The following is a 132,717-nucleotide window of genomic DNA, read 5'->3' as shown; positions in this document are numbered from 1 at the left end:
GGGGGGGGGGACACGGCTCTTCCCGCCTTCCGGCAGCGATGATTGGTTGTTTACGTTCTCAACTCTGATTGGCCATCCGGAAAAACGTTTTCACTCATTGGCTGAGAGGTGGACTCGAGCGAGCCGTGTGCAGAGTTGTAGGGACGGGCGGGGCCATCTAGGGGAGAGCGCGTTGGGCCGTGTGCAAGCCGCGTGTGGCGCAGCCAGAAGGGATCCGGGAGCGGCGGGTACGGCCGGCAGCCAGCGGGGCCTAGCGACGTGCGGGCGCGCTTCTGCCGCAGCGGGGTTCGGAGTCTGCAGGTAACGGCCATGCAGGGCGGGAGGGCCGGGTGACGGGCCGGGAGCGGGAGATGGCGGCGGGATGATGGCGCTGGCGCACTCCGGCCTAGCGCGCGGGAAAGCGGAGCCGGCCGGGTTCGGGGCGGGGAGTGGGGCCGGAGGGCGCCGGGAGGGCGCAGGATGCAGCGGGACGGCCGAGAGGTGGTGGTGAGTCGGGCGCAGGCGGGCTGCGGGGGGCGCCGGGGAGCCCGCACCGCTCTGGGGGATGGGAGGCCCGGCCGGGCGGGGGCTGTCCCGTGTCGCTCTCCGCGCGGTGGCGGCCTCCTTCGGGGCGCGGTTCGGCGGTTCCGCGCTGCTCTGGGGCGGGCGGCGGCGCGGGCACCGCGTGGCGGGGGCAGGGCGGGCGGTGTGGGCCGGGAACGGCGCCGCGCGGCGGGGAAGCGCGGGTAAGGCGAGCCCCGGGGCCGGCGGGACGTGGGTGGAATAAAAGCGTTCTGGTTTTTCTTTCTTTTTTTTAACGATTTCTGTCTTTTTAAATCTCTCCCGAAGCCCGCTCCGCCGGGACGGACGGGGCACGCTGGCGGAGGTAGTGCGGCCTCGGCCCGACGCACCACGTGGCTCCCCACGTGCTGGGCCTCCGCGGGCTGAGGGTCGAGGTGTTGCAACTATGGGTCTCCGACCACGGGCGCGGACGGTGGCCTGCTGCACATCCAAGTGCGACCTATAAATGGATAGGAAAAACAGTCTGACATCTGCAGAGCACCAACCAGAGGAGCTGCTTTTTTTTTTTTTCTTTTTTAAGTTCCTGTCAGACTTAGTTTTCAAGTAACCGCTGTTACTCATTTAGTATCCAGAACGGTCATAAGGCGTTATTAAATGTAATAGTATGTTCTGCTTTAATTTCAGCACTTAATTAGATCCCTTCACTGCACAGCATTAGAGTTGCCTGCTCCGTGATTTCTTCCTCAGTGCAGAATGGTGTAGAGAGCCATCCTGTGCCCGTCCTCCAGTGGTTCCATGAGTTTGCCAGGGCTGCATAACAGCTGTGTTAGTGCCATGCCTCACCTCACTTGGGTTTTTTCCCATTAACTCGTTTCACTAATATGATATTTGCACATTACTGACATCACTCACTTTTCCTAAGTTTGAAAATTGGTCCAAATAGCAATAACAATTAAAAGGGAAAGAAGAGAGATACGTATTTGGCAAATTGCGTGTCATAGCCATACAACTGGCTAGTAGAGATAGGAAGAGCTCCGCTTTCAGCTTCTGCAGGTTTGCTTGAACTTTCAAGCTGCTTCCTTTGGAAATGAGATATTGTTATTTGGTGCCCAGAATACTTAGTTTCGTGTCTTTCCTAGTAACAGTAAAACCTGGAGGCTGAGGCACTGCTAAATGCTCTATCATGTTTTCGGGTTACAGGTGGGGAAGTTCAACTAAACATACACTGAGGAGTTTCCATGGCAGTACTGTCTCTTGAGTTCTGGAATTCCCAAACATTTTTCTTAAGGAAATAAAACTGTCCGTGGGTAGTTATTGTTTTAAATGAGTAATATTTTAACTACTCCACTGGAACTGAATGCTAGTACTTTGTTAGTATTGCTTTATATTTATTGATCTTCTGAAAAAGCAGAGGTCTGCTGCTGTTGCACAGGGTTTTTAACGTTTCAAGTGGGCTCTGGCTGACCTATCCCATTTGAGTATGGCATGGTGCACGGGTCACCAGCAGCCTGCATGGAAATGGGTGGTTTCTAACAGTGTTTGCCAAAAAGGTTTCAAGTATATGGGGGTTAGTGCTTTCTCTCTAGTCTGTCCGTTGAAGGAGTGCAGTCCTATTAATATCAGATGTGATGCTTGTAGATCAGAGGGAGCATTCGGTAAGTATAATGGCTATAATTGCCTCTGGTACATTCAGCTTGAACTGTTAGCAAGCTGTTGAATTCTGAGGAACTGCTAGCATTTGGAGGAATCTTGAGTAATACATGTCACCTGTAATTGCAACAGTTGTCTGCTGCTCCAAAGCAGTTATGTTGCTCTCTGTATGTTCCTTCCTGTTTTAGTCCATCCCTTCTGTAAACCAGTGCTTGTACAGAAAGGACTGCTCATTCATTTCTAAGGGACATTACAGTACTGGACAGGAGTTGCTGTTCAGTGTTCATGGCTTTTCATATTATGAAATGTGATGTGAAGTGCATGTAAAGTACAGAGGAGGTATTAACAGGCAATGCTTAAATAAGTACATGTTCAATTGTTTTCATGAAGGCTCCCTAAAGTAGGCAAAGGGGAACATGTGTTTAGAGTGGGAGACTATAGGTCTGTGGGCCTGATCTTTACTCCTTAGTATTTTCACACATTACAGCTCTCTTGCCATTATGTGGAACAGAGCAGGGTTTGACAAAGAAAAATACATTATTGCTGCCTCTCTTAAACAAAACCTGCACTGTTTTTTTCTGTGTGGCAAAAGGTAGTATCAAAAGGTGGAACTTCTGCTACTTGTTGCGTTGCTCGGGGTTGTTCTGAACAAATTCTAGCTTCAGCTTGTCAACTGATTTTGGAGGTTGCAGTCAAATGTCTTTCAGATAACTGGAATAAGTGTTCAGTACTGGAGTATTGCCAGAAATGCTTTGCTTCCCTAATTGGAACAGGGTTAGGTTAGTGGGAAATTTAGCTTCCTCATTACCAGAGGAGCTCAAGTTAGTTTTACTTTGATCTGTTACAGCAGACTCTAGGTGCTGCCTGAGAAAGTAGAAGCCATAGAATAAGGAACATCACAGAGGAGCTCAGTGGTAGTTCTTTCCATTTTCTGGTGTAGTTGGGCTATTGACTCAAACTGGGAAATTTGAGTATGTGTGTGAAGACTGGATAGTAAGTGTTCTAACTGAAAAACCACAGAAGAATGTCCATACTGCATTTCAGCAGAAGCGTCTTGAGTTCATCGTGTCAAAGTTTGGTGCTGAGGCTGCAGTCAGAAGAGTCAAATCTGACATAGGAAACCATTGTGATAATGCAGCTTTAAATCTGTGAGCTGCTCAGCTCTTTAACTTCAGTAGTAGGGTGGTCATCCAGAACCAAGTCTAATGTAAATGGGATTCACTGAATAGTGAACAAGGTGATAACTTCAGTTTCAGACTACAGCTGAGGGTGTCTGTACAGTGAGCTCTGGTAAACGTCTGCCTTCTCTCCTTTGTAGGGAGATGTTATTTGAGGCGACTTCATTTGCTGCCTTTGAAGTTCTGGAATTTTAACTGAGCCACTGTCTCATCAGATTTGTCTTGCAGAATTTGACCAGGTTTGGATAAGCAAGATGAGCCTGTAGTTCTTCACTTCATTTTTCCCGTGTTGTCACGGAGTTGACTAGATCAATCTATGTCCGTGACAGGGGCGACAGGCCTCTGCCCTCCCACCCCAGTCCCACAAAAATGGGAAGGAAGGAAGGGAGGAAAAGAGCAGCGGCAACAATCTATGGAGGAAAACTTATTTTACTATAATATCGGAATACAAAATAATATATACAATTTAATTGAAATTGAGATTAATAAATCAGACAAGATGAGAGAGAGAGAGAGTTCCCGGGACCGATTCAAACCTGAAAAGCTTGGAACAGCTAGGAAAGCACCTCCAGCACCCACTGCCAGGCAGCAAGAGAGCGCCCCCCCACCCGGAAGGGCCAGATCCCGTGACTGCTGTAATGTACAGGGATAGGTAGCTGGGATTGGGCAGTGACACTTTAATGCCCCGTACACTACATGATGTTTTGATGTGGAATACTGAAACCATAAAAACATAGAACCATGACACGTGTAGACTCTGGTGAGGTGAAAGGGGGGTAAAATTGTTCTGGAATGTAAGCAAATGGGGGAGAGTTGACTTGTGTAACAAGAGTTAAAGAAATAATTGGTAGATGAGACTGAGTGAAAACAACATGAGCTAACTGCCTTGGTGCAGAAGGCTCATGGAAAATGGCCTTGGTAGATAGAAGGAACTGCTGAGAAGTAATCTGTGATGACTCCATGAAGAAGTAGTGACTAATAGAGGAGCACTTGTGTGGTTTTCTAACTTTACTTTTTGTCTTGTAAGTAACTGAATCATGAAGCTGTGTCCAAACTGCTTGGAGGGTATCCATTTAAGGACTTGTCTTCTGAACTGGCCTTTTCTGGATACTGTTCATAAAAAGTGTCTGGCTTAATTGGAAAGCTAAATTCTTAACTCTTTTTAAAATGTTTATGTAGTTGATGAACTTTGCCCTGTTTCTTAGAACATGGGGTGAATTAAAACTAGTATCAGTTAAATCCACCTCTAGTAGATGAACTTGCATTCAGTTTCAGGTCTTCAAGAACAGCACAAACATTGAGCATTAAATACTGGTGAGGAGAGGAAGTCCAGGCAAACTGCTTGGTGCTTTCATGTGTTCAAAGTATCCAAGGATGCAGTAGTACGCTTCATAATTGTGTTGATTGCAGCTGTGACCTTCAGAGATGTCAGAGTTCAGGGAAAAAAGCAGGCCTTTGAAGAGTAAGGTTGCGAGGTGAATCTGTCTTGTTCAAGCTGTGCAAACACTGTTGTTTGTCTTTCTCTGGATTTCTCACCCAGTTTGCCTTATCTTATTTGGCCTTTTTGATAAATAGCGGAAGAGAAGAGTTTTTCTCTTGGAGTCTTTAAAAAGTTAGGTTCAGATGTAAAAGTACATCTCAAATTGCTCTGGAGCAGTGAGTACTGTGCTGTTTTGCACCTTGTGCTTACAGTTGCTGGTAAAGGAGATGCGGCTGACAGCATATCCTATTTGAGAAACTTCCACTGTGTTTCTGAAGGAGATCTAGTTCACTTACAGAACATTTCTCTTACTGCACATCAGCTTGACTGGTTTGATATGCAGGTGACTGTTGGGGATACTTCCTCACTGCTTCATGTTGAAGTGTCAGATGTATGGTTTGAATGAGACCCTGGGAGTTACTGCTTCAGTCAATAGACATGTATTCCTGTTCAGTTCAAACCGTTGCAAACTGAGCCAGGAGTTTGTCTTGATACACAAATTGGAGGCTCCATCTTGTGCCTCTTGAAATGAAAAACAGCATCAAGTATTGAGGGGCCTGAGATCAGCTCCTGCAGCTGGCTTTGCCTGTGTTTTCTGCTGTGTCAACATGGTTGCTATGAAAGCAAGCATAAACAGTGGCACAGAGTACCAGCTGCTGCCACCATTACAGAGAGCTCTTCACCTTTGGGTGTCCTAATAAGTTTGAAACTTTGAACAGTGCGATGGACCGGTGAATACCTGCTAGCATGTGAAATGACTTAGTTTGTTGTATCTTAGGCACTCATACAGCCAGCTTTATTCTTAACATTTGTGTCCTGCAGAATTTCATTTTTGAACAGCAGCTGGAAGATAGATGTGGGATTACAGAAGTAGCATATGAAACTTCTCCCATATTTTAAATTCTCCTGCTTTTACTGTGGTGGGAGAGACAGATGGTCACTGGTAGAAGGTGATTGAAGAGGAAGGAAGTGTTCTGAGAAAGGAGTGGCTAAGCCACTGTAATCCATTCTACATTCAAGTACCTTAAAAATAACTGAATAAAAATTGATGTTCATATCTTAAATCATAGAATCACTAAGGTTGGAAAAGACCCACAGGATCACCCAGTCCAACCATAAATGGATATGGTATATCTCCATGCTGGAGTGCTAGTTCTGGTTCCTACTTGAGATCATGTGTTCTTGCTGCTTCTATAAGGACTTCTTCAGGATGCTGTGTATTCATGTTCCTGGTGATTTGGGACCTTGAACAGTTGTTTTTTAAGTACTGGTGCTTCTGGTCATAATACTAAGATGTCACTTCTTTCTTAAAAGTGTCCCTGTGGGAACATACAGATAATATTCCTGTTGTTCTGGTATTAAACTTGACTTAAAAATAGTTTCCGTAACATGGATAAACTAGGAAAATCAGTCTGGAGATGAGATAGCCTAATGGAAGTAGAATTATTAGTGGTAAGAGTAAGGAATTGGGTGAGGCCTAAGGAGCATTCAGGCAGTTTGAGACTTCATGAAAGCAAAGCTTAATACGCAAATTTCTAAATCAGTGTACTTCAAACTTAATATTTAACTGAAGCCTAATCTAACTTGTTCTTTTGCATCTAGTTCTAGTAGTGTTGCTTTGTGTTACACCTTGGGGGGGAGGTAAAAGTACAGTGATTGCAATCTGTTTAACCTGCCCCATCCTGACTGTGTTCTGTGGTCTGTAGCAGACTGACTTTCCTGCTCAATGAACCACCTTCCTCCATTCCCCAATATGGGCAAAAGTGCTTTGTACTGTCATGGACAGGCATGCCTATCTGATGTTTCCCTAGCATTCTAAGGATGTTTTCCAAGTTAGCCTTGTAGATATCTGGCCAGTGTCTGATGTCTCTTAAGGAGCCAGATTTCTTAAACATTTTCTTTTGTGTAAACTAGGGAGTGAAGAGTGAAGTGTGAACCCTGAACTGTGAGATACTGTATTGAAATACATTGAGAAATGGTGGTTCTTCGGGTCAGGTGTAACTGCTCTTTCAGTAGTGGAAGCACTGCAGTCTTTCATACAGCTGCATTGTGGCTTGTTCTTACAGGGTGTGTCTAGTATGTATTATATAGAATATATGTATATCTATGTAGAATTGATTAGTGAATAAACTCTAAGTAGCTGCCATCCACCCATTCCCATGAGAAATGTAACGACTACCAGGAAGAAATAATTCATAGATAGAAGTATCTGGCTTTTGAGCTTACCTGAGTGATAAGGAAGAGGTGGTTGCTTAAAAGAGAGAGCAAAGACAGTGCTGTTAAAGCAGTAGTGAAGAAATGCACTTTTACCCATTTTTAAGCATTTTGTAAACATTCAGAGTGAAGACTGGCTACAAAAACTGATGAAAGGAAAGGCTGTCTAGTTCACTGTGGTTTGAGCTGTTAGCAACTCCAAGCCGAAATGAGATACGGTCTATTATCATGGCTTTAATACTGTTGCATGGATATTGTACAAGAAAATTCAAGTCATAAGTTATGCTTTGTTTCCAATTCCTATGCTAGAAGGACATGAAACCTCTAAGTTTCTTACTTTAATGTTTGGTTGGGGGAAGATGTTCTAAAAATGTGATTTGTTCTTGTTCTTTTTCCTCCTCAGGCAGCTGATCTGCAACCATGAGCAGCAACGAATGCTTCAAGTGCGGACGCACTGGCCATTGGGCCCGGGAGTGCCCAACTGGGATTGGCCGTGGTCGTGGGATGAGAAGCCGCGGCAGAGGTAACTTGGCTGGGTTTTCTGTTCATTGTACAGTGAGATCTCTAGCTGGCTGCTTTGAGTAGTGCATAAAATAGCCTCTGGTCTGTCAAGAAGTAATACCAAATTTGTTAATGAAGTTACCTGGTTCTTAACCCTGTAATTTTTTTTCACTGTTTCTGAGACTAGACCTAATTTGTCGGTAGTTCAGGTGGCAGAATCCTTGATTAACTTTTAGAGATGAAGTTAAGAACATTCTTAAGCATTTTTTTCTCTTGTTACTCATCAAGCAGGCTTCCAGTTCATGTCTTCATCTCTCCCGGACATCTGTTACCGCTGTGGTGAGTCTGGCCATCTTGCCAAGGACTGTGATCTTCAGGAGGATGGTAAGTATCAATAAATATTCTTTCTCTTCAGTTACGTGGAGAGAGGCCTGTGGTTGAAGAGAAGGATGTTGTATGCTCATCATAACTAGTTGGAACAGACAAAAGTCCTTCATTTAGAGCATGCTACCCTTCACTTAACCAAGGTTTTATAGTCTTGTTTGGTATGTTTTTCTTATTGTGGAAGCCTGCTATAACTGCGGTAGAGGTGGCCATATTGCGAAGGACTGCAAGGAGCCGAAGAGGGAGAGAGAGCAGTGCTGCTACAACTGTGGTAAACCTGGCCACCTGGCTCGTGACTGTGACCATGCAGACGAGCAGAAATGCTACTCTTGTGGAGAATTTGGACACATTCAAAAAGACTGCACCAAAGTGAAATGCTATAGGTAAGAGCTGAGAGAACAGGTAAAAGCATGAACTGTACCCAAAGTGATAGATGCATTCTTTGTCTTACTTTGATGGGGAAGTTAAGCTTCAAACCTTGAGCGTAGCTTACTTTCAAAAATGGCTATCTACTGATACTCAAAACTGAGAGCTGTTAAATCAGTTTGAAAAGCTGGCTTCAAAATCCTGTTTGTTCTGTGAGCACGGAACACAGCTGCAGGTCTTCTAGTGTGCAGCGATGACTGAGTTGATCAGTTGAGGAATGATTCTTTGCTATTGTTAAAGACAGTAATAGTCCTCATATCTAAGAATGTCTAAGAAGCAGAAGTCTTGAGTGCAGGTCTGGCATCGCATGCATCTTCAGTAGATAATGCACTTGACAGAGTGGGTTTGCTTTTCTGTGCAACTGACGAATGGTTTCATTAAAAGTGTTCTTTGTTTCTGTTTTGTTTGCCCCCTCCCCAGGTGTGGTGAAACTGGCCATGTAGCCATCAACTGCAGCAAGACCAGTGAAGTCAACTGCTATCGCTGCGGCGAGTCAGGGCACCTTGCACGGGAATGCACAATTGAAGCTACAGCCTAATTATTTTCCTTTGTCGCCCCTCCTTTTTCTGATTGATGGTTGTATTATTTTTCTCTGAATCCTCTTCACTGGCCAAAGGTTGGCAGATAGAGGCTACTCCCAGGCCAGTGAGCTTTACTTGCCGTGTAAAAGGAGGAAAGGGGTGGAAAAATCAACTTTCTGCATTTAACTACAAAAATGTTTATGTTTAGTTTGGTAGAGGTGTTATGTATAATGCTTTGTTAAAGAACCCCCTTTCCGTGCCACTGGTGAATAGGGATTGATGAGTGGGAAGAGTTGAGTCAGACCAGCAAACCCTCTCTGGGTTACATGGAAGTGATCCTATGCAGGAGAAAAGAAATTCTGGAAGTGTCTGAACTTCCTCATAACTTTAATTTTATTACAATGGCCTTGGATTGTCTGACCTCAGTAGCTGTTAACACCAAGTAATATCTGTATCAGGCCCTACATAGAGCATATAGCTGAGTGGGAGTAAATAAACAAGATGCACATGCCTGTTGATGGCCACGAGAGAGAGAGAAATCAGGAATAAACTTTAAAATACCAGTAATTCAGTCAGTGAATGTCCACGTTGGAGAAACAGAACGCAATGGGAAGCTTTTGAATAAATACTTCAAAGTAAATCTGAAACCCAGACATCAGTGCTCATAGCATATACAATTTGGAGCTATTCAGGAGTTGCAAATAAATGCATTTTCACAGAAATCAAGATGTTATTTTTGTATACTATATCACTTAGACAACTGAGTTTCATTTGCTTGTAATCAGTTTTTAAAGTAAGATGGTAAAAGCAATTGAAGTCCTAGAACATAGAAAATGTAATTTTAAACTATCAATAAAGCTGGAGGAGGAAGGGGAGTTTGGCTAAAATTCTTTGTTTATTTTTGGTTTTCATGTACACAGTGCAAAATAACATATTAAAAAGGGGTATGTGGAGGTGTAAAAAGTTTAGTTTGGACTTCTCTTTTGTTCTGCCTTACATCGAGTTTCTGTCCTGTACCATCAGACTGTAAATACGCGGTCCTTGTTCCAGGCTGCTGAGCTGCCTGAGGATTACCTGCTCTGTGGGGGCTCGGGCTTCTTGCTTTGCTGGTGTGGATAAAGCATTTCTTTCATTATGACTTTGTTGAAGACACATCATGTTCTAGATGTGATCTGGAGTAGTTCCATGGTGTGCTGTGATACTTTGGCCTTCAGCTATCAGCACACAAACTAGTTAAAAGGCCAAGAAGTGCAAATACGTGCTGTTTTCACACTTTGTTCTATAACATAACTCGTTTCTGAAGCTACACGTGAAGAGCTGGCAGTAAGCACACGAAGGGTTTTCCACGTGATGTGAATGCAGGCAGTTGTTGACTGCTCAGTGGCTGACTAAGGGGGCGCTGGGGTCGTGCTGCTGTCTTAAGCTCAGGAACGCGAAAGAAAACCAGCTTCCAGGTGCCTGGGCGCTGCCCTGACGGCGAGTGGCAGCCTGTAGCGTAAGGAGGCAGCTAGCAGTGGGAGTGCTGGTGTTTGGAGCTGGTACAGCGGGCTGTGGGTGCTTTTGTGTGGGCGCTCCCGTTTGAAGTTGTGGGTCGTGTTGGGTGAACGGAGACGTCCTCAATCCGTGGCAAATGGCGCGCAGCCCTGGGCGCGGCGGCTGGCGCGGCCCGCTTCTCTTCTCCGGGCCGCGCATGCGCAGTTAGGCGGTGCGGCGCTGACGGAGCGGGCCGCCGAGCGGGGTGCGCACGCGCACGAGAGCGAGGCGCCGAGCAGAGGCCTTTGCCGCCGTGCAACGCGCTGAGGCGAAGTTCCGCTTCCGGGGTTACGGTGCGGCGCTTCCGGGTCCCGCCTGAGGGGTTGGCGAGAGATCGGCTGCAGCCATGGTGAGTGCGGGGCCTCGGCGCCGTTGTTGTCCTTTGCGTGGCGCTCGGGGCTGCTCCGGGAGGATGGGAAGTGAGGAGCGGCCAGGCGCCGTCCGAAATAACGCGTTTGTTTTCCATTACAGGCTCGGAACGCGGAGAAAGCCATGTGAGTACGGCTGGGGATGGGGCCGGCAGGCCGTGTGCTCGCTGCTCCGCGGCGGTGTCCTGTCGCCGTGTGCTGCCCGCATCCAGACACCCGCTGTGAGGCACTGCCGCTCCGACAGCGTTTGTCAGCGCCTTGCTGCGCGTGTCGCGCGGTTTGACGGCGCCGAACCGAACGGCGCGGTACCGCGTGCTGCCAGCAGCTCTGTTCCTTGACGGCTCCTTGATGGAACGCGTGGAACCGGTCAGATGCCGAGTCCTGTTATGTATTTAAAGGAAGGGTGTAAATTGCTCTCGGTTGTTTTGTGCTCGTTCACGTAACGACTGAATACCTTATAAACGAATGTAACTGCGTATTAAAAAGGTGGGGCCTATGTAATCTGCTCCGGTGTGCGAGACTCAAAGTAGTCGTGCCAATAAACTCGGCTACAAACTGCTGCATTCCTCACTGAAGCTTTTCTCGTCTTGATTTTTGTGTTTTGTTTACCCTTGATGCTTATAACTTATTGACACCCTTTGGTATTAAAAATTTAACATGCTGAAATATGCTAAATAGAAAAATCAGTTCATTTCTTGCTAGAGTTTGTGTTTACCAAATAAGTTAATGCCTGAGGTTTTCTAGAGTTGAAACAGTTGCTGCTGAGAAGAGTTAGTAAATGGATGTGTAAGCCTTGCTTTTCTACGAACTGTATTGAGTCCATAACAAAAAGCCACAGCAGAGCTTGCTACTGTTGGAGTTTAGTCGTGTAGAAATAAATTTTGCTTCCTTTGTTGTTTTTTTTAATTTATTTTTAGGACAGCCTTGGCAAGGTTTCGTCAAGCTCAGCTTGAAGAAGGAAAAGTTAAGGTATGATGTGAAACAGTCAAAAAGCCTTATGGCTTTGTTAGCTGTGAGTGGCATGCAAGCTGTGTACATAACTGTGGGACAGCTTCAGAACATCCATATGCTGGATGAAGGCATCATATAGGAGTTAGATGTTCGTATATGGGAAGGGTTCAAGTAGAAACTGTGTTTCACTGTGTGACCAGAGAAAAAAGGTGAATAGAATTTTCTTAAACAACCTGGTTTGAAGGTTGTGTGTATGTATGTTTGAGAGGTAAGTTGGCTGGGCTGATAACGGCAGGGAAAGATTGGGCATCGTTTATGTAATATTTTAGGAAGAAGGATATCGAGTCGTTTAAAAAGCTGTAGTGGCATTTAGCTGCAGGCCGTGTGCTGGGCAGAAAATGATCTTTTGAGATTTATCTTCTGCAACTGCTTACAGAGGTTGATGTGCATACACTTATTTTTACTGATTGTAATCATAGGGTTTGCTTGGATATTTTCCCAGAAAAGGTTGAAAAGTCCTTGTGATCTTCCTGTTTGTTGGTATAACAATAATCTTGAAACAGGACCTTCAGAATCATTCTGAACTCGAGGCTTGCATATGACCCAACATCGGCATGTTACTAAACCAACACGTGATGTCTGCAGCTGACATAACTGCCTGATGTTTAAGGGTAAACTTGTGGAAGCACTGTAGGGAAAGGGTCAAAATACTTGCATGCAGTATTCTGCAAATAGGATGAAATATTACCTTGTGCATGCAAGTCAGTGGACTGTGATGATTAGGAAAATCATTATTTTGGATGAAGAATAGTGGGGAGAAGGTAAAATGAAGTTATGCTGGAGAAAAGTTACAGCATTTAGATCATAGCAGTTAAGAAAGAAAGGCCTGAAATTAATTGCTGCTTGGAAACCAGTGTTTTTTGTTTAGATGGCAGTATGCTAAAAATGATGTGGATTGCAGCTGTGTTAAATGAAGCACTGTTTTTGTAGAATGATATTGTGGGGTGATACAAAGAAACAAGTGACAGGTTTTGCTTTGAATAACATTAAATTAAGTATATTGTAATGTTCTTGATGGTTTGTTTTGGTAGGTTTGTAAATAGTCATTTTTTCTACTTATAAAAAGTTGGTGGGAGCAGAAGTTACCAGCAGGAGGCTGGTAGCATAGTTTGGGACTAATTGAGAGGTAATGTTTGTATGGAATGCTGTAAGTGTATTGCTAGATTAAAGCTTTGCTGAGTGTGGCTTTTTATCAAATAGGAGCGAAGACCTTTCCTTGCATCAGAGTGTAATGAATTGCCAAAAGCTGAGAAGTGGAGACGGCAGGTAATGAGAAACCATAGATTTTTTTATTTCTGTAACAGGTTGAACTTCTGTAAGCAGGCTGTCTGAAACTGAAGTGCCAAGTGTTCCAGACTTCTTGAGTGTACAGGCAGTTAAATCACAGAATGTTTTACCCTGGAATATGGTATCATTCACCACACTTGTCCAGAGCTGGTTCAGCCACGTTTAACTACCTAGGACCATATCCAATGCAGTTTTTAATATCTTATGGGATTGGGATTTCACAGCTTGTTCTGGGCCCCCGTGCAAGTGATTGAATACCTTCTTAATGAAGGTTGGATGGACATTCTTACCCACTGGCAAATCCAATATTGGCTGCTCCTTGTCACCACCTGGGTCTTTCACTTCCTTGGGAGCCTCTTTTTGGAGGATTTGCTCCATAACCCTTTGGTCAGGCTGACCAGCCTGTCAGACAGTCCTTCAGTCCTTTCTGCCCTTCTTTGCCTGGAAAGTCAAAGGTGAAGTTGCTGGAAATATTTATTAGGAATTTGGTTATGATTGCTGCTGTAAAATAGTTCCATGTTCCATTAAGCCTCTGAGGTACTACATTTGTCTGAATAAAATGTTGATATTTGAAATTGTTAAGCTCAGATCTACTTTCTGGATCAAAACAACTTCTAGAAGGATCTCACCACGTTTTCTAGTTGGTTGGGGGTGGATTTTTTTTTTTCCTTTATGGAGAAATTCACTTCTGTGTTCTTGTTTAACTAGATCATTGGGGAAATTTCCAAGAAAGTGGCACAGATTCAAAATGGTAAGTTTTTTCTAATAAAATTTTGTTTGAACTTGTAGTCCTAACCTGTTAAGTAATGGTATTCCATGTGAGCTATGTGCTTAGAGTTGGATTAATTCTGGTATTCTGGAGCTTCTTGTAAACTGCTTAATTTATTGTCTCTTTTCCCTCTGGTAGCTGGATTAGGTGAATTCAGAATTCGGGACCTGAACGATGAAATAAACAAACTTCTGAGGGAAAAGGGGCACTGGGAAGTCCGAATAAGGGAGCTGGGAGGTCCTGATTATGCTGTAAGTGTAGACTATTTTGTACTGTGTGGTTCTTCCAAGTGACTAATAAAAAAAAATCTTATGTTCAGTGTTTATTATTTGTCCAGTGCTTACTAGAGAGGAATTTAATTCAGTCCCTAAATACTCTTTCTAGCACGATCTGACATACTTGTTTCCATGATGAGCAAGTTTGACTTTGCTTTTGAAACACTACTTTAAGCAGTGTTACCCTTCTGTTAAAAGTTCACAGCAATGTTCTGATTTGACCCAGCAGTAGGCATTGTTTTTTCTGCTTTATACCTCATTAGTGTGTAGAAAGATTTTAACTTGGGTCACCTCATTGCTGCTAAAAATGAAATAATGAGACTCTTACTTTCCAGAGCACTGAAGGTGTGTTTATTGTCAGACACACTGGTGCTTATTTGTGGGATAGCAAAATACACTGGCACAGAGAATAAAAGAGCTTTACGTGTTTTGTCAAGGTGAATCAGGTATGGGCCCTTCGTGGTTTACAGTGTTGTTTTAACTGTGTGATGTCTGGTAAAAGTAGATGGTATATAAAAATGAGCTATGAGGGTGCTGTACTTGTTCTCTATCAGTTCAAACCACCCTACGTCTGTTTTCTCAATCCTTTATCTCAGTAAGATGCCCAGGAAGAAGCAGGAAATACAAATAGAAGAGGAATAAAACAAAGCAACTAATTGGTTATTTTTCAGAGAATCGGACCAAGGATGTTAGATCATGAGGGGAAAGAAGTTCCAGGAAACAGAGGTTACAAATACTTTGGAGCTGCAAAGGATTTACCAGGAGTTAGAGAGCTGTTTGAGAAGGAGCGTAAGTAAATATCAGTTCTTTCTGAGTACGAATCTACGTAGCAGTAGCTGCTGATGACAGTGTCTACTAGAAAATGCTAGTAACTGTATCTTGTTAGAAACGAGTGAGAATTGCTTGGCAGGCCTGTTGAATCACATCTTTCTTATTTGCCATCTGAAAAAATAAAATAAAATAAAATAATGGGGGGTGCGAAATTTTCTGCAGGAATTTACGACAGTTTTCTGGTTCATTTTGTATGCTAATACTGGTCACTGTGGGGACTTGAGGATAGGGAAGGAAAAAAATAATAATAGAAAGAAGAGAGGGTTGCCAGAGACTGGAAAGTATGTGATAAGAAGTATCAATCTTTGTTCAGACAGGTTTTTTTGCAGGATGGAATAAAATACCAGTGCTTCTGATACTGTCACTAGTTCAAGTGATCCACTGGTTGATGGCTTAATGAGGTAGCTGTAATGGCTGTAGGGTTGGTAAGATCCAGAAATGTATTGCAAACTATCAAGACTGACTTATTAGAAGGATGGTCATGTTCTTCCAGCCCTCCCACCACCCCGGAAAACTCGAGCAGAACTGATGAAGTCCATTGATGCAGAATACTACGGCTACAGGGATGAAGATGATGGTATCCTGGAGCCCCTGGAACAAGAACACGAGAAGAAAGGTGTGTGAGATTCAAAATCCAACGTGAATAGTCATTGAGTTTTACTTGAAATAAGATGTGTAGACACTCGAGTATCCTTGCCCCTCTAGTGTAGGCAGAAGTCACTCTTACCTCTTCTTGAAGTGACAGCATTTTTTACTTGTCCTGTATGTTACTTCATGGTGACATTCTCTGGTAGTTCTGATTGTGGATCTGGCACCCTCTTTCCTGGGGAAACCTAATTCCAAACAGAGGTGCGCAGTTCTGAAACAGTTAACTTTTTTTCCTATCTTGTTAAATAACAAGATTTGACATTTCATGCCCCATGCTATCAGTCCCAACCAAATACATCTGGCTGAGATGTACATTTTTTTTCCTACTGACTGTAGTGTTTTGTAACTAAGCAATGGTCTTGTCAAGTAACTTCTTTGATCCTTCTGCCTCCTCTAGTTCTCCCACTTGCAGCTGGCACAGTGATTCCAATCTTAGCAATACTCTGCTTTGCCCAAATCCAGCACATCTGTTAGTATCCATAAGTAATAGAGGGTGGGCTTCTCACCAGAAGAGGGAAATTTTTGCAGGTATAAAAGGAGTCGAATACAGCAGAAATAAGCTTTGGACTACCAGAAATACTTGCAGGCAATACTGGACTAGATAAACCTGATTTTAACCCAGCATATCAGTTCCTATGAAAAGCAATGAAGGAATTGGGCCTGAAATTTGCAGGAGATTTCTTGTATACATTTTAATTCTGTTCAGGTTTGGCTGATATGGCTTTGGGGAAATAAGTAGGTATGAAAGTAAACACTGGTCTGGATACTGAGGGGAGATGGGGGACTGTATGCAGTAGTATTTGAGTTCATTCTTAGCCTCCTGTTGTGGCTAATGCTATTCTTAAACCAGAGTTGTTGTTTTTTTATGTAATTGCTGATAGAATCTTTTTTATATAATTGCTGATAGTGGTGATATTGGTTCGTTGATTTTCTTGTTTTTGTTTTTTTTCCTCTTGTGGAATCTGTATATAGTTATTTCTCAAAGATGTAATGGCTGCTAGGAGCTTGTTAGGTAAGTGGTTTCTGAAGACCAGAAGCAGCTGCCTTTGCTTTAGATCTGCAGCTAAGATAGCTGATGCTCTCTTGATCTTCTGCTAAAAAGAGAGAAAAGATTTCTTCTCCAGGCTGCTAAAATTTTTTTCACACCTCCTCCCTCGTTTCCCTGTGCAGGCTTAAGAGGTATATTCTTATGTACACATTCTTTTCTCTGTACCAAAACAGTTTCATATATTCTGATCATCTTTGTTCAGTGACGTTTAGTCAGGTTTTGACTGATACTGAGTGTTATGTTTTGTGTGATTCAAAGTCTTTTTGAACATTAAATCAGACCAAGAAGGAAAGTTGGGGAATTCTGAAGTTCAGATTTCTTTTCTCCCTGTGGGTAGTTGTGCTTGGCTGTCTGATCTCATCTGTCACGAAGGTATCAGTGACTGTTGCATAAGGCATTTCTGGGCCTTTCATCTTTATATCTGTTAGTGGGTTTTTAATTATTTTTTTTAACAATTCAATATTTAAGCTAAATCTCTGCCTTTTCATGCTTATGTGTGTAAAAGAGTAGATTGCAGGAGAGACATCTATGAAGTTGAGAGTTTACCTCCCTGTCTCCTGAAAATTGACTGTACAGTGTTTTACATTTCAGCTAGTTACTTATCTGTATTGTGTTCTTCCTCCTTTAGCTGTTAGGCTTTCTTAAAGTCCTCTGGAAACCCTGAAATCTAGATGGCCCATGTTATTTCTTCACAGAGCTGTCAGCTCTTGGAATTTCAACATGCTTGTGGTGTTTTCTTTTTCCTTTGAAACACAAACTTACTCAGTAGATGACATTTATTCATATGCCTGCCAACATACTGTCCAGTTTTGTTCTACTGACTTGCCCAGTAAAGACAGGATTAGGAGTTGAGTTTTTGGAACCCTCTTTAAAATCTTGCTCTGTTTGCCATCTTCTGGTATTTGTGTGGCTTTAAGGAAGACAGTGCAGCTCTATGAAGAGCTTAGCTGTTTTGTAAATAGTTCTTCTAGTGAACTTCTAGTTCTTCTGGTGAACGGTCAGCCATCCTGGCAATTTGTTACTACTTCCTTCCTGTTTGTTTTATAATTGTTTTATAAAGTGTTGAAAAAGCTTTAGAAATAGGAGACAAGTCAAAGGAGCTCTAGCTGCAGTTGTTGGAGGGCTGCTGCGCTGCTGTGGAGAAAACTGAGGTTAAAGCTGGACTATGCTGTTTTAAGTTACTCTCAAATACACTTGATACACATTTTCCTTTGCTAAACAGTTATAGCAGAAGCAGTGGAAAAATGGAAGATGGAGAGAGAGGCAAGACTTGCGAGAGGTGATGAGGAGGAGGAGGAGGATGAGGAGGAAGCAAATATCTACGCTGTCGATGATGAGGTATGTGATGGCTAAGGGGATGTTACTTTTTTCTGTCTTCTGTGCTGCCTCCTTCAAAGAAGAGTTATTTCACTGAAAACCTTTCTGCTGTGCTGAGTTCTGCCTAACTTCCTGTTCAGTTGTCCTGTTTAGTAATAGATGAGTATGTTTGGTTTAAGTTTAGAGAGTGATGAAAGCTGGTGGCTAAGAAAGGTGTTTTGCTCGAATGAAAAATAGCAAACAGCTTAGACCTTGTTATGACTACCTGTCATTGCCTGGACTGCTGGTATTTGTAACATTAACAGTGCAATGTTGAGTCATGCTTCTAAGTACGATCTACACAGGGTTTTTTCATACTTGAATTCTAATACAAGGTTTTGCTGATGGTGCAGTCATTGCTGTGACATGGTTTTGGTTCTTTATTTCCCCTGCACCCAAAGGTAGTAAAGAGCATTCCTAATGCTCTCTGAGTTTTGTGAAAGGGATATGGAGCCAGTTCCTGCATCTCAGTTCCTACCTAAGTGGGTTTGTTGCTAGAATAACAAAGGTAGCCCGTAAGTTAAACCCGGTCATTCCTTCGATGTCTTGTGTTGTTTCTATTGTCTCATGGTTCATAAGCCCAGCTCTCAGGTGTAAGAATGAAACAGTGCAGTCACACAGAAATGGAAAATGATATGTTATTTTTGAGACGTGAACTTTCTTCTTGATAGCTTAGCTCTTCTTTTGTTTATAGATGTGCTATGGCAGCCAGAGACATATGGAAAAGGGGGGGATGGTGGCTTTATGTTCGTGTTACTTCCACAGAAGAGAAAAAACTGTATGAAGAACAAAAGCAGCAGTCCTGAAAACGTAAAACAGCATGAGATCCGAATGTGATGCTTGATATGTTCTGTTGTTGTTTGGTCCTATACACCTCCATCCTGCATTTGTGTATCCGCATCCATTTTCTGTCTGGCTCCTTCTTGCAGAACTGTTTGACTTCTTCAGAAAGCAAACCTGATGTGGCTTCTTTTTTATTTATTTATTTTTTTTTTTTCAGTCTGATGAGGAAGGTGGCAAAGAAAAAGAAGGTGAAGAAGGCCAACAGAAATTTATTGCACATGTTCCAGTGCCGTCTCAACAGGAGGTAAGACATTAGAAAACTGAACTGCAGGGACATGCTCCTGTAATTTTATTCTGTATCTGTTTAGTGCTCTTGCAAATGCTATGAAATTGACCAGAAATAAGGTACCACTGCTATATCCATCTTCATCAGAGAGTTGCCAAAAGTGTCGTAAGTGTTGCATAACACTACAACACATTCACACTTATCATAGAATCGTAAAATTCTGGGAGAACTAGACCTGGATGTAGTACTCCAGGTCGGGTCTCATAAGAGCAGCATAGAGGGGGAGAATGACTTCCCTTCTAACCACATTTCTATGAATGCAACCCATGATATGATTGCTTTTCTGGGCTGCAAGAATATGTTGCCAGCTGCTGTTCAGTTTTCTGTTCACCAGTACTTAATGTCCTCCACAGGACTACTCTTGCTCCCTTCATTGTCCAGCTTGTGTCATGCAGCCAATATTTGTGTTGGAGATTGCCCTAACCCATGTGCAGGACCTTGCATTTAGCCTTATGAATTTCACAAGGTTTGCACAGGCCTACCTCTCAGTCCTGACAGACCTGGATGGCATCTCATCCAGCACCACTCCACTTGGTGTTGATAGCAAACTTGCTGAGGTGCACTCAGTCATGGTTGCTTATGATCAGTTATTTATCAGTTATGATCAGGATAACCCTGGTTTCCCACTAAATCTTTACCGTGCTTTTCTACTACTGGTCTAACTATTTTTTTCAATTTAGCAATTAGTTCTAAATTGCAGTTTGCTCTCACTTACCAAAAATGATTTGGGTGGCTTGACTTTGAGTGACAGTTATGGACTGAAATAGCTCTAGGATATATATTGCATTAACCATGACAGGTAGCTTGATATGTAACACAGTCAGGAACATTATGGAGTTAGAAATGTGTAGGTATGTGTAGGTATGCCTTGATGTCACTCAGATGGGCTTGTGGTGTTTTACCACCTACTGTCATCTTGTTAGATTACAATGCTGTATTCTGCTGTGAAGTCATGATTCTGTACCTTCAGCAAAATATTTTTAATGGGTTGTCAAAACTGTGAAGAGAGAAATGCTGATTGAAAACATTGCTTTCTGACTGATGGTCTTCTCTAAATGAAGAGAGCGTAACAGACTGAAGACTGGTTTTGACTTAACCATTGATTTACACAGCAGTCTCTCCTAGTTAGGCAGTAGTTAATTCAATCTTTTTTTGAAGTGTCAAATCATTCCATGCCTTACGCCTGTGGGATTTTGCATTCTGGATTCTGAACTACAATTGCAGCTAACTTCCTCATAGAAAAGGGGAGGGGCAGAGATTTGACATAAAGACATCCATTGTGTTGCTTGTTTTGACTGCCATGAGCATTTGAATATTAAAGATGAAATTGCTGATTCATCTCTGTTCCACTAATTTGTAGTAGCACAGGCCTCTGTCACTGCTTCTTTTGCATTTCTCTCTTAATAGCTGGGCATTCTTGGTTTCAGCATCTGAGTTAAGCTGAATGTTTTCATGTTTTTATATTTGCAGATTGAGGAAGCTCTTGTACGGAGAAAGAAGATGGAGCTTCTTCAGAAGTATGCTAGTGAAACTCTGATGGCACAGAGTGAAGAAGCAAAAAGACTTCTAGGATTGTAACATTGCACGAGTATGTCCTGTAGTTCTATAATCTGTCCTAAAGCAACAGTTTCTTCTATTCCAGCAGCAACAAGTTTAAGCTCTGAAAGTCCTGTGAGTAGAAAGAGTAAGCTGTGATTAAGTTAGTGTTTTCTACAAAAGGGAAAACACCCTTTTTGTTTTATCTGCTAGGATGGCTTGATTTTGGTGCTGAGAAAGATCAAGCCTAGTTTAACTTGATCTCTGCATCTTCAGTAAGCAGTCTTCAGTCCTTTCACTTTGTGTGTCTATGCAGTGGTGCCTCTTACAGGTAGAGCAGCAAGCCAAGTCACTAATAAGCAGTGAGAGAAATCTGACTGATGGTTCTGCCATTCTGTATCCTAACTGTAAGTGTACACGTTTTTCTCGTGTTGGATTTAGCTGACCTGAGTCCAGAAGTAACTTCCTCTTTGATGCCTGGTTAGTTTACCAGAATAGCCTAGGACCTGTTTCAAAATGACTCGATGGGCAGATCTTACGATTGGCTTTGAAGGTGATTTGCTTCTTTATGTAAACATGTCTAAATTTGTTGCCATTTTTATGGTTTATAGCCATGTTTGTGTGAATTGCCTGAGTGCTGGATATTTCAGCAGCCATTGTAAATACTTGCATCTTTACAATACCTTGTTCAAATATTTTTAGTAAAATTTTTGTACAGACTGATGTCTTGCTTCATTCTGGCTTAAGGATCATTTTCTCCTTAATCACCATGAAAGAATGGGATCATGAAGTCAGACATGCAGTGATTTGCAGTTGTGCACCCCTGCTGCTCACAGCCTATGTGTAGTGGTAAGAGACAGCACAGTAGAGGACCTGCTTAGGGTCTTACAGTGACCCACGCTGTTGTATGGGTCTGAATGAAGGGAACTTCAAACTGTACAGCCAAGGAGCAGAAGTGCTATCTATGGAATATAGTGTTTAACAGCTAACCGTGCCAGGGAGCTACAGAGTTACTAATTGCTTTTAATTTTGATTTCTGTTTTATTTCTATTTCTAATTTAGCTCTGTTGCTACAAAGCAGCAAGCTAGTAAGTTTCTGACTGATTTGGTGTGCTTTGAGTTGCACTGTGCATCTTTCTGACGCTGTTCTTTGGTTTTTGCTGCCCCTTGAGTAATGGTTTCTGGTCTCGTTTTTATAAAGTCAGTGCACTTGATCTGCAGGCTGTTTGTACTGCTGTGGAAGACAACATTTTTTCCCAGAGTTTCTTCCCTGAAATGTCTGGCCACCAAAGATGAAACAACAGGCTCCTCCCATGTTGGCTCAGGCCCATGGACTGGCAGTACTGGATCACAGCAGTGTACTTCACCTATGGGATTGTTCAGTGTGTGCAAGCTGCCCAGCACTAAGCCACTGAGTTCCTGGAGCTTACTATGTTGGCAGGCAGCCTTTAAGTCCTTATCATTGGTCAACAAACCACAGTATGACAAAAAGGGGAACCTTTGTAGGTTCCCTACCTGGTGTACAGAACCTGCTTTGGCAGGGGGGTTGGACTCAATGATCTCTGGAGGTCCCTTCCAACCCCTACAGTTCTGTGATTCTCTGAAATATAAAATAAAAAGCAAACTGGAACTGCCTAATGGGCTTGCCAAAAAGGCAGTTAGAGTTAAAGCTCACTTGTAACCTTTGCAACCATGCTTCTAGTAGGCTGTATTTTTTTGTTGTTCAGTACAATGACTTCTGGTGAAATGTAAGAAAAATGCAAAACTTGTTATGCTCTGCAGATAACCAAGCTAGACTTAGCGGGGAATAAACCCACTAGATTTTATGGCCTGCTGTGGTTTGGGAGTTTATGCACACCTGTGGTTGATTCTTCTGTCACCATAAGCATGAAAGAAAAGGGACAGACAGAGATTTGGGACAAAGTAATGAGAAGTGGCATAAAAATGAATATTCAGGAAGAATGAGGAAAAGTTTAAAACAAGATAGTAATTGTATTCATGTTCGAAAGAGTAGCTGACAGCTCTGAGCAGGACCAATGTAATGGGACAGAAGTTGTTGAAGCAAATGCTTATTTCCATTGACCAACACAGAAATGGAATATATATATAAAAACGCAGTGTGGAGCTGTGCAGTGCAGGCTGCGAAACACTGCAGCACTGCATGAGGAATGTTCTTCAGCATGTCTGAGCCAACAAATTGTGCCGTAGTCATTTCTCAGCAGTGACCTCTAGCAATACCTGCATAGTGCTGGCTTTGCAGGCTGTTAGGCTGCTGGCAAGTTGCTGTAGCCATGAACCTGAACTAGCAGTTTGGCTTGGCAAACAGAATGGTGCACAGGCTCTGCGCTAATTGCTGCTTTGGGTGTGCAGCTGGACTTAGAGATGTGGATGTAGTGGGCTTCTAACTACCACTGGTGCAGCAGCTCAGCTTTGACTGTGCCTGGGTGATGATGATCGCTGTGTGTGTGTGAGCATGTGCTTTTGTGTTGTGGAGTTCTGCGTTGTGCAGGATCCACAACAAGCCCAGACCGTGAAGGAATGATCTCTGTAGTGCTTGAGTTGCTCTGTTCACCACAGCGCTCTGCTCATGCTGTTGTGTTTCAGAAACGCACTGGCTTTGTTTCATTCCTGCCACCTGCTGCATCAGAGCCGTGTGGGCCCCGGAGCTCCGTTTGTCCCTTCAATCTGAGGGGTTGGTGGGAAGAACGGCTCAGGGTGCGGTGCCGGGACTGAGCGGATCTGCTTGACGCGCGTTAGCCGACAGCACTGCGGGGTACCCAGCCCCTGGTAGCGCTGTTTGGCTCCTCGCGTTTCAGTCCTGTCGCCGGGAAGTGCCGCGATGCCGGTCCTGCATCCGAGGTACCGCAGTGCCCCGTACAGATGCGATGTGCTTCTTTTTCGAAGGGCGGTGACCCCGAAGCGCCGGGACGCGTGCCGCTGTTGTTACAGAAGAGACGCGCCGTTCCCGGTGGAGTTGCCGCGCCGTGCCGCTGTTTCCCGTGGCGGTGGCCGCGGTTCTGCCGGCGCCGTGCGGGCGGTGTCCCCGCGGCTCGGGGCTGGGCGGGGCCTTCCGCGGGGCGGGGCCGGGCTTTGAAGCCGGGGCGGCGGCGGCGCGGCCGCTCGTGCAGCTCCGCCATGCGCTGGGCGCTGCCGCTCCGCGGGCTGCCGGGGCCGCTCGGGGGCGGCGCGGTGGGGCGGCCTCCCTGGCTGTCGGCGTTCGGAGGGCGGCGCGGCGGCACGGCGACGGCTGCGGGGAACGGCGGGAAGGTAGGAGAGGAGAGGGCAGGGCAGGGCTCGGCCGGGCGCTGCGCGGGGCGGGGCGCGCCGGAACGAAACCGAAACGGCGCCGGGCGGAAGTGCGGAACGTGGGGAACGGCGGCCGCGGGGCGGGTTCTGCGTTCTGCCGGGCGCCGTTCGCTGTGCGGCACGTGGGACGGGTGTTTGCTGTGCCCTAAAGCGAAGGGCTGCGGTTACGGAAGGGAGAAAACAGGGCTGTCCGCGGGAGCTCGTGTGCGGAACTCCAAGCGGCAAGCGGCGCGGATATGTCAGTGATACCGCGGTGCTTTTAAGGCACTGACTTCGTTAGGTTGGGCTCTATAGGGGAACTCGTGGGTAGGCAGACGTGCTCTGAGTCGCGGTTTTAGGGAAGCGCTCGTCGAGGCTCGGCCGGCAGCCACGGACGGCGGTGTCCATGTTGTCCGTGTCAGCGCTGTGCCCGGCTGTGGGAAATGCGTCAGATGAATAATCGATGGGGAGTGAAGCGCTGCTTCGGAAGGCAAGGTGCCTTTGGGCTGGGTTCTGTCAGTCTGTCCTTTCAGAGAGCTTCAGCAGCAAATGCTGTTCCGGCTCCATTGCCTGCAGTCATTCCCCCCCGGTTCTCGCTGTCACGCTTAGCACTGGCCCTTATTCTCTCAGTCCGTGTTAATCCTGAAGCCCTGGACTCTGTTTCAGGGCTGGCAGAGGAGTGAAGCTTGGTTCCTTCTGTTGTGTCCCTTCTAACCTGGTGTGGTAAAAGTACTGTCCATGGGCAGCCCTGCCTCACCCAGCTGGTTATGATCCTTGTGGGCCGATGAACCCAGTTTTTCACTTATTTAAAGACAGAGAGTTAAAATTCTCAGTAACAGCTTTAATGAAGTGCCAGCTTTAACAGCAGGCATTAGTGTGCTACGTACAGAACTAGGAATTGCTGAAGTACTGTATGAGGGCCAGGAACAGATAGCTGTAGCAGGGCTAGGGAACGCAAAGAGGACGAGTGGCAGCAGGAACAGTTCCAGCACCTGGTTGTCTTGTAAGGGAGGAGTCTGTGCAGTGTGTGCAATAAACCCCTGCCTGCTCCTGAAACGTTTCCATTTCTTGTTGCTTTTAGTGGTTTCTGTCAGTATTCTCTGCATTAAAATTGCCTTTTGGCTCCCAGGTCAAGTGAAATCAGAAACGGGCTCACTGGCATCTTGCCCCTCATTTTACCACCTTACCTCAGTTTGTTCTGGTCTCTGAAACCACACAGACTGGGCAGAACTCATGGGTCTGTGGATAAGGAGAAGCAAGCTGTAGTGTTGCAGCACGTGCCTGTAAGACACATTAAGAAGTGCACAATAAAAGATCCATTCCTTCCCTGTGGAAGTGTGTGTTTTAACTGAGCTTCAGGTACTGTACTTTTTATCAAATGTGTGTGTATGGACAATTAATGCACTCCTGCTTTTCTCTTCCTTCTCACAGCTGAATGTGCTGCCATCCTTTGGGTTTCTTTTTGACATTGACGGTGTGCTGGTACGAGGAAAGACTCCAATACCTGCTGCAAAAACAGCCTTTCAGAAGCTGGTTAACTCTCAGGGCCAGTTCTTGGTGCCTGTAGTATTTGTCACCAATGCAGGGGATTGCCTTCGCCAGAAGAAAGCAGATCAGCTGTCCCATGTACTGGGAGTTCCAGTGAGTAGCCTAAATCCTACGTATTTTCTTACTTTTGGTGAATGCATCTAACGCACGATTTTCCATTACGTGCTGCTCAATGAGTTTTTGTTTTAGCACCATAATTAAAACCAGAGCATTTCTGAGTTTTCTGTCCCCATCTGTTTACTAAATGAATTTAGAGAACCTTGTGTTTGTGCTGAATAGAGGAACTGTGGAAGCTGGAAGGGTTGTGAATTAGTGGTGTAGTTATGTCTTTTTTTCTGGAACTATCAGTACTTTAGCTGTGAATATTAGGAAGAAATGATACGACAGGGTTTTATGTTGACATGTATGATTGGTTTGTAATTTGTAGAATATGCATATCTGTTAATTAAATCTATGTATAAATAACTTCTCTGAAAAGCAATATGCTTCTCTTTGTTTTTAAATTCCAAACAGATTTCACAAGACCAAGTGATGATGTCTCACAGCCCGCTGCGGATGTTCAAACGTTATCATCCAAAATGTGTTCTTGTATCTGGACAAGGACCACTGCTTGATATTGCTCAGGAGTATCTTTAAAAGGACAAAATAAACTTTCCGTTGGAGTATTTTCCTTAATCAAGTTCAGACCAAATATTTTAGCACTACAAATTTAGTATTGAGAGTTCACTAATTAGCTACTTTAGTTCATAATGTCAAATTTAAGTTTTGAAAATGGTTGGTGGTTGATTTTTGCTTCAATTTCTTCTACGCTTTTTCATATTGCTATTACATGTCTTTAATTAGGAAGGAAAAATGACCATTATTTCTTTGTCTTATGTACATGTAGTGAGCCTTTGGCATAAGGGTTTGTGTTCTCTTGAGGATGAGAACATGGCATCCTTCAGTACTCTGCAGTAAATCATATAGTTAGCCTTATCTTAGAAATGGTATTTCAGAGCCTGAATTTATTCTTTCTGTTCTTTCGTTTCCTGTTATCATTCTTCAGGTCAGCCTGCTCAGGTTTGTTAGGGATGTTAAGAGAGAAGAGTGTGATAAGATTGAATGCAGCAAATAAGCAGCCAATTTGTTAGATAGCATTTTTACAGGGGATAATCTTATTTTCAAACAAAACCCGTAGTGTTAATTCTAAAAGAAAATCCAGTGGCTCTGCTTGTATAATCAATATATTTAAATGCCTGTTGTTTCCATACTCATTGAGGAAGTCTTATTGGTAGTAGCATCCCTGCTGCTTTTACAAAATGAGCAGATTTAGTTTGGTTATGTCTTAAGTGAGTTGAAATTAATGGGATATATCTGTATTTAAGAGTACCACTATGCAGATCTGGGAATTTTCTCACTTTTTGCTCCTTTCTTTTTTTTTTAAACATGTTTCTAAATTTGCCTTATCCACCTGCAAGGCATAGTTAAACCTTATTGGTCAGTCCACTGTTTTGCAACAGACTGAGCTTTCCTTCCTATAATAATTACTTGAGTTGTTGACTTTTTATGTTTATGTAAAGATAATCTTGGGGGAGTACTGCAGGTGTTGAGTGCCTTCTTCCTTTTCATCTTGTATTTTGAGCCAGCTCTCTACTCCATTTCTGTCAAGACTTCAAACTTCATATAGGACTTTGTAAATGAAGCAATGATCATTTATCTCATGCAAGAAAAAGTCTTTGGTAAAATGCTTACAATCCCAAATAGTTTGTTTTACCAGATGATAAGCAGCGCGTGTGAACATTAATTGTCAAAATTGAATTACAGATTTTTAAAAAAATATTTTGATATAAGCAGTTCTGCATCCTTAACTGGTGTTCTCCCAGCCTTGGGTTCAGCCAGCCTGTCACCATTGAGATGTTGAGGGCGAAGCACCCTCTGCTGGATGTGGTTGACCACGACAGAGCACCGGGTGTTTTGGTGAGTCTGTGTTTAAATATTTTTATTTGGTCATTAGATGACATTCAACTGTGGAGGTCAATATTTGAACTGTAGAGCTGTGATGTTGTCTTATGTTGCATCGTGACTTTACTTTTATTTCCTGCTTCTCTATTTGTTTCATGGCAACATTTTTCAAGAGCCGTGCAGAGTTTTCCTTCTGTTAGTGGTAATTCCTTCACAAGTATTTGCACTTTGTAACTCACTGTTGTGTGATTATTACAGATATCTAATTCAAAATTTCAAAAGGCTTATTGGCTTCCTTAGATGCATGGAAGATGAAGTAAGCTTTTTCTTCCGGTAGAGGAATGTTGTGGAACTGATTCTGTAGGCCATGAAGTTGCTTTGGTTGCAATGATTTACAGCTAATGAACTTTTCTCCAAAAGGCTGCTTTTATTGTTTGTATGGTTATTTAATTATATCTAAATATTAACAGTACCTACTGCTAGTTTACATAAGCAGCATGTTTTAAACTGAGTCTTGCAGAATTTCAGAAAGAAGTGAATGCATATGCCACAAATACATGCATGTATATTGTGCATATACAGGGTCAGTAAATAAGGGGGTTCTTCCCTTGTGTGTAGTCAGAAAGGTCTTTGTTATGGTTCGTACAGTTCATTACTTAATTATATTATCTCTTTCCTTGCTCCTCAACCAGGCACATTCAGAAATTCAAGAGACTATTCATGTTTTTGTCACCATGGGCTGTAGATCACGAAGTAAAAACTGTTTCTTTAGCAAATATATTATGAATTAACAATATATTTCTTCTTAGCACTGTTAAAGGCACGTACTTCAAAACAGGTATTTCAAATCGTTTGTTAATGCTGGAGGACTGTGTTACTGCTATAGAAAAATAAACATCCATGCTTCTGTGCAGAAGTGAACCATCAGCTGAGGCTCTGAGCCTTGCCAGAGGTAGTTGAATAAATTGTCTGAAGCTTCTGAATGTGGAATGCAATAACTTGCCTGGTATCCATTTGCTGCTGGATTTCGGTTTAGAACTTGAAATGCAGGTTTCATAGTAAACTGGCCTTGGTTGCTGGAGTAGTAGCTGCACCAAAATAGTGCATTTCCTTTCAGTGTTGTGGAAGGCAGCTGTGGGAACTGTACTTGAATTTTATTCTCTTGAAATAGTAGCAGATGTTTAATCTTGCAGAAAACTTTCACTTTTTTTCTTATTTCAGTACCCCTCTGCTGTGGAGCTTCCCAAGATTGAAGGTCAGTTATGTTTACTTAATTTGTAACTATCCCTTAATAGAGGGATATATTATACTTTTCATTATCGTTAGAATTTATTTTCATACTGGTCATATTGGGAAGTTGGCTGAGACATTTCTAAAGCTTCCTCATTGGTGACATCTGTTATTGATACAGAATGTATAAGGTGTGAAAAAACTGTTTTATGTGTACAGTTTTCAGTCATGTGTTTTTAAAGTTTCCAAAGGAAGGAGAGGTCTGTTTTCCTCTTCTATCTTACTTTAGCAGGCTGTTACTGAATTCCTTTTAAATATTAAGAATGAGTTGACATGTTCAGAAATAACTGGTCTTGATTTCAGGAGGGTGACCTGAGAGCTGTAGAGTGAGAAGTATCTTGTTTCAGCATATCATATCTTGGCTGAATCTTGTCTGAAGAAAACATTAAAATAGAAACTAGCCAAGGATTAAAATAAAAGTGCCTTGATTTTTGGAGACTAGAAAATTGTGTAGAAACAGCATCCAAATCCTGTTTTAACATGAACAAAGTAACATTACTGATGGATTATTTCAATACTGTACATGAACTTAGAGAGTTCACAGAGGTACAGAGGACTTAGAAGTATAATTTATAAGTTAACATTTTGTGCTGTGGAACAATCTGGCCATTGCAAAGAATCAATGAATTTCTTAAACTTCTAGATTTTGCATTGGGAGCTTTGTTACTTCTGATATTCTTTTGTGAAAGAGCAGGAAACATTAAAACATTATGCAGGTATTTCATTTTGTCACCTTTAAATCAAATTAATGTTCAGCCTTGTTAAACCAAGCTTGTATCAGAGGTATGGTGCCCTGCTAACTCTGTTATGTATTTCTTGGTTTTATAGCTGTCATTTTGTTTGGGGAGCCTGTCAGATGGGAAACCAACCTTCAGCTTATAATAGATGTTTTGCTGACCAGTGGCTACCCAGGAAATCCATATCACCATGAAAATTACCCTCAGATACCTGTACTTGCTTGTAATATGGATCTAATGTGGGTAGCTGAAGCACAGTCTCCAAGGTAAGTGCAGCTATAACACCGTACAGGTATGCCATGTGACATCTTAGGTTTTTCCTCACTTCTTTAGTACAATTAATAGTCAGTATTTCCATACAGCATTTTTATATGGCTTTATGGTAGATCTCAGATTCAAATACAACATTTCAAAAGCAGTGTGCTGTCAGCAAATACTGCCTTATTACTACATGTGTCATTGTATCCAGGAAATCAGTTGCTGGAGATAAGACTGCTTTTATGACGTCAACTTTTTTGTTTCCCCACTCACAAAAGAGAGCTTGAAGGCTTAGAGTTTGTCCAAAGGGAAGAAAAATTCAAATCTAAAGTTTCATTTAATTAGGTACTTTTTTTTTTGGTTTGTTTTTGTATTTTCCAACTTACAGTTTCTGGCAGGGTGAAGAATTGTCACGCTAGCTAAAAGCAATGAGTTCTGGAGCTGAAGACAATATAGTGTAAAGGAACATAGGAAAAAATGAATAGAACACATAGGACAGGATGGCATGATCTCTGAGAGTGTTTTATTTTGACTTTAACAGAAGGCAGTTCTTTAACGTGTTTATTTCCCCTACCTTCCCCCTCAGTGTAAAATGTGAACATACACTGAAATAGAAATTGTTATTATTGTGACCTGATAACGGGTTTGATCTCAGGTAGGTGATCTTGTCAGATATTCCTAGTTGGTTATGAAGACCACATCTAACATTAGCAAACTATGTGTGTATGCTAGTTCAGCTAGAGTAAGGTGATGAGAGTGTGTGTGTATAATGTGTAAAAGAATTAAGAGGCATATTTCCAGTAGTGTTCCTCAGGTAAGATCCAGTATTAAAACTGAAATAAAGTTTGCTTTTTCCTTCGAGTTTGTTGCTTTGTCTGTTGGAAAGTGACTCCCTGAGCATGTGGTTTTAAACTGCTGTTAGTGTTTACTGGAAATAACTTTATGCTGATTTATTCAGATTTCTTGAAACAATGAACAGGGTGGAGAGGGTGAATGAAGTGATATGTATTAGTTCATGCCTAATTCCACATGCTGATTTCACTAATGATGTAAAGCTGCTTTTTTGGTTATGAAATTATGTCTTTTACTATTTTACTGCCTTGGTTGATGAGCTGCATCACTTGCTGCTCGCACCTTGCTTGAGCAAATAAATTGAGTTATCAGCAGCTTGGTGCAGTGTTAATTTGTTCCATGATTTTTTGCATCTCTTCTTGAGAGAAACCAACGAAGTTTTTGTTTTCACATTATAGACTGCATTTTGGTATACTCTTGTTTTTAAAAACAGAATAACTTTCCTCCTGTTGGTTTCTGACTTTCCTTTTCCGTTTCTCCTCTTTGTTATTTCAGCTGCTTCTGTTCAGTCACTGCAAAGAGCAGATCACAGCCTAGGCATTTTTTCTAAGCGTGTCCCTTCTATAAATGATCAGATCTGTGTAAATGCATGCAACACCATTACAAATATGTTTTTGAAACCAATAAGAACATAAAACATAATTGGAACAATTATGTTTTCTTCATTATTATCTTTATGGGTTAGCTAATCAGCACTTAATTATTATTGAAAAAGCTGTGGGTATGCTGCATGCAAATGGAGAGAAATCTCATAGTAACAGGAATTGACTCGCAACAGATAATGAAATAAAAAAGGTCTTGTTTTTTTTCTGTGTGCTTGATGTAATTTGGTTTGTCACATATCTTTCCATCTTCTTAGGTTTGGGCATGGGACATTCATGGTTTGTTTGGAAAACATCTACAAGAAGATTACTGGCAAAGATCTGAAATATGAGGCCTTAATGGGCAAGCCTAGTGAATTGACCTATCAGTATGCAGATTACCTTATCAGAGCTCAAGCAGCAGAAAGACAGTGGAAGCAACCCATTCTAACTCTTTATGCAGTTGGGTAAGAAATTATAAGTCTAATGAATACATCAAGAAATTACTTTCAAGATAAATACTGAAAAATAAAAACACACAACTCTTTGTATGGTTAGGCCCATTATGTCACTGCTGGGGCAACTGAAAATGGTTAGCACTGTGTTGTACCTAGGTGTTTTCATGCCTCGCTGTTTCTAGCCTTCCACTTGATTCTTAGATGTATGTACCATTTCTGTGCAAGTATGAAAGGGAGGATTTATGTTTCTTATTAATTTATTTAAAATGCTCTTTGAGCCTTTAACAAAAAGTTTGTGAGGGGTTGTTTTGTTTTCTTTAACTTAGTGGTATAATAACCACAAGCTTTGAGTATGACATTTTAAATATTTAAGTATTATAAGTATGACATGACATTTTAAGGAATGTTGGAGCTAGAGTTGATTTGAGGTGTAATTGAACTTGGTCATATACAACTATGTGTGCAGTGAGTGACATTGTAGAATCATTTTAATAGAATGAGATAAAGCTGTGTTTTATCAAGGATTGTTCCAGAATCTCCAAGATGCTTGGAAATATAACCTTATTAATGGACTGCTAATAGCTGTCCTTGCTTTCCCTTCACCCTATCCCAGGTCTGGAAGTCTCAGTGCGGAGAATTTTCACTCCTATTAAATGTCACGGTTAATGAAACTGCATAATAAAATTGCTATATGACTGGATTTTCTCCTGTGTAAATAATTCCACACTAAGTTATGGAAAATGCAGAATACATAGTTAAAACCTTGATGTCCTTTCATACACTTGGAGAACTAAAATTGTGCTGCTGACTGAAGTACTATTTGTATTTCCAGAGATAATCTCATGACTGATGTCTATGGTGCTAACCTTTACAATCGCTATCTCGAAGAGAAGAATTCCAGAAAAGGCTCAAAAACATGGATTCAGGCCAAAGTTGCTGGTGGCAAAGGGTCTGCTGCTCTCTCTCAGGATGATGAAATAGCCAACAGCTGGGAGAATGAACTGGCATCCTCTGCTGCTACGCACTGCAGGTCTGTTCTGGTTTGTACTGGGGTTTACAACCCTCACACAGAGGTACCCTTGGATACCAAGGAGAGCAGAACTGAAACGATATTCCATGGCCACAGAGATTTTAGGTTTGATCCTGGTTTAGTAGAACCAGATCATGTGGTACCAGATGTTAATGCTGCTGTAGACCTGATCTTCCAGTTGGAGAACTTTGCTCCTAATTGACGTGACATGATTTCTTCAGGACTCCTCAATGTTACACTTGTCTTCCCCAAAACTGTGCTTTAAAATCATGCCACAAACTGCTTTTTTTTTTTTTTTTTTTTTTTTTTACTTTTTAACATATAGTACTATAAAGTATGAAAGTAGATTAATGTGCTTAATATACTTAGTATAAGACTATATAAATTAAAAAAAATCTTTAAAATTCTTTAAGATTATATAAGTATAAATAATACTTTAAAAGTATTTCAAACTAATTTATTGCTTTAGCTGTTCTTTATTTGGATGTTATTCATTATTTTAGGTATTCCAATAGTTATTTTTCATAATTGCTTATGTTTTATCAGTCCTTGAATTCCTGTGTGACCATTCATTCTTTTCTTTCTTGAAAGATTTACCTTCTAGTTATTGGAGGTTTTTGATAGTGAGACTGGGTCAATCACATAATTACAAATTGTTTGATATAGAGCACAGTAAGTATTCTGCAAAAGATGAGCATTCTTTCAAATATGTTGCTTCACATAAAAGTTGAATTCGAGAATATTCTGTGTCTGTACTCACTCAGATGTAACCATGCAGCCTTTCTTTTTATCTGTTTTCCAATGTATCTGGACCTGCATTGCTGCTATGCTCTGACACGTAAACCCTTAAAAGAAACGCCAGTATAAGCTGATGAAGGCTGAGTTGTTAACAGAAATTTTGGAACTCCTGCTAACTGAACAGTCATACAGGGAAAGCAGCAAATAGTGAGTGTCCTGTGTGGTGTAACACCTGGCTTTTTCGTTGTTGCCTTTTTATTTGCACTTCTGTGGGTAATTTTGGAAATTGTTTTGGGCATTTCACCTGGGCTTCTCCACTGAATGAGTGACTGCTGTTTGGGCAAAAAGTGCCTACTAGTTTACTTGAAGCTTTGTACCACTGTGGTAGCTGACTGCCCTCGAGTGTAATATGCTTTGTCTTGTGTCAATGTTATGTGTTTGGTTCATGGATTTTTATAATTGTTCATTTTTTAAAAAACTTATTTTTATAAAATACTTCTAACCATTTTAATCCAAAAGATGTATTTGAAAATGTCTTCTGTGTTGGTTATAACACACTGAGATAACACTTGAGATAAGCTGTGTGTCTGTCCCATATTGCTTGGAAAACATAAGTCAATTAAATGCTTAAAAATGAAGTCAACTTACATGGAAGTATCATGTAAAATCACCTTAGGACTAGTGAGGTGTGGGATCTGTTTTGTTTCAGAAATAAGAAATGGTACAACAAATCTGAGAGTCTTCCAGAGTTCTTGCAGAAGCAGAATGCTGCCTTACAAACATTCTCAGCTGGTGGGGTAAGGAGAAATGATGTCCTGGCCAACTTCTATGCTGCTTATTATCCTGAAATCAAAATCTGAGTACTCTTCATGTCATGAAGAGAGCAACAGTGCTGCCATTAAGTCAGGCTTTTGTTGTGTTTTTTGTTTGCATGCCACTCCAGTCACTTCCACTACTGTCAGGATTGTTGATTAATTCACTCATGTTTCATAAGTAGCTTTCAACATACCTTGCTGGATGCAGGGTTTTAAGTTTAAGGACACTGTTCCAAATATTGTATTTTGTTTTTATTCACTGGAAAACTATTACAGCAGTCCATTCTTACCTTTCTTACTGTTGCAGCAAGTGAATGTGTCAATTTCTTTCTCTCTTTTCTGTAATATGCCAACTACTTACGAAGCATGCCAAATGTTTTTAAGTAAAGAATGTTGTTAAGGTTTTGTAAGACATCAGGATAACCAGAGTTGTGTTGTTTCAGTATTGAAGCACATTGCTGAATTCTTTCTTACTGGAACCCGTTTCAGACTTTCAGTGAAGCAGGGAATAAAAATGTGGAAGTTGATGAAGAAGGCACTGTTTTTCTCCTTTTATTTTTCTCCTTTTATTCCCCCCCAGATAAGCATGAACATTTCAGCATCAGTTGTCATTTATCTGTCAGCACAAAACAAAATATAGGCAGTTGGTGCCACGGATGATGAACAAGGATGACCTATATATTGGAATTACTGTAAAACTTGAAAGAACTGTTGGCATACTAAAGCACTGGCCACAGTGTGCTAGCTAGCTAGGCTTGTTCCATGTTGTACAAGTGAAGATGCTACACTGGCAGACTTCTCCTTTGAATGTTGTATCTTGTTAACTCAAGAAGTGGTGCAGGTGAGACTTTCCTTCAGCGTGTCATAGAACATTGCATCAGAGTCAATAATGCAATGGGTAACACTGTCTGTTAGAAGTGATGCTTTAACGTGGTAAATTGGTACATTGGTAAATGAGTTAAATGTGGAACTCTGTAGAAGAAATGTTTCCATTACTTGAAAGGTAATGCGTAAAGTGAAAACCAGCATGGTAAAATGTTCTGTCTAACCAGTGAAGTGCGAGATGAATGAATATCAGGTTTGTTGAGAGAAGTCTCAAACTGTGTTAACTTTTTCTCTCTTTGTCCTCCTACGTGGATTTTCACTTGTATTCTTTTGATGTGTTTTGAGCTTCAGTGCTTACCTCACTGAAATTGGCAGCACGTCCCACGTGTTGTGTTTGGTGTGTTTGGCCGCACTGCTGGGTGTGACAGCACTTCTTTCAAGGCTAAAATGTCCTGTTGGAAATGCAGGTGGCCCGAGATGCTCTGGAGTAACACAGCAAAGTCACTGTTAGCAAATGCTGGGGGTTGTGGTGAAGTTTCCGTCGTTAGAACTTGTCCTTCATTTCTGCACTGGTGGAATTTTCTATATTTGAGCATTTTCTGTAAAAAAAAGAACCCTCCAAAGCAACCTCTGAAGAATAAGTCCTGTGCTTTTTACTAATGTGAATTTGCAGTATTTTAAACTCCTGTCATGTATGCTCTTCAGTTTCGTATCTTTTTCTTTGGGAGTATTTTTGAGGAATTTAAGGAGTTAAAGTTTGAGGAGTGTGATGCTTAAAACACATTTTAAGATATTTCTCCATCCATATATTTAAAAAAACAAAAAAAACAAAACCTTGATTTAAAATAAAACATATGTCACATCTTGGAACTCTTAAATGTGAAGAAAGGAACCATCGGCTTTGCAGCACGCCTGCACTTTTGAGCTGGGTGCCGTGCGCCTGTCGGTACCGCTGGCTGTGGGTTAATCGCGCTTCCCGGTGCAGCTGTGAGAGCCGCCTCAGCAGACGGGCTGCGCTGCCCTCGCGCGCCATGCCCTGACCAGCCATGCTGGCGCTGCAGGCGGGCCGCGGGGGGGCGCTGTCCGCCATGTTGGCTGCCCGCCATGTTGGGTTGCCTCAGAGGGGCGGTGGGGCCGGGTGTGGGGAGGCGGTGCGGTGGAGGACTGACAGTCTCTTCTCCATGCTTTTATTCGTTCAAGTAGTAGCTACCGCCCTCACACGTTCTCCGAGGTTCAGGGTATTTCAAGTTCATCCTCGTGGACCAAACTCCATGTTGTTAAGTGGTAAGTTGGTAAAATGCTGCAAAAATGGCGGGTGCCAGGATACTGTCATCCTCTCATCCACTCTTGGTTTCAAACAAATGCTAAGCACTTGGTCCCTCCTCAGTCAGTGTGTCGGACGCATTCTGCCCTAGCAGTCTGAGAGACGAGCTCAGCATGGTGCGCCTGAAAGCAGCAGCCAGACGTTGCTCCCCAGTTTGGCTGTAGGTGACTTCAAATATATCAGTCATGTTAGATTTGGGAAAACATCTGAATCCTAAACAACTGGTTGGGCTTTCTTCAACGAGAGATAGGGGAAAGAAGTGACACTAATTTATTTGTTTTTCCTGTGAAATGTGAAAAGGCTATAGGAGCTGAAAGGCCCTGGAGCATCTGGGTTTTGTTTTGTGGGTGGATTTGCAGAGACCAGCATACAACCATTATGTTTTCCTTGCACTGGATTTTCAGAACTTCAGTTTGCCAGCTCTGTGTCAGCTATTTCTTGTTCAGAACGTGTTTCAGAGTGATGCATAGAAAGGAAAACTAACAAATGATTCACAGAAACATTTTTCTAAGCTTTGATTTTGCCACTGTGATTTTTTTGTTCCCACCACCTACCTTTGAATCTCAATAGGGTAAATTACTTGTTAGATGCAATTATTTTCAGTGCAGTTTACCAAGCTCATAGTGTTAGCACATGGTGACACTGAGGTATCATTCTGCCTTTGTAATGACTGAATATAGTGTTGTAAACTGATGTGCAAATACATCTGAAACTAATGCAGCTACATGTTGTTTTCAGTTATGCTGATTGCACAGACAGCTGAAGGTGTGTGAACTTGCTCAGGCCAATGGCTCTGATCACTGACTAACACAGACTGTATTCAAGTATTTTGTATACAACTATGGATTTTGGGGTGATGAGATATATCCTGCTTTCAACATTCAAACAGCCTGCACATCAGAAGTTTCTGAAAAGAGTGTATGGTCAGTTCTATGAATAACAGATCAATATGTATTCAAAATAGCAAACACAAAGTAAACCCACCTGAAAATCAGCTGAGCCTGAATCTCTTGCTTAATTAATCTTAAAAGATATTCTTCTTTGCTTTTGTTGATCTTGTATGCCAGGCTAAGAATCCACGATCATGCTAAACATGTGCAGTTAACACCCAGCTAGGCTTCTGGCAGGTTTATCTATTACCTTCTGTAGCAGAAGCAGTGCTTGTAATGTAGCTAAGAGTTTTTCTCAAAATTAGAAGTGCATTTTCAATGGGACTCAAGTCTCACCTCTTGCTTTATGACAGTGTATCTGTGTTTACGCTTTCCACTAGCTTAATAGTTAAGTTCCTGGCCATAGATGAGGGTGCTTTAATTTACAATAACTAAATAAAATCAATGTTTACATTTAATTGTAAACATTGAGGAAAAGTTATCTGCACCTCCAACATGGAAGACTTTGAATCCTTTTTATGTGCATGCATTTATGTAGGTGATGGACAATTGTAAGTATGTGTAAGAGTCAAGTACTGCTTGTTTAACAGAATACACTGAGCTATCTCGTCTAAAATTAAAAGAACAAACAGCACTGTATAAAGGATACAGAATTTCTTAAAATTTTCATTTTTTTTGTTTTTGATAAACAGCCACAGCAAATTACATGCATAAAATAACCACAAAAGATATTAATTGCCAAATGTTTAATTAAATTTTTAATGATACACAGTACAATGTATCTACTAGACTACAATTCACAACATAAAGCAGGTTTTGTATCTGCTTAGAAATATTCTTCATAATAAATTTATAAATAGATGAAGGTAAAGTATAAAAAGTTACTGTAGTATGCAAGCTTGCTCCCTTGTCTCCTCATATTCCAAATGACCCAGTCAATATTGTAATAAGAGAAGTAGTTAGTGATGATTAGAAATGTACAGCCTGCATCTCTCAAAGAAACCTTGGAAAAAACAGCAACAGATTTGTCCTAGAAAATGCAGAATACTTTTAACACTGTTATCCTCTAAACCCTTCACATCATTTCGGAATGCAGTGAATGAATTCAATATGAATCAGAGATTTGTATTTTCTCCCCAGCAGGTGCATGCGCCAGACTCACTTGAATGCTATTGACTCTCTGGAGTTGTGCATCTCAGGAGACTGGGTGTTCCAGCCATCAGGTATCAGTGAGCGAGGCACAAAAGAGGGAAAAGTTGATTGAGAGCACTGAGCACATCTGACTATTGAAACTCTTAGCGTTTCTCCACAAAGGCAACATGAAATCTTAACACCGTTACAAGTAACTAAATTCACCTTCTGCTCAGTAAGCCTGTATCTATGCTGTACCTGGGAGGTGGAGCAGTGTCTGGTCTCGTGCATTGGGTCCCAGGTTTTGAAATGGTATGTTCACATAGCACCATTTCAACACTCAACTCTACCGACTGAATCCCTCATATTACGCCACCGAGTTTTAGCAGTTACTCATCAGTACGTCGCTCTCTTAAGAAAACATACATAGAGTTTTCTTTTGTCAAGTATCAAAACGCTTTTCATACCTAGAATGATCTATTTTTGTACCACTTACAAAGGGGAAAATCCTTATCTATGCACAGCATTGAAATAGGGAATTAACATGAAAAATAAAGAATGAGTATGCTTTGCTTTCTGCATGAATGTATTTTTATCTGATAACCATTTCCTTTTTCTGAGAATCTAGTTCCACACAAGTCTTGTGCTTTTTTTTTTGCAGCGGTAATTGCTGAAATTCAGCTCTTAACTCTTATGAGTAGCTTCCAATTGTCAAGGCAAGTTGGCATGCCATGTTCAAAAGACAGTCTTTCATACCTTTGTTTTCATATGGAATAGTTTAGATAGTCAAAATGGTCAGATGTTCTAAAAAGGCAGTTTCTAAGGAAATAGTCTTTCATTTAATGTTTTCCTGTTTCTGTTTGCAGAAAGATGTTATGCGTATATTTTGGTTGATTGAATGATTAGAAATCACAACTGCTAGCTTGCCCCAGTGTTGGTCATGTGTAAGGTACTTAGAAACTTGGATCCCCCAGCTAGCTACCACATTTGAATAATGTGTCCTTTAAGATGTCTTGGTTAGTGTGGGGGGCTTAAGACTGAAACTCCTATGGTATAGCCAACTATTAGTTTGAGTAAGAATAAACTTAATAGGGGAACTGTTGTTCCTAGTATCTTAATCCAGAATGTAAACATCAAAAATATAAATGTAGAGTGATATTTTGGTTTATGAGTAATTTTAAAAGGACATTTCACTTGTAGTAATTCAGCTGGAATACCCAAGTTTGCATGGTTAAGCAAGCTTTAGATGGAAGTGGCTTAGATAGAAGCAGCCTTGGGAAACTGCTGTACCTACCAGATGCCTTACCCTGCTTACAGCACCTCATCAGCTGAATGAGTGCAATGCATGTTAAGATCTTGTCACTGTCACAGAGGTGGGAGAACTGTAATTCCATGTGCAGAAAACCTCTGGGTTACAGTCCCACTGTGCCCCTTTAGAGATTTGTGAGGAAATTCTTCTTTTTTTTTTTTTTTTTTTTTTTTTTTTGTATATTTGCGGTTGAGAGAATAGAAATCAGTATCAGCAGTTCAGTTCAATAATCAATTTGGAAGTAACTCAAGTGAAATCTAAAAACGTCTTGCAAAAGAAAAATACAAAGTAACTTTTTAATGATAAAAGAGTCTCAATTTTTTCTTTTATTGATTGCAATGAGGTTGTATCTGATCCCCCACTATTCTCAGAGCATGTCCCTGGAGAAAGGTGATGTACTTTTACATTAAGCTACTCTGTTATGTCAGCTATAGTTCAGCATTCCACTTTTGTTGGAGGTAGACAGCCATCAAAAGTCAAGCAGGAAAACCTGTAACTACTAGTGCAGAATATTACTTTGAGAAGAAAATTACCTGCTTTAAACTGAGCAATCATTGACTAAACTGCCCAGATTTAATGAGATAAAATAGAAAATTCTTCTTGGCTAACTCAAGCATAGGCTTTACTTTTCTCATTCTCGGGAACTTACTGTTAATTTGTTTTCCAGTGGCCTCATACAAATCAGTATGTCAGAACAAGGTAACTGTTGATACAGTCTGCCTTCAGTCACACCTAAAGGTATAGAGGTAACTGGGGTACCTGCTGTTATCAGTATTAGCGTGACAGAAACCCTTGTTGAAAAAAGACAGTAAAAACAAAGGAAATAAAAATTAAAAAAAAGAAAAAAAAAGCTCTTTTGTTCTTCAGACTAAAATGAAATGATAAAAAGGGGTACAGAGGGCTAAACATGCCAGGAATCAGAATGTCTTGTTGTAGAATAGCTTTTTTTCCTAAAGTATGTGGTGGGGACTGCATGGAAGTGCTTGCATCTGAGATTTTTGCTTTGTTAGCAAAATAGTTCTATGACTATGTTCAGTAGAGAACTAGCATGACCTGCCCAGAAAAACTAACGTGTGCAGGAGGCTTGTTTTCAGACCAAGATCTCAGTGGGATGGTCAGCACTAAAAATACTACAACATTAGAACTGAGATCATATTTCCCAGATCTTTAAGTCTCTTCCTGTAGGGAGAAAAAGAACTATCAAATCTGGGAAGAGCTCCCAGGACTGACCTGAGATGGCAAAAGGCATTCAAAGGGTAAACTGGATGCTGACTGGCTGTGAGATTAAATGATGGAGGTGTAAGTCTCAGTGGAATAATATACACCAGGGAAGCACTAGGGAAAGGCTTTGGTGTTATCTGAGTGTACCACTGCTCAGATGTACGCAGAATGTTCAGGTTTACTGCAGTAATGCATTTAAACTACATGTGACAATCTGTTCTTCATATAAATCTGGTTTCCTCTGAAGTCAAAGAAACAGCAGTAAGAGCCCTGGTTTTCAGGAAGCCCTAAGAAATCTACGCTGTGTACAGAGAGCTTCATTTGGTTTTGTTACTCCCTCATAAAGTCTCCTCCACTACACTGACAGCAGTAAAATCATTAGGACTTTTCTTCTGTTCTCATGTTTTAAATTATGTATATATATATAATTTGTTTTGCAAAACGAATATTAGCATGTTTCTAGGTTTACATCTATTTGATACAATGGTTACGTAATTATAAAATCCCATCCATTATGATGGACTGGATGGCTAACCAGAGGTAAAATTAGCTTAAATCAAAAATCAGTACAGAGAATAACACTGCCCACGCTCCTGGGAACCACGTTCTGCTGATGATTTCAGTTCAGTATTTGCCTCTGCATTCCATTCTTAATTGTTATAGGGCAGGGATCAATGTTCCCTTCTGTGTTTATGTAATATTTTGCACACTTTGGGCACTGCCAAAACCAAATGATAAATACCTGGTCAGCCAAGGAGATCTGCTTAAAGGCAGTTAGCGCACCATAGTCTTGTTAATGATCAGCTGCCAGTAAACAGGTCTCTTGGCAAAAGTTTACGCTGTGAACTGTAATCATGTGCTGCTGAATTATTCACTTGATGTACATCAGCACATTTGTAACCTGAGAGCTGAAACCATTTTTTTTACCTGTAAATCTCAGATTTATTGCTACTCGCTCTCTTCATCCAGGTAGCTTTTAGAGTTAGAGGACAAAGCTTACCTGAAGCCACAGTCCCTGTCTTTTTACAAAAAACAAACCACTGAACCAGTGAGGGTCATCACTGGAAAATGCAGTGAACAAACCACTGACAAATCTCCTGTTTTCTGACTGAGACAAACCCAGCCTGCAGGCAGAGTCACAACCTTCAACTGTAGAGTAAGAGAGAAATGGGAGCTAATACTAAGGAAAGGTCAGCTCCTTGGTCTGTGGCTACTCATTAATAGACGGGACTTGAAACTAAGGAAATGGATTTCTCCATTTACTGTAAAATAATAATAATAATAATAATAATTAAAAAAACCTCACTGACTGCACTGGAAGATCAATGTTACTTTTGTGTCTTGATGCAGTTTTAAGTTGATTTGCTGTATAAACTACTGATTTTGAGTAGTAGCAATACTGTCCTTAAATGCACATGAAATTTTATCTGCATGGATTAAATAATTTGGCACTAATCCTGCAGATACTGGAGGCTGAGCTTATCTGAGTGTCCATGTGCATGCATGCAGACCTGCAGGACTGTAACCTACAGATGTAAACTATGAGAAGTCATGACAAGTCCAATGCTTGCTTTCTGTAGCTTAAGGACCATCTAACTAGGAGGAAAAACAGCAATCAGGACTGAATTTTAGCTTGGACTGTCTTCATAGATTTTCCTGGGAGCGGAATGCATGATTTCCAGGCAAAGTTTGGACGATTCTAATTTTTGGTTTTTAGCTACCACTGGGAATTCACTGCCTGCTATCTTTGGATGTAGGAGAGCTGAATATGTCCTGCAGTGCTACTGGGTATGTCCTCTAAATGCTACTGAATACTGTGGCTTAATCTGCCCTTCCATATAAAACAGTTGTGAAAACAATGCTAATTGAAAAAGGTAAAGCCCTTTCAGTCTTACAACTGTAAAATTTGAAATCTAGGCCCTTAGGTTAGAAGCAAACAGGATACAAAGCCAAGCAATTCTTCAATAATCCTACCTCATACTTCAACAAACAAACAACAACAACAACAAAAAAACGCAACAAAAACCCACAAACAGAAAGACCAAGGAATGATTTAATATTTTCTGTATGAAAATGAATAGCACTGAAATTAGGATCTAATAGCCCTTTCTTCAGTCTTCCAGACTTTCATGATACCTGATATGCTGAATGGCTGAAAACAGGTGTAGCCTTGGTAGCAAACCAATCCACCTGGTCAAGATCCAAGATTTTCAAAAGGAACAAAGTGACTTCACTTCATGTGGGTGCTTTCTGTAAATGAGCTACTTTAAATTATCTAGATTGGAAAAATCATTTGTCACTTCTGAACACCTTTGCTTTAAGTGCAGATCTGAAGATAAGCCTGCTTCTGCTCCTTTTTCTAATCTGAGTTTGTGAGGTGCTTCACATGTAAATCCAGGGAGGACTGCTGCCATCAGCATTTCAACTGTATCTACAACGTGCAGTACAGAGCTGAATCTGAAAGACAACTATGTGATTATGAAATCTATTTTACTTCATAATGTGAGTTTTGAGCAACAGTAAAAGATTTTCCCTGCTAATTGTTTTTAAGAAATAAACAGCAATTAGTGACAGGGAGAGAGAAGCAGAGGAATACAAAGGGGGGAGGCAATCCCTCATGAAGATGCCAGACTCTTAAAACCAAAAAGCTGCAATGCATGCAGTTCTCAGCTGATGTGGAAGTCTTCTTTCTAATTACATGCCCAGATTAGATTTAAAAAAGATGGTTAAAAATCAACCGAATCCTACTTACACCACTTAAACAACAAACACTCTGGTAACATTATATCAAATGTATGACCAGAATTAACCCTGTATATGACCGTGAGGCACGTGGCAAGGGATGGCTACCACTCAGTTCAAGGTTTCTCCAGTTCCTGTTTCCAGTGGTGCAGGTCTTGAGTTTCAAATGAAATTAATAGACCTGAGGGCAAAAAATCCATAACACTCACTAGTAGAAGGGTGTTATCACTGCAAACAGTAACAAATGCAATACGTTTTCCCTCTTCTCAAGACCATATTTAAAATGACTGAACTGGTCCAACCCTGCCTGACAGCAAGTCAGATATCAGCGTGATATCGCTCAGGGTGATTTTGCTATCTGTTAAAATGATAACTTAAGAAAATGAAAAAAAAAACCAACCTGAGAGAAGGCTGCCCTTCCTGGGCCTGTTCCATTACTAGCTAGCAATCCACATGCCCTTGGACAGATGACTGCTATTTGGTCCTGTATCATGGGTATTTTGGAAATTGAAATACCTTTATCAAAGACATTCCTTGTCACTTCTAGGCTTTCTGGTCACTGGTGGAGCACTGAGGATTTGAAGAGACGCTGTCAAGCGTGCCTATTCTAGAAGTAACCTTTGCCAACAATTCCATGCTAAGTGCTTCAGTACTTTGGATGTGAGGCAGTCTTTTCCAGCCATCTGCCTCCTACCCTGCATCACCAGTTCAAAGTTTCTTTTCCCATGTCGTTCCTGGCATGATGGTTACAGAAAAGGAAATGGCAGGGAAAAATGCTGATTATGTTTTCACAAAGGGCCTAACTTTCAGGACTACCTCTCAGAAGTCCCCTTATTAAAAAAAGAAAAAAAAAAGACACCAAAGCAACCAGGATTGTGTCTAACTAACTTCTACAAAATGGCTGGTTTCACAGGAGGAGGAGAATATGGCTACTGTGCTACTCAGCATTAGGGTAAAGCACCATCTAAATTCCAGTAAAGTCAGGGATTTCACCTAGCTCATATCAGCAACCACACCCCCAGCCTTCTACAACGTCTTTGCTGTCAAGCTTGATGCTGTCAGTATTCTTCTCACTGAACATAGGGCCTCCATGCCTCATCATGAGCTCTGTAGCCATCTTCACAAAAGCCTCCTCCACGTTGCTGGAGTCTTTTGCAGAGGTCTCTATGGCACAGATGATATTATCATAGTGTTCAGCCAGACTCTGAGCTTCTTCCAGCTGAACCTCTCGAAGGTCACTTAGGTCAGACTTGTTTCCTGGAAATAAGAAAGAGAAATTTATGATGACTGTTTATGCCAGAGCTAGAGTTTGGTAGAAGGTTGTCATGTCACCAAGGGCAGCTGTAGAATTTCCATTCTTGGAGATTTTCAAAATTTAACTGAAAAGGCCCTGACCAACCTGACATCAACCTTGCTTTCAGCAAAAGGTTGGACTAGGTCATCTCCATAAGACCCTTCCAACTTGTATTTCGGTGTGACTCATATATAGAACAGAAAAAGTCAACAACCAAAGTGACAGGATTGAAGAGCAATGGCTGGAGAAAGAAAAGTGGGTTAGAAATCAGAGCTAAAATCATTTTGTGAGAAAAAAAAGAAAAGAAAGACCCAGTGAAAACAACAGCAGTCTTCTGGTTCCTAAGGACATCTGGGATACTGAAGTACTAACAGATTCACAAGCCTCAAAAATGGTGTCTGAGTCAGAAACACTGGAGCTGGGAGGCAGCATTTCAAATAGGGAACTGATGGATTCTAATTGCACTGAAGTTCTTCCAAAATCCTCGGTCTGCTGAAGGATGTGGGCACACTGGTCCATCAAAACACGACTGCTTGATATGATGGAACTTCTTGCCCTAGAAACTTTACAGTTGTACTCATCAGAATAGCTATATAGCAGCTCTTCTTCAGAACCTGGGTATTTGGGTACTTACTTCACCACTAAGTGAGACACAAGGGTTTAAAAGCTGGCTTCTGATACAAAGCTGCCTAATGCTTAAAAGAACTCAATCAAAGCAGACAGGCTTCTTAAGCATATTTGCCTGATGAATCAGCACTTTCTGATTAAAAAAAAAAAAAAAAGAAAAAAAAGAAAATTTCCAATCAGCTCTATTATGTACATTTTGATTTCAAGCAAAACCAAAACTTTCAACCATCAACAGGTACTGTCACATTGCCCAGCATCTTGTAGTACTGAGTATTAATATTTTCAGTCTGATTTTGACTCACCAATCAGTAACTGCACAATGTTGGAACCAGCATACTTTCTCACATCCTCGATCCAGCGAGGAATGGACAGGAAGGAGCCTCTCTTGCTGATATCATAGGCTAGGATTGCTCCGTTGGCGCTGCGGTAATAACTCTGTGTGATCGTTCGGAATCTCTCCTGGCCAGCTGTGTCCCAGATCTGCAACTAAATAAAACAAAGCATGCAATGACACACTGGCTAGTAAAGGTCTTAAAATACATTAAGTTTTCCTGAGTCAAAAGATAGGACTTGATTCAATCGCCTTGTCATAAATCTCCCTTATGTGTAACACACTGTTGCATTATACTTTTCATGTCCTTTCATCATGATTTAAGGATAACAGTGTATACTGGAGAACTTTTCCATACTTGGCTGCCTGAACTTGTTATCTGCACTGAGATGCTTTGGGTTCCAGCCAGTGAGCTCTGATGCAGCCTGCTGCAGCAGACTATGAAATTATCACTTTGGAGTGTTTAGACCTATGCCTCTGTCACTTTCAGATACAAAGAGCTTCCAGACACTTTGCTTTTAGGTGGTAGAACAGACTTCATATGGGAAGGAAGAAGAAACGCTCAGCTGATGTACTTTTGCCTAAACCCAGTAGTGTAAAAACTATAGATTTAGTGTCAAGTTTTGAGTTCCCAGTACTAGATGTTCCAGAGGAAGAAGCCAAATAAAGAGAGAGTGCACAAATATAATATCCTGCTCATAGGGAAAGTTTATTTTTAAATCCTCTTGTTTTGCAGGTTGTCTAATGCCCTGGAACATGACAGCTTATATCATAGGAGCTTTTAATCTAAAGTAACTGTGGATTCTCATTCTCCATATAAATCTCTAATTCTTTCTGAATCCTTCACAACTCTTGGGTGCAAGCAATAGTAATAATGGAAGCAAAGATTTGTTTTTTGCTAATTTTAAATTTCACTTCCTCTCCTCCTCATTCCCAAACGATGATAAATGAGACACCATTGCTTTTTTGTGTGCATGTGTGTGTTTGTACAATTCATTACATTCTGTATCTCCTCTTAATTGGATCGGACATAAGTAAATACTCTTGAGTCTTATTCCTCATTGTGGACCTTTTGTTAATTTGTTCCCCGCTCTGAACCTCCTTCTTTTAAAAAGCTGGTAGTAACTTCAGTGATGTTTTACACCAAGCAGTACAGAACCGTGTTCAATGTATTATTTTACAAATCAGTATTTTGTTTCTATCATCTGACTCTGCTGCATGAAAGGATAAGACTTACTTCAAGAGGCGCCTGGGTGAGGAGCTACAGGATAGGGTTTAGTAGCTTGTGCTAGCAATGGTAATGGGAGGACAGTTGGACCAGATGATCTTGTAGGTCCTTTCCAACCTTGTGATTCTATGATTCTATGCTCAAGCAGAAATTTTCATTTTGAAAAAGGCTGTATTGACCAGATAACGTTCCTACGCTAAGTAAGCATTTAGATCTCAAACAATGTGTGTACAGCTTAAAAGGAATCGATTCAGTGAAGAAGTACTTCTCAGTTTTGGTAAGTTTTCTCAGAGAAGGGAAAGGGACTGTAATGGACTCAAGAAACCACAAAACCACACTTATTATTGGAACTGTTAATGATCTAGAGAAGTAAGCAGACAATTACTTGATAAGGAAGTTAATGGCAGGCTTTTTATGTTCTCTGTACTCAAGTCTCCCACTAGACCTTTTTGTTCTTTATGTAGTTTAAGTTTCAGCTCTTAAGGTCATGTGCAAAATAAGGCTAATGATGATTACCCAACTCCTGGGAGGAACTGAGAGATATTACACATATAGAAGACTTAAAATATTTTTTTAAATAAAAACTTTTCATGTGGTATAAAATGATTTACCTGAAGAAAGACTAAGCAAGCTGTTCTTGGGCCTTATGCCATATACTGAATTTCGAAACCATCTCTACATGTACCTTCCATAGAATCACAGAATCGTGGAAGTTGGGACAGATTTGAAGAGCTGACAGAGACAACCACCTGCTCAAAGTGAGATCAAAACTTAATTCTCTGAGGAGGATTTGCTCCATCATTTTCTCAGTGCCCAAAATGAATCTGATCAGTCTGTAGTTGTCAGCATTTCTTGCTCTTTCTGAACTCGAGTATGACCTGGTGTCTCTCATCCTCACAGATTTCCACAGTTGTTCCACAGCAGTACAGCAACATCACAGTGACATCAGGAAGCTCTTACAGCACTCCCAGACATTTTTTACTCAAGTGTTTATGTCTGTGTCTTCACAGGACTAAATGTACAAAGTTGCTGAAGCTCCGAATCTCTGCTGGGAACAGCACAGACCACAGGCTTGATCTTCTGAGGAGCTCAAACAGCAATCTTCCTCCCAGCCCATGTGCTCCAGGTAGGTTCTCATAGAATTTTGATGCTTGTGCTTCTCTAATTGTCATTTCTCTTTTATGTAAAGACAAAATCGTTCAGCTTTTTGTGAGATCTCATTTATTGTGGGTTTTTTTTCCAACGCTGAAACTACAGTACGTGTTAGCTCTATCTCTGTGACATAACCCATAAGCATACATACCACCTGACAGACTTTTCTGTCGCTGCTCCCGTCGCTTCTTGCAGAAGGAGCTAGGTGAGTGATCACTCTATTTCAAACAAAGTCAGGCAAATAAGGACATGATTTGCTTAAGCTAAACTAAGGCTACACCATCATCAAAGACTTGCCCTACCAGCTGCATAACCTTGCCCTCTTTGTGCTAGCAGCTGTTAATCTGACTCACTATATGGCTTCACTCACAAATGTACCTAAAAAATAAGGATTTTTCTTTTGTTTGAAGAGTTAACACTTTGTAGTCAAAATCCCTGGAGATTTTCAAGACCAGACCAGTTTAGACCCTGAACAACCTGCTATGTTCTCAAAGCTGGCTAGTTTGATCAGGAGGCTGGATGAAAGACATGAAGTTCTTTCAACCTGCAATACTCTTGATTCTATGCTTTTAGATTTAAAAATGCATATATATCTGCCTGAAAATAAATGATGGCAGGCAATCATGTTTAACAAAGCCAATTCAAAGAGACCTGCTTTGCACTTAGAAGAGTAGATCAACCCTAATACACAGGTTGCACAGTCAACTCTTGTTATCTGAGAGCATGTGCACAGGACTCTTATGGTTCTGCTGAGAAAACATTAGGCAAAATATAGGAAAACATTCCATGTATTTATATGCACTCATGCTCCTTGGATGGTAAGATAAGCCAAATGCTTTGTAGGCACTTCAGATTTTCTGCAGATGTTTCAGATTTATAGTGTTTGTACTGTTTATTTGATTTATCAATGTGCACAAGTCTGATATATCTAAACCAAACCTGCACTGTGTTATGGAACTGTAAATACACAGCCATTTTTATGGGACTCGTGGAGTTACTTTACCAACCTGGTTATCTGAGGTGTGCTGCTTTAACTAAGATGCACACGCATTCAGAGTATGTGAGGAAGATGGAGAAGCCATATGGAGTTACGAACTCCAGCAAATCACACATGCCTTTAAGTCAGAAGGTAGTAAAATACATGATGGCTTTCTGGAAAATCATTCTTGATTGTCTGATTGGGCTCAAAGAAATCAGAGTTTCAACAACAGAAACTGACCACGTTGAAAATGGTGAGTGATAGACTGACCAAAGAGCACAGTAAATTAGTGTTATCAAATGATTTAATTTGGACTTGTCTTGCATTGATAAACATACTGTTTATCAAAGGTTAATGCTTAACAACTGGCCTCAGGACTATTTAAATAAATTCCCCTTCCCTTATTTCCTACATAATTTATTAAGTACTTTTCCAATTCTTCTAAAATACTGCAGGAGTCCAGGTTTACCTTTGTGAAGCAGCATTAATAATAACTAGGAGTCCTGCAGTCAATAACTTCTATTACAAAGACAGAAATGTCATTTTATGTTATGAATTCTTCAAAATATAGCAACTTCCTTAAATTTTCCCAGCACTAAATGGTGGATGCAAAACCTCTGCTAAATGATTCTAAACCAATAGGCTGTGTCTAACAAATCACAACACTACTCCTAACAAGTCTTACTGAAACAATCTTGCAACTTTGACAGAAGCACAAAAAACAAGCTCTGTATAGCAATATATTTAAAGTAACATTCACACATGCAACAGGTACGATAAACTGATCCTCTTGATTATTTTCACTACAGAATTTTCAGAGAATGAAGAATGACTGTTTGCAAAGCATTCTGCATTCCTGTTTGCTCTCGTGTTAGGAGTGTCAAAGTAGTTGAGAAGAGAGCTATACTTTCCTTTGAATATCAGATTACTGCTTCCAATTATAATTGGTAATAACCAATTGATTTGGTGTTTTTAGCAATGTTAGTAAATACAACTCTTTCTTCCATCTTCCTTTCATTCCTATCTATTATTTTTGTCTTCTTCCTCAAATATTATGCATTTCCCATTTTATTCTTTCTACTGTATATGATCCATTGCACAATAAATTTGGGATTTATTTGGAGTCAACTCTCCCATCAGTCAGGAGGCAAGACAGCTAACAAGCTGTAATTTTATATTACTTGCAATTTGGCCAGATAATAACACATTACATTATGAACAGAATATACATATGTTGCTCTGAAAGCAGTGCTTCCTATTTATTTCCACAGAAATGACAACACATACAAGGAGCACAATACCACCATTTGATAGTGTCAATTCTCAGCTACAAAATGCTCTTTCTCAACACAGGCACCACTATTAGCTGTGCATTTTCATTAGTGATGAACAAGAGCCTGCATGCCACGCTCATAAAAATAATGCACAAGTGGAGGTGACCCACAGTCACAGTGGCCACTGCTAAAAATGTATCACCCACCTCACCACTGTGCTCACACCCACTGTTTGTATCCATAAGTGTTCAGCAAATGTTGATGAATGTCAATTTGTACAATTTTTTCTGCATGGAGGAATTCAGATCCACTCCCTTGCTTCATACATGCTTCCATGTCAGACACCATTCTGTCAGGCTGCCCCTCTGCTGCCATGTGTCACGTGGCGACAAAAGGTAATGGAGTACTGGTGGGGAAGGTTCAGCCTCCACTTCCATACCACCAACATCTGCCTCTGACATTGTGGGCCAACATAATAAAACAGGAGGCATTAATTTCAGAGCAGCCCTTCTATTTACAGCCATAAAGTCTGAATAAAAGGCCAGAACCTTCATAACATATGGACTGAAAAAGCCTGTAAGTTAAAAAGTGCAGTGGTACATAAAGAAGTATTTGTTTTAAAATGAATGTTTGTTTTCAACAATTCTCTTCTGCTGCTTTTCTGAAGACACAGTAAGAGAAAAAAATATCATAATGGAAAAAAATATTTGCTGTATGTAAAATACTTTAAAATGGCAGCATGAAATAGACTTTAAAGATACTCCATTAATTCATCAGTCCACAAGGAGGTTCATGAAAAGAAATGGAATTTTGTTATTTCTAACCACGAGCCACAAACTTGGACTTAGGAATATCCTTGATTTTCATTGTGCAAAATCTCAGTACCAGTTTTATATTTTCTTACAGTGACATAACTGTTAAAAATTTTTGTTCTGTTTGCCACATTCTTTCTATCAGTCAAAGAACAAAGAATTATTTTATCAATAGGATTTTAATTACTATGCATTACACCAACAACCATGACTTTTGGGAACTATGGTCTCTGTTATCTAGGGTTTAGTTTGCTAAGGAGAGAGCATGTAATAAACCACAACTGCAGCTTATAAGACAGCACGCAATAAAGCATTTTTGTTCATGAAGATAGCTTTACGAAATCAACAGTAGAATGGCTTAAGTTGGAGGGGACCTTAAAGATGATGTATTCCAAGCCCCCTGCTATGGGTAGGACTGCCAGCCACTAGATGAGGCTGCCCAGGATCCCACCCAACCTGGCCTTGAATGCCTCCAGCAGTAGGGCATCTCTGAGCAAAAAATGTCTTCTCAACGTCTAACGTCTAAATCTCCCCTTCTAGTTTGAAGCCATTCCCCCTTGTCCTGTAAGAAGTTGGTCCCACTCCTGATTGTAAGCTCCCCTCTAGAAGGCCACAGTGAGGTCTCCCCAGAATCTTCTCCAATCTAAACAAGCCCAGCTCCATCAACCTTTCATCTCAGGAGATAGAGGTGCTCCAGCCCATTGATCATCTTCAGTGCTCTCCTCCAGACACACCTCCAGCAGTTCCACATCCCTTCTGTACAGGGAGTCCCAGGCTTGGACACAGCATGGAGCCTCACGAGGGCAGAGTAGAGGGGGATGACCCTCTCCCTGTTGACACCCCTCTGTGGTTACCCCTCTGTGGATACTGCTGGCCTCTGAACAGTGAGAGCACACAGCTGGCTCACATCCAGCTTTTTGTCCATCAGGACCCCCCCCAAGTCTTCTTTGTAGGGCTCTTCTCAAGGAGTTCTTTTCCCATTCTGTATACATATTTGGGATTGCCTCAACCCAAGTGCAACTTGGAAATCAAGATGGTAATCACATGCAGTTTGGGTTTTGACATTCCATTAGAACCCAACCTGCCACATCCCCACGTGGCTCTGTGTGACATGGTCTGCTTTTTAGCCCATGGCTCACAGAAGCCTGTCCCAAGATAGCTGGCTCATTTAATCCACTGGACAGTATCTCAAACTGCAAACAGAAATCTTAAAGAAAGTATAAGAAAAGAAACAGACTCGTTGGCACAGAGAGTGTACTTGTTCTTCCTCTCTGGAAGTGGTAAATCTCTGCAAATCTGTGATACCACATACTGGGGATTCTTACACTACCAGTTCTTTATGTTTTGTTACTACAGAGAAAGTTTCAGTTACCAGGACCATCTGTGAATAGCTTCTTTCTCAGGCACTAGCCTCTCTTTATGTATGATGCTTAGTCAGCTTCAGTAGCTGCTGAAGCACTGGTGTACGAGATGTCATTTGAGACATTTGAAAGAATACAGCTTTAAGATGAAAGTCTTGTTTGAGTTAGGAAAAAAAAAAACATTATCTGCAGATCCTTCAACTTTACTCCCCCAACACATTTCTTTTCCCCTATTCAACAAAAAAGCATCTAAAGGAAATCAGACTTAAAATCCTTGGGCTCCAGCTATTTCAGGCACATGTAACGGTAGTGAAAACATTCAAGGTTTGACACAGAAAGGAACACTAACACAATTAACTTGAAAATGTTTGAATCTCAAAATAAGTGTCTGATTCATACTCACTCAGCTGTGTTGAAATACTATCCTTAGCCCAACTGAAAATGAAGCACAGGCTACTGGGGATGTGGAGGAGGTAGTGTCCAAATGCTCCTTGGGACTTTTTTGGACACGCTGTTGCTCTGAAAGAACTTCTAAAGATGATCCAGTTAAAAAAATGGATTTTTCTCATTTGTGCACCGTTTGCTAAACACAAAACAAGCCTTCTCATTCCTTAGGAAGATTCTGCCTTGAGTAGCATAAATCCACAATGAAGTTGGAGCTGCACAGGGACATCGCCTGGCATGCACTGTAAGGGTCTGAACAATCAAACTTTATTTTAAACACATCTTGGATGCTTCTTAATTTGAGGAACCTCAATTAACAACATATGTGAAACACTTTTAAGCAAGTGTGTCTCACACGACTGGCACAATGAGAAGTTGCTCTTGCGGAGAACATGCGCAGGCTTGTTTGCCAACACCTTAGGATGTGACCTGTTTGGACAGCTGAAGAACTCTTCCTAGAATCAGTAAAACCTCCAGCACAACCACACCTGTACAACGGGTCAGACACACACACCTGACACTGAATTTAACTACTAGAGAAGGGAGCTCACAACAGTGTAAAATAATGCCTCCTTATTTTCTTTTTCCTATGAAACGCAGAGCAAACCTTTCTACATTAGATGGTCTGCTCTGAAATCTCAATCCAACTGGAAAAGCCTGACTGAAATTTAACCTTTGCATATAATTCACACCTTAACAGAGCAAACAAAAAAAAAAAACAGAACTCCAAGCAATGTTTTCATATTCTAGCTGCGGCCCTGGCTTGGCAGCTAACAAAAACACAAGGTAAATCAGCAGCAATATTGGATCAATTTGCCTAAATTTGTGCTTAGAATAACATTCTTCAGCCTGTGCACCCCTGAATTTTTCTAAGCAGAAGTACAGGACAATCTTAAGCAAAAGGAAGCCTCAAGAGGCCTACATTTTCTTGTCTTCTGTGAAGTACCGAGAAATAATCCACAGGTTTTGCTACAGACTGGCAACTAACGCAGGGATACTCAAGCCTAAGTACTGCCAACATGGAAGAGCACACCTAGGGAGTTAGCTTTATTTCCAGGGCTAGTCGTCTCCTAGTCCTGAAGTCCCTAGCTGAGACCCCTGGCACCAGTAACAGATACATATGTCGATCTGTGTGGCATCTAAAGTCAGCCTAGTTTCAGTGTGAGAGGAGAAACCTCTCTACTAGCTGCTCACTTCCTGGAAAGTGCAGAAGAGCACAAGCTGAGCATCTGTGTTTCCTGTTCAGCAGCTAACCTCATATGTCATAGGAAAAGGTGGAACACCACAAAGAAGAGATATCTTTGCTAGGTCTTGGACTTCTCATCTTTTTGTAAAAGGTGAGCCTTCATTTCTTCCATTTTCTAGAACTTTATCTGCTTAATATTCTGCTCACCACAATTAATTTGTAAGAAAAAAACAACAGAGAACTTTCACCCCTACTTTGTTAAACACAGAGCAAAATTCAGCTGCAATCATCATATTTCTTTCCATGTTTCATTTCAAAAGCTTTACAGTTTTACGGTCATTTTCTGGGCAATGACTGAATTTGTTCTTTTTAGTCCCATTGGGAATAAGCAGAGATAGCTGTATGTCCTCATTCCAGAGGGGAACAGCACAGGTTTTTGTACCACAGCCCCCCACAAGTTGCGGTGTGCTTCAGCCTCTCTTTCCTACTGCCTGACAGGCACTCCTGCACCCAGAGGTCACGTCTGTTGTACGGAGTTTGTGCCACGGAATAAGGATAACTTCACTGGGTAAAAATCGGGTCCACCCAAACAATTAGCTAATTTTCTATAGCACGAGAGGAGCAGAAGTCAAATTTAGGGTTGGGTTTTTTTTGTTTGGATTTGAGAACTATAGAAGCTGCACTTTCTAGCACACTCCATTAACAGTGCCTTAAGACAACTTTTAAATATATCTAATTTAAAAAGTGTTGCCCGCCTCCTCGGAGGCTGCCAGCTCCAAATCCCGTTCTGCAAATAGAACACCGCAGCCGAGGTTCGTTCTGGTTTGTAAACAAACCACCGCCGGCCGCCCGGCTGGAAAGGGCGGCACCGCTGTTAAAGTACAACCCAGCAGAGCGTCCCGGGGCGCGGGTTTGCAGCTGGGCTTCTCCCAGCCGGGAGCCGAGTGGTTACACAGCTGGTCCCACGGCAGTTAAAGTTAATATATAGGCTCGGTTCAGCCTAGTGCCCGAGGCCGTTTGGGAAGGAGGCACCGGAGCTGCGCAGCCCTTTCTCCAAGCACGGCAGCACCGCAGGGATGGATAAGTACGCAGAGGGCTGGGGAAGCCGGCAGCGGGCCGGGCAGCCCTTCGGCAGCCGAGGGCTGTGCCGAGCCGAACCGAGCCGGCCGCAGTTCCCCCCGCAGTTCCCCCCGCAGTTCTTCCCGCCGGGCCGGCACCGCAGCACGGGGTAGCGGCCGTCCCTCGGCCTCGCCGCTCACCTTCACCCGCTTGCCCTGGATCTCCAGGCTCTTCATGGTGAAGTCCACGCCGATGGTGCTGCCCTGGCGCTCCGCGAAGGCCCCTGTTTTGAAGCGCTGTACGAGGCAGGTCTTGCCCACGCTGGCGTCCCCGATGAGCACCAGCTTGAAGAGGAAGTCGTAGCTCTCCTCGGGGTCGGGGCCGGACCCCGGCGCCGCCGGGCCGGGCATGGCGCCGCCGCCCTCGGCCTTCCGCCCGCCGCCGCCGAGGGGAGCCGGGCTCTGCGCAGCGCCCGCCGCCCCCCGCCGCGCCGCCCGGCCCCGGCCTCAGCCTGGTCCCGCCCCACGCCCGCCTCCCTCCGCTCACCGCCTCCGGCCACGTCCGGCCGGGCCGCCGGCGGGGCGGCGTCGCTCCCGGCTCCGCCGCAGCCTCGTTTCGCTCGACGGCCTGTGGCCGCCCCCGAGCCGCTGCTAGGGCCTCGGTGGGACTTGGGTCGCGGTCCCACTGACGAGTGGCACGAAAACGTCAGCTGTCACGGGTAGCCGTGGGCTGCCGGCCGCTGCCGCTGGGGAAGCTACGCGTGCAAGTGTCCCCATTTGTTTGGAGTGACGTTTTCCCGATACGTTATTTCTGGTCCGTTTTACAGTTACATATACGCTGAAATAAGCAGGTGCAGTTGCACCATTAAGTCATCCGGGAAGTGCAGCCGATTTACTTCATCTTGCTTTTCATTTTTCGGCCTGAGCTGGGGTGTGGTTTGTTTCCAGAGTTCCAGCCCAAGGCTCGGGGCGATGGTTTCTTCCTGCACGGTGCTGTGCCACTCATCTTTCAGTCTGTTAACATCATGCTAAGCGTCTGACGTGACAGTGTCTGTGCGGTTGTGTATCACCTTATAAATTGGCTGTGCACTAAGAGAAATTGTCTCAGCAATCTGGTGTTGTATTTTAACTGCTACCTAGCTTATCTGCAAAACAAGCTGCTGTTTAATAGATACTCCCTTTTAGATTATGTAATGAGTCAAGATGCTAATAAAAATCAGTTTTGCTAATACTTTGATACAGCGCTTCTTGACACTCTGTTCTTTGTTTAAAAAAAAAAAAAAGCCAAATATATATTAATAGTATTATAGTAAGAGTATATTAATGGTAGCATTGCTGAATGAGAGGTGAATTTTTCTTAGATAGCTCTGCAGGACAGCTGGCCACAGCTAGCTCAGTCACAAAGCTAACATAGGCTAGCTTGGATTACTCTGAGTCAGTGGATTTTTGGGTAGTTTGGTGGTTATTCCTTTTCAAGTTCCCGTTTGGCAATCCATAGTAACCTTCTAGTGTGAGCAGACATATGAGTACTTGGTTGGGCTTTGTTTCAGGTAGTCTGCAGGTGTGAATTCAACAGGCCACTGACTTCTAGTCTGTTGATCAGCCAGGACAAAGTGTTAGAAGAAGGAAGACATCACTCTCACATTAATTAGCACTTCTTATGTTTTCAGTGTCTAAGCAAGGCACTTCAAAGTGTTTTGATTTAGGAAGATATATTCATAGAGATTTAATTCTTAATATTTAGAATTAATTGTACAATCTCATTTTAGTGCAAACAATTATACTACCTCCACTGAGATAATTACATGACCAAGTATTCCTCAGTCTTTGCTATAGATCATACATATTTACATTGGCAGTCACTGTTGCTTGTCTTAGTTAGCTTTTAGAATCAGTTAAAACAAAGAATTGCCCCACAGTCGTCTGACTTAATGTTTTCTGTTGCCATGTGTGTGTAGAAGATTTTTTGTTACTTCTCAAATTGTGAAAACTGCAAATAGTGGTTTGAATGTTGAAACACTTGTCTTTGATCCCCAGGTTCTACTGAGGGTTAGCACCTATTGCATGGAAAGCTTAGGAGAAGCAAGGGTTTAAGTCAATTTCAATTTGTATCTGCCTGTGTACTTGAGAGTCATTCATCAGACAAGAGCAGAATGATAGAAAAAAAGCACCAGAACATGGTGGGAGGATCCCCTAGGCTGGCCTTCCTCACAATCCTTTTCTCTCAGCTAACTCAATTTAAGAAGTAGTCCAATTTCTCGTGTCTAATAAAGAGGTTGAGTTGCAAAGCCTTTGTTACAGGTGCAAGATTGCTTGCACATTTCCACATTTGATAATGGAATTTGGTTGGTGGTTATATTTCAGAGCAACTGCTTGAGATTTGAAGTTACAAAGCAAATTAATTAAGTTCTGACCCTTCTAATAAATGTATACAGTGACTTTATATGAAATGCTGTGGAAGAGAACCCACAGAGGAATCCTAAAATATACTACACAGTCTTCTGAGGCACTGCTGCTGGTATTACAGACTATGCTCTATTAGAGAAATGAATTGTTCTGAGTTTTAGCTAGAATAATTTTGTAGTATTATATTATTTAGTAATTCATCCTAAACTGAAGGATATGCTGATGTAAGTAAATTGGTATCCAGTTTAGCAGCTCCTGATGTTTGCTAGTTTAAAATACTATTAGATTTAATTTGTTAATGTTTGACAGCCTTTTTGAGAAGAAAAAAAGCAATTATGAAATTTTTTTGAGTGTTTGATATTTACAGAAGAGAGGAGATTTTGTACGTAGATAGGATGGAGACCTTTTAATTCATTTGCAGAGGGCCAAGACAAATATTAATAAAGTTACCTTGAGATCTCTCACCAGTATAGCAGGAGAATCAGTTGACAACACAGCCTCTGTTTTTCCAAATCTGTATGTTTGCACTGCATGAGAAATAATGAGGGAACTGCATGTAGGTGGAGATGTTCTTTAATGTAGTTGTAATAATCACAATTAATTGGGAAGCCCCAAAGTTTTAGAATGGTTTTGTCCTGGAGAGTCTTAAGCTTTGTTCCTCAAAACCACCGTGGTTCCTGCATTAGGAGGCACTAGGAAGACTCCTGGAGTCCTGAAGAGTGATGGACCATGTAGTGCTTGTGGCCTATTCTAAAGAATTGTTGTTTTTGCTTGGCATTCTCTTATTACTGTGGCAGTGAAGCTGTCAAGTGGTAAGGAAGTTGCTGACTTAGTAAACAGGGAAGAATTTGGTGGCTGAAACTCCTCCAATGAAGAATTTTTGCATTCTTCTTGTACGTTTGCAGAGCCTTATCTTGCTCTGAGAAAATGTTCAGAATGTTCAGTGTCTCCTTCATCATCATCATATGCGATGTAACTTCTGTTATACAGCTGCTAGGCAGAGTGTACCTCTTCGTCTTATGTGACGTGTTTGTTACCCAAGGCAAGTGCTGAGTTTATCAGCCAAGCTTCAGAGCAAGCTGGTAAAAAATAAAAAAAGACTTCATGTGGTTTTTGAACTTACTGTTTTGAGTATTAGAAGCCATAAACTTTCACATGACTGTGTGATACTGGATCCGCATGATTGTGGATACTGGGTTAATTGCCATTTAAAATTCCAAATTCGTGTACATAGCTTAATCATCTGTATGAATGCAGTGCAGATTCTCCTCTGTTAAGTTTCCAAAGGCTTTCATCTGTCTTAGTCACCCATCCATTTTCCTTGTCTGTTTTCAGGAGTGTAAGAGAGGACATTCTGCTTCAGAAACTTTTCCTGTTATCAGAATAGATTTCTTAAAACACAGCTGTTAATCACAGTTTCATACACCAAAGGGTTGCTGATGAAACTGAAAACCTTGGTACCTCTCAGTCAGACTCGGCAAGTCACCACAGACCAGAGCCTAATTCCTGGCATCTGTGTGTGGTTCCTTGAGTTGACTGTTGACCTCTACCATCATCACTGCAGACTGGAGGTGCCACTTCAGGACTGTAGGGCAAGGGGAATACTGAAATCCCTTTGAACAGTGTGTGTTCCCATTAGTGTTCCCCCTTTTTTTTTTTCCAACTTCAAGCCAAATCCCCTGGAACAGCAGTGTGTACATGTATAGACACTACCAGTTGGTCCACGTGTGCACATTCCCAAAATGTTGCTTGATGTGCTCAGTAAAGAAACAGCTGGAAATCTGCATGGTTCATTGACTTTGATTCTTCTAGGCGAGATTAATGTGGTGCATGTAAATTCACCAGACATCCTAACAGCAGTGTTCTTGCAGTATCTGTATGTCTGTCTGTGACGTGTCAGAAGAGTTGGAGTTCTTGATGATAACTTTTGTCTTCCCTGGTACAGATTGCTGGGCAAGCTGAGGCTGTCCTGAGCAAATCCAACATGCTTCTGGCTCACAGCTGCAGCCCCAGGCTGACAGCTTGTCTTGTGTCTCTGTTTTAGCAGCTGTGCTGTCAGTATTTTTCCACCAATCACCACATGCTGTTTTCTTCAATTTCTTTGCTTCATTTACTTAATCTACATTTATTCCCTCTTTATTTTATTGTACTTTGATAGCATGATATTACAATGGTAAAGCGGTTATTCAAATTATGATTTGCATTTAAGCTCTTCAAGACTTTGGAGGATGGAAGAAAGAAAACATGGGAAGCTTTAACGTAAAGATGGAGCTGTGACTTTGGGTTGTAGTAGCAGAAAACCTGAAGTGGGCCTAAAAGTTATTAACCAAAGTGTGTAAAATAAATCTTTATGTGTATTGCCCAACATCCAAAAGTATACAAACTTTAGGTTTCTGTCAAGAAAAGGCATTTTTTTTCTGTAACATCTGAAATTTCATTGCAGAAATTATATTAACGCTTTAGAAAGAGCAAACAGCAGCTTGTGGCTTGTTTGGAAAATCACTCTATATCAACCCGCTACTGAGATGCTGATAGGAAAGGGCGGGGAGCTCCAGGGAGCCATTGGGTGGCGATGTTGATCCAGTTTCAGAGCCGTGTGAGTCTGAGCATGCTGTTAGGGAGTTAAAAGAACCACTTCAGGACTTCGGTTTGTGATTCATAAACAGCAATTGCTCTTTTTGTTCGGGCTCCAATAGAATAGAAATAGAATAGAACGAACGCTTGCTTCTAAGTGAGCTGACGGCAGCCTGTGGGGAGTAATTGCTGACATCTTCTGCTGCTTTGTACTGCTGCTGGCCTGAGTGGGTGGCGAGAGGCATTTTGTGCAGACCTGTGAGCAGGAGATTCCATGCTCCTGCTCTGTGGTCAGCAGACACAAAATAGGAATCCTAGATGACTTCTTAGTATCAGAGGCAAAAACAGACAAACAAAAACTTTTGACTCCAAAGGACTTCTTTCATACCAAGGCCATTAAAGGATGGACTTGTGATTTTTTAATTTTTATTATTTGTTTGTTTGTTTGTTTATTTCTGATCTAAGATAAGCTCTGAATGAGCCCTGAATTTCCTTAGCATTAGATATTCTTGAGAGGAAAGAGGTGTCCATCCACTTTTCCTACAGATTGTACCTGTACAGAACAGTGCAAGCGACCTTTAACAGCTATGGATACTTGATGGCCAAACAGGAAACTCACACCTAAAGCTAAATTAAATCTGAATGAACTTCTGTCAGGTAGCTCAGATTTGTTGCCTCAAAGGAGCTTGCTGTGTCAGTGAGCAGCCACGTACCTGCTGAAGTGACATCAGTGCTGCTGCCCATGGGCATTGTTTGGATGCACCCAGAACCAGGGGAAGGCATGCTGAGAGGTCTGCCATGGAGCAGATTGCCCCAGGAAAGGAGTTTGGCACAAAAAGCAGCCACATGGCTGTTATGCAACTAAAGCAATTTGTTGTCATGCTCTTGTTACTGAGTGTAATCTAAATGCAATTGGTATTGATGGAATAGCAAAATATTTACATGGATTTTAGCAACAGACTAAGGGCTTTTGAAACTGTTTTGTGTAGTGCTCTGAAGAAAGCAATACAATAAGCTTAAAGCAATAATTAGACAGGCATTGTTAATTTTTTCAGTGTAGTCAGTTTTTCCTGTTGATGTAAAAAAAGGAAGTTGAGTTCTGCATAAGGGTAGTTGCAGACTCAGTTGTAGCATCAGTATTTGACAAATGAAATCAGACTTTCACTTGCAGAAGGCGGTATTTGAAACAATAAATTTATATTCTCAAAATACTGGCATCCTTAGAAAACAAGGGTAAAAAGATCAAATACACTGAATCCACAGCAAGTGGAATGATTTTTTAAAAGCAGACACTTGTGCCAAGGCAGAGAGAAATGAGCTTGCTCTGTTGTAAAGCCACGTAGTTACATACAGAGCCCAGAAATGCTCAGCCCTTCCTGACACTGCAGCTGGTAGCTGTGGTGCTGCAGTTATCTGTTTGCCACCCCCACTCATTTTCCTTTTTAGTTCCTCCCTTCATGTACAGGGCACGCTGTGCTTTTACTCCCCTGGTTTCTCTGCACTTCCTGCGGTTTATCCTGAGGAGCTGAGGACCTGGCCAGGCTACTGCTGCCCAACTGGAAATGGCACTTCTGTTGTTGGTTTTTGGGTTTTTTTGGTCACATTCTGTCAAAATTTTGTTTTGCTTTCCTTGTTGCTTGCAATCTTGTAAATTAGCACAAATGCTTTAATTCTTAAGTGCCAGGCTACCTCTGGTGAAGAAAACAGCATTTGTAGCTAACTTCAGAATACACTGTCCAGGGTGGCTGCATTCAGAAGAAGGCGTTAGTGACACTAAGCAAAGCTGCCAAATCTAAAGAGCTGTGTAATGATATTACAATTTGACTCCATTAATGCACAGAGGCAGCTGTAATTGACACAGTGCATGTGTCTTTCAGCATACCCTGAGCTGAGATGTCATTTGTAGAGAGTGAGCTTTTTTGTTTTACATTACAGAGCTCCAATGCTGGCTGTTAGCATATTTGTTGAAATAAATGCCTTCCATTAATAAGACTGAGGCCTTAAGTGCAATATTGAATAACACTGTGTGTTGCATGTGTAACTCTAACATGAAAGTAGGGCACATCTGAGTTACTGAATTTATGGAAAAGAAAAATAAGAACAAAAATCCAACCAAAATAAGTGCATCAGAAACCAACCCAAGACAATGTGTGGGATGAGCTGTTGAAAAAAGTAAATAAAATAGGAAGTCTGCCATTCTCTTCAATAACATTTGCAGTAATTTGGGTGCAGGATGCAATTGTAAGGACAGAACAAAGGGATCTAGTTTGTAAGCCTCCCTTTATTTACTTAAAAATAAGCAGCTATTTTGCAAAATATGCTGAACATTTATTACTGTTGAACAAAATCCAAACAGCAGCAAAATTTCCTGATCATGAACTCCAGCAATTCATCTGTAACAAACCTAAGGGTAGACAGAAATAATGCATTGAACTAAACAGAAGTTGTTCAGGTTGAACAGCAACGTTCTTCAATGTTAAGAAAATATTAAGCATTTCAAGAAAAATTATGACCAATTGGCCATTCTTTTTAATAAATGAAGCCCACATATATGTGCCCTGTTAATTGAATTGCAGTGTGCACAAATCTACTCTGCATGTTACAGTGAACTGTGTAAAAATATTTGTTATTCATGCTCCATAATTCTGCACATGACCACTTGTCTTGCTAAACATCAAAAAACCCAAAACCTTTCAAGTGCAATTAATCCCCACAGTCACGTCTGTGCCACCAAAGATTGCATCCACCTTTTTGAAGCACTGCACTTGCTGTAAGTTCTAGGAGAATGTGCAACATTTATTACTGGTTTGCATTTTCGCAGGCATAATATACTAATGCTTTCACAGTGGATTCTGTGATCCTTACAAACTCCTTTGGGAATACTTCCTGCTTTTTTTTTTTTTTTTTAGGTAGCTGACATTGTATTCTCTTGTCTTTTTTTATATTGTTAGCATCTGAAGTATTATTTATAGCCATTTTGTGGAGTACATGGCTTAAGCAGGATACCGTGGCCTTGCTGATAAACACATGAATGTTGCTTGTGAGCCTTTACTTAGTGGTTCCAGCTTTCCTCTATTCAGACTTTTTTCAGATAAAAGCCAAGTGGTTCACAGGTGATAAACACAATTCTGTTATAGTGGAAAGTGAAATCGTCAAAGAGGAATTTCCCCCTTCTTTCAACTTATGAGGCCTGAAAAACATTTCCTCAAACTGCCATTTTTTTCTGTATCCTGTGTGTTGACACAAGCAAAGAAGTTGTGCTTATTCGTGTTATTCGCTTATTCGTTGTGCTTATTCGATATGTTTATACAAGTAAAGCTCTACAGTAGGGCATGTTACTCTTTTATCTATAGTAGCAAACTTTCAAGTTGACTGGATTCCAGTGCTTTATGACTTCATCCATTCACCTGCATTGATTGTTGTTTTGGTGTAGGTCCAGGGCTATATTCATTCAAATTCATTTAGTTTCATTGCTTGTTTTTATGACAAAAAATGCTTATCTAGCTTTGTAGGCACAAAGGAGCTTTTAGTATTAATAAGTTATTTCAGAGAAACAAGAAATATCATTTAGGAAACTCTCATTTGTAGAGTGCATTTCTTGTGTACCGTTCTGCATGATCACAAACTGGTGGTTGCCTTTTGAAGACTTGAAAAGTTCACTGCAGAGAAAATACCCTAAAACGGCAAGTGCAAACGTCATTAGTACCACATTATTTGACTTCTCCGAACTGTCCTCAACCCCTTTTTTATTTCTAGATGCATGACCTTGCTTTGGGTCAGCACTCCATGTAACCCACTGTTCTTTGCATTTATCTGTTCCTCCTCGTTCCCCACTGTGTGTCACTGCAGACTAACATTCCACAGTGCATGTTGTCTCCCGGCTATGTAATGATTTTACAAAGGAAACATCAGACTCTTCCTTTCCTTGTCTCAGCCTGAAGCCCCATCCTACGCTTTGTTACTGAGCTGTGGAACCCTCTGCCTGCAGTGCATGCTTTTTCCCTTTAACTATTCGTCCCTCATGAAAGTGTCTCTCAGCAGTTCATCTGTACTTGGCCTTCCCTTGTATGCCAGGCAGGGACAGGTGTCAGTTTAGGTTAGCAGGTGGTGATGTCTTTGTTGGCCTGTCTGTGCTAGGAGGAAGAGAGGACCAGCAGGGAAGGTAAGTTGGGGCAGGGTGTGTCTCAGTTTGAACTGCCAACAGCTGTGTGAATGTAGGAGGCCTTTGGAGACCTCCCACCTGATCAGCATAGCTTCAACTGACTGGATGGGATCACAGCATGACATGGTGTTCGTGGAGTCTTATGAATAATCACAGCAAAGAAAAAATGATATGCCCATGAGGAGCACAAGAATTGAGAAGAGGAACATGCATAAAATCCTGTGTATCAAATGTCAGTAGTAAAACTGGAAGAAAATCTCTGGAAATTTCTTGGCAGTTTAGTCAGAAATCTGTAGAACTGTGAGAGATCAGACTGAAGTGAGTATGAATGTTCAATAAGCATCCTTTATTTTAATTTCACATACAGTTTTATTTTTATTTTTTTAATCTGGGAAATTCAATGATATTTAAAATAATTTTTACTGATTATTTTCTCATTATCTGTCTTAGACATATTATGGAATACATTCAGTGGCTGATCTATAATATGTTAGTGGTTCTACTGATAGGAAACTTCCGAACCTGAGGAAGAGAACTGAATTTGTCTGCACACATGTATGATCCTACAGGCCACTGGGACTCTGAAGGGGAAGCAGAAACTCACACAAAATAAGAAAAGAATTGCTAAAATACCATGATCAGTGCTCATATCCACATATTAAAAAGTATAGGTTTTGGTAGGGCAGAGAATTCACTGGAAAAATGCAAAATTAAAGGATTTTTTAGAAAACATAGAAACTACTTTCTGTATGAGTAGGTAGTGGCAGATTGAAATTTGTCATTCAATGTATCACCAATCTTGTTTTTGAAAGGAAATTAAACTTGCTTATCTGAGGACCCAGACTTTGTGTCCTGGGATCCCTCAGTAGCGTCTTACTGTTGCAGCTAGCGTTGCCTGTGCATGCATGTTTTCTGTGGTCGAATGGTTTGATGGTTCTGCTCAAGCTAGTGAAGAGCTCATTGCAGCTTGTAGCTTTTGGAGATATGTCTCCGCAAATGCGAACGCCTAGAAGCATATTGACTTAGTTCTATTTGGCACACCAGCTTTTTTGAGGATCTCAGAGCCCATCCTAGTAAAATAAGGGTAAAGATTGCTGCGGCAATTAAAATGAGGTCTCTCCAAAAGAACTCGAGGCTTTTTATTGGGAGAAGCCTTTTGCAGGCCCCCAGCTCATTCCCAGTCAGCTGATTCAAGGGCTTCATCCTCACAGAGGCAGGCGTTGCACATCTGATGTTTGCAAGAGAGGATTCAGAGATATCTTCCAGCCAGAGTTTTAAATACAGAATATGACAGTCACAGTTCCATGGATTGTCAAATATTTTTATTTCCTCCAGGCTGAGCAAGCTGTCAAAGGCACCAGGAGAAACCGTGGTCAGGCTGTTATTCTGCAGATAAAGCCTCTTGGTGTTAATGGGTAAGGAGGGCACTTCCTTCAGCTTCCTTGAACTGCAGTCTATCTGCAAGCCCTTCATTTCCTCCAGGGGCTTACAATTGCAGGAAGGAGGACAGACTTCAGTTTGGATCACGTGCAGCAGCAATGATATGGCAAATCCTGCAGCAGTGATGAATTCTGCCTTGTTCATGCTTTAGCTACCCAGAGAACAATAACAATAGTAGCAATTAGTATGATTAATTAATTAGCTACGTCTAATTGCAGAACTAGAACACAATTGTTTCTTTCTCAGGATGGCTCATGAGGCTTCGGTTTTTGGAGGACAGTCTTTACCTTTCTTTATTTCCTATGAGCCATTCTTTCTCACACTAAGTATTTCAGAATGGTAGAATAACCAGAGTTGGAAAGGACCTACAAGGACTATCGAGTCCAACTCCTAAGCACAGTAAATACAACTGAGAGACAGCACAGAGGTTCCATTTTTTGCCTCTAATTTACTGTTTTTCCTTTATAAGTGTGCAAAATTTGTCATTGTTTAAAGTTCTGGAACAGAATGCCAGCTGATGATGGTAAAAACTAGATTAGTTTTAAGCAAAGATTTTGATTCAGTTTCTGTACTTATATAGTGTTAAAGTTATGTGTTAAAGTCAGATTTCAAAATTAAGTTTAAAAGATTGAATAACTGTAAACTAAATAATGTTCTTTCTGGGACTTATAACCAGAAGAGAGGATTTTGTGGTAAAAAGTTTGTTTTTTTCCCCTGTCCTGTAGCTTCATTTCATCATGTCTGACAAGAGACAGTAAGATCTGGATAAATGGAAATTTTGCCTATTTATTACTGCTTATCTTTTAGGGATTGAGTTATACAGAGGGGCTCCCAAGAGATGTCCACCGTAGTGCTTTTTTTTTTTTTCCCAATTTAAAGCCTCCTAACATGTTTGCTGTTCTGCCTTTGTTACTATTATTATTATTTTGATGTAAATACAAACCCCCTTACTTGGATAAGTTTTGATCTTGGAACCACATTTCCTTGAATTTAATACCTGATCTAGTGAATACACTTTTTTTTCCTTTCCAATTTGCTTGGAATAAGTAAGTATTGAGATAAAAATATCTGACTGTGCATTGCCTTGGTTGCTACTTGGAGAGTAACAGGTGATGTAAAAATGATGTTTTTCATATCACTACACACTTAGAAAACCTCCTTCTTCAATGAAGATGGTGAAAACAGGCGAATCATTTTGTTTGCAGGCACACCTTAGAAGAACTCTGGATGTGATTTACAGTTAGGCTGATCAAGCCTTAAAAATATCAGGCAGATATGACTGTCCTATAAACAGCAACAAACACAGAGTGAAAGAGTTTTTTACTTACCTAAGGTGATACAGAGCTTACATTTTACTTATGCAGAATGGGATTTAATAAAAAAAAGTTTTCAATTCAGTGTTTTAAAGTGGGGAAAATTTTAGAACTAAAAATGAATTTTTTTTCCCTCAGATTTACAATAGCTTGTCACTGATTGTTTGTTTGTCAAGGAAGTTTCATTTAATAAAGGCTAAAATTGTATGTGGGGGAAAAGGATTGATTTTGTTTTAAATTAATTTTGTTTATGTAGTTAGCTTCTCAAAGTTAGACAACTTTAGATTCCTGTTCTAAATGCTACATTTCTATATTTTAAGTGGAATTAATGCTACATGAAAGTACAAACTTCAATAACAGAGTAGCTGAAATATTAATCTTGACCTTGTGTGCTCTGTTAGCATGTAGTTGGCCTGGATATTTTTGGTCTGAACCTACATCCTTATCCAGTATTTTTTGAAATTCTATTAGACTTTTTTTTTTTTTTGAAGTAGTCATTTTAAAAGGACAGATCAATGTCCTCAGATATAACTGAAAAGTAGTATCTTATAAGAATCTCTTCAGGTTTAGTATTTAAGCATGAGATACTTCACATCAGGTAAAATTAAGAACTGGCAAAAATGCAGAAAGGAAGAGCTGATGAGAAGGCAGACGCTGACACTTACCTTTATTTTTCACCTCTTGCTTCCTTTCCTCTGCTTGGCTAAGAGCTGGAGTGCATATAGCAACCAGAACTGGCTTTTTAAAGAGTCAGTAAGGAAACAGGATAAAGTTGATGAGCTTTTTTCTGTGCACAAATAGGAAACCACTCTCAGTGGAAATTGTCTTGTCAAACGGTTGACATCTGTCATGGCATATAGTGCTTGAGACATGTTTTGTCTGTTACAGACAAGAGGAAATACTTCTCAGTTACTTTTATTGCCAATATATATCTATTTTTTACTGTAAACCTGAACATTTTAATTTCATAGAAATTTAAAATAACTCATCTGATAAATTTCTGCCTTGCTGTAGTAATCTGTATGCAAGTGTATAAGTTAGCTTCAGCTTCACCTTGGTACATGCAAGCATTTCAGTGAAAAGCAAAATTTGTAGGATTAAACAAACACCATAACACCAAGATAACGTGTTTTAGTCAGATGAGATCGTTAGGGGATAGGGAAGCATTAATGGCATTATGTTGACATAGGGGTGAAAAAGTTGCCCAGTCCTTGGATAGTGTGTTGTTTTGGAGAAAGGCTTTGAGCTTGTTCTGTGTCTTGGAATGAAACTCAGGTGAGTTTCCTGTCTTGCAGATGTGCTGCACAGACCTGCTTCTAAACTCTCGTTTCTTTGTAACATGCTGTTCTTGCAGGTAGGAAAATGTCTTACATGTAAGATTATTTGGATAGTGATTACTATTGTTTAATTCTTGTTTATTTTTAAATACTTGTCTTCTTTGAGTCCAAATCAGTTACCATAGCCTGAAGTTTGTTACGAGCTTCCATAAGAAAATGTATTTCTGTGTATTTCTGCTCTTCTTTAAATGATACTGTAAAGGTACTTTAAAAGGTACTTTTAAAAAGTACTTTAAAAGGTATTTTAATACAGCTGTGAAGAGAGGAGGCAAAACTACTTTAAACCTGTTTTGAATTTTATTTTTCTATAAGATGGGGGAAGTAATTCCTCCACTGAGAAATGAATAGTCCTCCTGCCTCTCAGATGTCCAGCAGTTGGACCCATGAGTGAACTGCTGATAATGGGAAAATCCTTCTGTCTTAGGGGTCGTTTCATAAAAGGATGGATATATGTGGGATAACCAGTTTCTGATTTGTCAGTCTTTATGAAGTTGAAGCACCTTCAGCAGAGATTAGAATTTTCAGATGACAGGTGTCAGTTGTGGTGGCAATGCATTCAGATAGCAAGAGACCAGCTTAGTGATTTTTTTTTTTTTTATTTTAAAAAAGGGGAAATAGGAGTTTCCTTATATTTTTGCTCTAAATTTCATCCAGTACATATTCTACTTATTGTGTTTTTTTGAAACTGCAGTTAGCTTAATTTAATTTTGCCAGTGTCAAACTAAATACCCAATTTACTACAGGCAGGTAAGCTCTGATTACTTAGGAAATTCTTCTCCTAAATTATACTCCACCAATTTTATCAAATAATTCTTTCCTTTCTCTGCCCATTCTCATAAAAAAAATCTCGCCTTGTTTTCACTGAGCAAAACTGCACGCTTACTGTGTAACTCTCAGCTATTGCTCGTCTTTCCACTAGGTGTCATTCATGTTATTCTTTTGTTAAACGTTGCACCTACATCGAATCAGCCTTTTAGTGGAGTTTATCAATTCATAATGATTGTCAGAAAGACTGAAATACTCATTTGAAATTCTGACTTCTCCATCACATCCAACACAAAAGTTTTAGGCTTTGAGACTGTTAATGAAAGAAAATACTAGTAGATGGTTTGAATTCAAAATGTCCTTAGGAATATACTGCTATCATGTATGCTAAGTTGTAGCAATGTTGGAGTGCATGTAGGGAATTTCTAGAGAGAGGATCTCTAAGAGCCTCATCTTTAAAAAGCGCCATCAAGACAGTACTCCCCACAACAGGATCATCATGCCTTGGCAGTTCCCTGCACACAGTTCAATTAATCAGCTCTGAACAAGCACCAGGGAGCCCGGTAATCCTCACTGCAGTCAGTGCTGTCAGTGTTTCTTTCATGCATCTCATTAGCTGAAGGTTGCTGCCTCGATGGGAAGCGCTGGGCTTGGTAAAACAGTCAGCTGCACCCCTCTCTGCCTTGCTGCTTTGTTTAATTTAGTATTTTGCTCTAATTTAAAGTAATGAGATTTCCAGCTCTTTAGCCGCAGTCACCATTTTCAAAAGGCAACCCTGAGTTCCACTTGGAGTGTTACAACACAAAGCACCATTTATTTTAATATTTTTCTGGGGATCAGGATTGAGCTTTCAGAACGAATCTCACAATCTTCTGCATTTTCTGTGTGTGCCTAAATTGTGATAGACACTCTGGAAATGCATCTGGCCTGCTCCAGGTGCTAATAGATGTTCAGTAGTAGGGGCCAGACCAAAGATAGTCCAAAATAACATCTTCCCTCCAGGTTGGATGAGATATCTTCAGTTCCAGATCGTTTCACTGCCCAGATCCAGTTTGAGTATATGGATGTAGCCAGAGTGACAGCCGAAGAACTCTCCGCAATCGAACCATGTCAGAATGCCAGTCAATTCCCTGGTAACAACGTAGTCAAGCCTGCCAAAGATACCCGAGTATTCTTCCCAAGTTACAGAGTAGTAAATGTGATGAGCTTATTCATGAGAGTGAGCATTGCTGAGTGTTGTGATGAGTTCCTTGTTTAAGAAGTTTGATAATAAACAAAATCAGTCTTCAGTGCCATTAGCTAAGGTCCTGCTGTTTTCTGCTTGAAGAGTTAGAAATGTTGAAGGCAGGACATTGAACTTCATGGTCACGCTGAACAGTTAGATCTTGGAAAGGTCAATTAGAAATTAATTAGTATCTGATTTAAAAGACTGTATTGGAAAAGCCTAAACAATGAGTTTCCTGTGGTAATTAATTATAGAATTTAAGTCACTGTTCATAATTAATTAGAACTGAGTTTTTACATTACCCTTTATAAAGCTGTGACTACATATATATATATATATATTAAATAAAGCATTTGATTTTGGATATGTTTTCAATGATGAGATATTTTCTCCTGGTGTGACCAGCTGCAGTCACATCATTTTTTTCCGTACTAGTGTTGTATTTATGTACTGTTTGTATTCATAGAATCAGAGAATGGCTTGGGTTGGAAGGCACCTTAAGGATCATCAATTACCAACCCCCCTGCAGCAGGCAGTGTTGCCAACCACTAGATCAAGTACTAGATCAGCATTGCTCAATCTTGCAAATTTGCAGACTTATCTGCAGTTCTCTGTGCCACAAGGACCTGCAGAAAATTCTGCCTGGACTTCTGATCATGGACAGAAAGTCACTGAACAGATTGGGCTCTGCTGCCTTTGAACTCTGCTGCAAAGCAGATGGATTGCTAAGAATGCACTCTCTAGCTAACACACTTAGCCTATTTAGAAGGTGCTGACAAAACTGCAGTTTTCATGTGGCTGGGAAGATAGTCATGAACAGTGCTCCCAAAAATGTATTACCGTACAGTATTTGCTTTAGTATGGGAGTTAACTTTACTGTCAATCCCAGTTTTCCAATTCTTGCACTGCATCCCTAATAGTGTAAATATATTGATTTATTTATTTATTTTAAAATTAAGATTGTGGTCATTAAAGTTTACATTTTTTTCAAGTTCTGCTCACAGTCATTAGTATTATTAGTAAAACCAGAGCTTCATCTATCATAACCTGACTTCAAGTGTTAGGTTCCGAAGGAAATCTTCATATAATGCGATCCATGATAAAATCGTAAGAGCAGAAATGCTGCTATGCTAATCCTGTTTTTTTCTATTACTGAATCCTAATATACTTAGCAGCTTGGAGAGTCAGTTTTATCAAGCTGACAGATGAATTAATGATGTGACCACATATAGTGGGGAACAAATAAGCAATGTTCCTCTGAGGAGGTTTGGAAATTCATTTAAAGATGCTGTAAGTCTCTTCCCACATAATCTAATTCTTTCTTTGCCCTCATTTGCTCCTTCTAGCTCAAACACAGTGTTGATGGCTGTACTGCAGTGAAATTTCCTAATGGAGCTAGTTGGAGGTTATTTATAATTCATTTCCACATCAATTTTGATGAATGTTGGTGGTATGATGTTGTCCTGCAGTGACACAGCGTAGTTCTCTCTGTGCTGGCAGGCAGAGAAGGACCCGTGGTATCGCAGTGTCTAACAGGGAAAAACAGAACTCTGAGAGAGAAAAGTTTTCTATCTACTTTAGTCAACAGCTTGTGCTGATTATACACGTGAAATCAACTGGTATTTATCTCATACCTTGCTGGCTTCTTTCTGAAGGCCTAGCTTAGTTTACAGAAGCTAAAGAACATTGTTCAGGTTTTGTGAATGCAAAAATGATTATTTTCTCTTTCATTTTTTTTAATGCCAACAACTTCTGTGAATTATTCTGAAATCCTAGGGCTCTTTTTTTTTTTCAGATAAAAGGATGAAAAAATGAAATCCATGAGATTCTGCTTCCCTCCCTTTACCATTGAATCCCTGTGATCAGCTTCCTTCAGAAATACATGATAGTTTTCTCTCTTTTAAAGGGGGGGCCTTTCATTATGATCCTAGAGCGTGTTGGTGAGATCGGAGTACTTTGTCTGATGTTTTACTTCCATGTTTTGCTTTTTGCTATTACTTATCTTCTGCACTATTTGGGATGTTTTAATACTTCCCTACTGACCCCTGTTATTTTCCCTTTTCTTCCTCTCTTTACACAGGGGCATTTCTGATAAATCTAAATCAATAAGGTGGGAGACAACTATTTCACCACTCCACAGCCAGGTGTTATGATAAGGAAGCGATGGTAGATGTATACATGGAAATGGAAATGATGAAATTGCTACTCAAGGTAGTGAATTAAGAGCCTATAATTTCATTGTAGAAAACAGTGCCTACACATAAGCATTTTTTTTTTTAATCTTAATGTGTGTCAGCACCTGGCTGAAAGAGGCATTTTTGGAAGAGAAAAAAACTAACTTCTAGGGCTAGGACCTAGGGCTTGAGGCCAGGACTTTCATTTATATGATCAGTAAATAGGTGTATGTTGTGGGTGAAAAAAATCTGTTTCATGTGGGAAGAGAAAAATGTGAATCTCTTAATTTCCAGAGTTCTAAAATTACTTTTTTTTTCTTTTTCTTTTTCCGGACTTGTCAAGCATCACCATCAAAACCCTGAGCTTGAAAATGCTTGTTCAAGAAGCATCTTGTTTTGGCTGTGATTAATGGTGGAAATAAAAGAACATACAGAGCAGTCAGCAATTTTACTTGGGGCAAAGTTCTTAGTGGATGTAAATTGAACATCTGAGAAAAGAAACAGAGGAACTAATTCTCAATTCAGTGAAGACTGAGATTTTCTCGGCCTGCAGGATACTGGATACAACCAATACACAGTGCAGATGCCACCTTATTTTTAGGCTTCTATTATTTCCAGGGAAGTCTGTAAACTGATATTCAATACCTGTCTTTTTTCCTCAGAGTCAGCATGTAAACCAATGTCTTGAAGAGGGTGAAAATACTTCTGACTCTGAACAAACGCTCCTGATATTCATCTCTGAGAGGTTTTAAAGTTGCTGGCGTGATGGGAATTTTCATGAGTCCAGAGTTGCTAACGGCATTTTTCATTTATGTGTGGAAAAGCCCCAAGGGCAGAATGCTTAAAATACAATGAACAGCCTGGGTGCTACCTGATACAGTACAAAAATAACAGCAATATCATTGCACAGCCGCTGCGGAAAAGCAGACAAGTGTATAAATCTGCTTGTGCAATCTGACCATGACAAAGGCTTTTGTGGTCATCCTTGGCAGTGTGAAAAAGAGGACCTGCAAACGAACAGCTGTCACTACATTCTTTACAAGACAGCCTTGGCGATGCATCATGGTGTTCATCACATGCAGAAAGCCAAGGAATCACTCAAACTCCATGTAAAGCCTTAAGCGAATTAAGAATTATAGTGATAGTAGGGATATATATTTCCTCTTTAGAGAACCAGAGTAGACATGGATCGTGGAGGTCTCATTTGCTCAGCAGCCTCTTCAAAAACAGCTACTCTTGATGAATTCTTTGTGGACACATGCTGCAGAAACTGTTTCCTTTTCTTTAATCCAAAAACATTTGTCAAAACTGAAGAAGAGAAGGGCATATTATTCCAAAATAATATCCAAACACAGTAATAGTTACAATTTACAAATCAGCACAACTTATCTTTAATTAATAGGGAAGAAAAAGAAATTGAATAGCTAATATATCTTTTTCAATTTCTCTCTCTAAAAGCACTTCTTTCTGTCTACTCCAGATTCTTATTTCAGCACTATGATGCTACAGATGTATATTCTTCACCACTTAGTTTTTCTCTTTCATCCTTCCATCTGTTCCAGCTATTACAACTCCATTATTTTCAACAGAGATGTATGCAATATGCAGATTTATCCTGCAGCTGTTGTCCTGAGGAGAAGAGGCATAGTTTGTAGTAATTCATAACCTGGTTCAGGCCTACTTGTTCTAGAACAGGTCATTTGTCTTTATGTAGTTTCATTCTTTCAAACATTCAGAATGACTGTGAGTATATGTGCATGCATGAAAGCTGCCCAAAACCAGCCTAGGTTTAGAGCCCTGCTGAAATTCTGTTGTTAGGACTATATTCCAACTCTTAATCAACAAAGTTGCACTCAGCATATTATTGTATAAGAATCATAATATATCACATCTTGAGATTTAGTACTTTTTATGTGGTAGTTTTCCTTAAAAACTTCTGCTTGTCCAGACTGTAAGCTAAAGACCATTTGCTGCTATTTTCATGTTAGAGATAAGTGGGTGTAAGAAACAAGGCATTGAATGATCTTCTACTAATGCAACTTCATCACAGCTCTGAGTATGAGAATGCCTTGCACTAGGCTTTTGAAGTAGATGCAAATCTTTTGGCTTTTGAGATTTTGGCCACCAGGCTGTCTCAGACTGCTGAAAAAAGTGCAGAGAGGATGGGTGGGAATAATATTATCTGTCTGCAAAGCAAACAAAATAAAGAAGGCATGTGCTTGCTGCCTTTCTCTTGCTTTTCAAATGCAAGCATTTTTGACTGTTATGCTTACAGTTTCTGCTCATGGTATGAAGAGAAATATTTCCTTATTCTTGCGTATCCAATATTTATTTTGTTCAGAGAAATATGTGAATATCAACTGATGAAACACAATAAGTATGGATATTTCCCTCCTAAGGAGAGTTTTCCACATAACATTGTGAAGTTGGTGGGAGTTCTGTGGGCTGGTTCATAATAAATAATACATGTGTTTTAGAGCACAAAGACAAATGAGAATTGTTAGAAATGAGCAGGGAATATGAAGCACTGACACAAGTAGTTGTCCTTGACCAGACAGTGTAGAAGCTGGTTGTTGGGAAATATCTCTTATCTGCTTTCTGCCAGACAAAGGACCATTTATTCTTCTGAGACAAAATCTAGGGTCAGAGGAAACAGTGAATACTGGAAGATCTGAAACTGGGGAAGGTTGGATTTCAGTGATTGGCTAAGTGCTCCAGATGTAGCTGAATAGCAATTTATCATTTCATTGTCATTGCTGATTAAACAAAGCAAACATGGAATGCACAAATTGTTTGAGTAGCAAAATTACATTGTGTTTAGTTAGGATGAGGTAGTGTGTAAACAGCACAGTGATTGCTGAAGGTATTTTCTGAACATTCTTATAACTTATTTCAAGGAAATAAGCTCAAATCTGAATGACTTTTCAATTATAGTTCATTTTTCTCCTTATCACGGTGAAAAATCTTTCCAAAGACCTTTCTGGGGGTCTGCTGAACACACTTGCGAGGTAACATAGCCACTGTAGGCCACAAAGGGACTTGTCAGCACTCCTCGGTCTGTAGCTGCAGTACTTTGCATTGAAATTTTTATGTAATATTGGCTGGAAAAGGAGTGACAGTGAAAAAATAAGGGAAAATGTGAATTGTATTTGCTATTTATTTGTCTGACAATTTATGAGCCAGTCAAACTACACTTCCACTATCTTCCAAAGATCTCCAACTGTTAATTTTCAGCAGAAGTTCTAACCAGGTCTCCAAAATGTTATCATTCAATAGCAGGTCCATCTTCAAAATTATTTACAGAGTTTATTTATCTGCACAGAAGTGAATTGAATCTGCAGTCTGTAACAAGGAATTTCCAAAGAATATGTACAAATAGCTGGATTTGGTTCTTTCTATTTTTTAGTAGCACTTGGGCCTATATGTTGATTTTTGTTACTAATTCTGTTCCTGCCTATTAGGGTAGAAAGCCCGTCTTACCCAGGCTGAGCAGCCCTAGCTTTCTCACCCTCTTTCTCAGCCTCTCTGTCAGCTTCTCCAGTCTGTCGATCATCTCTGTGGCCACTCACTAGGCTCCCTTTGGTAATTCAGGAAAGGACTCTTGTACCAGAAGCAAGTGCTGCACTCAGCACTACAGATACAGTGCTGAGCAGAAAGAAAGGATCAATCTCTAACCTGCAGCCCAAGATTCCATTGTCCTTCATCTAGGTTGGAAGACACTGTGATATAAGTCCCTCCTGATCCAGTGCACTGGATTTCCACTCCACTTTTCCCAGATGGCTACTCTAGCTACTGTACTGTTCAGACTTGTTGTGTGAAGGTGGGTGTAATCCTGTTGCAGTGCTGCAGTTTGAATGTAGTACCATTCTGGGGCAAAACCCTGTACCTCTGTATTCTTAGTTCCTCTCTGATGATGTCGTTCTATCAATAGGCTATTGAATATTTAATTATTTGTACTTATGTGGGTTGATCAAATATTTGATCTCTTAGACCTATGTGGTCTTATAGTACAAACAAGCATGATGTTTAGTTATTTCTCATACGATTTACTAGTCAGTAATCTATATTTAAGCTTATATTAAATTATACTGAATTATATTCTCCCTAATTTTACAGACTTTTTCAAAGACTAATCCAAGTTCTGCTAATGTACCTTCCGAAACGTTCCTCAAAAAAGGAAGATTTTTATCCTAACTTGCCATGAAGTTCTTCACATTCAAAATTTTTAAAATATTAGTGGTAACATTTTAAATGCCACATACAAAAGCAGCAGTTCTACTTTGCCAGTGTTGCTTCAGTTCTACATCTGCTGCCATCCTGTTCATATGGGAGATAGAAAAAGGACATGAAAGAGTTTGGAGATGATTTGTACATTCGGTAGAATAGTATAGATTGAGGTCAACACTCAATGACTTGCAACAACTGCCTTTTTATGAAATAATGGTTTCTAGATGAGCAATTCTTCTCTCTTTGGAAAAAAAAGTTAGAAAAAAGAAACCAAACAATAGTTATAAATATTAATGTCTTTCTTGAGGCTTTATAGCTGTTGAAATGGAGGGCTACATGCATAAGCTAAAAATCATGTAGTGTAAGTGAGAGCAACACATTTTTGTTAAAAATATCACCACAGAAATAAAATGTTCACATTTATCAGTATAATACAAAAACCTTCTTTATGTTCATTAACAAGTTTGCTTTCCAAATTCCGTGCTAAAGACACTTCCTTCATAGATGTGACATCTTGATTCCATACTTCAAATAATTAGGTTAGAGTGTTCAATGCAAAAAACTCAGATTCTCCCATCTGGATCAGCAAACCTTTGGTGCTCTCTGAGTAGAAAAGCATTTGATATGCAATTATTTCTTATTTCTCATGTCCTGAAATATTTCTGTTTCGGGATTTGAAATGTTTCCCGTTCCTTTTCTGTCTCTACTCCCTAGACTGTTGTTCGGTTCAGTGACTCCTTAAATCTGATTTTGTGACTCAAATTATTAGTTCTGTCACTTTTATTTATATGTAGCTTCAGCCAGATGCATAAAAGCAGCTCCAGTTGTGTTTTCCTTCTTGATAGATTCTCTCTAGCATTAATGATTTTCTCTAAAGCATTACTTTAACACAAGTTGTCATACGTCTGGAGTTACAAAATGGATGCATGGGATCAGGCATTTTGCTTCCCTCCCTACAAGACTAGAAGTGTAACAGCAGAGTCTGAGAGAACACTTCACACATAGTCTGTACATTCCCATTTTTATACTGATAAGAGTATACCTTGTTATTTGTGGCATATTATGTGCAATTACAGTAACAGTTAAGCTGTTTACTGCATTCTTCATTGGAAAGAAGTGTGCTGTAATGGTGGAGTTGGTGATGTTTTCTCTGTGCTGTTATGTAAAGGTGACCTAGAAATGGTTTCCATGGTAGTAGCATGTGCTACACACTCTCAATGGCAGCTCTCAGAGGGGCCCTGGGAGGCTGTTGTGTTTAAAATCTGAGCACATTCAAGAGTCTTTCAAATGACTCTCAAAACCCAGTGACGGTTTTGGGTGACTATCAGTCTTTCAGTGGATGAGGCAGTGGTGTCTCAGCCCAGCACATGACAGATGTTTGTTCATGAGCAATTAGCAGCAGCACTGACTTCTTTGGGTGTCCTCAGAGCTGATCCCTGCTGGTTAGAGCTACAATGCTTGACAAGAAAGCAAGCAGTACGCAGTGCTGGACTAGCACTGTGAATGTATAATCAGTTTAAAAACAAAATGACCTTCCCTTGCTATTGCTCTTTTTTTGGGGGGAGGGGAGGAAGGGGAGGGATGTCTAAATATGGTTAGGGCAAGTTGTCTCCTTGTATTTTCAGCTTTCATGTGACCCTCCATGTATTTTCTGGTTTTGCTTTTTTTCTTGTGTTTTTTTTTTTTTCTTCAGTTTTTTATTTATTTATTTATTTATTTGCCATCATCCAGACAGAAAATTCCTGATAATGTACTGAACATTTACTTTATCAGAGTAATTTTTTCCACTCGTACTTGGAAAAAAAAAAAAAATCAATACTAAAGAGTCAGCACAGCCAGAACAATGAAACTTTCTTCAAGAACTAAAATTATTTTCAACTACAGACACTTAGATCTTATGACCTTTTTGCTTTGCAGTGAGGATGTGGGTAAAACCACTTGAATGGTGATATTTTTCAATGTCATCCTACAGTCTTTGCTTACTCCTTGACAAAGATAAGTTAGCTCATAGTTCTTTGAGGCAGAATCATAAAATAGTAATTTGTAGGGTAATTGTGTCATGCTCTCAAGAGTGCCATTCATACAAAAAAACCCACACAGAATAGAATATCTGAGTGTAGTTTGGAGCACAACTGAATTGCACACTAAGAAACACACTCTGGTGCTTTTGCATTATGCAGAATTCTGAATAAAATTATTAAACAAATAAGATAATGTAAATATAAAAGGATTGAATGTCTTTAAATTCCATTAAATTATAAATCTATGAGAAACCCTTCGGCTGGTAATGTGATAAGACACACATGCTGGGAATATGTATTGTCATTCTATCATACCTAGCAATTCCATTTTATGCAGCACTGTTTAATAGTGTTCTTAGCAGTAAAATGAATACAAAGACTGAAGTCTAAACAGTCTTTTATCATGAAATGCACCATCTAGTAAATTAATTGACTGTATCATAAAGGAGAGGAAATTCAATGTCAGCAAATTCAGCTAACATACATGCCAATGCCAGGGATTTTTTTCTTCCCAAAGTGTATGCAAACACCAGTTTTGAGCCTTTTAGAGCAGCTCTGGCTGGAGACTTCCACATTCATTTGGTGCTAAAATTCTGTAAATCCCATAGGTGACAAGAGGTCACTTTCAGCTGTTTGAGAGAAGTTCAATGAAAACAAATGGTTTAATCATTATATAATTTTATATATCAGGTGGAGTTTAAAACACTAGTAGTTCATAACTTGTAGTAAGTAAAAAATGGAGGAGACTTGTAGGGGTGAGGTTGGAAGTGCTGGACCATTCCAGGCAGCTCTTTGGGGAAAGGGTGGACATCAGTGTTAAAGCGTAATATCTGAGAGCCTGAGGACTTACTGCTCTGTAGTCAGTGGTGAGGAAGGAATTCTCTGTGGGAAATTAATTATATTAGGGAGTTCCAGCAGACATAAATCAAAGGAAATTTTCTGTTTTCTGTAAGAATGGAATTACTATCTGGGAAAAAATAAATGTAGATTTTGGAATGAGCATGCTGGTGGCAGAATGAAATCAAGCATGATATAAGGCCGGAGCTCAACTACAGTGTCTCAAATCCAGCATAACTATTTAGCCCTTGCAGTCTTTTTAGCCCGTTTATAGATGCCCATTGGCTTTTTAAACAAAGACAATAGTTCAGTTATCTTCTACAGCCAAGACCTAAGTGACCTTTTACCAGCTGGAACCTGTGCAGCAGAGCTCTGGTCTCATCTGGTAGCATGCCATGTGTGCTCTTCCATACTGTTCTTCCTACTGAACAAAGAAATGCTGGGAAGGTATGTTCTGAGGGCTTTTGACTACGTATGCAAAGTTTTAGATGGGCAATTACACTTGCTGTGTTTGCAGCACATGTGCTATGAATTTTTTTTAACTGACAAGTAAACATGGAGGCAAATGGCCATTTTATTACCGTGTGCCAAACATGAAAGAGTTTGCAGAGATCTGTGATAGGGGTTTGCAGTTGTACTTTTTAAATGGGAGGTTCTTGAATGTGCTCTGTTATCTTTTCAGTTTTTGTCATGTGAGCAATTTTTTTTACAAAAGGTGATCTGTTCCCTGCAATGTGAAGCACTCATCTCTGAAAATCTAAGATCCACATGCTAATGAGAAATCACACAGCAAGGGCCACTCAAAGGAGGCATTTGTTATGCAGCCAACAGTGCGGGTCATAACTGCTCCCACATTAATGTTTGAAATGGTGTGAAGATAATAATGAGACAGGATCAGGTATTTCTGTTTATTTGGTAAAAATTCAAACACTACAAAAGGCAAGATTTTTTTTTTTTTTTTTTTTATAAAAAGAAGCTGAAATCTGCTGAGGTAATTGGACTGAAGGAGGTCTCCAGAAAACCTAGGGCGCTGGGTTTGCTTCTCAGGATTTCTATACAGTCTCTCTTGAATGAATTCCAAATAATAAATTAAGCTGTGGAAGCCTACCTGCTTTTGAGGCAGAGCTAGAAATTTCTCAGTTACATTGATCTAAAATCAGAGATTTATACAGCTTTGTATTAAATATTAATCAGCCCCAGTAACACTGAGGTTGACAGACTTAGTATAAAACATCGAGGTAAAAGTATTTCAGAAAATAATCAATTTTAAGGTCAATAAAGAAGGTCTTTAAAAAGCACAATGCCTTATTCTGCCTCTGATTTACAGGATATGAGGGCTGCCTCTTGATCCATCCTGAAGAAGATTCTTCTTGGGAAATACTGTAAGTTTGACTTGCTCCACACAAATTGCCTTTTGAAGTTAAAATAATCAGCCTTTTTTATATGCACCTGAATTGCTGCAGCAATGAAACATTCTCTCCAGCTACACTGAAAATAACAGAGGGAAATCCAACTCTAAAGATTAATCAGGATATGCTGATGTATCAAAAATCATTTTGATATAGCCATTTCTAAGGAAATAAAGATGTTGTTATTTGAAGCTAACTTAACAAGATATGATTTAGGTGTTTCCTATGTCAGTTAAATGGTGTCTGTTTATTCAGAAAATCTTCCATTTATCTCAGCTGTTTGCTATTTCCTTAACACCAGCTTAGGAGATAAGTGGCATTTTCCAATTTCTGTTTACGGCTCAACTGCTGCTTGGCTGAGCTGGGCAGCACTCACTCAGACTGTATTGCTCCTCCCCTCTTTTGTTATTAGCACATCAGTCTGCTTACATCTAGAGAAATAGATGAGAAGGTTAAGTAGAAACTTGGTGAAAAAGATACAAAAAGTATACAATTAACGTAGCACTATTAAGGCATTGTTAAGTATATATAATACAAGTACACATGCATATGTATATCTAGAGTGGATACAGTAAATATTACTAATTTGGATGCTGATAGAATCCTGCAATACATTAAGGTAGCCATAATCAGGCATGTACGTGTATTACAAACCTATTTCTGAAATGCTCCTACTGCCAAATATACACACAGATCATGCTTATCTAATAACTTCATGACATTTTCTCTCTTTCTGGGAAAGTCCTAGGCATATATAAGCTATAGAGTGCATTATGAACAAAAAGAAATAGAAATCCTCTTAATCCCCAAATTGGATTGTGGCATGGATCTTTTTTTTCATATGAAATCAATTTTCATGGAAAAAAAATTCATATATGCACAGTTCTGAATTGAATGGCCTTATTTCATCGCTGGCACTATCTCAGGCAAATAAATTCATATTCTTAGAAGATCTCCAGTGCATTTTCTAAATAACGTAAGTTCAACTGAATGGTTTAGGGACTTTGCTTCTTAATTTCTATGTTTGAGAGTTGAATAAAACAGTGAAAGTATTATGGAAGCAATATGTATTTTTCTTCCAATTCTGCCCCCAGGAATTATTTGGTTGCTGATTAAAATGACACCATGGTTAGGCTCAGCATTTTACTTTAATTTGTTTGCTAGTGGAATCCATCTTTGTGTAAGTCCACTTGCACTGAGGGAAATTAAATGAGAGAACAAGGTCAGGTACTGCACGTGGCTTTTGCTTGTGCAACAATGGCAGCTGCTGCAAAGTGAATGTTTCAGTCCTTCCCTTTGGGCTGGGGAGCAATGTTGTATTATACCTTTTCCAAGAAGTAAAATGCAAATTTTAATATAAAATCTAAGCCTTTTGTCAGCAAGGGCTATTGTAGGCATCTGTGTAATTGCAAATATGAAATTCAGCATAGCGATAGCAAATGTATCTTTAGCATTAAATAAAATGAATAACTGAATCACATATACAGACGCACACAAATATATTTTATACATGAGTCCTTAAGACTTGCACTACTGGCATACACTTGAGTGTATGTTTTTAATATAGTCATTTGGTTACTTGTATATTACAGAAGCAGTTTACTTGCCACTGAATACATAGGCAGACTTTTGCTTTTGAACTGAGTTATGACAAAAGCTAGAATTTGTGCTCAGGCAGCGCATAACCAGGGCTGTAAATCTAAATGGGTCAGGTTGATGTATTTGGAATTCTTTTTATTTGGTTAACCAGTTCAGTTCCAGGTCCATTGTGCAAGCGTGGCTAAGCTGCTAAGTAAGGTAATGCTCTTTAACTTAAGGGAGGACGTGATGTTAGCTGACAAACCAATGCTCTTCCCAGAAATGGCAGACGTTTGATATCATGGCTTTATTATTCTGTTGCTCTTCTCCATTACTGAGCTACTTTGAATTTGACAAATCTTATTCATTCGTCCCATCTTTGAATGAATGAGAGCTGTTGCTCAGCTGGTCGTGTGGCTGTAGCTGGCACTGCTGCTCAGCAGGAGATGACCAGTGGGTTAGACAAGGACTGGCGACTCTGAGCCTTCTCCAGAGGCTGGCTTTGTAAGATTTCACAGGCTGTCAACTCATGGTAAAGAGTATCTAGGACTTCAAACAGGTGGGCTTTTCCTTTAAAAAGAAAATGACAAACATTATCATTTGAACAAAGACAGAAATTTGCGCTTAAGCTATCATAACTCAAGCTGTCTTCTTTACAGGTACCAGTGCAAGTAGTTAACAAACAATATCTACATTCTGAGATCAAATGATGAATTCCCATTTCTACAAAAAAAGGGTCTGCTTTCTTTACTATTTCTCTTGCTTTACTCACTGCTTGTTGAGTTCTCATGTACTTGTATAAAAATTACTATTTTGTATCACAGTAAAAAGTTGCTCATCCAACCATCCACTTACTTAGTCTTGTCAAACATGTAGGAAATGTTTGATTCAGAGACTTAGGAAAGCTGCTTAAGTCACATTAAGTGCACAGTCAGAAAATGGAAAGCAGAGAAGGTGAAGAGCTTATGGCAATGGTGATACAGAATGTACAGAGAGCTTCACAAAGGCTACTTCAATATTTAACTCATTTTAGAAAGCTGAACTGTGCTGCAGTTACAGAGGGAGGTAGTTTGTTTCAGCAGCATCATTCAGAGTCACCACTCCCCTGCAGCATGAGTAGTGCCTTTGGACATGTGTAGTGTGGATTCTCCCAGTCTCCTCTTGTGTTTGACAAGGCAATACCTGATCTATAGGTCAGATACAATGTCCTTCTGTATGGGTGTCTTGGAGCCAGTTGCTGCACAGTAGTAACAGCAAGGCTTTGGAACAGAAAAACCCAGGATGCTTTGTATTCGTTCTTTCTAAATCACTGTTACTAATATTCTCTAAAACCAAACCTTTGGGCCACATCTACTCTTCTATAATCTTGTCTTTGATTACCATCTCCCTGTTAAAAATCCCCACAAACCATGTTCTGAAACTTGGTACAGAATGTTCCTTCTTTGAAGGTAAGTACAAATGCTCTGCTAATAGGAACAAAGTAATCAAGTCTAAACCTCTGGGCTGTGATCCCTGTATAGTTCCTACAAAAGCAGCTCTGGTACACTGGACCAGACACTTGTCCAGGGAGAGGATATTGCAAGCTGAATTTTCATAAGGGGAAAATGAAAGATTATTAGAGGAGTTCAAGGTTGAAGCAGTTTATGAAAATATTTTTTTAATCCCTTGTTGTTGCTGCAGAACAAGAATACGACATGCACCCAGAGAGGAACCTAATAAATAGCTGGCTTACATATTCAGCGTCATGTTTTTGAATGAGGCCCTAATGACATTAGTGGAGTACTGAACTGTTCCCCTGCTGCCAAACTCCAATTACAATCTAGCTAAAAAATGCCATGGATGCTTTTCTGTTTCTGAAGTGTAGTAGACTAGAAAGCATCATTGTCTCCTCGCAATCTTCCTGGATAATATTTCTTTCTCCCCACCCTCTCCCCCAGCATTTGGAATATTTTTTTCACACTTGTTTTTTCATTATCCAGTGCTGTTCCTAAAAGGACTATTTTCATCCTTCTTGGTCTTCATGCATGATTTACTTTCTTACCATGTTGGGGGTCATGACAGGATTCCAAAGTGCTCAGCAAGATTTTCCCCAAGGCTCGCTTAGATATGTTCTTTGAAAAAACAAGATAATATTATGGCACAATTATGTTCTTCACCACTTTAAATGTAGGCAGTAAAATCTATGCACAGTGTGTTTGCATTTGAAAAATCAAAACAAAACTGAATCCTGATGATGCAAGACCTGGTACTGGCTTTATTTTCATGCATTTTAACTTAGATACTGCTCAAGTAACGGCAGTTTGTCCCCAGTCCCTTAATGTGGATGTAAAAAGAGAATCTGTAGTCAGTCAGTGTTGTTTTCTGAGTCTTGTGTGTGAACAAATCTAGATGGCAAGCAGTGTAAGCAGCAGGTGCATAATAAATGTTCAGGCCTCTGCTAAGCCTGTGTTGAAAAAGAAATGGTCAAATATTGTAGTGTTATTTCAGAAGGAGCTTCTCAGCCCCATCTGTTCTAAGATTTACTGGGGACTATTTTACATGTAGACAAATCAGAGATTGTTTATGCCATGTGGCAGGCCTGCTATTACCTTGAGATTGAGATGTAATAATCATTAGCAAAAGAGGACTGTAAAAACTACATAGGATTTGGACAGTCTGCTTTACTAATAGTTTTATATTAGAAATTTGTTGTGACGTTCATAATAATCTGGAAAGCAAACTCTCTTAATTTTGCTATCTAGACACTAATGCATGCTTTATGGGAAATGGTCTTGCAATTATTTTAATTAACACTTAGAGCCTCCATGTCTGCAGGGACAGATTGTTCTTGTTAAAACTTTGCAAACTGAAATTAGATGAAAGCTGTTCTGGAGGAAAGATGATGCACCTACCAGCAGCTCAGGCAACATTGCCACTGCTTTCTAAAGTCGGTCATCTGCCTTCTGCCTATCTGCCCCAGTGGGGCTGGTGCACAGTGAAAAAACAGGTTCACAGAATCAAAAATAGCAGAATCACAGAATCTTAGGGGTTGGAAGGGATGTTTAGGGATCGTCAAGTCCAACCCCGCTGCTAAAGCAGGTTCCCTATAGTAGATTCCACAGGAAAGTGTCCAGATAGGTTTTGAATATCTCCAGAAAAGGAGACTTTCGTGGCAGGCTGGGTTTATGCAGGATCTCTGCAACACATTGTGAGCTTTTAATACTCCTGACAAAGTGTGTTTGCCTTTGGAAAGTCATTGCTCTCTAGTAGATTCTGTTGCAAATGAGATACTGGGATGTTTGTAATATGAAGGAATATGTAATAAAAATAAAAAAAAAAAGGCATTTAAAACTATAGTTACTGATGAATAAGTTTTCTTTTGCTTGAATTGTAACCCATCAGAGATTTAGGGGATCCTTGCTCAATTCTACTGGGAATGCTGTAAATCTCTTGTTCATTGACAACATCATTGTCCGTACTCGTGCTATGGAAGCTGGCAGCATGCGATGGCTTATTTCTAGCAAAGATTAGCATTAAGTGCTGTTATCACCAAGACATGGCACGCTGGGAGATGGATTGTCTCCTAAGCAGAAATGATTTGCAATAATATAAGTGACCAGTGAATGACATGTTGAAGTCTTGACACAGGAGGTTATTATGCAGGCTGCCACTCATAATTGTTACTAGTTTAATCCTCCACTGGATTGTTATTGATGCATATGTCAGACTAACAATATGAAAGGAGAATTTCCTTGTCAAGTGTAGAATAAGTTACCACATTATGAGATATTGCACTTGTTCCCTGGAGTCATCAGTGGAACATGAACATGCTCCTACCAGAGCACAGTGCTCATCTGAGGAAGCATTCTCATCTCGCACAGATTAAGTAAAGCTTTGCTGAAAATTGAGGAGAATTCTGAATCATTATCAAAGATATTAGCTCCCGGCAGTACAGTATGGCTCCCAACATACCCCATGTTCTGCAGATTACCCAATTTGCTTGTCTTTTGGCTGGCCATTAACAGTCCCCAAGAAAGAGACTGAGATTTGTTTTCTAAAGGCTTACCACCCTGGCTGTGTACTTCTGTGATGTCCTTGTATCCACCCTTATAAATCCATGCTTGGATTATTAATCAGATAAACTTCTCACAGAAAAATACAATATTGGTATATGAGAAGGGGTATTTTTGCTTTAATACTGAATCAATGCTATTGTAGGATGCAGTTTAAAAAAGGCTCCCAGCTTTTTTTTTTTTTTTTTTTTTTTTTTTTTTTTTTTTAATTTTGCTGCAGGCTTCCTAAACTGCTGAGGAGAAGCTGGACTCTTATTCACCTACAGAACACTGGCCTCAGGTTCAGGCTCAGGCCTTGGCCTCCATTGGTGCCAGGAGCCCGTGCTTTGCAAAGGCAGGATCCCTTTGATCAGCTGCTATGGCAAGGCAGAAGATGCCACTGCGCACGGGTGCTGTACAGCAGGTAGAGCCTGAGCCTGAGCACAGTGTTGCTGGTGCTCCTGGACAAGCTGTCATGGAGTGCTCACTTCCTAGCTTTCTAGAACTTGTGACTTGAGACTGAGACATAAAAAGGTTTGTGAAAAAAGAGATTAGAGTGTTTTAGCCAAATTCTAGCCTGGAAGGCCACTTTCTACTTACCTAAGTACTTGACAAATATTTTCACTTCCTTCACCATAATGTCATGTAATGTACTGAAGGGGATGGTGTTGTTGCTGCATTTTACCACACCTCCGTGTAGTCCATGCTGATATGTAATTTCAAAGGAAGTTTATCTTGTTTCCTCTAAATAATGAGAACCTGAGGACCCATATCCAAGGAGACCTCTAGGACTCCTTTTTGAAAGTCATTCTGTGTAGTTTAAAAGTTTTTTGAAATCACTAGGCAGTTCCAAAGGCAAATGCATGTAAAAATGTTTCTTGGTGTAAAGGATTTTGTGCTGAATGGAATGTATGAATATCATTTCTTGGTTTGAAAAAACACTATCATAAAGAGCTTTAAGTTACTGGACTACTTTCTTGCCATACCAAGTCTCGCAGCTGTTGAAGAAGCTGTAAAACATCCATGAGCTTTTCTTCCACCAGTGACAGCCTAACTCTCTCAGTCTCCAACATCTGTAGCTCCATCTTCAACATTTCCGTTTCCTCCACCTTTTGCTGCAGTTCAGTTAGCAATGGGCCTTTCATCTGGATAATGACACAGGAATTAAAGCACTGGAGCTTTTAACTTTCTTGCCTAACAATTGCAAAGCTGAGTTATCCCCTTTATCTGGTAAATGTTAGTTCTCTTGAGAAGATTATCTTGAAAAATACATTTCTTTAATGTACTACATAAAAAATTAATAGTTGCTAGGAAATGCATGCTTCACACTTGCACATAATGGCAATTCATTCAAGTTTGGATGCTAGCAGATCATTCTAGATCTTGTAAGTTGTAAGTATTGGCTTTCCTACTTCAGCTTTCTAACGCTTTGCATTCCTGTGGTCCTCTATAAAACATAACTGATTCGCGTTCCCTCACCAATGTCGTCGTGTTTTGGTCTTGCAGCTTCTCCAAGTCAGTTATCTGTATATTCACTGAAACAGGAAGGTAATTACCCAATTTCTTCAAAGTATTTTGGCTGAGGGAAAAAAAGAAAAGTCCTACAGAATGACTTCCAAGATTCTGGTTCTGCAAAACACTGGCACGCTTTGCAACTAAGCACATAAAGGTCCAGATTCAGCAAGACTTTAGAATGATCTACAGAAATTCTGCACAGGAGTGGTCTTCTTAGATCTGGACCTACCAAAGCTGAACCAATCTGTTAGTTTTCTAAACCTGCCTGTGAAAAAAAATGTTTAGGATTTGAACATTACTTTTTAATGCAGAACTTAAGTGACTAATACTGTACTAGAATGCCACTGCACCTTTTGAAAAAGTGAACATCTTTGTTTGACACAGACCCACACCCACTGCAGATGCATTGCTAAATTGAGCCTGGAAAGCATCCTCTGGAAAGTATGACACTTACATGTCAATTCTGGACCTTTGAGAGCACTGACAGATTTCAGTTTTATGAACTTCATTTCCCACTCGTTGCTGAACCCAGCATTCTGAAATTACCAGTTTATGAAATTTCTTGTTGCAAATAGAATCTAAATCTGTTTATTAACATTACACTGAAAACCAAAATCATGTGAGGTAAATGCTAAGTTTGCTGGCATTTGTTTGTCATCTTTTATCTTTATTGCAGTTTTAGGAGTATTTACAGAGAACCAGAAGGGCTGCAGACCTCAATATATGCAGTGCTTAATAGATTTTATTTGTGGAGATTTCTATCCTAATGGATTTTTAATAAATGGGAAAGAATTTCAGTTCCCATACACATAAATGTCATTAGAGTAAAAAAATAAATTAGTCCCTGATTCACAATGAGCCTTGCAGAAGGTTTTAGTTTCTGACAGTGCTAAAAGTTGGCTGTTAGTTGGCACTTATTGCTCCACCAGATGCAAATTTCCCTGTTACATTAACTCTCTGTGTGCTTTGCTGTGTGAGGCTTTCCAGCTCATCTGAGCTATACATCTCAGAACAGCTACAGAAGCTTGAATCACTTAACCTGGCCCATCTGCAAACAGTGATTTCAACATCACTGTCTGAACACCCTTTTAGACAAAGAAACTAACATTTTCCTGTATGTTGAGCCAACTTTGTTACCCTAACGTGGCAGCAGTCTGACTGGGATGCTCTAGAGGCTATGTGAGGCTTTCAGTGAGTTAAACAGAAGGTTTCCTTTATTACATTGCAGAAAGCCTCTGTATTGTAAATGCCACCTGCCACAGATGTTCACTAAACACAGGAAGTGGTTATATTTCCCTGTAGAGCAGAAACAGTCATACAAAGTTACACAAAAGGAAGAAATGTCATTATTTTTATGTGGGAAATGGACTTTCCAAAAATGCAGTCAAACAGATGCTCATGGAAATGGTAACTGGTGCCCATCTATCCTGGTACACCCTGCCAGGTCCCTGTGCCCATACCATCATGTTGCCACTGCTTTCAGCTGCTGCTTTAGTCGTGTTGGCTTGTAGTGAACCTTTTTTCTTAGCTGTTTTAGTATAACAGTCTTCTTGTCCTACGTAAGCATGCTAGTTTCTGGATACTGTTATATTTACATACATTTGTATGTATGTGTATGTTGGGTTTTTTCTCTCATCTTATGTGCTTTCAGACAGTAGCTCAATGTAGTGTTAAAACATTCTGACTGCTTTCCCTAGATAGGTTACATCTAACAGCTGCTGATAACTTAACATTTGCAAACAAGAAAATGATGATTGTAGAGCTATTTTTAAAACTCAGATAATGAGGAGGGGTGGTGAATAATAATTGGGTTGCAGGGTTCAGAGGAGTGGGCTGTGTCCTGGGTTCTACCCAAGTCCCTTAGCACAGCCCGATTTTGGATCTGCGCCTTGGTTGTGAAATGGAAATACTACCTTGCTAAATGTCAGTTTTGAGAATAAGCCGTTTGCTGGTAGGTGGTACGCTTAAAAAAGGGAGAGAATGCTACAGGAAAAACCTGAGCTCTGGAGTACAGCCCGCAAATAAAGCTAGAATAATGAATAAGAAGGATAATGAATAAGAAAGATGTGGAGCTCTTGGAGAGGATCCAGAAGATGGCCACTAAGATGATCTGAGAGCTGGAGCACTTCTTCTGTGAGGAAAGGTTGAGGGAACTGGGCTTGTTCAGCTTGAAGAACAGAAGGCTCCGGGGAGACCTCAGTGTGGCCTTGCAGTACTTGGAGGGAGCGTATAAACAAGAGGGGGAACAGCTGTTTGTGAGGGTGGACAGTGATAGGACAATGGGGAATGGTTTTAAACTGAGACATGGGAGGTTTAGGTTAGATATTAGGAGGAAGTTTTTCACACAGAGGGTGGTGAGGCACTGGAACAGGTTGCCAAGGGGGCTGTGGATGCCCCATCCCTAGAGGCATTCAAGGCCAGGCTGGATGTGGCTCTGGGCAGCCTGGTCTGCTGGCTGGTGACCTGCACATAGCAGAGGGTTGGAACAGGTGACCACTGTGGTCCTTTTCAACCCAGGCCATTCTATGATTCTATGATTAATTAGTCTGCAGAAGTCCCTGAAGGACTGCATTGTATTTTCTACTGAAGTTAAGGAGGCTGTCATATTAGTCTCATGTTTGCCAGCAATGAAGCTGAGAAAAGTTTCCCAGAACAGGAAGAAAACAGCAACAAAACTCCAGAATGAAGTGATGAACTGTGCTGTGCAAACTATCTTTTAAATCAATTCACCCTCAAAGGAATGGAGGGTGGCCAATGTAGCACCAGTTTTTAAGAGATGCTGCAGAGATGATTTGAGGAGCAGCACATCGCCTTGGGAGTATCAGTTATGCTGTCTGGCAAATTGTCAGGAACTGTAATGCACAAGGGACTTGGTGAATATGTAGACAAACATAAAGAAGGAATCCATTAGATATATTTGAGAGCGTGTATGAATAATGTTAATTCAGATGAGTGTATTTTGAAAAAGTAAATAAAAGTTCTTCTCAAAATAAGTTTTGAGAAGATACATAGCCAAAATGTAACTGCCATAGGACAGTAGTGCAGGTAGCTCCTGCTGTGGACTCACAGTGATTAAAAGATGGAGGTTGAGCACAGAATGGCAGACCCAGACTGGAGGGTCAGCATTCACTAGCAAGGATCTCACAAAGATCTGATTTAAGACCTGAGCATTTTCATTAATTATTTCGAGGAGGAGTGAACATCAAAGTGTTTGTTTGCTACTGATACATTTTGAGGGGGTGGGAGGAAGGATGTAATCAAAGCTGCCTGCAAAGAATTACTGCTGGATTGCATGAAGCTGAATAACTGCAATAAAAGAGCAGAAGAAGTTCAATGCCAATATAGCAAAATAAGGCATATAGGAAAGGTACACCATGTCATAAACATGCAGTGATGATTACTGCAATTCAAGGAGATCTAGGAGAGCTGTAATCTCCTGGGAATAGCTCTGTGGTCACCAGAGATCAAAAGGATATTTGCTAGGAGCCATCAGAATAGGAAGTGGGAACAGAACAGAAACAATAATTATGCTGTGATGGACTTGTATTCAGCTCTTCTCATTCAAAAAAAGGGTAATAGAGCTTGAAAGGTACATTGAAAAATAAAATAGAATAAGGGAAGGAATGGTTTCTATACAAAGAGAGCTGAAGCAGGCTAGGAGTAGTTGGTTACACTCACTGCAAAAGACTATAAGCTATTTTTCCCAAGCAAAAGAACTAAGTAAGAGTGGATGATTCAGCAACGGATTTAAAGTGAACAAAAACAAGTCCTCAAAGCTTGTCTCTTTGTAACTAATTTGTGTGACTCCTAGCTGGGAGATACCAAATGCATTGACAGCGAAAGAAAGAGGATGTAGAGAAAGTAGATGTTAAATAGCTCCAAAACTGGCCATTAAACGTGAAGCTGTCAGTGCATTGTCTGGTTGAAGGTGCGTCTGTTCCCTGTTCATTGGAAACCAGGTGACTAATACCAAGAGGAAAATTCTCTGTACTGTTTTTCATTCCTTTTCTCTAAATAACCACTGCTTGTTGCCATCAAGCATGTGATGTTAGAATGAACTTTTCATTTGAACCTGTATGACAGATCATTAATTACTGTCTTCTAATTAGACTGACAGTTTTAAAGGGATCTTTTAGAGAAAACCATTGGCATTTCTTTACAACACAACACCTGGCAGCATCTCTCTGCATTTTTAGAATTTGGTCATATTTTCTCCACCCGTTGTGCCCCTGTCCTGACATCTTCCTCCCAGGTCTTCAGTACTTTTTTTTTAATAGTTCAGTTGTTAGAAAGAAGAACTTTCAAGACATGAAAAAAATTCACCCTGGTTTTACAGTGTTAGATTGGATCAGTTATTAATCAGTGTTTGAGAGTGTTGCTTTGCACTTGCCTGCCGAGTTTCCTTGTTAGCTTTGCTGTTATTTCTCTATTCCTTTAGCCTTGAGCAAGTCCAAACAGAAGTACATAGAGCAACACATAAAGTATTTTTTTCAGGTCAGAAAAAGTGTTTTGGTGGTTTGTTTATTAAACCACCAAATATATTTATTTGCAAATCAGATCTGAGAGAGCATTTCTCAGTCTTCCAGTTCATGTGGTACTGATTACAAGGATGGTAAACGTCTTGACAGAAATTACTTATTACTCTTCTGCTTGTATTGCAGCAACAAAAAATACCAAAAGCTGTGCACGAGATACAATACTGGGTAAGTAAATGTAAAGGACCTTAAGAATACATTTCTACCAGGCTCAAAATGACTAATCCTTCTGATTTTAAATTTACATTGCAATGAGTCAGCAATCTGTCCTATTTTGTTTCATAGAAAGATTGATAGTATTTAAATCTATGTCTTTTAGTGTCTGCCATTTGCAGGATTTAAAGTTACATCACACGGGACTATCAGGATGCTGCACTGAGGCTTTGAACTACTGTGGTTACAACTTCTGTTAAAGCAAAGATGAGCATGCTGCTAAACCTGAGAACTATCTTTTTGATTTACAAATATGCTAGTTTTAAGTCTCAGAGCTGGCCAGACTAAGCTAAATGATTTTCTTTTAAGTATAGAAAAATGGCGAATATCTGCATCTCAGTCAGCTGAGGGATTTCTTGAGAAGTTGTGCTCCCAGAGGAGTAGGAGGACACGAAGTGTGCATCATCCAGAGCTGAGGGACCACTGACAGCTGCCTATGGTAACCCTGTTGTTAGCGCATTGCCCTTTGGGCTATAGCAGCACCTGTCCTAAACACACTATCAGTGAACATCTTAGGCCAGTTCAGTAAAGAATGGTATTTGAAGAGCTTGGGTTTGATTGCAGCTGGTGCACATTTCATCCTCCAAACAAATGGAGGTTCAGGTTGGAGCCATGCTGAAAATGCAGGTGGCACGGGAAAGCATGACATAGTTTTGCAAAAGAGTAGCACAGGGAGAAATGCCAGGGAGAGAAAGTGGAAGGGTTAGAATAAAATTCATATGGATACAGGCGTAGCCACTTAAAGGTACAGAAACAACTGCTTCAGCATATGCTTGGCACCTGTTACCTCCTCCATATCTGTTTCCAGTTTCTTCACCTCGTGCCCCTTAAGCTCCAGCTGCTCACAGAGCTGGCTGATTCGCTCCTCTAGCTCCTCAGCAGCTTCATAGCCATCAGCACTGCTGGTCTCCAAGTAAGTCATGAACTTTTTCCGTTTTTTTTCATCACATCTATGAGTATATATATGAAGAAAAAAGTGAATGAAAACTCATGATGATCTGTGTTTTAAAAATATATATAAAACAACACCAAAAACACACACAAAAAAAACCCCAAACCAACCTTCCCCCAGATCTTTTGGCAGAGGAGGCAATGAATAGGTCCCAGCTGATGCTGATTAGGATTAGGTGTGAGCATTTAGGTCACTGTTTGCCCCATGCTGCACATGGGCCTGCTGATTTTGGTTCTACAAGATTACTGCCTCTTACTGAAGCCACAGTGCCCACAGATCACGAGGGAACATTCTCAAAGGGCTCAAGTAAAACAAATCTCAGGAACATACCCACTGCCACAGCAAGGGAGCTTGGCCACTATTTCCTTTACATAGGCTGCCTCGGGCTGCTGGTCTCCTGCCCACTTCTCCTCCTCTTCATCAGAGGCCGCCTGGCCCTCCACTGCCCGGAACAGCTGCTCATCTGCTGAGAAATCAAAGCTGCTCAGCTGCAAAACAACCCCAATGTACCACAGCTGCGACAACTGACACTAGTGAGACAGAGGTTTAAATTGCTTGAGTAAGGCACAGTACTGGGTCTTTCCTCAACCGTGAAAAGAGGCTTAGAGCTCGGGCAATGTCATCTTGGTAGAGATTATTATTTTAGGAATGCTGAGCACTTCAGCACCCTCTCGCAGGGTAAAGGTTTCTTTACTTTCGTTTAAGTGTGAATAGATGATGTATTATTAAGGAGCACAATTGCCTTTCACGTATGAAATTGAATATATGATCTTCAGCAGGTATGAAACTGTTGTATTTGTTAGGGTGGGCTTTTTTTTTTGTTTGTTTTTCACCTTCCAAATGTATATCTGGAGTGCAAGAGTTTGAATTAATTTTTCTCTGATTTGTTGTCTTACTGTTTTTTATGGGGAGGGTGATTTACATTTGACCTGTAGGTACCAACTTTAGGTGCATCTCTGTAATGTAAACTTAATGCCTCCTCATGTGCCAAGTATGTTATTAATGATGTGCCCATAACGCGTGTATGCATACGTGTACCGCTTCAGAAACATTTCAATACTTTTTAAGCTGTACATTAGAAAAGCCGTTGTATTTATCTCTTGCTTCTACTCCAAGAAGGTATTTGCTGGATCCCGGGAGGCTCGCGCTGCTGGAGCGGACGCAGCGCTCCATTGCGTGCCGTTGGAGCCCAGCACCGCGCCGTGCTGCTGGCAGGAGCCCCTCCGGGGGGCAGCCGCGCTCCGCCATCGAGCCCGGCAGCACGCGGCCTTCGGGCGCTGCCGGCTGAGGGCGGGCGGCCCCTGCTGCCTGCTTTGCCTTCGGTCAGCTCGGCACGTGCGTGTTAATGACGTTTCGGTTCCAGTAGCGTTCAATAAGTTACTGGCTGAACACGAATAAACATTATTCGGGAACTAATTCCTTATGGTTTTTTTTTCTTTATAGGCATTTAAAGGGATAATGATCAGAGTCCACAAACACAGCGAACACAGCACTATGCAGCCACTTCAGAACTTTGAACTGGTACGTGTAATCCACTGCATTCCTTTTGCACCTGGTTATTGTTTTTGCTAGCTGATACTTGGGTTAGATTTTTAAAAATAAACAAAAAGTGTATGAACCTCAAAGTATTCTCACACGTATCTGAAGAATTCCCAATACTTTCCCTTTCCTATGTGATAATTTCCTCTGCTCTGTTTGAAAATGCATGTAGGAAAGGCTGTTTTAGGCATCCCTCGTGTAGGTTATGATTAGCAAGTTTGGAAGCCAGAAAGGAAAAAGCCAAAGTTCTTAAGTATCTCTCTTTATGTAAAGGCAGTATTTTAACAAAACACTTCCATTCATAAAATCACAGAGCACTTTGTTATTATGACACTTAAGCAGTAATTTGTAACAGTTAATGCAGAAAAATTTGCACAATTCCATTGATCCAGGTGCTCTTCTGCTGTGAGAAATTAATATTTGTTGAAGTGTAACTAAAGATTTCTGAAAATATCTGGATTCACACACCTGTTGTATCTGGGTTTATCCCGGACATCCAGGCTTTCTTTTTTTTTTTTATTTGTTCAACTTCACAGTTCTGTTCTGACTCATTTTTCTTCTCTGGCAAACTTATTTGAGAAACTTCTGCTAGAAAGCTCTCTGAACTTGAACTGTGACATATATCAGATGTAGAATCTATCTTTGAGCTGGATAAGTGCCTGATTTAATAACGTTTGTGTATGCAGGTTCATTTTGTAAGCCTAGCCAAATGGAGAACATGCTGTAATGCTGTGCTTATGTTTATTGTTTTTTTTGCATCCCTGAGCAGCTGCTTGCCAACTCCATTACATACCCTAAGCCTAATTTTACGCATTACAAATAGATCTCTTAGTCTGTGGTAAAGATGTGTTATTACTTGCAGTTGATCTCAGGTAGCTGTTTTTCACATCTTTGAATGAGATGTGTCAAAAATCACTGAATTGAATTGCAGCTGGATTTGCTTTGCTGTTGCTGTCTACTTGGCGTTGAGCAGGAGGCTGGGAGAAGTTTGGCGTTGTCATAAATGTCTCCAACGACCATGGCAGTTAAATGATCCACCAGAAGTTGTCATCTCTTTAAAAGCCCTAAATCCTAGTCTAGGTCAGTTTCAGCAAGAGCCAGTCTGAGCAAACCTGAGGATCTTAGAAGATTTTCAAAGAATGCTTCATTGAGTCCCATGAGGAATCTTAAGTGAGTGGTGCTATGACAGTGGTTAGGGCTACATGTGCTAAATAAGTTAGATCTTCTCAGAGCTGCTGAAGCAGCCAGAATGTTTCCAGGTATTGTGATTAAACTGTTTTCTTGTAAATAATTTTAGCTGATGTTCTGAGGTTTTTATTGTTGAATTAAATAAATAAAAACTTCATACTTCTAAGAAAGGAAGGCTGCTTTGGTAAGGCAAATAATGAGGGAAAAACGGTTACTTTAAGTCATAACACTGAGATGTTCAGTCTTGCATGAAGCAAAACTGTTGGGAGGGAGAAGTAGAAAGCTGCGATATTACCTTTCATTTAAATCTAGGGTTTCAAGCTATATTGAGGCTTATTTGTGGCTTTGGTGGATTAATATCTAATCAGTTTTCTGCTGAGGATCTTTAAAAATAGGTGAGGGAGTAGTTTAGTACTGGGCTTGATACCGTTTTCAGAAATCCCAGCTCTGCCCATGGGAGATGTTCGATCTTGTTGCACAACAGAGAAGCAGCATCTTCCATCTGACAGCGCTGCTGCATCTTTCTGCTCTGGGCTGCTTCTGGAAGCAAGCTGAAATTTCACCATTTCTGATCTGGAAAAAAAGGACAAAGTAAGGTGAACTTGTAGGAAATTTGGAGAAAACACAATGAATGTCCACAGCGTGACATATGAACGCTGAATGAAAAATACGCTGTTCAAAGGGTCATCATCCTGCAATGCCTGTGAAATCAAAGTGCCAGGGACTGCATTGAGTCCTTTTCTGCTGGAATCAAAGGAAGGTGCATTTCAACTATTCTTATATTTAGATAATAAGAACTAAATTTTGCCTGTAGCTTTTAGTTCATGTCAAGGGCTTCTGGAAAATATATATGGAAACAGTCTACTCTGGCCATAAAGTCTCCCTTCTCCACTGGCAGTGATAGAGCACATGCTTCATTTTTAACATGAACACACTTATAGCTAGGGTAGCAAGTCTTACATCCAGTCACTTAGAATGGTATCCAGGCTTACAAAAGTCAGGCTACAGCACTGGACCAAGACTCAGCTCAGCCTAAAGTCCAGCAATAGAAAGCAGCTCTGCAAGAATATCATCTTCCTTAATGCTGATATTAAAGGCTTTTTGTGAGTTCCTCAAATCAAATTGCAGGGAATGAGTTGCCACGTGGATAGCAGTAGCAGCCAGCAGGGTTGTATTTCTCAGGTTCAAACACTTCATATGTACTCAACAATTGGTTTTCATACTGCCCTTGTCAGACATTTCAGTATACCTTATGCGTAAAAATACGTGTTTTGTGGTCTGCATTTCATAAAGACATACAAAACTTGTTTCCATTTGTTTCAGTGACACTGAGATTTGAGTTATTTTGTTTGCAGGAGCTTTTAATGATACTATGCACTTAATTCAAAAGCAAAGTTAAGATTAGTATGAAGTACTTCTGCCTTCTAATTCTGTGCTCAGTTATTTATAGCAGAAGACATCATTAAGGTGCCTTTAGGCAGTTCAGATCTAAGTTTCCTGAGTACAGGGGATGAAGAGACTGGAAAATCAAAAGGAATGACACGTGAACACAGTCACACACCTGCAAATGGGATCACTGCTCTTCTGAACTGCTAGCAATCCTAAATCTCTCTTAAAGAAAACGATTTTTCAAAGCATGCTACTCCTGTCTTTTTTAAGACAGGGAAATACCCTGATTATCAGCTACATTAGACACAAGTAGCATTGCTTATGGATTAAAAAAAGTGTACCTGATGAATGCAAGTCCTTAAACTTGTCAACAAAATCTGTTTTTTTTTTTTTTTTAATGTAGCTTAATTTATGAGAAAATAATGATTATTTGAACTGAGGAAATCATAGTTAGCAAAATGGACAGAGTTGAGGCAGTACCTTTAAGGAAATTCAAAGTAGGAGTAATACAGAGTTAATTTTCATGCAGTTGAGATTAAAATGCTCTAATGGATACACTGAAAGACAGTGTAGTTATCACCATTGTTACTTTAGACAAAATACAATGGCAGTGTGCAATATTGGTGACAAAGGAAGTGAATCCAGATGATCCTATTTACATCCAAAATAGTAGAAATGCAGTTCATGAAACTGAGACAACTTACAGTACTGAATTTATTTCAGCAGTCCAGTTCTTTTCACTATATATTAGTAACTCAATTCCACAAATGGTTAGTGAAATTAGAGTTATGATGGAATTCTAAGACCAGTTATTTGTAATAAATACATAGTCGTATCAGATAAATGCAAAATCAGTCTGTTCATAAACTTTGTATCAAGTATTTTCAGAGGTGGGAATAAGCAGCCTTTTGGATATGAAGCTCAATGAACAGAGACAGCTCATTACAAGGTTGTATATATTACACGTGTATGCTGGGTATGCAATGAAATGTAATGTACTTCATTAGAGTACTTTTCTATTGTTTCCTTTTCTACAGCTTGGAGAACAATTGACTTTCAAAACTGAACACCAGTATACTTTCCCATTTACACCACACAAACAGCACCATCACGTTGTTTTCCCAGTAGGAGCCATCACATAGTTCATAAATTTTCTTCTGCGTGTAGATAGCAAAACAAATTCAGATCTACAGTAAATTAAGTTCCCTCTAAGCACTTCCTAGGATTAGTTTTGGTTTGATGAATGCTAATTATTCCCTGCATTTAACACACTAAATATTCATCAGCAAAAACTGAGAGTTAAAACTCCTAGAAAATTCTGCTGAAGCGAGTTATAGAACACAATATTGCTGTGCAAGTCTTACAAATATTTCCTGCCAGTAAGTTCAACTACTGCTCAGAAAAAGACATGACATGTAGTAAGATGAAAACTGGTGCCAAGTTAGAGATAAGTATTGCTGGGAGCTTTTGTTTAAAATACCACAGCTGCCGTTGGTTTCTGAAGAACCACAGCAGTACTGGATCTCATGGTGTCTGTGGGTGTATGTGCACTGGGTGAATACAGTCGTGAGTTTAACAAAACAAAGTCTATTTCAAAAATCTTTAGGCTAAAAACTTGAGGCAAACCATGTTAGAAAACGTTGCTTCTTTTTCACTCCCTCCAGTAGAGCCAACTGCATGAAAATTAACGATGTGTTTTGTTTACAGCTTATGGTATTAACTTAGCAACAATCACACTTCCTGCAAAGTCAAGGGAAACAGCAGCCTCCAGAATGAAGCCTGGCTGGTCATTTAGCTTTCATCAGTTCAGGGAGTGGAAAGAAGGAGGGAAATCATTAAGTAGCCTGCAAATAGCAAGGCTGGGAATTCAAAATGGAGGCTTCTGGGATCATCACTACAGGGTTTTGCTGTGAGTTTAGTGTTGTAGTTAGTGACTGTGAAGTAGAGCAAAATATTTCCTTTGACAAGGATGTTACACTTCATTTTTCTGAATTATGCTTATTTCCTTTGTTTCTAAAGAAAAATAAGTTGAGGTCTGATATTCAAGAGATGCCTGATCAAGGGATCATTGATAGTCTTCTGATGGCTATCTGGTATTTGTGGGTGGTTCTTTTAATTTTGAACTACAGTGTAATTTACGTATGTTTGGAGATTTTTGGAGATACTGAGATCTCATGGACTACTAACTGCAGTGTCAAAGCTGGTTAAAATGTTTAACCCATAAGAAACTCAAAAGAATATTGAAGTATTTTGAAAATCTTCTACACTAAAGTGGTAAGTGCTGTGATGTTTAGTGGGAGAACTGTTGATGGTAATAACGTATTACTTATGGCAACCTTGTTTCAACTTAGCTTACAGTCCAAAGAACATTGAGAAGTTCTGATTATTTTTTTTCATTAAAAAAAAAAAAAAGCAAAAAAAACCCCCACATTTTAAAAACCCTTCCCATAAAATTCAGTGCCTTTATGAGGACTTAGATAATTAGACTACATCCACTCTGGCCAGTTTCAGCATAGACATAAATAACACCTTTCACCTCTCCGCAATTCTTACAAAGGAACTTAAAACTAGCTGTTGAAATACAAAGTACAATCCCTGTAGTAATTCTCCTGAGATGTTGTCATCAGCTCTCTTTAAATGTTGAGAAAGAAAGAGAGCTGTACAGATGGTGTGTTACGTCTTCCTGCTCAATGCACGATGAAAGACACCCATATTATTCTCCTCTGGAGATACTCACCTGGGCAGCTAGAAAGGGGAGCCCTTTGAGCAAGAGCCTTCAGACCCGGTGCTTCAGAATCAAGATTTAGATCTGGCTCAGGCTCTGTTACTTATGCCTTAGTTTCTCCAACAGAAACATAGCAAAGCTAGAATTTCTTATGCCCTAGATAAAGGGCAAAGATTACTAAAACTAAGCATAACAAGTGTGACTATTTCAAGGAGCTTGGGAATGGAATAAATTTAAATGTGTGAAGGAACACATGGCTGGACAAGCTGGAATTTCAGACCTTTTCTGTGCCAGATAAAAAATGAAGAAAATATGGGAGGGCAAATGAGTAAATATGGATATTTTTAATAGAAAACAAACAAAATACCTGAGAGACTTTCTATTTGATGAGCTAGAATAAAATGTCAAGGATCTGTTGGAAACAACTGCGCTGGAGATAAATTGCCAGGCATCCAGAATGTGATGTTGGCTGCAGTTTTTATCATAGCAGTGAATGGGGAAGGTAAAAGGAAAGGACTGATGGCCGTGAAGGGAGGAGGTGCAGGGATGGGAAATGTCCTGTGCAATGGGGTTTTAAGGAAGGGATGTATTAAACAATTGTTTCTCATTCCTGTAATCCAAAACATTTTAAGACAAGTCTGACAAGTTCAGAGCCAAAGATCAGAGAGGTGGAGCCAGAAGTCTGTTTGACTGTATGGAAAACTGGGGGTAGGGGGAAAGTGAACTGCTGCTCCTCACATTGCTGCAAGGAAAAGTTGGGCATTCCCACTGCTAGACACTGAATGTGAGATGGATTCTCATCTGAGTTTGAGCACAGAATTAGAAGAGTAGATTTACTTAAGCAACGAATCTTTACTGTCTACTGGAAGAAAGGGACTGTTTATTTTACATGAAAATAGAACTCCATGTTGAATATTTCAATATTCAAGAAGGCAGTAAATTTGTGGCTGGATTTTCTCAATTCTTCTGAGCTTAAAAGTAGACTTAAACAAACCAGCAGCATTTTGTTTCATGCTCCACGCTATTGGAATACACAGTATTTCATACCCCAAAGTGAAGTGATGGAGGCATGAATGGAGGCACGGTGATGTTGTTTGTGGTGGTGGAAACACCATGATCTCCTGATTTCTCATCATATGATTTAACCACTACATTATTTTTTCTTACTTGAGAGCTTTTTATTGTTCAGTAAAGCTTAGAGTGAGATCCAGACACTACATTTTAAACTGAGGGGGGATCCCAAGAGTTAAAGAACAAGCATAATGAAACAGGCCAAGCAGTCTGCATTCTCTGTCACAGTAAGTGCATAAAAGAGGAATCTCCACTCATTCTTAAGTGTTGATTAAATTCTTTTCTCATTGGTATGCATGCAGCATCTAGTGGGTCTTCATAAATGAGAAGCAATATGAATAAACAGCACGTTTGTTTAGGGCAAAGATCAGAGGGGCAAGTAGTTCTGGAGGTGCCTGGGAAGCGTTTGTGTTGGGTGCAGTGAAGTTTCCCTGGTGACAGGCACACAGTGCCCATGAATGTTGGGTCTTTGTAGTGAGAATAATGGGCAGCTCCAGAGAAGGGAAATTGAAGAGCAGAGAGCTGGAAAGAACTGGACCTTAAAGTAATATCCATGACTAATTGGCTTTTAATTGGCACTGCGCTTATTGTTATGGAAACTTAAGTGCGGCAAAACTGCACCTGCTTCTGGTGCTAAACAAGTCTGACTTAAATAATTCCTCACTAATCATAAGATAACTCTAAGGAGTTATTTACCTTCACGTTCATAGATCCTTAACTGTTCCCTTTTAGAGGCTTACTTAAAGCAGATCAAACAACGGTGTGGGCAAGTACGTGGCCCAGAGGACCAGTTAGACAGACTGGTAAGCAGTCTGGTAAGCTAAGCTTTGTTTTGTGTTTTTAACTAAAATCGGTGTGATTTATTTTTGTGCTACTTTCACCCAAACTATAAGAATTCAGGGAACTTGAAATGGTTTTGGTTTTGACTTGTCTCCAACAGGGAATGGCAGAGCTCACAGTGTGTGCATATTTTGTCTCATTTTTGGCTTTTCACTTATCATACAGATGAAATCTGTTTTCACTCTTGAGGTAAGAGAATAAATCTGCCTTTGGTTGATGCTTTAAGCTGTGCACCCCTCTGCAACAGAAATCAGATTGAATGAATATTCTATGAACAACTTAGATTTTAAATTGCTCAATCTATAAGGCATTAAACAGAAATTTCTGAAGGCACCATTTTTCTTATAAAAGGATGAGTAAATATCCTGCTTTTAAACTGAAACAAGGGCAAAATTGTATCATAAGAGCTTCAGTAATACTGGTTACAGTTTGGGGAGATCTCCTGTTAGTAGCTGATCACTTCAATTTTCTTGCCAAAATCACCATTGCCCAGCAAAAGTCATTATGCTGATGGCAACACGTTGTCTGGCTGAATCTTTCCATCTATTGTATAGAAACAGGCAAACCTTGCAATGGTACCATCATGCATACCAGAGTTATGATTTGTTTCATACAGCTCTGTCTATGATGATTTCAAGCATTTTTGAGACAATACCAACACTTTCTATCTTTTGATTTTTGGAGAAAATATTAACATTTGGATCAGTGCATAGCCCCAAGCATTGCATTTTCCAGGGAATGCAAAAATGCAGGGCTTTGGCAGGAGAGCAAAGCTGGGAGACAGACCTTTCAATCAGGAAATAGACAACTGAGTGAGTTGTAAGGGCCAAGCACACTCCCTAATGAAATTTCATATGGTATCCAAACTCTTGTCATCTTGCCATTCTTCTATCAGTAAATGTTTGGGAAAAAGCAGCCACAAATTAGCTTCTCTTCCCCTCCCTCTGCAATCCACATGGAAGACGATAATTTACTGTGCTGTTAGCTGTTCACTTAGAGCAGAAATCTGTGAAGAGAATGTAGAGAATCTGACCCTGTTGGTAGAAAACAGATGTCGTGGTGGTGCTACCTGACAGAAATACTTATGCTTTAAGCAGATTGTTTTTTCCCAAGGCTCTCAGCTTACGCAATGTCATAAGGTTGCTTTAAGTCTTGGAGCACACACGTTACATTAGAGTTATTTGTAAGATCGCCGTTTATTTTTCCTATTTGACCCTTGCCCCATTCCTGAGAAGGTTCCTTATTGACTGTTGCAGAAGCTGCTAGTATCCAGTCAGGTGAGGAAGGATGTTATTGTTAAGCCAGAGAATTTCTCTTTTGTGGAAGTGGGCTCCTGTCTCTGTGGAGTCCCTGCATACTGCTAGGTGAATTACTCTTGTGAAGCTTTCATAGGTAATTATTGTTACCTATGTACAGTTAATAACTGGGTCCTGATTTTGCGTGGGATTTGAGTCTTTGGGTATGAGAAATGCATTTGAAGCATGAAATCACAAAAGCTATAATTTGTGTTTTGCTCTAAAATACTAGGTACTGTGAATGTTATTGTAAGTCAGGGTGAGCACCTGAAATGGCTAGCGGATTTTGATGGTAGCCTTTCTTGTCTATTATGTTATACTGTGAGATGAACTAATCGTTTATATTCAGACTAACACATACGGCCACTTTCATTATATTAAGAACCATCTAGATGCCTTTATGCATGGGTACACACACTCATGCAGTTAAATTTGTTACAAATATATGAGAAAGAAAGCTAAACTGAAATGGCGTGGCCAGGTTTTTCCTGTGATTTGCAGAATGCATGGCTATCAGCTCTGAAATGCAGCTCAAGATCTAAGCACTGCTATTTGATGCTTTCCTAAACTTGTTTGTCTTTGAAACTTTAATTTACCATTAATAAACTGTTAGTCACTTGGACTGCTTAATGGAAGATGGAAGATAATTAGGCTAAACAGAGGAAGTAATTACAATGCTTTTATAAATCCTATACTTAGTGAGGGATTATACTGCATGGTGGTAGTTCTGAGTATATATGAGATGAATGAAACTGCTCTATCTGGGGTATTTTGTGTTCAGTAGTCACTGATTTATGTAGGAGAAGTATGCATCACTTTGGAATTATGTCACTCAGATATTTCTGCACCATTAAGGAATTGTTTTGTAACAAAATAAAGGAAATAATTTCCAGATGTTGCTCTACTGGAATGAAGATCTATTGCCACACCCTTATCTGAATTTCTAGAGCTTGCATGCATGCAATTCAGATTTAATTAAAGCTAGAAAAATATATATCACTTGTTCTTGGTTTAACCACTAGCTCAGAAGATATTTATTAAAGCTTGAACAAAACTTCTTGAAAGTGTTTTCACTTTCTTGGTGAAAACCCTGGGTTCAACCTTCCTACGAGGCACAGAAATGGCAGTCATTCCATTACTCCTTTTTTCTTATCTTTTACACAGCTGTGTCTTTCCCTTCCTTCTGCACTGGAACAATTATTTTAATTTACACAGATTGCTCTGAAAATAATGTGTCCTACTTATTTCTGTGGAAATGGCAACAGATACAAAGAGCACAGTAGCGCCGTTCCATAGAGCAAATTCTCAGCTACAAAACATTGTTTTCCAGCACAGTCACCACCACTAGCTTTGCATTTTTGCTGGTGATGAACAAGAGTCTGCATGCCATGCTTGTAATGAGCTGCACCAGAGGAGGTGACCAACTGTCACTACTTCCAGAAAGCCAACTGCTTCACTGTGCTCACAACCATTTGGTCTCTATCAACGCTCAGCAAGTGTTGATGAATGTCAGTGGGTTCTGTAAAGCCTACGACCAACAAAAATAACTAAAATACCACAAAATTTTAAACCACAGGGGTGTATATGAGGAAGATAATTGATATGTGGCAGACAAGTGCAACAGAGCTGTAGTGCTGTAGATAGTTTTCTTCTGCCACTGCTTGTATTTATAAAGGAAAAAAGACCTTATATATTCAATTTGTGTAGCCATGTGCTGTTTAATTCCTATGAATCTTTCTCTTACTTCCTGTACACTAGAGTGTATGTCATTGAAATCTTTTCATTGCCTCCTAGGTAAAGAGAAGTGTTCTTCTAATGGGTAGGGGCAGTGGGATAGAGATCCTACTGAACTCAGCTCGTAGAGCTCAAAGCATTTGATAAGACGTTTCTCAGTTCTGTTTGCATGCATGGAAATCTGTATGTATCACTTAACATAGCAGAAGCTGAAAGTTCATAGTTAATGTCATGCAAGTTCCTTCCGTACTTATCTCAGAGCTTCACACAGAGCCTAATAAATTCGGAGAGGCAGAGAAGGAAGGTTAAACTGTGTGTGAGTTATTTCTGAGTAGTCTTTATTAGGTATTTTGGAAGATAGGGTACTGATGTTAGCAAAGGAGGCAGTAGCCATCAATGCCCTAAGTCAAGTACTTGAGTTCTCCCAGGAAAGTCACGTAAGTGCCCAAGTGTTCCTCCAGGAGAGCTTTCCTGCTGTGAAAGATGAGCTTGGGAGCTCAAAGTGAAAGAGTGTAGGACTGCTTTGAGACCTGAGCCTGAGGTGTTGTTGCCAGCAACTTTCTGTTGTGAACATGGGGAATTTACAGCTTCCATGTTCCTCAGATCCTGTATCAGGAAACAACGATAACAATTACCTCATCGTGTTTTGTTTTCTATTCCACTAATGTTTGTAAAACACCCTCAGATCTTTAAAGAAGGCTATTTAATTATTAGATACTGTTCAATTCTCCAAGCTCCTCTATATTTAAGCTCTGTGCCTACTATTCCAGTGTTTGTTTTGAAGTAGTTTTAAGTTTCCTGAAAGCAGCACGTCCGTTGTTTTCAAGTTTCACATTCTGGTAGGTGGTTTGCAAAACACAACAGTGCCTTTACAGTAATCCCCAAATAATTAATTTCCTTCCTCATAACTTATTTACCAGTTCATAGAGATCTGAAAAGTTTGCCTATTATTAGGTAGACTTTGACAGCAACTATAGCAGCTTCTGTTTAGCCGTGTGTTGTTTTTATAGCTGAATAAGAAATGTAATTAGGAGGAAGAAATGCTGATGACAAAAATGTAACAACCATATATAGATGCTCCTTCTCACGAAAGAATTTATTTCTGATGCTGTGTGCTAAGCCTTCTCTGGCCTCCCTGTTGGTGGATCTCTGCTTACATCAGCAGTACTTCAACTGACAGGTCTTCTGCTTCATCTGATGAACCTCAGTTCCAATGAGTTTGTCAAGCATACAAGGTATCTTTTCCTACAAGAGCGAAGTACTTGAGAAGGTGTGTAATTTTTGCTAAGTGTAGCCTCATTGCCACAAAAGAGTTTAATGACATTTTATTTTCACTAAGGTGCATTATTTAGGTAGGACCTTTAATCATACGTGACTCAGTGCTACACAGCCTCGCTCGCTGAGAAATGGCTGGTTATGGGTGGACAGCAGAATCCAGAGCAGCCCTGCAGCCCTTCTCAAGTGAGAGAGCTAACAAGTGTGATGAAGGGGGGCAGGTGGAAATTGTTACAAGGAAAATTCTTCATAGGAAGGTCAGATAACCAGGATTCACTTTTCCCAATCAACATTAATTTAGATTATTTTTGACAAAAGGTTTTGGCTTCTCACTTTTTTTTTCCCTCCCCCTCTTTTTCTTTTCTTTTTAATTTTTTTTTAAGCTGACAATACTTAAAAAGGGAAACCCCTGCAGTTATTGGACCTCCTGCCATGCAGTGGCCCCACTGCGTCAGTGAGATGCAGTCTGCTCACATGGGCTCACAGCTGCCTCTGTGAGACATGGTGCTGCTTACAGTAACAGGAGCCTCGGAGTGGCAAAGATGGTTCTTTTGAACAGTCTTACAGGTATTTGGAAGCAGATACTTCCTTTTGTTTTCATAGAGCTTCCTCAATAGATTTCCCCAGGAAAAGAGGGAAATCTGTATGAAAAACAGGAAACAGTTCTCAGAAGCAGAAAACTGTAACAGAGCACTAGGAGGAAGACTTAAAATAAATGTGGTTGTTTGAAACTGTAGGTGATACTACTTGTATTATCCTACTGCAAAAACAATGATTAAATTTAACATCACAGAACTAAAGTAAAAATTAAAAATAAAAAGGTATTTATAAAAATATATTTAGCCCTTCAATTTAGTTCATAGTAGGTGGCTAATAGCTGTACAGCTGCAGCCAGATTTTAAGCCATATTTTCCATTTCTGATTTCTTACCCTGGACAAGTCTTCTGGAAAATTTCTCATATGCTTCAGCCTTGGATCAGATCCCAAACTTCCTAAAGCTGATCCATCCCTCTTGCATCTGAGACTTAATATTTTCCCTCAGCTCTGTGTTCTACAATAAAAATTTCAAATCCTAAAATTCATGGGTGTGTTATAAAAAGCATAAAATCTGACATGCAGAAAAACTTGCTAAACTAAATCCTCTACTGATTTCACATCGAAGCCCTTTACCCATCTGTTATTCTCAGAGTCCCGTGAAGCACTAACTGCCCTGGAGAAGTTATTTTAACTTTTGCTGTAAGCACTGAGAAAGGATGTGAAAGGTTGTCCATAACTCTCAACCTTAAAAACAAGTATGGTCACATAAGGAAACTGCTGGCTGCAAAGGGGACTTATTAGCCTACGTAGATTTGAGAACGAAACTCTTATGTTTGTAAATCCTTGAGGAGAAATTGGAGCTTCATCTTACTTTCATTTTGTATATTTAATAAAACCAAACTCCAGGAGAACATGGGTTTGGCCTTCACAGTGTGTTTGTATTTGAGAATATTAGGGATAATATATCCCGTTCTCATTTAATACAGAATTGGGTTAAAAAGAAGTTAGACATTATCACAGTGCAAATGCGTCTAATAAACCTTCAAGCCTCAACAAAAAAAAAAAAAACAAACAAAAACTAAGCAAACAAGAAAGCCTACACAGAAAACGACTTTTACCCACAGCATTTGGCTGGCAATGCTGCTATTTTAAATTTTATAGCTGTACTACCTACATAATAGAACTTCATGAGAACGTTTCGGACTTGGCGTATTGTACTTCTGAAATTTCATTAGGCTGAGTGAAAGAGGCTTTGCAGATCTGAAGCAGTCCCATTGAAACCAAAGCAGAAACAGGCTTGATGTGCCGCAGTGTTTTGCAGTTTCTTTCAGCTTAGTCCCTCAATAAAGCCTGCTGGTTTTTATTTATGTGCATTAAAACTACTGTGTGTACTGGTGTTTGCCTGTACATCTCATGCAGAGCGTATAGATGTTGTTTGATTAGAGATGAGCTATAACAAAACAGTAATAATGTAGATGTTTTCTTATTTTTGTTTTCTGTGGATGCTTTAAACAACCAACTGGGGGAAAAAATGAATATAGTACATGTGCAACATGTGTATCATTCAGCCTGAAATGTTCAAGTAGAGACCCCTTCTCATTCCAAAGCATCAGTTCCAGTTATTAAAATGGTCTTGATGTACTTATTACTTGAAGGAACATGCAACAATCTGTCATTCTATGATGTTTCGATGCTGTACAGTGTGCCATTTTGTTCAGTAACTGAGAGATGCTAATAATCCTCCAACAGTGGATTTTTATGCACTGTAGTGATTAGGTCAGTGATAACAGCTAAAGATGGAATTTAACTGCTTGTCCTGGACATCTGGTTATAAATTCCTTGAAACAGGGCATGAGTACCCAAACATCAAATAGCTGATAGGTCATTTAAAACAACAATAAAGATACTAGCAGTAAACAAAGGCAGCTGTGCATTTATGCCCTCAAGGGATTAATGACCACATCCCATGAGCATGAAGAAGTCTGGATTGCATTACCGAGGGCTCGCTGAATTGTATTAATCCTGGCCAGAACTGGAACATTTAGGATAAATATTGCTTGTTTTCAAGTTTCTGTCCCACTGGAAATAGGAATGACTTCAGGTTTCAGATGTAAGGGCCACTACTAATGCTTTTTTGAGAAGAGATAGGCTCCAGATTTGATGAATAGTCTAGGCTGGTTGTTTAAAAAATAAAATATAAATTCAATTTCTAGCAGAAATTTCTTGCTTAAAAGTGAAAAGCCAAGCCCTTCATTTCCAGATCTCTAGTTATAATCTATGCACAATGTTAAAAACAGAAAGAAAGGATATACCACTCTCAAATCCATTTCAGAGGACTTCAAATCACATCATGACAGCCTCACGCAACCTTTAGGCGCCTATTCTGATTAATACCTTATGGTGCAAACTCTGGCAGCTGTTTTAAAAATGTTGTTTAGATATCCTCGTCAAAATAATAGAAGTCTAGGTTCTTGGGTTCGTAGCAGTGTGGGAAAGACACAGTGGCAGACATACAAGCTCCCAGCATCCCTTAAGACCACTGCTTACTTTGGTTCTTAGGCCAGGCTGCATCAAAGGTTACTTGAGAGTGTATTGTTACTGTTCAGCAAAGGGTTTAGCAACATCTTGACAAATGGCAGAACTTAAATGCCTGCATTCATTTCAAAGGAGATTCTTGTATGCAGCCTTTTAGTCAGGTTCAGGTTTGATTCTATGGAAGTGTTTTTTTTTTAAACTAAACTGCAGGATTCTAGGAAATACTGTTGTGGGGTTTTTTTGTTTGTCTGTCTTGTTCTGGTCCTGGATAACCTGACATTGTCACTCTAGTTTTATTCACTTGATTGTATAACTTTCCTGTTGCAAATGGTGCCTACAATATGAGGGCTATAATATAACTGCTGTTAAAACTAGATCATATTTAATGCATCTGCTTTGTGCGTGTTGCACTGCTCATTGCACGCTGTGTTTAGAGATGGAGACAACTGGAGTGCTATTCAATTTATCTTACTCTTCCAGTACACATATGGTAACTTAGCAGAGCCAAACCCAACTGATTTCAAGTTTTGGGATGTGTTATTGTTGCAGCTAACTGTATTTATTTTCTGTACTAGGGCAGAAGTCCACAGGGACTCATGAAGTAACAGGTGTGCCAGCAAGTCTTTGAGACTTCCACCACTGTTGTGGGCAGGATTTACATGACCTATTCATGCTAGCATTAGGGTGAATTCCTTGATCAATCAAAGGGGGAACCTTTGATTAAGTTTTTCTTAAGTCTTTATGCTTAGGAAATTTATATATATATATATCCAAATTTAATTGGATTCAGCTATTATTGTTGTTTTGGCTTAAAGCCTAAGATCAAATAAGGTCTCATCTCTTACCTGTTAATCCTACTTTGTATCACCTATGTACAAAAATGGTAGCCTTTGCTGTGGAAGGACCAAGGATTCCCCTGTTACAATTCTAAAGCCAGAGTTACTTCTGTGATTATCTGTTCCCTAAACCTGTATTTCAGAGTATTTGTACACATATTCACAGCAAAGCTGTCTGCCCACCATGCTACATGCTAGGCAGACATAAGCTTGTGCGCAGGTTAAATTCTGTGATAAAATGTTTACAGAGAGCACTAGAATTATATAACATTCGTCTTGGTCAATTTTCTATTGAAGGCTTATAAAGAAAAATCATTTTGTGCGGGACTGAGTTGAATTTTAGAAGTTACTTGAAGCAGAGGTGGTTTATAAAGTTGATTAAAGACCCAGTTAGCACTGGGATTATTGGCTGCTATTGAACAATAATGGCAATCTAATTTCCATGCTTTCTTGAATAGAAATAAGCCCCAAAATTGGGAGCTTCATAATATAGAATCCAAATTTCATATCACAAACATTGTATTTTTGTGGTTCAGCTTAAGCCACTTGGAGCATGACTAAGTAATGATGTTACATCATCATTTAATATAAGTAACTGAAATCCAGGTGAAGTGCACAGCTTTACAAGAATTCTTTTTTTAAATGAATACGAGACTATATATAAGAACTTGAGAACTACCATGCTAGGTTTTAGAGTTTCAACACGTCTACTGTCCTGTCTCTGATAGGGATTTACAGGGGAAGCTTCAAAAAAGAAACACACACACAGAGAAAATTTAGAGCAATGTTTTTCCCACTTCCAATAGTGAGCATTCTGAAATTTCCACAAATCTAATGTGCATATGGACTGCAGTGGTGTTTTAAATGACACATAGAAAACGTATCCTTAGTGATATGTAAAAGCTTATTTAGGTATTTAAACAGCTTCACAGTTCCCCAGAACCATATCATTAATTTTGACCACATTTATTCCTCTCCATTGGGAAGGACATTGGTTGGTTAAATAGCATGGAGTGCCCTTTCTCTCTGAATGCTGGCTCTCTTTGCACAGTAAGAATGAGCCAAGCATGGGTTAGAGCCTATTACTTTAAGGTACTTTGCAGCAGTAGACACACACAGGACAATAATTCCTGCTGAGCAGACAGACCACTTCTTGCAGTGCAATAAAACCAGGCTGTGCTTATGTACAGTGGATTGGAAGGCTTCAAAGGTCTCACAGAGGACTTAAGAAAAAAATCACATTTACTCTTTTCAAGCTCTGTTTATTTCTGTCATCCCGCTGAATTTTAAAGGCTGCATCTCATCAAAGTTTTGCTTGCAGAATAGCCTTTTTTTAATCCCTAAGGGTGGAATTAGTTGATGGGTTTTGACAGTTTCCATTAGGAAAATTGGATTTTGAGCTGTAGTTACAGTGCTGCCCTGTTCAGTGCTCTTCCTGTTATTGAATTCTCATGTCACTACATTATTTCAGAAAAAACAAGCTGATAAATCTTAACACGTTAATGAGACGCCAGCCTGAAAGGTACTCACTTCTTACTCCTTAAAAACTCCTGCAGCTACCAGCAGGAACTCAGGGCAATTAGCACCTTTCCAAATAATACCTGATGTTCTTGAGATTCCCTAATCCTGTATAAGAAACGCTGAAGTCAAAGCAACAGCATTTTGAGGCAATATATTTATTTCTTCTACAAGACACATAAAACCTTTGAATGTAATGCTGATGCAGATCTCAAACTGCTATTAAATCAATCTCACCTCGTGCGTGGGTTCATTTCATAGTTACATGCTTTTTCTTTTCCTGTGCACATATGGCCAATTGCAAAGTGCTTTGGAGTTCAATTTTAGCATCATATATAAAATCTATTAGAAATGAGTTTTTTAAAGCAATGTCTGCTGTTAGGCATTTGTAATTATCTGTCAGCACAGAACCTGTAACTACTGAAAACATTTCTGAATCATAGAATCCACCTCTGTAATCCAGGGGAAAACTACAGTTCAGTATTTGGAAAACTGATGAATTCTCCTTAGAACTCTTCTTAACTATTTTTACTTTTGAAAGTGTTTGAATTTTGAAACTCATGATGTTAGTTACCTAGAATTCAGGACATGCAGTCTTTTCCAAGGCATTCACTGACAGGAGTAGACGCTAGATTAGATTTTCCTGTATTAATCTAAACAGATAATTTTGGCATGCTCCATACAAAGCTGCATCCTTTCCCATGTATGGCTTGTATTTTGTATCTTCTGTTCTAGCAAGTACACAGTAACTTCTGCAATAATAGATTTTTGAAATAGCCAGTGTTCTAATCCCAGTTCAAAATGCCCATAGGTCCTTGACCAGCTTTGCACAGAACAAAGTAGTAAGGTCTATTACACAAACCTACTTTCTCATACTGCTGTTTACAATGGAGTTATTATTCTGGTGATGTGAATTATTTCAGTGGTTGAAAGGAGTTGAATAGTACAGTTTGAGTGGTCTCCATATAATTATTAATAGAAGTCTAATAGTACAGGAGAAGCAGCACTATTTAAAATCGAATTAATTGTATTCTTAAGTAGCAATACTGGTCACAGCTTGGAATGATTAATTCCCTAAAGAATATTCAAGACATAAGTAAATTATGCAGGTGGCCTGAATGTGTTCTTTGATAATTTGTATCATTAATTCTAATTAAGCTTTCTATTCTATGGGACAACTACTTCTGTCTGATTCTCTTCCATTTGTGTAGTCAGGCTGCTTTTATTACCCTTGTAGGGACTCTTAAGGGAGTGAAGATTCTTTTAATGCATTTTTAGAACCTCTTTGTTCTTTTTTTCAATTATATGTTATAATATTGTATATTTCTTATTTCGGGACTACTTGGACTAGAAAGAGGGAAAAGCTCTCTTCCAGGGCTATGGAACACCATTTTTGCTCCCTGACGTTCTCTGGCAACATGTGAGAAACTAATTTAGACATGCATTTTGGGGCAGGTACAGACACTTGAAAATGCACTGTGAATGTGACGTATCGTAAAGTCTTTAAATGATCAAATGGAACCATTAATACCACATGCATATGCATGTAATAAGCAGCTAAGATTGAAATGAGGAAATGTGAGTGGAGTAATACCAATATGTCAATGACAGGCAGCTGCAAACAGCATGAAAGTCAAGTAAATGTAAATGCTCCAGTATGTATTTTATTTCTGATAAACATACAGTATATTTAAAATGATCTGCTTGCCACCACATCATAAACTATGATGTTAATAATCGGCCCAACATTTATGCAAATGATCTTCTTCAGTTATTTGGCTGCACATAGGAAATATTTGCTATGCCAGCAAGTCAGAAACTCTAAGCCTTGATTTTCAGACTAAATTTTGCTGTATGCATGAATGGATCAAAAGGATCTTTGCAATATTGGTATGGTTGTCTTTCACACAAAAATTGACAACTACATTGAATAGTGCATGCTCGTTTCCAGCTCGGCAGGGGACTTCTGAATTTGAATGGAAATGAATTAAGTAATCTGAACCTGGACAATAGACATCTGTCAAGCTGAGTCTAAGATGTGAAAGCATGACTCGAAGGCAGGGACTTCTGCTGGGTCTTGTCATATTCAATTTTGGTTAGGCTCTTCAGCTACCTAATCCTACATCCTATTCATTATGTCCCATGAGCAGCTGCTTATGAGAAGTGTGCAAGGCATCCTGTGATAGGGTGTTAGGGGAAAGTGAACATAGTGAAATAGAGGGGTTGGAGATTGTTCTTAAAATCTAGCCAATATTTATCACTACAACTTGGAAGTTCTTTGTACTGGAGTAACAGTTTGTCCATTTTAAATTCCAGTAATCTCCAGGTATTGGTCATACTTTGTAGCAACAGTACTTCAAATATATCCTTGAAAACACCTCTCATTTAGTTACACAAAGAATAAAGGGCATCTGTAAATTTATAGTTCATCTTTTCCATGCTAAAGGTAATTTTAGAAGCATTAAATTCTGTGGGCAATAGCAGCCTATGTCTGTGCTTATTGTAATCTTACCTTTTTAGATGAGAAAAATGATGTGAGAATAATTTCAGTGACTCTTATTACGCTTAGAGCTTGGATGCTCCTGAGTTTGGAGGTACATGAGATAAACCAGAGGTTTCTCAGATTCCTCTGGATTAAGAAAGGGCACCCTTAATTTTGTCATTTTATGTATATTAACATTTCAAATATAACACTTCTATATATTTTTCTCAAATAATTACTTACTGTGTTGTATCCTTATTCTTTCCCTGGAAGAATGTGTGTAGACTGACTTGCTTGGTGACTCAGATATTTGCTGCTTCTGGAACGCTTTCCTAAAAATCTGTATTTTATTTACTTCTAAAAATCCATGTAATCTTTCATCAAACTAAGGATCTTGCAGGAAGGAATTCCACACTTCCACACTGTATAAGAACTGCCTTTTTCTGTGTGTTCTGAATGTGCCTCCTGCTTTCACGTGATAACCCACAGTTCTTTTGGAAGAGACTGAACAATTATTCCCTATCCATCTTGATGTCAGTGGAAATTTGATCAACGTTTCTCACAAGTCCCCACAGACTGATATCAACAAGTGGCTAAGAGTTTCCACATCTTTTGTAAATGCACTTTCTATGGCTTTTCCAGTTTTATTCTATCTGTATTAGATGGAAGAATCCCAATATCTTGTGTCTGACGTAGGTGGCTTGCGAAACTGATTGTTTTGTTTTCTTCCCTATTGCTTTCCTAATAAATTTTAATAGTCTTTGATTCCCTCATTGCAACTCAGCAACTGAGCTGACACACTCCTACAGGGACAAAACCCTAAGATCTCATTCCTGAGCAGTTATAATCAGCTCAGTCATCACTGTATCTGTGAAGCTGGACCTGTTTTTTTCCAGAGTGCCTCTTTTAATTAACACCATGTCACCTGCCATTTTTATCATCCAGTCGCTCAATACCCTAAGATCATTCTGCAGTTCTTCAGTTGACCCTTGTTTTTAAGAATTCCAAGTAATTTTTTACTCCCACTTTCTCTAAAAATAAAATAACTTTTTTTACTGTTATTTTGCCAGGCGATAGAAAGCACTGTGTTTCTCCAGCTAAAATAAAGACTAAGCAAAAAACATTTTCAGGTACTAATCAAGGCTCCCAGTCACAATTAGCATCAAGATAGTGATTCAAATGCACTTTTAGTGAAAACTGCTCTGAGGCAGAACTTCACTGCATTCAATTCCAGAGGTGAATTCACCCTCAACTCTGAACCACAGAGTCTTCTGCAGTGTTTTTAATAAGATACAAACATCTTGACAGGTCGTGTTTGCTAATGTGCTACAGAGCACCTTCTAGCACAGGTTTATCTTTTTAAAGTATAAAACTTATAATGCCTACCATCTAGGAAGTATATTAATGATGTATGCAGTGTGAATTTGTTTAATTGAGGGAGGAAGAAAGGTCATTTAAATTAAGGATATACAATCAGGGCCATGTAAACATGACAGCTGTTTTATAGCACTCACTTCTGACCTAGAACTTTGTATGCTATATTCTGAGCCAGACAGGATTTTTATAGATTCATTTATAAAGGGCTTTATATATATACAATATCTATCATGTGTGTAATCATGGCAAAGGAGCATATGTTCCCACAGTCTTGGGAGGATTACTGTCTTTAAAAAAGTGCTTATTTTAAGGTTGGTTAAAACACAAAGCAAACATTAAAAAGAATCAGTTTCCTTAACTTCACCAAAATAATAGAAACCTGAAACTGAATTAGGCTTTCTGCATCCTGAACTGGAAGATAATTCGTGAAACTGATTTTAAAAGCAATACGGTACGTAGATATCTTTCCATGTTTCAGCAGCTCTCCCACTTCATGTTCATCTGGCCTCTTGTGAACTGTTACATCATCCTCCTTGCAATGCAGAACTTTGGTGAAGTCAGCCATGTTTTGTTATTGAAGTTTTATTTTGAGCCAGCGCTCCGGCCATTTCTGAGATCAATCTCATCTTTGTTACTTTGTTCTTCCCACTAATCCTGTTCCCTCTGACCACAAAATAGGTATCTAAGCCTTGCAGTGTATTTTATGCATGCAGGAGCCATACACACTGTGCTTACAGTCAGAAAATGAAGGGGGGTTCATCTTCCCACCAGGGCTGTTCAAACACCGGCCTCTGTCATAATGAAATTGAGGAAACAAACAGCTGAGTGTTGTCTATCTGCTTTGGATGGGCCCCCTTTTTTACCACCCTCCACAGCCTCCTTTTTTGTTTAGTACAAACCATGCACTTTCATCATTCATTCTGACTGTTTGATTTAAGCTTCCATCCCTTGGGTCAAGAAAAGGCTGGCAAAGAAGGAAGGATGAAAGAAGGTGACATTTTGACAGCTCCTTTTTCACGATAATGAGCAAAAGTGCTTTTTCTTCCCCTGCTCCTGCTCTTCATGGCCTTTTCTTTATAGAGCCACACGAAGGGAGAAATTGCCAGTTGAGATCTGCCTTCCATGGACTGACTAGATAAACTGGAGGGATCCATGTGGCTTTTGTGAGCTCTGTCTACACAGTCACTGCTTTGTTCAGGGGCTATTTTCTGTGTTTCCTGTATGTAATCACAGGTAAATGCAGATTAATAGAATTAGACTTGAGTAGGTGGAGCACCAAGGCCCATGGCTCCTTGTATCTTCTCATAATTTGGTTCTAACCAGGCAGAACACTTTGTTGAGTGTTATATGACTGACCAAAGAAAGTGCTTGACAGGTTCCATAATTGATAGCTAACAAACATGATTTCTGTTGCAGAACATCAAACTTAAAATGACTTTTCTAATCAAAGCATCATGTAGTTGCCCATTGAATAATTCATATACTGTCTAAGATTTATCTAAACAGCTTTAAGTTTATGTACTTTATTTAAAATGCATTTGTAACCACTTGGAAACTCAAAATGATAATGAGCAAAAAATAAAAAATCAGACTGTAGCTGAGATGTAATAAAAGGGAGACAGGAGAACACAGCACACAAATTATAGGAAGGACACTACTATAGAGCTTGTTTTTTTGACAAGGGACAAAGTGGCAAGTGCAAGACTTGCAGCCCCAGAATAGAGCAAGTATACAATTCTGCTGTACGGAGATTAATCATAACCGTTCTGACAGGTATCAGCCCTCTGGCTACACTGAAAGGTCTTTGGTTCAAAGGTGGTGCATTCATCCAGGAATATTACCTCAGTGGTGGTAATATTTCACAGCCAGAGGACTTTCCCTATTGCAAAGCCAGGCTGATCACAACCAAGACTCTGGCAGTACTGGCTCTGAGCTCAATGGGCACAGTCACTGTCAGAGAGGTCCAGTTATTACCTTGTGCCAGATCTGTCACCAAGTCAAACCACTACAAACAAACACCTCCCTTGTTTTCGCTTTGCTCTGCAGTACAGAGTACCCACTGGAATTGGGCTTTTAGGGGAGAGACTATGTTGTATGGTATCAAAATCACATGAACTAATTGCAGAGAGCTGGTGTTTGAGTGTTTATGCCATGCAGCTTTGAGGTGCTGAGAACATTGTGCTGATGCTGCTTTGGTGCACTCAGCTCTGGAGGAGATGTAGTGGGTGTCAACACCTTGATACATCACAAAATATAGGTGTAACTCCAGTTGCACGTGTACTGCTGGACATTCCACCTTTGGATATTTGCTGACACAAATAACCTGCTGCTCTGCAGTTTTCACGAGCACTAGCTTTGATTGCTCATTTTTCAGCCTTGTGTAATTTTCTGCTAATCAGAGTTCTGATTAGGCACAGTAGCTCCAGCAGTGTGAACGTTCCACGTTCAGAGCTCCGCTTAAACCTGACCAAGTTGTGCTTTCAACTTGGCTGACCTCACCATATGCAGTACCAGATACTTTTACATTACATGAACTAATGCCAAGGACATGAGATGGGGTCAAGTACAGAGAATAGAAGCAGAGCAGATGTGCTCTGTGTACCAGATTTTTCAGTGTTATGAGTAATGTGACATCATGAACCTATACTGAAGCACTATGCTATGAAAAGAAACAAAACACAGGGCCTGACTTTATTCTATGCATCTATTGAAAGGTTTGAGAGCTTTCCAGCATAATCCATTTCCTAATACTTGGCACCTCCTTTCTTGAAATGGATGATGTGTAATGTGATGCAATTAGCAACTTGAAACTCAGGCGCCCACTCTTGAGAGAACTTTTTTCCACAAAGGTGGAGGTCTGCAACACACAGTCAATCAGAGCCTCTGTGCTGTATTTTTTGAGGAGTTTTATGCTATGAAGGCTGTAGTTATTTGTTCTACAGAGGAACAAATCCACATTTTAAAGATGTGCCATGCTCAAGGTTTATATTTGACATTTATTATCCAATCTGTTATTTCATAAAGTATGTTCCCATGTACTGACTGAAATGACATTTGTGAACAGAATTCAGTCATTATCCTGTGATAAAAGGGATCTGCAATAATGAACAAGCTTCATTTCATGCTTTCAGTTTACATGTCTTTGAAGTTGACCCAAAACTTTGTGATCCTCTAAGGACACACATGCATATTTATCAAATTTAGTCAGATTTTCAGGTGGGCATTACTAGAAACTACAAAAACACATTAAAATGTCTTATAAATAAGATCTAATGCTCGGTTCTTAATATTTCTCACAACTTCCATGTTGCTGGAGTTGAGCATATAGATAATTAGATATCTGGAATTGTGGAAATATCTCCTCTTTAGAACAGACTGAATCAATACTTCAAACAGCTGATCACCCATCTCTATTTCTTTCCTTCCTCCCCTTGAAAATGCAAGATAGAAATTCTAGTTTGTGTCCTGCTTTTACAGTTTGGGAATGTGAAGCTTTAAAATCAGATGTGGAGACTGCTCAATCCAAGTTTTCATGACTGTGCAGGACATTCTTCCCTAGCTCTTTTCTAGTTTAAGGGCAGCAGTTTTGTTTAGGTTGCATCAGTGGTTACAGTTCTGAATAGCTGAGATACAGACTGCCTGGCAAATCTGGCAAGTATGCTGAGTAGATTTCACAAAGAAAAGACCTTCAGTCAAGCACTAGAAAGGCAATACTAGTCTAGATTTTAATCACCTGCATGGCATGCAGACAAGATGATGATAAAGCTGAAAAAAAATGTGCATGAAAACGTAGGGAAGAGAGTAGCAGAGTAAACATAGCCAATGGTCCAACAGAAATTATGGCTACAGTGAGAAGATGGACAAACAGAACATGGCACGCCAGCAAATATTTGCAGTACTGCTAAATAACTGTCTTGTGTCATTGCAAGCTGCTTCTTACAAGTCAGAGGAGTTTGAGTTGTTTTTTCCTCTAGCATTTCCAATTTTCAGGATTCTGTGCTTTTTCCTGGCACATAAATGAAAAAAAAAATTTCGTTTTTGACTTTTATGTGCAAATCTTCCTTGAACTATTCCATGTGACTTCGTATCTCATCAGATCATTGTCATTTTTGGGATGTATTCAAGATGATGCCTCCTCCCCTGCAGGCTATTAACCTTCCATATTCTGAGAATATTTTGGCAGAATGAATCAGTTTGATTTGTTTGAAAACTTAGGTGATCAGTATCTGTTTACAAATTATCTTATATATCCTGAAAGAGAGATGAGGAGCAAAGAATAAATAATTGCTCCTAATTAATGAAGTAATTTTCAGGTTTTATGTAGAAAAAAAAATTACAATTTTCTTCCCTTTTGTACCTTCAGTGGAGTACAAGGCTTAAAGAAATGCAGAGTTCTTGGGTTGTTCCTGAGATAGATTATCAGCACTGTTTGATTTTCAAAGTAATTTATGTGAATTAACAGCAGAACTGACATGCACTAAAACCACTTGAAACAGGGCTGGCATGTTTGCTTTAGTCCAGCCTCTGGAGAGGCTATGTGGAGTCACTAAGCACTTGATGCTACACGTATGTTTGAGTGCCTGACTACAGTACTGTCAGCAGCCTGGTCCTCTCAGCATCTAGACTCTGGTATTTTCACTTCAGATTTTTGTCAGTCTTTGGTGTCTAGGGAGACAGACTTAAAAGACTCAAGTTGAACGTGAACAACTACTTTAAGATATAGTATTACTTTGTCTTACTAAACTGAAGAAATGGAACCTGAAGAAAAAGTAAGGATTTAAACTATGGCTGGCTCCTTAATAAAGCATCTTTCAGGAAGATTTGGAAGACTTTCAATCTGTAACTGATTTATCTCTTGGTTATGGTCTTGTTAGTCCTACAAGCAGAGGAATGCCCCCAGTGAATCCAACAGGTCTGACCATATGAGCCACAAGAAACACAGTGTGGCCCAGTCAGGCAGAGCTGTGTTAGTGAGACAGGGAAAACTGAAATGCTTAGGCAAACTTCCCTATCTGCAGATGCTCTTTTGCATAAAAGTGGTTAGAACATGGCAGGTTTGTGTAAGAAGCAAGATAGAGGCAAACAGGCGACTGCAGGCACCACTAGCAGTCCTTGTAGCTGGATCATGAGGCTCCTAATGAGCTACGACACTCTGTGACAGGAGGCTTCATGCTCCTGGCTCACTAATGCATTCTGCTTGGTAACATACAATTGTTCTTTTTGCACAGCTCTCATACACTGATGTCAGTTGGTTTACAGGCCAAGAAGGATGCATAAATCCCAGTCTTGTCAAACTGACAACTCCATTCCCAGAATAACCATGATGCAAGCTTTAGTTTTCTTTGCCTGTATCTGTATGCAGAGGGATCTGATGCATCAGTACTGCAAGCCCAATCATATCAAGCTTAGTGCAGTTCTGAGGTCTGTAAGTTGAGCACACCAGCAGTGCACTTGGTGACGTCCTGTCACTGCCCAGCTGGGCCCTCAGACAGAATGCACCCAGGAAGCCCTGTGACACTCAGTGGCACACCACCCATGTTTGGTAGAGGAGGGGTCAGGCAGCAGTTCATTTAACTGCAGTGCAGTTGAGAACTATTTATGATGTGTGCCTTTCATTTGAATTTTTGTTCTGGCAGTAACTGTGGAGGTGACTGTTCCAAGCGATGAGCACAGCCTCCAGCAGGGATTGCATTTTTACAAAATCATGTGAAAGGTGTACATCAGAGAGCAGTTTTAGTTAAGGAGTTACCTTAGTGTGTGAAATTGATCTCTGCATTTTGCTGCCATAATCCCCGTCGGATAACACATAGCAGCACCTGGAAACTTTTGGCAGTAGAAGGCATCTTTTTTCTGGGTGAAGGACTATAAAAGCCCAGGGTGCATGTCTGGGCAGCCAGCAGAGGGGGAGCAGTGCAGGGCTGTCCCAGAGTTGGTCGGGAGCTGCAGTAATGCCACCTGCACACTCCTTGGCAACAAGTGGGGCAGGAGGGGTTAGAATGATTCACACGATGCACAGAAGTGCAGAGAATGGCTTTAAAAGGCAGCTGTGTGATACTGCAGGTGACAAAGCGACAAAGTTAATTCCTTTGGCTCAGTCTGCCTTTTTGTTGCTGTTGACTCCAGCAAGGCTGCACACTTTGACATCCCAATTGCTAGGAAGGGCTGTACAATGAGGGCTGCTGGGTGACGGCTTCAGCCCATTCCACAAACGGCTCCTCCTCACAGCTGCAGAGAAGCCTTGGATCCGGTGAAAGCATGTCCAGCCCAGTGAGCGGTCGGTGTCATAGATGTGCGTCTGCTATTGTGCTCACAGTGAATGACTCCAAACACAGCAAACAAGGGCAGCCAGATAAGAAGGTGGGTTTAGTGAGGAACCAGGGAAAGCTTTCCCCATGTAATCATCATTGCAGCGCTGAAGAAGGCAGAAAACTGACTACATGTCATATGTCAGAATTAACATGCAAGCTTCCTTATGGATAAACGGACTTGCGTAAGTTTTAATGTTTTAAAGTAAAGGTTTTGTTATTATTATGGGAAGTAAATATAATTTAAATATATTTAAAAAACAGTTCTTGCATTTAAAATAAAACTAATCCTTCCATACAAAGATGCTATACATTTTCTTCTCTGTACAATTATTTCTCCTATATATAAAAATACATTCCAGCATCCCGTTTTATAAAATCACACATTTTCTTTAAGTTGTTCCTAATGAGAGTAGTGATCTGATTTGATTGTTTAGCTTATGATTCCCCTGTTGCTAGAGACATGCAAATAGCCTAAGGCTCATATGATGGGAACGTCTTAAACTGCTACTGTTAACTTCTTGAAAAACGTTGGAAATTCTGACATTTTTGGCAGACTTCTATTTAATATATAACTTCTCACAGTCTTAGGTAGAAGAAAATATTAGATATAAGCAAAATTAGAAAGTAAAATATCATGAGTTCATATGAAGTCTGAATGTTCTTAGAGATGAGGACTCTATAAAGAAAGCTTGTTTAATGTCTCTGATCTTCATGAGTTCAGCTTCCTGTCATTGTTCTTACTGACTGTCACCATTGTTCCCTGACTGTCACCGCTCTAGTCCAAGGATGTACTTATCAGTTGTGGTTCTATGCAGTCTTTTGTGTAGTCCAGCAAGTATACACTCACAGGCTCCATTTAAATTGAGCCATCTGATAAACTCCCAAAATGCACATCAGCTTACAATCAGCAAGTAGCTGATATTGATGACACTACTCAAGTAGAAAGTTGTCCAGATTCTTTTTATTCAAGGTCTAATTTTCTAAATAAAAGAACAGAATGGCTAACTGTAAAATGTACATTATCATTCAGACTGGACATAACCTACTATTTACACCTTATTTTATGGATAGGGTTTCCTTCCTAGATCTTTTCTTTGTTCAATTAAGAGAACTGATTCTGTACTGGTTAGGAATATTTCCATATTCCTTTCTTTTTCTTGGATTATTGATTTGGGTCTGTTTGGTCCATCTTGCTATGTTTAGAGATAAGGATAATCAGGGAACTTAGAGAAAATATCAGGACACTGTCTGCTAAAAGACAAGAAAAAATTGAACGACTTCTGTTATAGGGATAATATAAAGTGTAACTATTTAGAAAGATTAACACTGACAACTTCGTTAGAGAGGAAGATGAGGGAGATGATGCTATAGAGGCCTCCATCTTCACGTTTATAAGAGACAGGGAGGAAAAGAAACAAGCCACACTGCATTCCAAGTAAAAAATATTCCTACTCATTAACACATAGAAATGCTGATGGATAATTAAGTAATTTGGGAGACAGACCATGCATATGGGAAGCATTTTTGGTATTTTATGGCCCCTTTCACTGACCTATGTAATTACTGTCCTGCTGGCTAGCACAGCAACATAAAACTTCTGTGAACATCTCCATTATGAAGTCTGTGTAAATCCAAAATGACCCTTCCTTTTACTTCTTACACTAGGATGAAAAAAAAAAAAAAAAAGAAGGCTGTTAAATCCTATTATTCCCTCCAATGCTATTAAGGAGAAAAAAATGGTAAATTTTATTAAGTGATCAATTTTTCAGCCACCTACAATGTCGTATAGAAAACAGAGCCAATTTGTATCTGGCAAGAACAATTCATGTCATACCAATCTTATTTCCTTCTCTGACAGGGGAAATGGCTGAATGGAAAACTAGGAGTAGTAGCTAGCATTTTTGTGTGACATTCCTATGGTATGCACCATAGGACTATCAGAATATATGGGTGGTGTCACCTTGAGCTGGAATAAAATTTACTGTGGGGAAAAAAAAAGATTTCAAGGAATAGCTGTTGGTGATTTGCACTCAGATTAAGAGAATCAATCAAGCAGAGGTAGCCAGAGCCTGTCCTGGCACCACATTCAGTATGTTCTTTCATCCTTCCAACTTGCAAATATACAACTGACACCAAACTGGGAGGGAATGGCAGCATTCTGGAAGCTGAGTTTCAGTAATAACAAATGACAAGCCTTATACCTAGGAAAATGGAATCAAGTGTACCAGTTCAAAATAGGATTCTGTGAAGACCAGCATAAATATGTAGCCTGCATAATCTCTTAAACTTTCCTGTATACTGATGTAATAAATTACATATTTTTATTACAGTACCACATGATAAGACATACAATTTCTTGTGACATGTCTTTGTGCTCTAAAATGAATTTAACTCATGCTTTTCAGCAAGGAATTTTCTCAAAATTTACCTTTGAATTGTCTCAGCTGACTCATTAAATTGGTAGGGATTAAACAATAATTAAAGATTAATAGAAATTTCTAACAGTGGAGAAAACAGGGGACTAAAACCTGACACATGCATGGAAGAATACAGTGTGCATCTTAGGGTAAGGAAAGTCTTTGGTCTACGTTGGTTCAGGAATCTAGCAACGTGACTGGGAAATTTCAAACCCTGATGCAGCAAACTGTAAAATGACCAACTTGTTTTTAATTCATACAGCCATCAGTTAGCAAATATTTAACAGACCTTGATAGAAACTTTTGTCATGCGATCTACAGACACGTGAATCTCTGGGCAGAAAAGGTGATTGTTTGTAGGTACTCCAAGTCAGAAAAATATTTAATCACTTGCAGGTACTTAAATGCTTTTAGGGTTTATAATTTCAGGTCATTGTGATTCCAGGACTAACTGATGGCCAGATAATCTAAAGTGAAGCTATAGATGCAGGATCTAGGCACTTACAGAGCTTTGAAAACTGGAACCTAAAGAAGAAATCATTTTCTTCTTTACCTTGGAAATATTAAAGTATAAAGAGGAGAGCAGAAGAAACTCAAAGACTAGTCTCATTATTGAATATGGTCCTCTCTGAAGGAAATTGGACTTTTCCTGAGCTAAAATAGTGGTCATACGAAGCCAGTTGAGGTAAATTCTCAGGAGACAAATCTGCAGCCTTAATGCTTTCTGTAGTATACTAAATCCCCACTCACTTCTCTCTGCTACTACCCTGCAGCATTAGCTCTTGCCAAACCTAGATCCTGCTCATATGCTTACAAACTTTGTGGCACGTGGACACAGAGAACTGCCCACTGGAGTAGTAACACACTTAAATACCTACCAATTTCAATGAAATTACAATCAACTGTATGGTCTGAGAAACCTGTAGGATATAGCAGCTGTTTCTCCATCTCCACGCTTTGGCCAACTTATTGTCTTTCCCTCAGCATAAGCTTCCTTGCATCTCTACTAAGCTATGCCCAAGGGTTTTGGGTTTCTGCACAACAGAATATTGGTTTCTGTGAGCAAAATTAGTTTCTGACATCTGCACCACACCTGCAAGCAAGTAAATTGAGTGGGAAAAGCTATGATGTCAATGACTGCATAGGGTAGACAACACGCTGGTGTTAAGCTCTATCATCACAGTAAGACAGAGCTCTGCATTGCTTTATTTACTGTTTTTCTAGTTCTTTGGGCATCTCTATACCACTGTATGGAATATGTGGATCTGCAGCATTCCACATATTGTAGACTGTGACCACAGGCATGGAAGTCATAACCATCATTAAGTGTTAGGCTGTTTATGCCAAGAGCTATATTACATAGAGATGAAAATGCTTGATGGCTAACATGGAATCAAGACCCACTAAAAGGTCTTGCATGTGGATGCTGCCCTGGTCCTAGGGTCAATAAGCTGCATGGTCAGTCCAGCATCTTTCCTGAACCTTATATTCACCTTAAATTAGCATGCAATTTTAAAATAAATTACTAGAGATGAAAATATCTTACAAAGAAGATATAATTTGGATTTTGTAACTCCCACTATTTGTTTTGATGTAACCCATAGAAGTTCCAGCTCTGCAAGTCCCAGTTAGAGTTTCTTACTTTCCTTAAGTAGTTCATCTCCATCTATTTGATGGTGATTTTTAATGATTCATCGTACTTTGGAGAATTAATTCTGCAGCACAAGAACTCATCTTAAGTCTGTTCTGCTCATGCCAGGGAGAACTTGATAGATTAGAAAGTAGTGTCATCTACTTCAGAAGCAAGGGTTCATTCATCCAAACATTCCTGTAAATGACAGTCATCTGGACATTACGTGACCCAGTGGTGTTTTTAAAATCCTATAGACTTTAAAATAAATGTTTTTATCTTCCGCAAACACAGAGATATTAATGTACACAATGCTTATAGACACCGGATAAAATCATTATTTTTAGAATTTCCTTACTTCATAAGGCAGCACAATAGCTATGATGCTACAAATAACTCACTATGAACTCTTCTCACAAGCAAACAGAGGAAGTATCAGTTTAGGAAGAGACAAGGAGTTCAGAATAGATAACATATGATAATGCTAGTTTTAGTACTCTTAGTACTAGCATTAGCTTTACTTCAGATCAATAAAAATATAAACATTTCATTCAACAGGTCATTTGAAGCTCAGGCTGAATTACCTGGCTAGCAACAAAAAACCATCCAAGTTTTAACTAACCAGGTTTTATCTGAGATAAGAAGCAACAAAACCAGTGTACCATTAAGTTTATGACCAACTTTCTTAGTTTTGGAAACATTTATTTATGCTATCAAAAACTGGTTTCTAGTTAGATGATGTATTTTTTGTTTGAGATTCTCACTGTTTTATAATGTGGTTTTAATGGAAGTGTTTTAACTTCTTCCTTCTTGAGTATTCCAGATTCTGCTGTAACTTCATCACCTTTTCACTGACAGAATTTAATGGCCAGAGGTTGGCCTTGTGTATTTTTCTCCAATTCGTGTGACAAGCTGAAAAGCTTTAGTAGTAAGCGGAGCATCAGCAAGCTGATTACAGCTGGATTTGTATGTGTAACAGCCAGCAGGAAATTACTGAATTTATTCTAGTTAGTGAAGGTGAAAAATCAAGTGTTTTAGAAACAGACTGAAAGACTGTTAAGAATTGCTTTTGATGTTTTCTTGAGTATGACCATTGAGAGCTAGAGCCCTGTGTGTGAGGAGTAACTTCAGCTCTCCATAGATCAGCAGACATATTTTGGCTTTCTAATGATGTTCTGGGTTCACTTTCAGATTCCTACCTTGCTAAGTAGCTCCTAATTTCCCTCTGCCTGTATTTTAGAAGATGTATTTGAGGATTCATTAAGTTAGAAGCAGTGATTTTCAAGTTAAATTGTGTTTACATACTGTGAATATATAGCCACTTTTTTGATAGACTCAAACTTACCTATAGTGCTGCAGTTCAGATTCTAGCTGCTGAATGTAAACTTGCAAACGTGGCACTTCGTTAGCTTTCACTTCTAGCTCCTTCACTTTGCCAAGACTGTTACGGACTGCCTGTCTCGCCTCTTCCACCTTTTTCCTCATTTCTGCTTGTTCCCTCTTCAGGTTACGGTTGCAGTCTTCCAGACTGACCAGTGCTTCCTGAGAGCTCTTCAGCTCTCGTTCTAGTTCTTGATTGAATCTAATTGCTTCTTCGATTTGCCCATCCCTGGAGCTCCGGATGAGTTCTACTTCTTTCAGGACACTCTGAAGGCACTTGGTCTGGGAGTGGTTCTGTGTTAACAGTTTCTTACTCCCTATAAAACAGGTTCCCTCTTCCTTATGGTTAGCGTGGCTTTTCCGCAGTCCTACCTATGTTGAACAGAAGCATAAAACAGGGACAAATTTATGTATTTTAAAACAACTGCCATTTTAATCAAGACTGAAAATGGCTTGATTGGTTTTTGTTTGTTTTCTTCAATAACATATAGGTGATCAGTGAGTAACAAACTGCCTATCTTTGCACAATGCAGAGACAAGGAAACAATCTCTGGAAGAAAGATTTAAAATATGTATCTACAAATTTAATTTTTGAATGATGCAAGAGGAAAATTATTTTTTGCAGCAGTTTCTATGTAGCTTTAATGTCACCATGTTGGTGTGTGCTCAAAAGGCAAGTATTCTGGAAAAAAGTTTCTGATTTTTTTTTTATTTTTTTTTAAAGCTGTGCTCAGCAGAAGCAGACCAAGAGCAGCTAGTGGTTCTGGAGCTCTCTCTCACCTTTGTGCTCCTGATTCCTCCTGGGACCTCTGACTAGTGACTTCATTTGTGTCCCTGTGCATTGCAGGGCAGTTGAACTACATGACCTTTAAAGAAGGTCCCTTCCAGCTCAAATTATTCCACGATTCTATGATTCATGTCTGCCTCTGACTTCCCATTTGAAAACAGTAAAACTATCCTTTGCCTCTGTACTGGACGCTATGAAGGTGGCCAGCCAGCTAATGCCAAGTGGCAGATATGAGCAGCATTCCATGGCTGCTGTGATAGTATTAAATCCATCCTGATTTGAGTCACCAGGAATGGGAAACAGCCCTTGAGTGCTCTGTCTATTCTGTGCTATTTCACGCCAGAGTAATTTAACTGCTGTTAAGTATTTGCTCGTTTCACTCAAGCCAGTACAGCAGGAACAGGCCACAACTTCTGGGGCACTGCACAGGAGCCAGGGGCTGTTCATCAGTCCCCAGCAGAACTGGTTCCAGCCCTGGGCTCTGATGTCCATGCTCTGAAGAAAATACACTTCTAATGTTTCCGAGTTCAAGCATTTATGAACAAGTAACTGCTTATGCAGGTATAAAGCTCCCAAAGCTGCTTCTATGAGTTATAAAACAGCGATGTGTAAATGTTATTGAGCTGGCTGGCTGCTGCGCGACTGGAAAAAGCAGCATTATGCATACAGCTTCGTTAAACCCGTCTGCAATTTTAGCACGACGGTTTGCAGAGCGTCGCCTATGTGTAACGCTGCCACAGCTTGTGAGCCTACAGCATTTCTGCCCGAAAAGCCAAGGGGGAGCGCAAACGAAGCTTCGCTCCGAGTCGCCGGGGCGGCAGCAGCCCGGGGCCGCCGCAGGGCTTCGCACCCTCACCTGCAGCGCCAGGCAGCGCGCGTCGCTGCTCTGCAGGGCGGCCCGCATGTCCTCCACCAGCTCCCGCAGGCTGCCGTTCTCCTCCTCCAGTTTGGCGATGCGGTCCTCGGCCCGCTCCAGAGCCACGATCTCCTCGTAGCACTCCGGCGAGCACGGCCCGGCCGCCCGCCGCTCCGCCGCCTCCCCGCCGCGCCGCCCCGAGCCCGGCCCGGCCGCGTCCCGCCGGCGGCGGCGGCGGGGGCTGCGCAGGCGGATCTGCGTCTCGATGTGCTCGCTCTCGCGGCCCAGCGGCAGGCGCGGCACGGCGCTGCCCGCCTTGGTGCTGAAGTAGCCGCACAGCCGCGCGTGGAACTGGCGGAAGGTGAGCTCGGCCGACAGGCCGTCCCACAGCGCCGCGCACTCCTCGGGGTCGGCCGCCGCCTCCGCCGCCTCCTCCAGCCCCAGCACCTGGCACAGCGTGCGGAAGTCCTCGCCGGGGATCCTGCCCTCCCCGGCGCAGTCCAGGTGGTGGAAGATCTCCTGCAGGTACTGGTCCAGCCCGGTGGCCAGCACGACGATCTCGTTCTCCACGCCGCGGTCCAGCCCGTAGTGGTAAGCCAGGGCGCTGACCAGCCACTGCGTGCGCCGGGCCGGCCGCCCGTACGGGTCCCAGCCCTCAGGCGGCTCCATCGCGCCCGCCGACCATCCTGCCCGGCCGCGGCCCCGCCGGCAGCTGCGGCGGCTGCGCCCCGCCCCGCCCCGCCCCGCCCGTGCCCTGGGAGCTCTGAAACTGCTTGCACGTCCCGCCGTTGGATGAGAACAGTGATCCACTTCCACGGACTGAACAATCGAGAAAAAGCATCTTTTACAAGAAAGTCTGTTAACTGTCCTCTACAAAAGATCCTATTTTTCATCATTTAACTTGGTAGACTGGCAGCATACAAAGCTGTTTCTATGAAGATCTCCTCCTGGTTTTTATGTTGCAAGACCCAGAGTTCCTCCCAGGGAAGTCAGTGTTCCACAGAATCAGGCTTCCTGTGTCCAAGGGCTGAGTTCTATCCACCAATGATCTTCTGTGTGTTTATGATTCAAAACAGTAGTGTGGCCTTTGATTTTACAGTAATTAGGAATCTAATGTTCAGTTTATGGATTTACTTCTGGTCTTGTTTGTTTGTTTTTGTTCTGGGTATTCTTGTATCTTTAAAGATACAAAAATATTGTCCCCTTGTTGGAATTGATATATGATTAGTAACTTAGGTTTTTGATTGGCGTGAGGAATGACTGGATGAACTGATAAGTTTTTTCATGTTTAACATATACGTATATATTCATTTTCAGTAGCATAGATATGTATACCTGAAAGCTTTTTCTTAGTTTGATAACTATTTTATCACTATTTAAGGTCCACCAAATGTTCAGTGCTGGAAAGAAAGAGACAGGAAAGACAGAACGTAAACTGTGAATGCTTTTAGCAGATATTATGTAAATCCACATCTGTTATCCATACACAACAAATGGGCTGATCCCAAACACCACCTAAAGCATAAAGGCCCTGGAGCAAGACAATGCCGTAATTTAAGCTTGTTTTGGCCTAGCTAGTTTCAATTGTAAAAATATTTATCAGGTTGAAATAATTGCTTTAAAGTCTGACAGACTCTCTGCAAAGCTATAAACATGTCAGCATAAATTTTCCTTCAGCACCAGTTTCCAGTTGGGTTTCTTGGTGGTATCTCTGGGTAGAGGAGAGGCATTGTTAGCAACACTGGGGAACATTTGGGCCTTAATTGAATTTCCCATTGCCCATCTGCTATTCTTCTGTTTTAAAAGAACGAAGGGTGTAAATGGCACAATGAATCTTTGGCTTTCTGTTTTACCACTGCATCAGCAAAATGAGCTTGTTAGAATGATGCCAACAGAGTTTCACCTCTGAAAGCAAGCAGATATTAGATAATAGCAAAAAACCCCAAGCATTTGGTCTTTGTATCCTATTTGCTTTTTCAAGAAAAGATCTGATGCTGGACATTTTTGTTTTGCATCATGTTTTTGAAAAGAAAAAACCAACAGTCAAAGGCAATGATTTAAACACTAGGCAGCTGGGCCAGAGAAATGCCCTTCCTGTAACCAGGGGTTTGGATTCAGTAGAACTGAACTTTCTTTTTGCAACTTTTTTAAAGCAAATAAGCAAACCAGTAAACAACAGCAACAAGAAAACAAAACAAAACAAATGAACAACAAAAAAAACCAACTACAACATAAAACAACAGCATGAATTCCTACACAGCCTTTTTTCCAGTGCACCATTACTGATACCAGTCATACAGAAAAGCTTACTCTAAGTGTAATGACAACTGCTGTATTTGCTGCTGACTTCATCAAGACTCAGGTTTTACCCAAGCCTGGCAAGGTTTGCTTGATCCCCCGCTTATTCTCTGAACTTGCCCTGATGTCAACATTTTACCCAGTGCTCAAGGACTTTCTGTTTCTAGTTCTGATTGCGCACTTCAGCATGATAGGATGTGAAAAGAGTCCTAACTGCAGATAAGAGCTGATGGCAAAGCATGGTTTGGGTGGAGTGACTGTTTCTGCAGCGTTGTGATAGTAGCTGAAAATTAGAAGTATATTAAAACACTGTGTTTGGAATTAATTAACTGGAGATTTTTACTTTAAGAGATTTATAGGTGCCACAATCAGATTTAAGTCTGCCGACATCATTGATGAAAAGCTGTTTTAAATTGTATGAGGTAACAGTGGGATTAGGAAAGGCATATAAACTGTGTTTACAGAGTAAAATGTTTTGCACTTAATTTAACTGTGCTCATGCTTCATTTCACAGTTTATATATGCGGTGGGGCCAAGGATCAGCTCAGTTTGCTTTTGTGTCTCATGCCCCAGGGTATCAGTAAGCCCAGCACTTGTGTGGGCTGTCATTGAGTCGTGC

The 132,717-nt window shown here is 40.2% G+C and overlaps 6 protein-coding genes and 1 long non-coding RNA gene across 12 annotated transcripts in view; 4 read left to right on the top strand and 3 right to left on the bottom strand.

The window, feature by feature from the left end:
- LOC122184892 (CCHC-type zinc finger nucleic acid binding protein) overlaps positions 1 to 9,818 on the top strand; it is an 11,620-nt gene extending 1,802 nt beyond the window's left edge. The window contains exons 1-5 of one of the 5 annotated variants that reach the window (XM_042880232.1): positions 191 to 300; positions 7,427 to 7,546; positions 7,816 to 7,908; positions 8,090 to 8,291; positions 8,755 to 9,818. In XM_042880232.1, the coding sequence (XP_042736166.1) occupies positions 7,444 to 7,546; positions 7,816 to 7,908; positions 8,090 to 8,291; positions 8,755 to 8,872 (516 nt within the window). In that variant the 5' untranslated portion in view covers positions 191 to 300; positions 7,427 to 7,443 and the 3' untranslated portion in view covers positions 8,873 to 9,818. Of the gene's footprint in view, positions 1 to 190; positions 301 to 7,426; positions 7,547 to 7,812; positions 7,909 to 8,089; positions 8,292 to 8,754 lie in introns of those variants that run through there. The other 4 variants (XM_042880229.1, XM_042880233.1, XM_042880231.1 and 1 more) reach the window with 4 other exon arrangements.
- An 836-nt stretch (positions 9,819 to 10,654) lies between these two features.
- ISY1 (ISY1 splicing factor homolog) lies at positions 10,655 to 21,365 on the top strand. The gene is made up of 11 exons (XM_042880412.1): positions 10,655 to 10,737; positions 10,860 to 10,882; positions 11,674 to 11,725; positions 12,968 to 13,033; positions 13,763 to 13,805; positions 13,962 to 14,074; positions 14,770 to 14,887; positions 15,423 to 15,545; positions 17,848 to 17,963; positions 18,982 to 19,068; positions 20,581 to 21,365. The coding sequence occupies exons 1-11, from the start codon at positions 10,735 to 10,737 to the stop codon at positions 20,686 to 20,688; spliced, it is 852 nt and encodes a 283-aa protein (XP_042736346.1). The 5' UTR covers positions 10,655 to 10,734; the 3' UTR covers positions 20,689 to 21,365.
- A 2,416-nt stretch (positions 21,366 to 23,781) lies between these two features.
- LOC122184984 (haloacid dehalogenase-like hydrolase domain-containing 5) lies at positions 23,782 to 34,713 on the top strand. The gene is made up of 8 exons (XM_042880411.1): positions 23,782 to 23,913; positions 25,363 to 25,572; positions 25,993 to 26,105; positions 27,342 to 27,435; positions 28,642 to 28,675; positions 29,539 to 29,713; positions 31,417 to 31,605; positions 32,429 to 34,713. The coding sequence occupies exons 1-8, from the start codon at positions 23,782 to 23,784 to the stop codon at positions 32,826 to 32,828; spliced, it is 1,347 nt and encodes a 448-aa protein (XP_042736345.1). The 3' UTR covers positions 32,829 to 34,713.
- Positions 34,714 to 42,914: 8,201 nt separating this feature from the next.
- On the bottom strand, positions 42,915 to 55,779 carry RAB43 (RAB43, member RAS oncogene family). 2 transcript variants are annotated; one of them, XM_042880413.1, is made up of 3 exons: positions 55,569 to 55,779; positions 45,845 to 46,028; positions 42,915 to 44,878 (listed from the first exon to the last, which is right to left on the bottom strand). In XM_042880413.1, the coding sequence occupies exons 1-3, from the start codon at positions 55,776 to 55,778 to the stop codon at positions 44,625 to 44,627; spliced, it is 648 nt and encodes a 215-aa protein (XP_042736347.1). In that variant the 5' UTR covers position 55,779; the 3' UTR covers positions 42,915 to 44,624. The 2 variants fall into 2 exon arrangements, with proteins under 2 accessions (XP_042736347.1, XP_042736348.1); XM_042880414.1 differs by having other exon boundaries at positions 45,845 to 46,022.
- A 9,094-nt stretch (positions 55,780 to 64,873) lies between these two features.
- On the bottom strand, positions 64,874 to 68,010 carry GP9 (glycoprotein IX platelet). Its single transcript, XM_042880396.1, has 2 exons — positions 67,928 to 68,010; positions 64,874 to 66,100 (listed from the first exon to the last, which is right to left on the bottom strand). Exon 2 carries the CDS (start codon positions 66,091 to 66,093, stop codon positions 65,467 to 65,469), a length of 627 nt encoding a protein of 208 aa, XP_042736330.1. The 5' UTR covers positions 66,094 to 66,100; positions 67,928 to 68,010; the 3' UTR covers positions 64,874 to 65,466.
- Positions 68,011 to 80,742: 12,732 nt separating this feature from the next.
- On the bottom strand, positions 80,743 to 130,469 carry EFCC1 (EF-hand and coiled-coil domain containing 1). Its single transcript, XM_042880369.1, has 8 exons — positions 129,801 to 130,469; positions 128,123 to 128,529; positions 97,236 to 97,381; positions 94,412 to 94,547; positions 93,917 to 94,079; positions 87,853 to 88,011; positions 84,877 to 84,946; positions 80,743 to 83,405 (listed from the first exon to the last, which is right to left on the bottom strand). Exons 1-8 carry the CDS (start codon positions 130,467 to 130,469, stop codon positions 83,272 to 83,274), a joined length of 1,884 nt encoding a protein of 627 aa, XP_042736303.1. The 3' UTR covers positions 80,743 to 83,271.
- LOC122184957 lies at positions 93,066 to 96,813 on the top strand. The gene is made up of 3 exons (XR_006180681.1): positions 93,066 to 93,084; positions 95,525 to 95,602; positions 96,552 to 96,813. It is a non-coding gene; the product is annotated as an uncharacterized LOC122184957 (long non-coding RNA).
- Positions 130,470 to 132,717: the final 2,248 nt, after the last annotated feature.

The sequence above is a fragment of the Lagopus leucura genome, unplaced genomic scaffold (genome assembly GCF_019238085.1).
Source record: "Lagopus leucura isolate 7727_CA_CO unplaced genomic scaffold, USGS_WTPT01 Super-Scaffold_100026, whole genome shotgun sequence".
NCBI classification, from domain to species: Eukaryota; Metazoa; Chordata; class Aves; order Galliformes; family Phasianidae; genus Lagopus; species Lagopus leucura.
Note: the sequence above shows the minus strand (reverse complement) of the source record. Positions and strands in the feature narration are given on the sequence as shown.

Coding starts and splice junctions, on each gene's coding strand:
- ISY1 (XM_042880412.1), top strand. Junction 11,726..12,967: donor TTGAAGAAGGAAAAGTTAAG/GTATGATGTGAA, acceptor TTTATCAAATAG/GAGCGAAGACCTTTCCTTGC. Junction 14,075..14,769: donor TGGGAGGTCCTGATTATGCT/GTAAGTGTAGAC, acceptor GTTATTTTTCAG/AGAATCGGACCAAGGATGTT.
- GP9 (XM_042880396.1), bottom strand. CDS start 66,093: ATGAACAAGGCAGAATTCATCACTGCTGCAGGATTTGCCATATCATTG.
- LOC122184984 (XM_042880411.1), top strand. CDS start 23,782: ATGCGCTGGGCGCTGCCGCTCCGCGGGCTGCCGGGGCCGCTCGGGGGC. Junction 25,573..25,992: donor CCCATGTACTGGGAGTTCCA/GTGAGTAGCCTA, acceptor AATTCCAAACAG/ATTTCACAAGACCAAGTGAT. Junction 26,106..27,341: donor CTGCTTGATATTGCTCAGGA/GTATCTTTAAAA, acceptor GTGTTCTCCCAG/CCTTGGGTTCAGCCAGCCTG.
- RAB43 (XM_042880413.1), bottom strand. CDS start 55,778: ATGCCCGGCCCGGCGGCGCCGGGGTCCGGCCCCGACCCCGAGGAGAGC. Junction 46,029..55,568: donor TCCAGGGCAAGCGGGTGAAG/GTGAGCGGCGAG, acceptor TGTTTTATTTAG/TTGCAGATCTGGGACACAGC. Junction 44,879..45,844: donor CATTGTGCAGTTACTGATTG/GTGAGTCAAAAT, acceptor TCTTATTTCCAG/GAAACAAGTCTGACCTAAGT.
- EFCC1 (XM_042880369.1), bottom strand. CDS start 130,469: ATGGAGCCGCCTGAGGGCTGGGACCCGTACGGGCGGCCGGCCCGGCGC. Junction 97,382..128,122: donor TCTGAACTGCAGCACTATAG/GTAAGTTTGAGT, acceptor CTTTTTTTCCAG/ATCAGAAATGGTGAAATTTC. Junction 83,406..84,876: donor CTGTCATGACCCCCAACATG/GTAAGAAAGTAA, acceptor TTCTTTTTAAAG/GAAAAGCCCACCTGTTTGAA.